At 48.1% G+C, this 144179-nt stretch overlaps 1 protein-coding gene across 1 annotated transcript; it reads right to left on the reverse strand.

Annotated features, from left to right (window-relative positions):
• Positions 1 to 19835: 19835 nt before the first annotated feature.
• On the reverse strand, positions 19836 to 114232 carry ndufa10 (NADH:ubiquinone oxidoreductase subunit A10). Its single transcript, XM_038788083.1, has 10 exons — positions 114090 to 114232; positions 112521 to 112689; positions 102383 to 102598; positions 101477 to 101563; positions 92463 to 92584; positions 74044 to 74123; positions 59569 to 59623; positions 39304 to 39389; positions 30585 to 30693; positions 19836 to 20097 (listed from the first exon to the last, which is right to left on the reverse strand). The coding sequence occupies exons 1-10, from the start codon at positions 114156 to 114158 to the stop codon at positions 20029 to 20031; spliced, it is 1062 nt and encodes a 353-aa protein (XP_038644011.1). The 5' UTR covers positions 114159 to 114232; the 3' UTR covers positions 19836 to 20028.
• Between the last annotated feature and the right edge of the window lie 29947 nt (positions 114233 to 144179).

Here is a 144179-nt window from a genome sequence, read left to right on the forward strand (position 1 = left end):
CCCCCATCTCCCCCCCCCCCCCCCGCCAATCAGCCATCACCTTTCTTGGGCCTGTCACCAGCTCGCGCCCCATGCATCCTCAGGCCTGCCCCCAGACAGCCTCTGTCCCTTCTGTCCCCCAGCAAAAGTCCCTCCCCCATCGGTAGAAGAGTTCTCCTCTCCCCCCACCAATAACAGCACAGTACACACATCCCCCATCAACAAGCATAACATCTGTTCACCCCCCACTGCGCTTCCATGAGCCAGCCCTCCCAGCTAGCTTGGTAGCCCCCGCCCATGGCGGCAGACATTTTCCCACCTATTGTTCCCCCCCTTCCCCCACTCGGCCACACATATGCAAAATAAAACAATTCCAGCCCAGTTGACCGAAAGAAACACAAAGGAAAGCAAAAACCCCACATTGAAAATTCACACCTCCATCTCCCATCAGTACAAATGCAAACTTTAACTCACACAAATATGTGGCAGCCTCAGGATCAATACAGAAGGCATTACAGATATAGTCCAAAAACAAAAACTTTTTTAACGTGAACGCTGCAGCAAAGTTCAAACACCTCAGTCCACTGCCAGCCCTTTCCTTCTGGCGAAGTCCATCACATCTTCAGGTGACTCAAAGTAGAAATGTTGCTCCTCGTTAGTGACCCAAAGACGGGCCAGTCTGCAGTCCAAACATCTCCTTCTTCTTGAAAAGGGTCGACTTTATTTGGTTGAATCCTGCTCTTCTCCTGGCTACGTCCGTGCTCAGATCTTGGTATATACGCAGGACGCTGTTCTCCCACTTACAGCTCCGTGTCTGCCTGGCCCACCGTAAAATACACTCCTTGTCCAGGTACTTGTGGAATCTCACCACCATCGCCCTCGTCTTCCTCACAGGCGCTCTGTGAGCCCTGTACACCTCCAAGGGCTGGGAGAACGTCCCATCCCCATTAACTTCTCGAACATACCCGTTATATATGCCCCTGCGTCCGCTCCTTCGGACCCCTCCGGGAGACCAACGATTCTCAGATTCTGTCGGCGGGACCAATTCTCTAGATCCTCCACCTTCTCTAGAAGTCTTTTCTGCTGGTCTCTCAGCATCCCCATCTCCACCTCCATTGCTGTTTGGTGTTCTTCGTGCTCGATCAGTGCCTTGTCCACTTTCTGGATCGCCCAATCTTGAGCATCCAGTCTATGTTCCAGTGGAGCAATCGATTCCCTAATTGGGTCCAAGCATTCCTGTTTCTGCTTGGCGAAGCCCTCTTGTATGAACTGCATCAACTGCTCCGTCGACCGCAGGGTCGTCGAGCCAGGACTCCGGTCGTCCGCCATGCTTTCTCCCGCTGCAGCTTCAACCCAGGCCTTCTCTGTCCGCCTATTTCTTCCTTTGCGAGCACTCCTGGTCTGCCTCACCATGCACTGATGTAGGATTCCTCCTCATAATTACGTCCACCACCAATTTTCCAAGTAAATCCGAGAGAAAAAATCGGGGGAAAAGGTCCAAAGATCCGACCCGAGCGGGTGCCGCCAAATGTACGACCTACTCCTTCATAGTCGCCACCGGAAGTCAACCTTTCAACTTTCAACTGACTGGAAATTGTGCAATTTGAAATGTCGCAGAACAGACTACTTAAAAATGCACGGCCACTTTCCAAGGTGAAGAGACAAGACACCCTCAGAGAAGAGGCATGTTCTATAATTCAAAGACCCATCAAAACTCATCATTGTCTAAGGAACAGACATTAAAATGAAAAGTGCTGGATATTGAAACAATGGTTGTCAGAGACAGACCCATCCAAGACCACTTGAAATACACAATGGGTGAAGTATAACAGGCCAGTCTACAGCAACTGCAAGGAGATTGCAAGAAAGACTTCAGCTGAGGAAACAGGCTGAAAACTGCTCTCTCCTGGGGAACAAGTGAATTACCCCATTGAAAGTGAATTTTACTAGAAATCTACCAATGAACCGAGATCCCATAATAATTGCAGTATCTTCTACATAAGGCTGCATCCAAGAAACCAGCTCATCTAAATCGGAACAACATTTAAAAATCCAGACCTCAAGGAGAATTAAAGGACATTTAACCATATATTATTTTGTTTGCTCGAAATCCCCTATTTCTGATACCTGTGTGTGTCAGACGTTATGTTTATATTATTATTTTTTCTCTTGGGTTTAATGGTAAATAAATTGATATGTCTTTAACTCAAGAAAACCTTCTTTGATTGGCTTCCTTTTTATATAAATTTAGCATATCCAATTCATTTTTTCTAATTAAGGGGCAATTTAGTGTGGCCAATCCACATAGCCTGCATATCGTTGGGTTGTGGGGGCGAAACCCACACAAACATGGGGAGAGACGGGGGGGGGGGGGGGGGTTGAGCCAGAGAGAGGGGAGGGAGCCAGAGACAGGGGTGGGATCCAGAGCTTAGAGTCTTAGCAAGGCTGTCAATGTGAGAGCAATGTAAATCAGGAATGCACAGTGGTTTAGCACACAGGGCTAAATCGCTGGCTTTTAAAGCAGACCAAGGCAGGCTAGCAGCATGGTTCGGTTCCCATACCAGCCTCCCCAAACAGGCGCCGGAATGTGGCGACTAGGGGCTTTTCACAGTAACTTCATTTCAAGCCTACTTGTGACAATAAGCGATTTTCACATTATGCAGCTGAAACCATTAACATTTATTGTAACCCATGTACTTTCACTGACAAAACTACAGAGGAGTATGGAAGAAGTGCGTTCCTAAAACTTCCTTGCCCTTACCTGGAAGGGTACATGTGCATCTGTATTAAATGAATCCCTTGAGTGAACAGCGTGTGCTATGTTACCTGGCCATGTGGCATCAGTCAGGGAGATGGGCAGACCAGTGTTTCACTGACTGAGATGTCTGAATTACCCACATCGACGAACAAAAGATCCAAAGTATAATTCAGACATGAACAAAACAGATGTTCGCATTTGATAAGGGGTTGGGAGGAAATCGAGTTTTCACAATCTGCTCAATGGCTTACATTTGTTTTCACTATTATGCATAGTAGTCGCCTGACCAGCTGTGAGCAAATCACCCCAGCGATACACAGGGAAGATGAGAATTTGCTTTACTTTAGATCCATAATTATCACTTCACACAACACAATACAGCCAGCAGGGGCTCAGGGTTTCAAAACCTTGTTTAAAAGGAGTCCCGCTGTGAGACGTTTGTCCCACTTCCAGTGACTCAATTTGTTTTGCGATCCGAATGAATGAGCTCTTCAGGATTCGAAGAGAGAGAAATTACATTTCTTATCTCATCTTCCGTGACCTCGGGACATCGCAGAGTGCTCTTTATCTTCACAATCCTATTTAATAAAACCAATGGCCAGCTACAAAGTTTAACAGGGCAACTGGATGATGCAACAGACAAGGCGGGGGTGGGGTGGGTGGGGTCATTTGTAATAAGTGTGAGTTCCAATCCAGCTCACATTGATGAGATGACGTGCCCTGGGACCCACTATCGGGCTCCGAATAGCTATTGCTTCGGAAAATTGTTGGTGCTGGAAAACAAGAATATCACTGAAAGAACAGCAGCTCATATTTCTAAGGTCTTTGCATGGTTCCTTCACAGCGCCAAGGACCTGGGTCCCGGCTTGGGTCACTGTCTGTGTGGAGTCTGCACGTTCTCCCCATGTCTGTGTGGGTTTCCTCCGGGTGCTCTGGTTTTCTCCCACAGTCCAAAGATGTGCAGGTTAAGTTGATTGGCCATGATAAATTGTCCTTTGTGTCCAGAATGATTAGGTGGAGTTATTGGGATACGGGTGTGTGGTGGTATGATTAGCATAGCTGCCTGCCATTGGTGCAGAACACCGGCTTACCATTGGCCCTGGTCGGTCATGTGCCTCTCGACCGGTTGGTTGAGACCAGTCATGTGACGGCTCCCCGATTGGTCGAGAGGCTGAGTTAACCCCGCCTCCAGGGCGGGATATAAATACCCAGTACTCCCGGCGGTCGTCCTTCTACTGCAATCGACCGCAGGGCTAACATATAGTAGATTAAAGCCATACTTTTGTTCAGCAACTCGTCTCGTGTTCAATTGATGGTACATCAGGGTGGAGGTGTGGGCTTAAGTGGGGCGCTCATTCCAAGGGCCGGTGGTGACTCAATGGGCAAAATGGCCTCCTTCTGCACTGTAAATTCTGAGTGCAGTAAACCACCCCGAAGCAGTTCACTGGATCTTTATAAAATGAGAATTAACACCACGCCCACATTAAGAGATATTAAGGGAGATAGTCAAAAGGTTGGTCAAATTGGTGGGTTTTAAGGAGTGTCTTCAAGGAGGTAAGTGGGGGGGTGGTGAATTGAAGGGTTTTAGGACCTCGGTAGTTCCAGGCATGACCACCAATGCTGGAATAACAAAAATTGGGGATTCTAAAAAGATCAGAATTAGCGGATTTTCCCAATCACTGGATGTCTCAAAGCTCTTATAGCCAATGAAGTAGAGTTTTTGAAATGTTTTCATTGTGGTAATGTAGGAAACACAGCAGCCAATCTGTCTACAGCAAGATCCCACCCACAGTCTTGTGGAGATGACCAGATCATCTGGTTTGTGTGATGTTGATGGAAGGATAAATATTAGCCGCATGGCACCAGGGTGAACTCTCCGACTCCTCTTCAAAATAACCTCGGGGGATTATTAACATCTGCCCGAGTGGGCAGGCAGGACTTCAATCTAGCATCTCATCTGAAAGTCAGCACCTCTGACAGTACAGCATTCCCTCAACTCTGCACTGGATTGTCAACCTTGAATTTGTGTTTCAGAACTAGAAGGGGATTTGAACCCAGAAGCTTATGATTTAGATGCAAGGGTGCTGTCAACTGAGGGCTGGAGGAGATTGCAGAGATCTGGGGCAGGATTCTCCATTGCCCGACGCCGATATCGTAATCGGCAATTGGGCAGAGAATCTCTTCCAACACCCAAATCGGGGGCGGCGCCGGTTTGACGCTGGTTTTCGAGTCCCCACCTCCTCCAAATTGGCATCATCACGTCACACGGCGCACACCATTAGAACGGCATTGACACGTCATCAAAAGGCCCCCACTTGCAGCATGGAGGCACAGTAAGTTAGCCCTGCAGCTTCACGGCGCCAAGGTCCCAGGTTCGATCCCGGCTCTGGGTCACTGCCCGTGTGGAGTTTGCACATTTGCCCCGTGTTTGCGTGGGTTTCGCCCCCACAACCCAAAGACGTGCAGGGTAGGTGGATTGGCCATGCTAAATTGCACCTTTAATTGGAAAAAATGAATTGGGTACACTAAATTTATAAAACAAAACGCCCTCCCTGATGGGCTGAGTTCCGGCCCGCATGGTTGACATGTGGTCTGAGCAGTCGGGAAGCCGGCCTGGCGGCCGCGGACTGTGGGATCAGTGCCGCCACAGTTGGCCTGGAGCCGTGCCACTGGCCAGGTAGCTTCTGCGAGGGCTGAAGGAACTGGTGGGAGGGCCATATTTGGCAGGTCGCTTCCACGCACGGGCGGCGCCATGTTTTATGGTGCGACCGCTGCAGGTCATCACCGTGCACATACGCGGCCATGGACCCGGCCATTCGCCGTCCATTTTTGGCACGGGAGCCGAGAGTTTTACCCAGCGTGGCTGCTAGCCCCTCACCAGTCCAAGAATTGGTGAGGGTTCAGCGCCAATTTTGCCGTCGTGAAACGTCCAGGAATTCTCCAATTCAGCCGGCACTTGGCCGCTGAAACGGAGAAACCAGCCCAGGGACTACAGCACACAGCATATTCACACTTATTTACAATTATGGATTTAATCTAATGTGAAATTATTGTTGTTATGTTTATCAAAGCTCAGGCAGGATCCCAAACACAAGTAATGAGGTGAATGAGACATTCTGGTGAAAGGTCACTGACCTGCAAACTTAACTCAGTTTCTCTCTCTGCAGATGCTGCCTTACTTGCTGAGTATTTCCAGCATTTTCTGTTTGTATTTCAGATTTCCAGGGTGGTGAATGTATTCACCAGGAGATGTGGTGCCTGTGTAACCGTTAACCTTTAAGGATTGAACTGGAACCCCGCTGGGCTCCGCCTCTGGCTCCGCCCCCCCGGGACGGTATATAGTCCTGCGCCCAGTGGGTGGCGCTCATTTGTACAGAAGTCACTGGCAGGCTTGTTCTTTGTGTAATAAAGCCTTTGTTCACTTGTTCATATGGTCTCGCTGTGAATTGATGGTATATCAATTTATTACACAAACGTCACTATGGACGCCGCTCTCAAGCCAGAAAAACCTGACTTAGATGCCCGTGCCTCAGAAGCCAAGGGGATCTTCTCTCACTGGCTCCGCTGCTTCGAGGCCTACCATGGCTCCTCTGAAGCGCCTATCCCCGAAGCTCGCAAGTTGCACCTCCTCCACGCCCGGGTGAGCCATCGAATTTCAGTTTTGATCAAAAAGGCGGCCACGCACGAGGCAGCGGTCGCGATTCTGAAGAAGCGCTTCATCAAGCCTATAAACGAGGTGTTCGCACGGCATCTGCTCACTACCCGCCGGCAGCACGCAGGAGAATCTCTGGACAAATATCTGGAAAACCTGACTCTACTCGCCAGAAACTGTAATTATCAAGACGTGACGGCTGAGGAGCACATGAAGCTGCAGATCCGGGACACCTATGTGGCTGGGGTTCACTCTAATTACATCAGGCAGCGACTGCTGGAAAATGGGGCTACCGACCTGCAGGACAAGGTAAAACTACCAGAGCCTCAACGCGTTCCCTGCAGACACCAGCGAGCCCCACATGGGCCCTGCCGACGCGGATGTCGCCAGACCCGGCCATGCCACAGGCCTGTGCCACACGGCTGCCCGCGCAGACCAGGGGACCGTCGTGCTACTTCTGCGGCCAGGGCCAACACACACGGCAGCGTTGCCCAGCCCGCTCCGCGACATGCAGCGACTGCGACAAAAAGAGTCACTTTGCCAGAGTCTGTATGGCCAGATCGAAAGCACAGAAACCGAAAGCTCCTCAGGCCCAACCCATGGACTCACAGGCCCACAGACCCCGTAATGCAGCTGCGTGCCTGCCGGAAACGCCCCCTTCAGATGCATCATCAGCCACGTGTAACTCGTGGGGGCGGCCATCTTCAGTTCAATTCGGCACGAGCGACCGCCATTGTGGGGGCCGCCATTTTATGACCCAGATTCCTCCCACTACACTGATTACTCGCAGCTCGGCACCGTCTCCCTCGACCAGTCGCAGCTGAAGCACATGAGGAGTTCCATAATGGTCGTCCGGGTCAACGGGCACGAGACCCCCTGTCTCTTCGACTCCGGGAACACGGAGAGCTTTGTACACCCCAAAACGGTGAGGCGCAGCTCCCTGCGCATCTACCCCGCATCTCAAACATTCTCCCTTGCCTCTGGATCCCATTTGGTACAGATCGGGGGTACTGTGTCGCAAACTTTGCGATACAGGGCGCTGGGTGTGCCCTTTTAAAGCTGTATGTCCTCCCTCACCTCTGCGCCCCTCTGCTGCTTGGGCTAGACGTCCAATGCAGTCACCGAAGCCAGACCCCGAAGTTCGGCGGACTCTTACCGCCACCCCCCCCACGGTATGTAGCCTCGCGACTCTTACGGTCGCCCTCCCCTCGCTCTTCGCGAATCTAACCCCCAACTGTAAGTCCATCGCCACCAGGAACAGGCGGTACAGTGCACAAGATATGACTTTCATCAAGTCAGAGGTCCAGCGACTCTTGAGAGAGGGGGTCATCGAGGTCAGCAACAGCCCCTGGAGAGCTCAAGTGGTGGTTGTCAGGACTGGGGAAAAGAACCGGAAGGTGGTGGACTACAACAAGACCATTAACCGGTTCATGCAACTGGATGCGTACCTCCTCCCCCGCATTGCAGAGATGGTCAACCAGATCACGCAATACCGGGTTTTCTCTACGGTGGATCTGAAGTCTGCCTACCGCCAGCTCCTGATCCGCCCAGAAGATCGCCACTACACGGCTTTTGAAGCAGCCAGCCAACTCTTCCACTTCCTCAGGGTCCCTTTCGGCGTCACCAATGGGGTCTCGGTCTTCCAAAGAACGATGGACCGAATGGTAGAACAGTACGGGCTGCGGGCTATATACCCTTACTTGGACAATGTCACGATCTGCGGCCATGACCAGCAGGACCACAACGCCAGCCTTAAGAAGTTCCTCCAATAATAGGGAGAAGTGTGTTTTCCGCACAACCCGGCTAGCTATACTCGGCTATGTTGTGGAAAACGGAGTCCTGGGGCCCGACTCCGACCGCATGCGCCCCCTCATGGAACTTCCCCTTCCCCACAGCCTCCAGGCCCTCAAACGATGCCTGAGGCTTTTCTCATACTACGCCCAGTGGGTCCCTAACTACGCGGACAAAGCCCGCCCACTTATTAAGACCACTACGTTTCCCATGACGGCTGAGGCCCGCTCGGCCTTCAGCCGCATCAAGGCCGATATCACTAAGGCCGCCATGCACGGGGTGGATGAGTCCATCCCTTTTCAGGTAGAGAGCGATGCGTCAGACGTCGCCCTGGCTGCTACCCTCAACTAGGCGGGCAGGCCCATAGCCTTCTTCTATAGAACCCTCAATACTTCCGAGATTTGACACTCCTCTGTCGAGAAGGAGGTGCAAGCCATTGTGGAAGCTGTGCGGCATTGGAGGCACTGCCTAGCCGGTAAGATGTTCACCCTCGTCACCGACCAACGGTCGGTAGCCTTTATGTTTGACAATGCACAGCGGGGCAGGATTAAAATGTAAAGATCTTGAGGTGGAGGATCGAACTCTCCACCTACACTTACGATATTAAGTATCATCCTGCGGAACTCAACGAGCCCTCAGATGCCCTGTCCCGCGGTACTTGCGCCAGCGCGCAGGAGGACCGACTGCGGGCTCTCCACAACGACCTCTGCCACCCAGGGGTCACCCATCTTGTCCATTATATTAAGGCCCCCAACCTGCCCTACTCCACCGAGGAGGTTGGAGTCATGACCAGGGATTGCCATGTCTGCGCGGAGTGCAAACCACACTTCTATCGGCCAGACAATGCCCATCTGGTAAAGGCCTCCCGGCTCTTTGAGCGTCTCCGTATCGACTTCAAGGGGTCACTCCTGTCCACCAACCGCAATCTGTACTTCCTGACTATCATTGACGAGTATTCCCGCTTCCCTTTCGCTGTCCTTTGCCCTGGCCTGACCTCGGCCACAGTAATAACGTCCCTGCACAGCATCTTCACACTGTTCGGTTCCCCAGAATACATCCACAGTGACCGTGGCACATCGTTTATGAGCGATGAGCTGCGTCAGTACCTGCTCGGTAAGGGCATCGTCTCGAGAAGGACTACCAGCTACAACCCGCAGGGCAACGTGCAGGTAGAGAGGGAGAACGCGACGGAGTCACCATCATCTACGACGTCCGTGCCCGTCGCACCGCCAGAGCTGAGGAGGTCTAAAAGGACGATCCGGCCTCTGGATAGACTGGACATTTGACCCACGTCACCCCCGCCGGACTTGGTGTTTTTTTTTTAAACAGGGGATGAATGTATTCACCAGGAGATGTGGTGCCTGTGTAACCTTTAATCTTTAAGGATTGAGCTGGAACCCCGGTGGGCTCCGCCTCTGCCCCCCGGGACGGTAGATAGTCCTGCGCCCAGTGGGTGGTGCTCATTTGTACAGAAGTCACTGGCAGGCTAGTTCTTTGTGTAATAAAGCCTTCATTTACTTGTTCATATGGTCTCACTGTGAATTGATGGTATATCATCCAGTATCTGCAATATTTTGATTTTGTATTAAAGCAGACACTGAATTGGAACAGATAGCTAACAAGTTTAGCCATGAATCCCCACAAAGTTATTATCAGTTTCTATTCCACCTTTGGGCTCACTGCAGTTGCTCCGATATTGAATGTATAAAGGCAGATTTTGCTGTGTAGGGTGTAAGGGCAGGCATGTATAGTGATGTTTAGAAATTTAGAAATTAACACAAGGAAAGTTGAACATTGTAACATCTCACTGGTATTAAATGTAAGAAACTTATTGACCTCTTTGTCTCTAACATCTGAGCTCCCTGCTCTACTGCCTCTATCCCCACTGCTCTTTTTATCGCTTTTTAAAAATTAATTGACGGGATGTTGGCATTGCTGGCTCGGCCAGCATTTATTCTCCATCCCCAATTGCCCTTTGAGAAGATGGTGCTGAGCTGCCTTTTGAACCACTATAGTCTGTCTGGTGTAGGTATACCCACAGTGTGGTTAGTGAGCGAGATCCAGGATTTTGACCCAGCGATAGTAAAAGAACAACCAATATATTTCCAAGTCAGAATAGTGAGTGACTTGGAAGGGAACTTCCAGGTTCCCATGTATCTGCTGTCATTGTCCTTCTGGATGGTAGTGGTTGTGGGTTTGGAAGGTGTTGCCTAAGGAACCTTGGTGAGTTACTGCAAAGAATGCATCTTGTAGATGGTATACATCGCTGCCCGTGTGTGTCGGTGATGGAGGGAGCGAATATTTATGTCAATCAAGTGGACTGCTTTGTTCTGGATGGAGTCAAGCTTCTTGAATGTTGTTGGAGCTGCGCTCATCAAGACAAGTGGAGAGTCTGGACAGAAGGATCTGGAAGTCTTTGTTCATGAATCATAGAGAGTCTGTATGCAGGTACAGCATGTAATTAAAGGCAAATAGAATGTTAGCGATTATTGCAAAAGGACAGGAGTATAAAAGTCGAGAAGTGTTGTTGCAATTGTATAGGGTGTTGGTGAGACCACATCTGGAGTATTGTGTCCAGTTATTTGAGGAAGGATGTGGTGGCATTGAAGGCAGTTCAGGGGAGGTTCACCAGATTGATTCCGGGGATGAAAGAATTGACATACGAGGAGAGATTAAACAGTTTATAATAATATAATAATCTTTATTGTTACAAGTAGGCTTACATTAACACTGCAATAAAGTTACTGTTAAAAGCCCCTTGTTGCCGCTTTCCGGGGTCTGTTCGGGTACACAGAGGGAGAAATCAGAATGTGCAAATTACCTGACAGCACGTCTTTCAGGACTTGTGGGAGGAAACCGGAGCACCTGGAGGAAACCCACACAGACACAAGGAGAACATGCAGATTCCACACAGACAGTGACCCAAGCAGGGAATCAAACCTACGACCCTGGAGCTGTGAAGCAACAGTAATGACCACTGTGCTACTGTGCTGCCCCAGTTTGGGCTTATACTTGCTGGAGTTTAGGAGGATGAGAGGGGATCTGATCGAGATGTATAAAATACTAAAAGGGAATGATACAGTAAACGTAGACCAAATGTTCCTCCTTGTGGGGCAATCTAGGAGAGGTCACGGATATAGGTTGAGAGGCAGTGGGCGTGATTCTCCCAACGGGAGACTGAGTGCTGACGCCGGAGTGAAACCTGGCGACGGAGGCCACTCCTCTCCCCCTATTCCCCCCCCCCCCCCCCCGCAGGGCTAGGAGCGACGGGCGCCCGACCTTGACGCTTGGGCCGGTGACATCAGCCACGCATGCGCAGGTTGGCCGGCTCTAACCCACGCATGCGCGGTTGCCGTCTTCCCCTCTGCTGCCCCGCAAGACATGGCGGCTTGATCTTGCGGGGCGGCAGAGGGAAAAGAGTGCATCGTTTACAGACGTCGGCCCGACGATCGGTGGGCACCGATCGCGGGCCAGACATCTGCTGAGCACGCCCGTGGTTCTCGATCCTCCCTCCGCCCCCCCCACAGGCTCCACACTCACCTGTCGCGCGCTGTTCACGCCGGCAGCGAGCAGGTGTGGTTGGCGCCGGCGTGAACCGGTCGGGTTCGGCAGGCCGCTCGGCCCATACGGGCCGGAGAATCGGCGGTCGCCGTGAGAAACGGCGAGCGGCGATTCTCTGAGCGGCCTGTCGAAAAACGCAACACGCCATTTTTTGGGGGGTGGGAGAATCGCGGTGGGTGCCAGGGCGGCGTGACGTGATTCACCCGGCCCTCCCGCGATTCTCCCACCTGGCGTGGGGTGCGGAGAATCGTGCCCAGTAGATTTAGAAGTGAGAGGGGGAGGAACTACTTCTCCCAGAGGGTGGTGAATTTGTGGACCTTGCTGCCTATAGTGCAGTGGAATCTGAGTCATTAAATGGTTTCAAGAAAGAGATAGATATATTTCTGATTTTAAAAATGGGTTAGAGGGATATGGTGAATAGGTAGGGAGGTGGATTTGAGACCAGGAAGAGATCAGCCATGAGCTAACTGAATGGCAGAGCATGCTGAATTGCCTATTTATGCTCCTAATTCCTAAGTTCATACGAGGGTATTCCATCACACTGCTGTCTTGTGCCTTGTAGATGGTGAACAGGCTCTGGGGAGTCAGGAGATGAGTTACTCTCTGCAGGAATCCCAGTCTCTGGCCTGGTCTTGTAGGCACAATATTTATATGGCTGGTCCAGTTCAGTTTTTACATTCCATACGAGTCATCTGGCAATATTCTTTGTTTAAACAGCACACAGCAGCACATGGCATAGAGCTAAGCTCTCCACCCATCAATTTATTTTCACAAGTGTCTTGTTTTAAACATAAAGCTACAGCTGGGGAATAACTTAAACATGTGCCATGCATAGTGGATCATTTTCCTTGCAATGAAGGAAAATTCCTCCACTCACACCTTTGGGACTCAGAGCTGTTCCATACTTGCCAAACATCCAGTTCCTCCCTCTTTGCTGTAACATCTGTTGTTATTTAATTCAACTTCAGCTGTAAAATGAAAGAATAAGATACATCCTACGGTGCTGCACTACATTGTCATCAACAACAACTTGCATGTATTTAGTACCCTGCACATAGTAAAATGTCCCAATTAAGACACTTCAAAGGAGCATTATAAAACAAAATACAACACCAAGTTATACAAGGAGATATTGGATCAGATAACCAAAACCTTGGTCAAAGCAGTAGGTTTTTAGAAAAAGAGATGGGAGAAGTTTAAGGAGGGAATTCCTGAGTGAAAGGACTAAAATCAGGGAATTAGAGGAACAGAGATATTTCGGAGGGGTGGAGGAGATTGAAGAGACCTGCCTCCCATCCATTAACTTAATCTACACCTCCCACTGCCTGGGGAAAGCGGGCAGCATAATCAAAAAGTCCTCCCACCCGGCTTACTCACTCATCCAACAGTAACTTCATTTGAAGCCTACTTGTGACAATAAGCAATTTTCATTTTATTTCTTTCATCGGGCAGGAGATACAGAAGTCTGAGAACACGCACAAACTGACTCAAAAACAGCTTCTTCCCCACTGTCACCAGACCCCTAAATGACCCTCTTATGGACTGACCTGATTAACACTACACCCTGTATGCTTCATCCGATGCCAGTGCTTATGTAGTTACATTGTGTACCTTGTGTTGCCTGATTATGGAGTTTCTTTTATTTCCTTTTCATTTCATGTACTTAATGATCTGTTGAGCTGCTTGCAGAAAAATACTTTTCACTGTACCTCGGTACACGTGACAATAAACAAATCCAATACAATCCAGATAGGGAGGGGCAGGGTCATGGAGGCATTGGAAATCAAGGGTGGGAATTTTAATTGTTTAGCTGGGAGCTAATGGTGGCCAGTGAGCACAGGGGTGAGAGGGGGATAGGGTGGTACAAGTTAAGAGACGGGCAGTCAAGTTTTGGAAGACCACAAGTTTATAGAGGTTAGAATATGGAAGAACAGTCAGGGGTGTGTTGGAACACTCGAGTCTAGAGGCAGTGAAAGCACAAGTGAGGGTTTCAGCAGCAGATGAACTGAGACAAGGGCAAAGCTGGGCGATGTTACAGAGGTGGAACTGCGCAGTATTAAGAGATGGCACAAATATGAAGCCGGAGGCTTACCTTGGAGTCCACGGTTGTGAACTGCCTGCTTTGACTTGAGACTTTTTCCTGAGGGGTGAAGACGATAGCTAGAGAACAGAGTTTGGAGTGAGGACTCCAAGGAGTCAGTCTTTCCAATCCTTAATTAGAAGAGATTTCTGCTCATCCCCCACTGGGTGTTGTGCAGGAAGTCTGATAAGAGTGGAAGAATTGAGGGAGATCATGGTGGTGGTGAGCCGAGTGTTGTCAGTGTACATGTGAAAATGAATATAGCACTTTCAAAGGATATCATCGAGGGGCAGCGTGTAGACAAGAAATAGGAGGGGGAGGGGGGCAAGTTTACATTCTTGGGGGATACCAGAGGTGACAGAACAGAAGCTGGAAGAGGAGACAGTGCAGCTCACACTATTTTGATTCAAGTTAGAGAGGAGTTGGGCGATCTCTCAAAACAAAATTTAGAGTGCCCAATTCTTTTTTTCCTAATTAAGGGCAATTTAGCGTGGCCAATCCACCTACCCTGCACGTCTTTGGGTTATGGGAATGAGACCCCAGGCAGACACGGGGAGAATGTGTAAACTCCACACGGGCAGTGACCTGGGTCCGGGATCGAAACCGGTTCCTCAGTGTCGTGAGGCAGCAGTGCTAAACACTGCGCCATCCTGCCGCCCGATAGATCAGAAATAATCTTGTTTCTGAAAATGTCGAATTGTGTTATCAACAAATGTATGGTGTTCAGGAAAACAAACTAAGCAAAGTAACGTCTGAGTGAGCTTGGCCTAGAACAGGCATCGCTTTAAAATAAGCCCCAAATTGTATCATTGTACACTATGTATTAACATACCTGCAAAGTGCATTACATGTTTTATTTTGGAATGAGGTTTTGTTTTGAAAGTTAGTGAATGACACTAGATCTTAAGGACAATTATATACTTAAAATAATGTGATCTGAGGTCCAAACTAAAAGCTCCTCTCGTGTGTCAGGGTGAAGCATTGAAAGGGAGGTGTTAGACTAACACACCATTAAATCCAGCATCATTCACTTCAACCCTGCCCCTAGGCATAGCTGGCACTTCCTTAAACAGTGCACGTCGAATAGCTGAGGTTTAATGATGGGTCACAAACAAAGAGTTGTGACATTAATAAGCTGTGGGTGAAGCTTTCCTGAACAAGAACCCAAGATGTTTAGTGCAAAATGATTGCATGATTGATGGATGCTGGAAATTCCTCCAATTCAGGAGCAAAGAACTCATTCACTTTGCTTGATACTTAAACCAACACTTCTTTAATAATAATTATTATTATTATTGTCACAAGTAGACTTATATTAACACTGCAATGAAGTTACTGTAAAAATCCCCTCGTCGCCACACTCCGGCGCCTGTTTGGCTACACTGAGGGAGAATTCAGAATGTCCAATTCACCTAACAAGCACTCTTTTGGATTTTGTTTATTGTCACGTGTACCGAGGTACAGTGAAAAGTATTTTTCTGCAAGTTGCTCAAAGATCATTATGTACATGAAAATAAAATAAAAGAAATACATAATAGGGCAACACAAGGTACACAATGTAACTACATAACACTGGCATAGGGTGAAGCTCCAGGGGTGTAGTATTAATCAGGTCAGTCCATAGAGTCTGGTAACAGCAGGGAAGAAACTATTTTTGAGTCTGTTCGTGCAAATTCTCAGACTTTTGTAAATCCTACCCGCTGGAAGAAGTTGTAAGAGTGAGTAAACCGGATTTAGGACTTGTGAGATGAAACCAAAGCACCCAGAGGAAACCCATGCAGGCACGGGGAGAAAATGCAGCTCTATACAGTGACCCAAGCTGGGAATCGAACCAGGGTCCCTGGCGCTGTGAAGCAATAGTGCTAACCACTGTGCTACCATGCCGCCTTAGCCTCAGTGGCAGCTTATGCTGTGGCCCTGGTTCTTGAACCAGCACTTTTACTTGTCAGGAAAATGCTCATTTTTAGAAAGATTTTCTTTGTCGATTTTGTTTGAAGATTGTGTTCATAGCGACACTCTACGAACACAATGTTGGAGGGCTGCGTTACATTCAGAACAATACTCCCATTTTTAAAAATGCACCTTACACCCGCAATGCTGCAGGCGCTCCCAATTTCTTAGAATCATGGAGGCCATTCAGCCCATCAAGTCTGTACCGACCCCCTGAAACAGCACTCTACCCAGGTCCACTCAAGACATATTCCAGGGAGAAGGGCGGTGATAAAATTAAAGCGATTAATATAGGAAGAGAAGAGGTTCCGAGTGGTCTGGCACACTTAAAAATAGACCAATCTCCAGGGTCAGATGAAATGCATCCCAGGCTGTTGAGTGAGGCAAGGGAGGAAATAACAGGAGAGGTGCCATAGGACTGGAGGATAGCCAATGTGATACCATTATTCAAGAAGGGAGGAAGGGATAAACTAGGAAACTACAGGCCAGTCAGTCTAACCTTAGTGGTGGGGAAACTATCGGAATCAATTCTGAGACAAAATTAGCCTGCATTTGGAGAGATAGGGATTAATCAAGAACAGCCAGCATGGTTTAGTTAAGGGAAGGTCACGTCTGACCACCTTGATTGAATTTTTCAAAGAGATGTCGAGGTGCGTAGATGATGGAAATGTATTTAACATCAATTTTGACTTCTGCCAAGGCTTTTGATAAGGTCCTACTTGGAGACTGATAGCAAAGATAAAAGCCCATGAAATTCAAGGAAATTTGGCAAATTGAATTTAGAATTGGCTGAGTGGCAGGAAGCAGATGATGGTTGAGCTGTGTTTTTCTGATGGGAACCCTGTGTCCAGTGGGGTCCTGCAGGGATCAGTGTCGGGCTCTTGGTGTTGGCTTTTATAAATGATTTTTTTTAAATTAAGGGTCAATTTAGCATGACTAATCCACCTACCCTGCACATCTTTGGGTTGTGGGGGTGAGACCTACACAGACACGGGGAGAACGTGCAAACACCACACAGTGACCTGGGCCCAGGATCGAACCCGGGTCCTCGACCCCATGAGGCAGCAGTCTCAACCATTGAGCCACCGTGCTGCTTTATATAAATTAATTAAATGAAGGTAGAAGGGTTGATCAGTCAGTTCGCAGACAATACAAAATTTTGTGGGGTGGCAAATAATGAGGCGGCTAGCCTTAGATTACAGAAGGATATAGACAGATGGGCTGATCAGAGTCAAATGGAATTCAATCCAGAGAGGTGTGCAGGCATGCACTTGAGCAGAACAAACAACGCAAGGGAATACATGATGTACAGCAGGACTTTGGGAAGCACTGAGGCTCAGAGGGACCTTGGTGTGCATGTACACCGGTCCCTTAAGGTAACAGAGCAGGTGGATACAGCGGTTAAGAAAACCTTTGCCTTTATTAACCAAGGCATAGAGTTTAGAAGTCAGGAGGTTATGCTGGAACTGTGTGCAGTTCTGGAATCCTCATTGTAGGAAGGGTGTAATAGCACTTGGAAAGGGGACATAGGATATTTACCATGGCTGGAGAGTTTGAGCTTTGAAAGACTGGGGTTGTTTTCCTTGGAGCAGAGCGGAGGAGAGGAGACTTGCGGGGGGGGGGGGGGGGGGGGAAGAGATTGAGATGTATAAAGTCATGAGCATAGATAGACAGGAGTTGCAGAGATTGATGACCAGGGGCATAGATTTACGGTAAGCAGCAGGAGGTTCAGAGAGGATTTGAGGAAAACCTTTTTCACCAGAGTGTGCTGGGAGTGTGGAACTGACTACCTGAAAGGGTGGAGGAGGTAGGGACAGCATGGTGGCACAGTGGCTAGCACTGCTACCTCACGGCACCGAGGTGCCAGGTTCGATCCCGGCCCTGGATCTCTGTCTGTGTGGAGTTTACACATTCTCCCCGTGTTTGCGTGGATTTCGCCCCTCACAACACAAAGATGTGCAGGGTAGGTGGATTGAGCACGCTAAATTGCCCCTTAATTGGAAAAAATTAAGTGGCTGATCTAAATTTATTTTAAAAAAAATAAAGGGTGCTGGAGGCAGAGAGACCTCCATAACCTTTAAGAAGTTTAGATGTGCACTTGCGATCCCAAGTCAATGGGCCAAGTGCTGAAAAATGGGATTAGAATAGTTAGGTGGTTGTGTTTGATTGGCGCAGTTGTGATGGGCCTTTCCTCTGCTATAGAACTCTAGGACACTCCCCGCCCACTCCACCCTATCCCCGTAACCTAACCTATACCTTCTGGACACTAATGGGTAATTTAGCCTGGTCAATCCACCTAATCTTGCACACCTTTGGACTGTGGGAGGAAACTGGAGCACCCGGAGGAAATCCACACAGACACGGGCAAAACGTACAAACTCCACAGTCACCCAAGGCCAGACTCGAACTCAGGTCCCTGCCGTTGAGGCAGCAGTGCTAATCACTGTGCCGCCTGAAAGTAGTGAAAGTAGAGTCTTTATTTTATTATTTCAGTAGATAAAGTGGACATTTCGTAGCTGTGGGACTGAGCAATGTTGTTTTTTGTTAATGATCCTGACTGCAGGTATCACTTACTGTATCAGTCGCAGTAATAACTATTGTTGTGATCTTCCAGATATTTACCAACATTAGCAGTCGAGCGGCAGCTCTCTAGCACAAGGGGGAAAGTCACCTGTAAAAGTTTATTACCCATTAATCTCCAGTGCCTTCCGTTGTTAATAGTTTTTCAGCAACCTGCTCACTGGGCTTGTCCTGAGGAAGTTGTAAAAAGTAAGTCATGCTGCAAAATGTAATGAGGAGCTTCCCAGCCGGAATGAAAGCAAGCTTCCCAGCCGGAATAGTCCCTCTGTAGGTCACCGCAGAGCCTGCGGGGGCAGCCCTGCTACTCATCAAGTCTGCCATACCACGCAGCTGGGGCTGTGTGTCAGTGCGATGTGACTGGAAATGGTCATCTCAAAAATACACAGAGCACCTCTGGTAACCCTTCTTGACAGCAGTGCATAGTTAAAATAGAGAAGACTAGTCCTTCCTTTATTTTATAAGATAACCCGAGATGCAAGTTAATTCTGAACAAAAAGCCGTTTGGTAGCACAGAACTTGAGCAGTGCTGAAAAAGAGAGACATGTTGTCAAAGCTTTTCATCTTAGACTCATCAGGACAGACGCAAGAATACCAAATTTCAAAGGGAACAACAATTTATACTGCATGAGAAAAAGGGTGCTGATTGGTTGGGAAGTGCACTCTTAATTGGTCGAAGTGTTGCCATGGTGAATGCTCAAGCCATCAATTACTGAAATGGTTGGGTTTTCAGATAGCAATATTTTCTGGATAACACAAGTGCATGAATGCCTGTTGTGAGCAAGATTAGAAAGCATAAATATGTCGCAATAGGGAAGGCCACATGGAGTCAGTCACTGTTAGACTGCCACTGGATTCCAGAACAATAGAATTTAGAATACCCAATTTTTTTTTTCCCAATTAAGGGGCAATATTAGCATGGCCAATTCACCTACCGTGCACATCTTTGGGCTGTGGAGGTGAGACCCACGCAGACATTGGGGGGGGGGGGGGGGGGGGGGGGGGGGGGGGGGGACAGTGCAAACTCCACACGGACAGTGACCCGGGGCCGGGATCAAACCCGGTTCTCGGCGCTGTGAGGTAGGAATCTAACCACTGCGCCACCGTACTGCCCTCTATACACATTTCTCTTAAGCTTGGCATTCAGGGCAGCACGGTGGCACAGTGGTTAGCATTGCTGCCTACAGCACTGAGGACCCGGGTCCGAATCCCGGCCCTGGGTCACTGTCCGTGTGGAGTTTGCACATTCTCCCCGTGTTTGCGTGGGTTTCGCCCCCACAACCCAAAGATGTGCTGGTTAGGTGAATTGGCCACGCTAAATTGCCCCTTAATTGGAAAAAATAATTGGGTACTCTAAATTTATTTTTAAAAAGCTTGGCATTCAGTGGCACACTGGTGTTCCAACTGCCCCACATTTGGAATTTTTGACCCAGGTCTGCTACATATCGTCACGTTTTGCTTCATTTAAATCAACAGGACACAGCAGGTTCAATGTCGAGTTTTATTAGATACATACAGCCGATTAGTAAAGTGCTCAAAATTCTACACAGGTGGAGGGTAACTCCAGACAGATTTGTCACACCCAAGCTCGATGGGAAGCCTGCCATTTTACCTCAAGAGCACATGTCACTTTCCCTTCTTTTTACATCAATTTCCATTGTTCTTCTGGAAGTCATACGGTTATTTTAACCAGATCCACTTATCCCCAACATCGGCATTGAAACCGTCCGCATACCTGCGACCCGGGAGCTGAAAGGAGACAGAACGCAGAGCCCTGATAAGTTCAGATTGCAAGCAGACCTGAAATTCTTTCATGTCGCTTGGCATTAACATGCACTCAAGTTCCCAGTTAACGAGCACAAAGATAATTGTTATTCATTAAGTACTGCACCCCATATGGTTCTGGTTAGAACAGTTGTTCATTTAAAAAAAAAAATTTAATCCTGTAAAAATCTTCCACTGAGATGCTATCCATTCGCTCATAACTGTGAAAGCAGATCACCAATTCACATTAATATTGTGTCCTTCACAGAAGTAAAAGTACCAAAGAACTGTACGGGTTCGAACCAGGCAGGAAATGGGAGAAAATGGTCAATGAAGGAGATTGGAAGTGTGACCAAAAGTATTAAAAAGTTTTAAGGCAGGAGGTGGTAATGAGTGACGTCTACCTCACCATTGCGAACATGTTCCCCACAAAAATTATCTCCCAAATGGCAATCTTACTTTGACAACTTTCAAAAGATTAACTGGGGCAACAATTCACTGCAGCATTAACCAATATGGACCAAATCACCAGGGCTATCAAACAATCCAGTCGCCAGGCCAGGTATAGCATGGTTACTTAAAGAAAAGGTATCTCTACTAGTCCCCAAACTGTTGCCTCAGCCCCCACCCTTAACGGTACATCGACTCCCCCCCCCCCACCCCCCTCCCCCAAATTAACCACAGCAACCATAAGGCAGCTTGAAGCAAAGTCACTTATTTCAATGTTTATGAGCAATATCCGGTGCCCACGAGGAACTGATTTGAATTTGAGCAAAGTCACTGCACATGGGATTATTTACAGCCAGGGACTAGTCCAAACCATTTTAAGCACAGATTTTTATTATGACAAGAGTCCTGAGGAGAAAGCTTTGGGAGATGAGAGGCAGAAAGGGCAAGAGGGTTCATGGCAATAAGCTCAGAGCTCTCTTCATGACCAAGATAGCTGATTTTACCAGACAAAGAGCCTTGCTTCAAAGTTGCCTTATGGTTGCTGTGGATAATGGGGGGGTCGGGAGGGGAAGAGTCGATGTACCGTTATGGGTGGGGGCTGAGGCAACTATTTGGGGACGAGTAAAGTTGGCTTTTCTTTAAGTAACCATGCTATACCTGGCCTGGCGTCTGGACTGCTTGATAGCCCTGGTGATACAGATGGAGGGAGAGAAGGTGAAATCAAACACGAGTGTTTTGTGCTTAAATAAAGGAGATTACAATGGGATGAAAGAAGAGCTGGCTAAGGTAGATTGGGAGCAAAGACTTTATGGTGAAACAGTTGAGGAACAGTGGAGAACCTTCCAAGCGATTTTTCACAGTGCTCAGCAAAAGTTTATACCAACAAAATGGAAGGACAGTAGAAAGAGGGAAAATCGACCGTGGATATCTAAGGAAATAAGGGAGAGTATCAAATTGAAGGAAAAAGCATACAAAGTGGCAAAGATTAGTGGAAGACTAGAGGATTGGGAAATCTTCCTTTTTAAAAATAAATTTAGAGTACCTAATTAATTTTTTCCAATTAAGGGGCAATTTAGTGTGTTCAATCCATCTACCCTGCACATCTTTTGGGTTGTGGGGGCGAAACTCACGCAAACACGGGGAGAAAGTGCAAACTCCACACGGACAGTGACCCAGAGCCGGGATCTAACCTGGGACCTCGGCACCAGGATTGGGAAATCTTTAGGGGGCAGCAGAAAGCTACTAAAAAAGCTATAATAATAGCGACTTCCGGTTGCAGCTATGCGGAGCTAAGCCGCACGTTCGGCAGTTCCCGCCAGGAACGGACTTTTGGGCTCTTTTTAGGGCCCCCAGCGGTACTTGATCGACGGTTCCCGACGTGGGAAGGTGTCAGCAGCAGATCCCCAGTGTTCTATGGTCTGGACCAGGAGTGGGGCCAGCAAAATAGCAGTGGCAGCGCCTAGGAAAAAGCGGGGTAAGAAAAACAAGATGGCGGCCGGCGGAGGCCTCAAGGAATGGAGGCAGTGGGCGCAGGAGACTCTCTAGCGCTGTTTTCGGGAGCTGAAAGTGGAGCTGCGGACGGGGATAACCCGAGATGCAAGTTAATTCTGACAGGGGGGCCTGATATTGGGGGGGGGGGGGACTTTAATACAGTGCTGGATCCCCCATTGGATCGATCCATGTCCAGGACGGGCAGGAGGCCCGCGGCGGCTAAGGTGTTGACGGGGTTTATGGATTAGATGGGAGGGGGTGGATCCTTGGAGGTTCACGAGGCCGAGGGCCAGGGAGTTTTCATTTTCCTCCCACGCGCATAAAGCCTATTCCCGGATCGATTTTTTTTGTTCTGAGCAGGGGGCTGATTTCGAGGGTGGAGGATGCCGAGTATTCGGCCATAGTCATTTTGGATCATGCCCTGCACTGGGTGGACCTTGAGCTGGGGGAGGAGAGGGACCAGCGCCCGCTCTGGCGCCTGGAGGTGGGGCTGCTGGCAGATGAGGAGGTGGGCGGGCGGTTTCGGGGGTGTATCAAGGGGTACTTAGAGGCCAATGATAATGGGGAGGTCCGAGTGGGGACGGTTTGGGAGGCATTGAAAGCTGTGATTAGAGGGGAGTTGACTTCCATCCGAGCCCATAGGGAGAGGGGAGAGCAAAGAGAGAGGGAGAGGTTGGTGGGGGAGATGGTGAGGGTGAACAGGAGATACGTGGAGGCTCCGGAGAAGGGATTGCTGGGGGAGCAGCGTAATCTTCAGGCCAAGTTCGACTTGCTGACCACCAGAAAGGCGGAAGCTCAGTGGAGGAAGGCACAGGGAGCGGTGTACGAATATGGGGAGAAGGCGAGTAGGATGCTGGCGCATCAGCTCCGTAAGCGGGACGCGGCCAGGGAGATTGGTGGAGTGAAGGGTAGGGGAGGAAATGTGGTGCGAAGGGGGTGGACATTAATAGGGTCTTCAGGGACTTTTATGGGGAATTGTACCGGTCTGAACCCCCAGTGGAGGGGGGGGGGGAATGGGGTGCTTTTTGAACAGGCTGAGATTTCCGACAGTGGAGGAGGGGCAGGTGGAGGGGCTGGGGGCGCCGATTGAGCTGGAGGAGCTGGTTACTGGGATAGGCAGCATGCAGTCAGGGAAGGAGCCAGGGCCAGATGGGTTTCAGGTCGAATTTTATAAAATGTACGCAGACCTGCTGGGCCCCCTGTTGGTTAGGACCTTTAACGAGGCACGGGAGAGGGGGGGGGCTTTGCCCCCGACTATGTCACGGGCGCTGATTGTGCAGGCTAATAGAGGACTGTGTGCCGGGGGTCATTCATGAGGATCAGACTGGGTTTGTGAAGGGAAGGCAGCTGAACACCAATATACGTAGGCTTCTGAATGTTATAATGATGCCGGCGACAGAAGGGGAGGCGGAGATAGTGGTAGCATTAGACGCGGAGAAGGCCTTTGATAGGGTTGAGTGGGGGTACTTGTGGGAGGTGCTGGAAAGGTTTGGGTTTGGGGAGGGGTTTGTCAGTTGGGTGAGGCTGTTATATGAGGCCCCGATGACGAGCGTAGCCACGAATAGGAGGGGATCGGAGTACTTTCGGTTGCACCGGGGGACGAGGCAGGGGTGTCCCCTGTCCCCCTTGCTCTTTGCGTTGGCAATTGAGCCCCTGGCCATGGCGTTGAGGGAATCGAGGAATTGGAGGGGTCTGGTGCGGGGTGGGGAGGAGCACTGAGTGTCACTTTACGCAAATGACTTGTTGCTATATGTGGCGGACCCAGTGGGGGGAATGCCGGAGGTGATGAAGATTCTTAGGGAATTTGGGGGCTTCTCTGGGTATAAGCTCAACCTGGGTAAGAGCGAGTTGTTCGTTGTGCACCCGGGGGTTCAGGAGGAGGGGATTGGTAGGCTCTCACTGAAAAGGGCAGGGAGGAGCTTTAGGTACCTGGGAGTCCAGGTGGCTAGGAGCTGGGGGCCCGACACAAACTTAACCTCACAAGGCTGGTGGAGCAAATGGAGGAGGAGTTTAAAAGATGGGACATGTTGCCGCTGTCGCAGGCGGGCAGGGTACAGTCAGTCAAGATGACGGTGCTCCCGAGGTTTTTGTTCCTGTACAAGTGCCTCCCCCATCCTTATCCCGAAGGCCTTTATTAGGAGGGTCAACAGGAGTATTACGGGATTTGTATGGGCGCATGGGACTCCAAGGGTGAGGAGGGTGTTTTTGGAGCAGGGCAGGGATAGGGGGGGGGGGGGGGGGGGGCTGACGCTGCCCAACCTCTGTGGGCACTATTGGGCTGCCAACGCAGCGATGGTGCGTAAGTGGGTAATGGACTGGGAAGGGGCAGCATGGAAGAGGATGGAGATGGCGTCCTGTGTGGACACAGGCCTGGAGGCGCTGGTAACGGCGCCGTTGCCGCTCCCTCCAACGAGGTATACCACGAGCCCGGTGGTGGCGGCTACCCTCAAAATCTGGGGGCAATGGAGGTGGCATAGGGGGGCTCGACGGAGTCCCCGATACGGGGGAACCGCCGGTTTGTTCCAGGGAGCATTGAGGGACCTGTTTGTGGATGGGAGGTTTGCGAGCCTGGGTGAGTTAGAGGGGAAGTTTGGGCTCCCCCGGGGAACATGTTTAGGTACATGCAGGTTAGGGCGTTTGCCAGGCGGCAGGTGGAGGGGTTCCCTATGCTGCCCCCATGTGGGGTACGGATAGGGTGCTCTCGGGGGTATGGGTTGGAGAAGGGAGGGTTTCAGACGTGTACCACGTAATGCAGGAGGTGGATGAGGCCTCGGTGAGGAGCTGAAAGGTGAATGGGAAGAGGAGCTGGGTGAGGAGATTGAGGAGGGGACGTGGGCGGATGCCCTGGAAAGAGTGAATTTCTCCTCTTCTTGTGCGAGGCTTAGCCTCATACAGTTCAAGGTGCTACATAGGGCTCACATGACCGGGACGAGGATGAGCAGGTTCTTCGGGGATGAAGACAGGTGTGCTCGGTGCTCGGGGAGCCCAGCGAACCATGCCCATATGTTCTGGGCATGCCCAGCGCTGGGGGAAATTTAGAAGGGGGTAGCAAGGACTGTGTCGAGGGTGGTAGGATCCAGGGTCAAGCCAGGCTGGGGACGCGCAATTTTTGGGGTTGCAGTGGAGCCGGGAGTGCAGGAGTGTTCTGGCCTTTGCGTCCCTAGTAGCCCGGCGGAGGATTTTGCTTCAGTGGAAGGATGCGAGGCCCCCAAGCGTGGAGGCCTGGGTCAATGATATGGCAGGGTTCATCAAATTGGAGAGGGTAAAATTTGCCCTGAGGGGATCAATACAGGGGTTTTTTAGGCGGTGCCAGCCTTTCCTGGCAGAACGGTAGGAAAATAGGCCGGCAGCAGCAGCAGCCCGGGGGGGGAGGCTTCAATGAAGTTACCGTGAAAAGCCCCTAGTCACCACATTCCGGTGCCTGTTCAGGGAGGCCGGTATGGGGATTGAACCCGCGCTGCTGGCCTTGTTCTGCATTACAAGCCAGCTGTTTAGCCCACTGTGCTAAACCAGCCTCACCAGAAGAGCAAGATAGAGTAAACTTGCTCAGAATATAACAGATTGTACAAGTATCTACAAATATATAAAACAAAAAAAGAGTGGCTACGGTTAATATTGGTCCTTTAGAGGATGAGAAGGGAGATTTAATAATGGGGGATGAGGAAATGGCTGAGGAACTGAACAGGTTTTTTGGGTTGGTCTTCACAGTGGAAGACACAAATAACATGCCAGTGGCTGATGGAAATGAGGCTATGACAGGTGAGGACCTTGAGATGATTGTTATCAATAAGGAGGTAATGATGGGCAAGCTAAAGGTAGACAAGTCTCCTGGCCCTGATGGAATGCATCCCAGAGTGCTAAAAGAGATGGGTAGGGAAATTGCAAATGCACTAGTGATGATTTACCAAAATTCGCTAGACTCTGGGGTGGTCCCTGCGGATTGGAAATTAGCAAACGTGACACCATGGTTTAAAAAAGGTAGGCAGAAAGCGGGTAATTAAAGGCAATTATTTGGTCGTAAGATTAACTTCGGTCGTAGGGAAGATGCTGGAATCTATCATCAAGGAAAAAATACTGAGGCGTTTGGATGGAAATTGTCCCATTGTACAGGCGCAGCATAGGCTCATAATGGGCATGTAGTGCCTAATTAATTCAGTGGAATTTTTTGAGGACATTACCAGTGCGGTAGACAACGGGGAGCCAATGGATGTGGTATATCTGGATTTCCAGAAAGCTTTTGACAAGCTGCCACACAAAAGGTTGCTGCATAAAAGATGCATGGCATTAAGGGTAAAGTAGTAGCATGGATAGAGGATTGGTTAATTAATTGACAGCAGAGTGGGGATTAATGGGTGTTTCTCTGGTTGGCAATCAGTAGCTAGTGGTGTCCCTCAGGGATCAATGTTTGGCCCACAATTGTTTACAATTTACATAGATGATTTGGAGTTGTGGACCAAGGGCAATGTGTTCAAGTTTGCAGATGACACTAAGATAAGTGGTAAAGCAAAAACTGCAGAGGATACTGGAAGTCTTCAGGGGGATTTGGATAGTTTAAGTGAATGGGCTAGGAGGGATGGAGTTTAAAACTAGGGAGGTTATGCCGCAACTGCATAAAGTGTTAGTGAGGCCACAGCTGGAGTATTGTGTTGTTTGGTTTCCTTACCGGAGAAAGGGCGTACTGGCGCTGGATGGTGTGCAGAGGAGATTCACTAGGTTAATCCCAGAGTTGAGTGGGTTGGATTACAAGGAGAGGTTGAGTAGACTGGGACTGTATTTGTTGGAATTTAGAAGGATGTGGGGGGATCTTATAGAAACATATAAAATCATGAAGGGACTAGATAGGATAGATGCGGGCAGGTTGTTTCCACTGGCGGATGAAAGCAGAACTAGTGGGCACAGCCTCAAAATAAGGGGAAGTGGATTTAGGACTGAGTTTAGGAGGAACTTCTTCACCCAAAGGGTTGTGAATCTATGGAATTATTCACCCAGTGAAGCAATTGAGGCTTCTTCATTAAATGTTTTCAAGGTAAAGATAGATAGATTTTTGAAGAATAAAGGAATAAAGGTTTATGGTGTTCGGGCGGGAAAGTGAAGCCGGGTCCACAAAAGATCAGCCATGATCTCAATGAATGGCGGAGCAGGCTCGAAGGGCCAGATGGTATACTCCTGCTCCTATTTCTTTTGTGTGCCTCGTAGGTACATTCTCTGGGAGTATTGAGAGGGAAGGCCCACCCTCATGGCACATCAGAGTTCAGAAGTTAAAAGTGCAACAAGCCCCTCTGATCCTTGTGCTCCACAATAGCCTTACTTAGTTCATCAAGCCTTTGTCTTCCAAGTAGAGCATTTCGTGAAGTTGGGTCACCAGCTGCATAAACTAAATCCACAAAAGACAGTTCTGACCCAAAGTCAGGCAAGACTGTGGCTCAGTGGGCAATACTCTCACCTCTGGTCACAAAGCTCTGGGTTCCAGTGGTATTGATATTCCAGTGCTACACTGCGAGTCATTCCCTCTTTTGGACGAGACATTAAACCAAAACCCCACCTGCTTTGGCGGATGGATATAAAAGATCTCATGGCTCTCTGTCGAAGAGCAGCAGGGAAATTCTCCCTCGTGTCCTGGTCAATATTTTTCCCTCAACTAACATTGGGTTTCCAACTTTTTGACAGTGAATGCACTTCACAAAGTAATTAACTGGCTGTATCCCAGTGGTTGTGAATTATCAATGAAATTTGCTCCCTTTTTAAAAAACATTTGAGTTCCCAATTCATTTTCTTTCCAATTAAGGGGCAATTTATAGTGGCCAATTCACCTACCCTACACATCTTTTTGGGTTGTTGGGCGAGACCCGTGCAAACTCCCACAGACAGTGATCCAGGCCGGGATCAAACCTGGGACCTCGGCGCCGTGAGGCAGCAGCACTCTTTTAATTGGTAACAGGATCAGAATAATCAGGTTACCATTTCCAAATTTTTCATCTTTCGAAGGATCCTTAACACAAACGTCTTTACTAGTGTCATGCCACTCATGTGGAAGTGAAATGAAAACCGCCACAGTTTCTGAGGATCAGAGGCTGATTTCCCCTTTGAGGGGGGGGTTATTTAACCCGAAGGTCACCACACCTTAGCCAGGGGGCAAGGTTGAGAAGGCTGACCCTTCATGGATAACCTCAGCAGGTATGGGAATTGTACCACGCTGTTGGTGTCGCTCTGCATCACAAACCAGCCATCCAGCCAACTGAGCTAAACCGGCCCCCATAACTATAGTGGCAAAGGTTGTTTCAAAATATAAGTAACAGCAACATGATGAGATTGCTAATGGAGGGTATTCTGTGGCATTTTGCTTCATCGTCATTGTTGATGTTCCTGCAATGCTTCGCGCTGCTGGTTGGGGAATCTAAAACACTCTCAGAAGAGGGTGATCATTTAGGACTGAGATGAGGAGAAAACGCTCAAAGGAATGCAAATCTTCGGAATTTTCTACAAGGGTTGTGGATGCTCCATCGCTCAATACATTTAAGGCTATGGGGACAGGCAGATTTTTGGTCTCTCAGGGAATTAAGGGATATGAGAAACGGGTGGGAAAATAGAGCTGAAGCCCCAAGGTCAGCCATAACCATATTGAATGGAGGAGCAGGGTTGATGGTTGAGTGGTCTACTCCAGCTCCTATTTCGTATGTTGTAACTGTAACTCCTCAGATTGAGGCCAAACTATATACAGTAAACTTTGAACTGCATCCCCAATTGACTTGCTTGAACTCAAGAGGCTGATTTTGTGAAACAGTTGTGGTTTGCAGCCAGGACTGAAACATGCACAGATCCTGTCCCGCACATTGTGACTGACTCAAAATATTATTTTCCACAGCAAGCTTTTCATTCCATCCACCCTGATAACTCATCCCTAACCGAGCCCCTTTGTGTTCACTGCACTGATCCAGTGTACGTTTTGGCAATGGTTCTTTCAACTGACAGGCCTTCAGCAGCTTCAGGATACTTTTTTATTCAACAGAAATTTATATTCGTGCTTGGAACAGTTTTAAAAGAGTCACAGAACCATTTGTTGCGCATGTGGTGGCCATTTGGCACATTGAGTCCGTGCCGATTGTGAAGCAGTCCAGTTAGTTAGTGCCTCAAACAGAAAACAAAAAGCTCCTGAAATAGGAACCCGCTGTACAATTGGTGCATGATTCAACATTCATTGCACAATTAAATTAACCAAAGTTTATTGTGTCTTGTATTCAACTGCCAAAATGAAGTTGTTTGTAAACAGCTGTAAGCTCACACATGTGTATAAACGTGCACGCAGCAAGGTCTGGAGGGCCTAGGTCATGCATTGAGCTGTGGGAGCAGCTCTGGAACCTGCTGCTGAACTCAGCACAGACTGATGGCCCAAGGAGGGGAAAACCAGCCAACCTGCCATTTTCCCCAGGAGCACAGTCTTAACCAGGCTTTCCGGTGGCACAGCCACACAACTCAAGCCCGAGATCCAAAAGAAAGGGTCAGGATTGTGAAATGTAAATTCCACATTCAGCTTTAGCAAAGAGTCGTCCAGATTTGAAAGGTTAGCTCTCTTCTCTCTCTCCACAGATACTGTCAGACCTGCTGAAATTGCCCAACTGTTCCTGTTCCACATTCAGGTTGGGAGCTCACAGGTGCTGGCATGCACTTTCCTAACCAACACTTATTACTGACCCGAGGTGCTTGACGTTAGATATCCCACTTTCAAGAAATATATAAATTAATATTAAGTCACCAGGAATTTTTTTTTTAAATCCCTCCACCCCCAAAATCTTAAATGCTCACAAATTTGAATTGCTGCAGTGAAAAATCAACAAGCTGTGATTCTAAAGGGCAGAAAGATGCTAACCGTACACTGCACAACAGTGACTGCGCCGACACTCCCTTCCCACGCACACATGTCTGGTTTTGCTCACTGCTAACGTCACTATGGGCAGACAATATGCAAAGAGAAGCTTCATGCAGTCCAATGAAGGCTGTTAGGTGGGAGGGGGGGGGGGGGGGGGGGGGGGGGGATAGGAGAGAGTGGAACGAGTGGAGAGAGAGAGAGAGAGAGAGAGAGAAGGGCATCCCCTGATAACCCATGAGCAGTAGTGATTTAATGGAGCCAAGATGCTGGGAAGGATCCAGAAACAACATGATGCGTTACAGGGTGACACAGAGGGAAGCAGCATGATAAGATCAAACCTACTCTGCATATTTTAGGATCAGCAGTGTGGAAATGGACTTAACATATCACCTCTGCTGACCCTGATCTGGGAGTGCTTCACACTGCCTATACAAGGAGGGAAAAAACACTGCGATTCACAGAAAAAGCACCTGATCAGACACTATTCAGCCTGCAAGTGATCTCCAAATCCATCAATATTTAAAAACGCAAACACAGAATACAGAGAAGCGAAACACTGCAAATGCTGAAAATCAAACAAAGGCAGAAAATGCTGAGTAGCCTTGCTCAGTATTTCCAGCATTTTGTGTTTTTAATGTAGAATGTTGGCTGGTTTCCAGTTCCTTACCAGTCTGTAGGCATGAGACATTTGATCAAGCTCGTGAGCGCCAACTGTGATTTCTGGAAGGAATCTGGGGAACGATGTCATGTCAGCTACACGCTGCTTGTCCTCAACCCTAAATAAGGAAAAAAGTTAATTTGAGTTGGTATTGTTCCGTTGACCGATCGAAACATTAGTAAAGGCATTTTCCCAAAATACACTGAACCTGGGTCACGTTCACAGCTTAGTGCTATAGTCGGAGTCGTACTGAGGAACTACTACTGGACTAGAAACCATCATAGGAGTTTCCACATCTTGCCAAATTATAACATCCATTAATTTCCCCAGAAGCAACATTGCTATGCATTAGCGAGTAATGGTACACACAATAATCTGGTACAGCAATGGGGTAACTTTGCACTCAGCTTATTCAGTGTAACAATAGCACCCTCTACTGCTTTTCCCTGGTGCAGCCAACAATTCACTGACAATAGCAGAGGTCAAACCTTTACAATTCATCATGGGCAATGACTTTTCTGGCAGCTGGTGTCTTCTCAATCAAAATGTATAGTTAAAAGGTTTCAATTGCCTTTACACATCCTGCACAGTTGTCTGTCAGACTTGTGCGTTTGTCCTTCTTTCAAGTGAAACTGTTCCACTGGACCCTGCCTCAACACAGAGGTGATCGAAGATTGATAGCCCTAATGTAATAAGAGATCACAAACTGGGTGGGATGATTGAAAGGGGCATTTTTCACTCTCGGTGAAATTCAAGTTCAGAGCTAGATTCGAGGTTGTCCTGACTTGTTCCGTTCTCTGCGGCACACAAATATTTCATAAAAAGACAGAAATGAATAAAAGACCGATAATTTGACATGGTTTAGCTGCAAATTTTATGATACAACAAATTCAGAATTAGCCTGCACAATCAAATTCCCTTCTGTTCTTTTTAAAAGAACTCCTATATTAACCCACTTACTTCAATATACATTGTGAAAATGAGGCTAACCTTGAGTAAACAGCAGAAGTCAGGAACTCCCAGGTCCCGATAGACCTGAGTTTTTGTGCATGCGTGATCTGCACTTGCATAGTGCCGCACTTTTAAGTTCTTTGGGACTAGCCCAGAAGAAAAACTCACAAAAAACCAGGAGCAGAGCGCCACTGAAAACAAGTGAGATGGGCAGGGACAGGAAGAGGTCCCTAAAGAAGAGTTCCAGACAAGGGACAGGGACAGGACAAGATCCCAGTTCAGTTCAGTTGAAAAGCGGGAAAAGGACTGCGGACTTCAAGTGAAGAGGGCTCAGGAGGAGTCCTGAACATCCAAGGTGATAGAAGAAGGTTGGTGATCCCATGCTATGGGACTTTGAGCAGCATTGTACTGCTCAGTGCAGATGAAGAAGTGAAGTTGTGTTTGTGTGTTGGTGATCCAGTGCAGATTCAGGAACCCAGGTTAACAGCCCACCTCACGGAGACTAGATTAAAACCCTGCTCGGTGGGCAATGGTTGAGACTGTCCAAGTTGGGTCAACTTTTGGAGAGAATTCAAAGGTGAGATTTTCAAAGGTGAAGACAGGAATCCCTTGTGAGGGAGACAAAGTTTCAGTGAGATTGGTTAACTGAATGTTTACTGACGTCTGCAAGCGTTGTTAAGAAATCCATGGACTCGGTTTTGGTCGCATTTGCCATTTAGTGTGCAGACCACAGTTTGTCAGTTTGTTAACAGGTATCACATATTTACCTGAATGTTAAGAATATAACATAGATATTGTAAATTGTTCTATCTTCCCGATCTTCGATATTGTAAATTGCTTTATCTTTCTGATCGTGTACACTGAACTTTATTTTTGTTTATTCCTAACACGTGGAATCTTGGGACTTATTCACTGAGCAAGTGTCTTAAAATCTTAAACTTTGCCTACTTTAAACAAAACATTCGGGCTTAATCAGATCCTACCAAAAGATTGGGGATCTGGTCTAACATCATAACATGCATCATTAAAATAGAGAGAAATATCAGCACATGAAGATTTTGTACCAACATCACCAACATCAATATCTAACCTTATGGCTGGATAGTTTCACAATAGACCCATTAGCTTTTGAAATTCTGCATTACTAATAAATCTTGGCTGATTTGAATTTCCTTAACACATTTCAACCACTTCTCCAGACACCAGTGGCTCCTGAAGTTAGCTATTTCAATGCAACCCGATAATCGGACTGTCAATGCCCACGGCTTTCTGGGCAATGCCTAAAAGACTTAATGACATTTGTTTAAAGTTAGGCAAAAGAGTGACTGATCATGTAAACCCCTCTCAAATGAGTGGTACTATTGTATTTTAATACAAGTGCCCTGCTGTTTATCAGTCTCTAAAGTCTTTGATGCTTCTGCCCATTAAAGCAACATCAAGTCTTTGAAAGCAGAAAAATCACAGAACGGCAACATTTCTTCCAGAGCAGAGAACGACTCAAACAAAGGACATACTGGTGCCATTTCCAATGAGTTGACATCAAATTATTACTAACCCAGCACAAGGCAAAAATTTCTGATCAAGAGAAAACACACTGCCAAGCATGCAACCCATTTTGTAATTTAATTAAATAGGCCAGAATTTGCTGGCAAAATAACGGAGAGGTCACACACAGTTATTAACATACAAAACATTTTTAACTGTTAACATCACAAAAGCAAGGGATCATTAATAACACCAAGAGTTTCAAAAACTCGCTGGATCTGTATTATAATTATGAATTAGAGCAGAGAAGGCTGAGGGGAGACCTGATTGACATGTACAAAATTATGAGAGACATAGGTAGGGTAGACAGGAAGGAAAGCGGGGGTAGCGGGGTCAATAACTAGGGGGCATCGATTTAAGATAAAGGGCAGGAGATTGAGAGGGGATTTGAGAAAAAACATTTTGCTCAACATTAAGAAGCATTTAGATGAGCACTTGAAACATAATAGCATACAAGGTTAGGGACCAAGTGCTGGAAAACGGGATTACAATAGATTGATGGCCGGCTCAGACAGGATGGGTCGAACGGCTTCTTTCTGTGCTGTAAAACTTTGACTCTAATTAAACATGCTGCACAAAGTTAGGGCTGGTACTTAACATATGGACTCTTTCAATGAGTTTAGTGTTCCCAGGAAGGAAACATTAAACTGCGGAGTGTCATTGCTGCAATTCGCTCTTGGGAGGTTTAATATTTAATTATCTTTTCACTTTTCCTTTATCTCTCTCTCTCTGTGGCGGAAACAAATGGGTTAACTTAATTTGAATCTAATTCACTCTATTTCCTTTTCATTGTTCATATGGTACTCATTCTCCAAGATAGATTGCTGGTCCCGCTGTTCTCCCCAATGCCATTATCAGCTCACATTTCCAATAATTTGAGGCACTAAAAAGTTTGAACTGAAGGCTGAGACATTAACAAACATTCCAGCTTATAGTGCACTGATAAGAGTACAAACAGCAAATGCAGAACAGAGGCTATTCAGTCCAACAGGCCAATGTTTATACGCCACCCTGCAGGATATTCTACATGATAACTCCCCTTCAAGTAAAGAAAGGTCCCACAGCACAATTGTTAAGAGCAAGGGAGTTTGCCCCGGTGTCTTGACCAATATTTCTCCCTCAAGCTCCATGACTAAACAAAAAACTCATTATCACATTGCTGAGTGGGATTTTGCTGGGCACACATCCGCTGCTGCATTTAGGAACAGTCACTGCTCCTAAAATTCTGGTCCAGCGAGACCATCAACCACAAAACCTACAGACGAGATGTTGCACAGTCACAAGATTGGTTATTTCAATATTACAGGCTGCTTTTACTTTGCCTATCCTGCCACTGGTGAGGAGTGATGTTAACCCTGACCGATTAAATGACCATGATGGCCTTTTTATTAACGGAATTCCCATTTCGTGCTAAATTAAGGTAAGTGCAAGTTAATTTCAAACTGGGCTGTAAGCAAGCCAGCCATTGCTGTAACTTGCAATGCATAACACCATGCTAACTGCCGCACACAAAAATATTCAGGGAAGACCAGAGATCAGAAATCGAGATTTGTCTTGTAAAACTCCAAGTAAACTGAGAATCATAAAACAGTGAACCTTTGAACTCGGATTGCCAACAAATCATTGAGAATAGACCATAACACCATCCATTAGGCCACTCGGTCCATCGAGTGCTCCGCCATTTAATCATGGCTGATATTTTTCTCATCCCCATTCTCCTGCCTTCTCCCCATAACCCGACCCCCTTATTAATCAAGAACCTATCTATCTCTGTCTTCAAGATACTCAGTGATTTGGCCTCCACTGCCTTTTGCAGCAAAGAATGCCACAGATTCACCACCCTCTGCTTGTAAGCGTTTTGCCATTTACACATGGTTATATTTAAAGAGGTCAAACAGGTTACAGGTAGCAACAGGAAAGCAGTATTGATTGTCCCTTTATTTTAGGAAATGGCCCAAGACATTCGTATTAGCATATCATTGTGTACACCTTGGCTGAAGTCAGCTTTATTCAAGTGGAGTCCTGCATTTATGTATTTCTTAATCTTCCTGTCTGGCTCCCTTTGTCCTGGATCTGTTCCCATCTGTCCCACTGGCACCCCGCTGGGCTCCAGGTATCAGTTATGTCTGCTTTATTCTCTGTGTCTCCATCTTGTGTGTCAGGCAGCCATCTTCTGTGCCAAGTGCCCTTCTGAACCATTTCTCACTTCACTAGCTGGCATGCATTCATATTTCATCTTCTCCCCTCTTATTGCATTTTTAGTTGTCCTCTGCTCGCTTTCAAAGGCTTCCCAATCCTTTGGTTTCCCACTAATCCTCGCCAGTTTGTATGCTTTTTCTTTTGCTTTTATGTTGTCCTCTATTTCCCTCGTCAGCCATGGATGTTTTGTCCTCCACTTAGCATATTTCCTCCTCCTTGGGATGAATTTCTGTTGTGCCTCCCAAATAATCCCCCCAAAAACCCCTGCCATTGTTGTTCCACTGTCTTCCCTGCTAGGCTCCTTTTCCAATCAACTCTGGCCAGCTCCTCCCTCATGTCTTTGTCGTTACCCTTATTTAATTGTAAAACCGTTACATCCGATTCCAGCTTCTCTCTCAAAATACAGGGTAAATTCTATCATATTGTGGTCACTACTCCCTAAGGGTTCCTTCACCTTATGTTTCCTAATCAAGTCTGCCTCATTACACATCACTAACTCCAGAATTGCCTGTTCCCCAGTAGCTCTGTCACAAGCTGATCCAATAAAACATCTTAGCAATTCCACAAATTCCTTTTCTTGGGATCCACCACCAACCTGATTTTCCCAGCCCACCTGCATATTGAAGAGCCCTATGATTGCCTTTTTCACACGCCTTTTCTAGCTCCTGATTTATTTTCTGCCCCACGTCCTGATCACTGCTAAGGAGCCTGTACATAACTCCCATCAGAGTCTTTTTACCATTGTGATTCCCCAACTCTGCCCACAGAGATTCTATGCCTTCTGATCCTATATTGTTCCTTACTATCGATTTAACTTCACTCCTGACTAACAATGCAACCCCACCCCCTTTGCCCATAAGCCTGTCCTTTCGATAAGACACATTTCCTTGTATATTTCGATCCCAGCCCTGATCGCCTTGCAGTCACGTCTCTGTGATGCCCACAACATCGTACTGGTCAATTTCTATGTGCACATCAAGCTCATTTACCTTGTTCCATATACTGCGCGCAATCCATATACTGCGCGCAATTAGGTACAACACCTTCAGTCCTGGATTGACCACCTCCCTTCTCACACTTATCACCTTTTTTGCTCTGCCTGAGGGTGATGTTGTTCTCTTATTTTTGTTCTCTATTTCTCCATCAGTTCTTACCCCTTCTAAGCAAACGCTCTGGTTCCCACCCCCCTGCCATACTATCCTCCCGACTGACTGCCTGCCCTTTCTAGCGGTCACCCATCTATCTGCCTGGGAATGGGGAAAGAATCAGAGTTTTTTTGTTGTTGAAGCTTTTTATATTGCGTTCACTGGGACAATTTACAAGAATACCAAATGCAACAGCAACCTATAGTGCACGAGTATAGCTTGGCAGTTATCTGTCAGTCACCATCAACTACTGCATCTCCATGGCAACTCCTCTACCAACCATAGTCCACTTGCCAACTGATCAGCACACTCTTCTCATAAAGTGTAAATTCCCTTAATATTTGACATGCTTGCAAATTGTCTCAGTGTGTGTGTTAGAGGACGAAAAGCTTCAGAAAAAAGGACCCTTCTACTCAACGACGATTACTTTGTTTTCTAGTAAACATCAGGAATATTCAGCCTATTCTTTCTTCAGACTGAAATCACAGCTCTTAGCCTGATTCTCACCAAGAGTGGCCATTGAACATTTTCAGGGCAATTGCACACAAACTCTCAATACTATAGCTTTACACAAGTAAAATGTAACAGATGCTGAAAATCTGAAATGAAAAACAGAGAATGCTGGAAAAACCCAGCAGGTCTGGCAATGTGTGTGGAGAAACAGCTCGTCTCGAGCTGTGCCTTCAGTCTGTTCCATTTTAAAGAAAGAATAGGTTGAATATTTCTAAAGTTTACTGAAAATAGGACATTTTTTTCCCCCACTTTTACCGATGATTTGAAGAAAAAAAGATCCTTTCCCCATTCCCGATGATTTGCTGGCAGAGAGTTCAAAGGTTCTTTGTTTTATGGTTCTCAGTTTCCTGGAGGTTCACAAGACTCGTACAGATTTCTGATCACTGCTCTGCTCTGAATATTTTTGAGCGTGGAAAGTAACATTGCGTTGTCCATTGCAAGCTGTGACCATGGCAACCTCACTTACAGTCCATCACCAATTATAATGTATCCGGTTTGCGATCTGTCATCACAACTCCTGATCTTCTGATGCTCACATCACATCAACGAATAAAAAGAACATTGTTGCAGAGAAGTGAACCTTGGTGCCAAGAGCCTCATGCACGCAGCGGAGTTGGGGATGAGGGGGAGAACTGGCACTGTGGTAAAACTTCATATGGGAGGCTACATGCACTTCTGCCTGTTTGCACTTTCACCTGCTCACAATCTGCCAGCCAGTCCTCCAGTGACAGCAAGGTGCAGAATGAATAATATCTCAATTATTCGACCTTGTCAACATTATGCGGCAATTTAACAAAGCAGGGATACAGTCCCTTCAATGTTTGGCCACGGGTAGCATTTCCAATTTTATCAGCTTTGCTGGTATTATAAGCTAGATTTGATCTTTAGAGGGCCCCATTACACAGCAGTTGACCTTATCGCTTGAAAATGTTACTCCTTAATATCTGCTTTCAGTACATTCTCAACATGGAATTCTGAAAAAAAAACAGACGTGGTTTATGTTGGAACAACAGAATCCTGCAAAAGCCAACAAAGAATACCAGACTGACATTTATGTTGTGCTGGATTTACTAGTTTCTAAAGGGCACTTTGCTGATTTTCTTTTATTTCGACATTTTTTGGAGTGCCTTGGACCATTCCCAAACCCAAAGAAGCAAAGCAGCCTGCTGCTGATCCTTTGACAATGGCAGCCTGCTCTCAGACAGTCTGAGAGAGGAACAATACTCCCTCTAAGCACACAGCAAAAATAAATTTCCTTCATGCAGAACAGAGGGGGACATACAAATATATGAAAAGGAGGACAGGGAAAGGCAGGCTGATTTAACGGGTTTGCCTCAGCCACAATGCACCAAGCATCATAACAGTGAACACAGAAAAGGCCACCAAGGTGACTCACTGAGGCCATGTCTTTTTCCTCAGGTGGTTAGAAAAGATCCTGAGACTCTATTTTGAAGAAGAGCGGGTGGGAGGGTTCCCTGTCATTTGACATTCATCCCTCAATCAATAGCACAAAAAAAAACCTGGTCATAATTACATTGCTGTTTTAACGGTGCAAAAAATGGCTTCTGAGTTGCCTACATTATAACAGTGACTGTCCGCCACTAGTATCAGGTATTCGGATGAAAGGTCATCAACCTTGAACATTAACTCACTTTCTACACAAAAATGCTGCCTTTTTTGTTCTTTATAATATATTAACCCCAAACCCATAAACCTTTACGCTGTGCAGAAAAATAATCACGTGACACCTAACCAAATGACTTTGCAAATCCAAACAAACTACATCCACCAGTTTCCTTTCATTGACCCTGCTAGTTACACCTCAAAAATTTCTTATGATAACATCCTCCAGCAGACAGCCTACGTAGCGGGATAAGAGCCATGCTCGCATTAGCCTGATCTTCACCGCACCGGAAAACAAGACCACGTGTGGGACTGTCAATTCCAACTGGACGGCAGTGACAAGCATACCAGCACCCCTCGTACACTGAACACAAGCTTTACAGCACTCCCACAACAGAATGTCAAGAGCTTGTTGCAAAAGCATACAGTGCATCTAGCAGGCCGGTTTCCATAACACATGACTGGAACCTGCGCATCTATGTCAAAGCACAAAAATCAGTGACTATGCAGAGAAAAGACAAAGTTAATATCTCAGGTGTATACTCTTGGCCAGGATTTCAACAAACAGGAACCTGTCTTTCTCTTTACAGATGCTGACAGGCTTGCTGTACATTTGCTGCATTTTTACTGAATTTTCTTTCAGCCACTTGATTTTATCTACATCTTTGTACTGGTCTTGAGGTTACCGTCACAGTTTAGACAACTTATTCTGAAAGTATTACCCAACAATTAAGTGCGACCCATATACTCACAGCAGCCTGAGTAAATGGAAGGAAACATCACTTTGTTCCAGCCATGGTCCTTTGTCCCATTTGAAGAGCCCAAAGTCCTCAGCAACCTGTAATTACAGTAGTTTGGTCAGAGACTGCATATCAAAGTTTATTTTTCTGCTGGGAAGAGATGGGGAGGTTTGATTAGGCTACTTTTACTGGCATGAACACATACACTAAATGGCCTGCTCCAAGGTAGCAGCTATATGCCAACAACAACTTGCACCTTCAAGGTGGCAAAATGTCGAAAAGATGCTCCACAGGAGTGGTTTCAAGGATAGGTTTTAAAGGGAGTCTTAAAAAGAGGAGAACGCTGGTAGATTTTTTTTTATAAAGAGGCAATTTAGTGTGGCCAATCCACCTAGCCTGCACATCTTTTGGTTGTGGGAGCGAAACCCACACAAACACGGGGAGAATGTGCAAACTCCACACGTACAGTGACCCAGAGCCGGGATCGAACCTGGGACCTCGGCGCCGAGAGGCTGCAATGTCAACCACTGCGCCACCGTGATGCCCGAACGGTGGATAGGTTTAGAGACGGAATTCCTGAGACAAGGAATCAAGGATCTGACAGTACAGCCACCAATGGTGGAGCAATTAGCAAAATTCATGTGTGCTGACCACTCATTAAACCACACAAAAAAAAATTCTTGACTATACATTACATAGCAGCTTGTGGGATCTTACTATGTTTAAATGTCTCCCACACAACGGTGGCTTCAACTCTCAAGCCATTGGCATAAAGCACTTTTGAGGTGTCTAGAGGATGTAATAGGTGCTACATAAAGGCAGGCCTTTTCCTTTCTTCTGTACAGTGTCTAGGATACCACTGGAGGAAGGACAAATGGTCAAAGTGTGTCACAGCTGAACTCAAGACCCAGTCTGAGTCAGTGCTTCAAATCAGATTAAATTTCTCACCTGCACATCGCTCAATAAGGAACAAGGATAACACTGAAAGATCTGAGCAAACCCAACTAGCCATCTTTAAAAAAGTTACTCGTTTAGCTCGTATTATGGCTCAGATCTGTGGATCACCATTATAATGAGACTTCTGTACTTTATGAATCCAATATCACCAAGCGATTGAAGTAAAGTAAGTAACTTAGTAAGTTATTTACTTACTTATAGGGGTCTGGAGAACTGTGTACAGTTTTGGTCTCCTCATTTAAGGAAAGACATACCTGCCTTAGACAGGATGAACAATAAATTAACTCTTGGGGTAAGAGGGCTGCCTACAAGAGATTGAGTACCAGAGTCCCGACAGTGCAGAAGGAAGCTATTTGACCCATCGAGTCTGCATTGACCCTCTGAAAGAGCACCCCATCTAGCCCTATCGCCGTAACCCTACATAACCTGCACATGATCGGACACTAAGGGACAATTTAGCATGGCCAATCCACCTAACCTGCACATCTTTGGCCTGTGGGAGGAAACCGGGGACCCAGAAGAAACCCACGCAGACACGGAAAGAATGTGCAAACGCTACACGGTCACCGAAGGTCAGAATTCAATCCGTCTCCCAGGCTCTGTCAGGCAGCAGTGCTCACCACCATGCTGCCAAGGGAGTAGAACAGGCCTTCCTACCATTTAGAAGGACAAGAGGTGATTTCATTGACACATCAAATTCTTCTGGGATTTGAAATTGTATGAGCTGGATGAAGTGTCTACAGCATGGGCCCACAGTCTCAGAATAAGGGGTCAGCCATTTTGGAGTGAGATAAGCAGAAACAACTTCATTCAGGGAGTAGCAAACCTGTGAAATTCTCTACCCCAGCGAGCTATGGATGTTCAGTCACTGAATACATTCAAGACCGAAGACAATCCTTTATTTGGATACGAAGAATATTAAGGGATAGTACAAGAAGATGTAGTTGATGTAGAATATCATCCATGATCTTACTGAATAGGAAGACAGGCTGGAGAGATGGTCTATTCTTGCTTTTATTTCGTATGGTTCTTACGTAGCCAGCTAATATATTACAGGGAGCAACAACAGTTAACCTGCAGATTCCATTTAACAGCCAAAGTATAAAGCATGCTGCTTGAACATTACAAGCTTCTCTTCAACAGGTTATCACCACTGATTAGCATTGCAGAGACTAACAGACTAACCATACAGTCCGAGCAAAAAGGGAGAGAGAGAGATGCCCTTCAACACTAGAGCAGTTTAAGTTTGCAAAAACAAAGTTTAATATCAGTGTATTAATCATAAATTAAAATATTTTCAGAAGACTGAACAGGCTCACCTGCCTTAATGTTAAAATCTAGCTTCTTCTACATTCAAATTGGAAAGGAAGTTTCTATTTTATAACTCAGTGCGCGCAAATATTGAACTGCTATGGTGGTCTACGAATCTTTAAGTGGCCGAGTTGATGGGAGGAGAAAGGAAAATGTTCACTAACAGCTTGCAGATGACATCCGAGCTGGCTGCTAAGTACAGACACTGAAGTAAAGCATTAGAGATCACGCAATTCATGGCTTGGCTCTGCTTAAAAGTGGATCTGTCAGCACTCTAGATTCCGAATGGAAACTATGACTCCGACATTGTACTTAACACGCAAGCTTGGACTTTTGATAGGGGATTCGCACACGGGGATAACTACATGATGAATAATTCCATCCAATCCAACACCTATAATTAAATGATGGAATAGCTATCACTACACCATCAAAACCTTTAGACAGCTGGATCACTAAGACAGTTAACACTATATCAAACCATTGTGACCACATGCTTTTAATAATTGAGTTGGCAAATTTCAGACCAATTACTTCCAAAACCAACAGAATTATTGGGGGGTGGGGGGGGGGGGGGACGACGTGAAAAGAGTGTGGGGTGATGGTTATATACATCAATGATGAATCCAGCATATCACTGAGAAATCTGCACAGGTGGTGTCCCTAAAACCTGGATTCAAATCCTGCACAGATTTCTCCCTTCACGGTAAAGGTTGGACACAAAATATGTTTGGCCGTTCATGGCCTAGTTCTGAGACCTGCCACCCAAAATTGACCAAAATGGAGGGAAAAGTTGGCAGCTTCATTTCACAGGATCATAGAATGGTTGCAACACAGAGGGAGACCTTTAAGTCCATTGTGTCTGTGCCAGTTCTGTAAGAGCTACCGCCCTTTACCCACCCCCTGCCCTTTACCCACAGCCTTGCAAATTCTTTCTCCTCAAACAATTATGCAATTCCCTTATGCAAGCCTGAAATGAATCTGCATCCACTGCATTCTCAGGCAGAACAAAGGAGACAGTGGCGTAGTGGTATTGACACTGGACTAGGAATCCAGGTTCTGGGAACCCAGCTTCAAACCCCAAAATTTGAATTCGATAAAAATCTGCAATTCAAAGTAATTATGACCATGAAACCATCTGGTTCACTAATGTCCTTTAGGGAAGGGAATCTGCTGCTGTTTTAAAAAATGTATTTCCTTATAAACATGTATCAAAGCAGGTTACAGTCAATAAACACCCTGGGAAACATACTTCCCAATAATCAACTATACAGTCTGTACAGATTTTTCCCCTTTTTCACCCCCCCCCCCCCCCCCCCCTCCTCCTCCTCTGCGACAAACAGCTCCTCAAACACGGTCACAAACATACTCCAACTTTTCTCAAACTCCCCTCGTTGAGCCCCTTAACTCATACTTTACCTTCTCCAACCGTAGGAAGTCGTGCTGGTCACCCAACCATGCCGCTATCGCCGATGCCGACCGCCACCCCAGCACAATTTGCCACGACATCAGCCTTCCTCCTCTCCATGAGCTCCGGCTTCTCTGAAACCCCAAATATCGCCACCAAAGGGTCCGGGTCCACCTCCTCCTCCACTACATTGGCTAAGACCGTGAACACTCCCGCCCAGAATCTTCCGAATTTTTCACGACTCCAAAACATGGGCGCACGATTCGCTGGCCCCACCCACACCTCACACACTCATCTGCTACCCACTGAAAGAACCCACTCATTCTCGCCCGAGTCATATGCACCCTGTGCACCACCTTAAACTGTATCAGGCCCATCCTTGCACAAGAGGAGGTCCTATTTACCCTTCGCAGTGCCTCACTCCATACTCCTCAATTGATCTCCCCTCCAAACTCCGCTTCCCATTTCTCCTTGATCCCCTGCTCCCGAGCCACTGTATATATCCCAATTCTGGCAACCTAGGGAAACCCCTCCAGATCTTTCGCGCAAAGTCCCTAACCTGCAGATACCTGAACTCACTACCCTTCGGCAGCTCTACCCTCTCCCTTAGCTCCTCCAGACTAGCTCCTCCATCCTAACCCACTCTACCATTCTTCCCACCACCGCCGCACCTTGTCCACATTTGCCACCCAATAATAATGAAGCAAGTTTGGCAAAGCCAAATCTCCCTGCTGCCTCTGTCTTTGTAGCAGGGTCCTCCCCACCCTCGGCACCTTCCGTCCATACAAAGTCAAAGATGATCGTGTCCTTTCCAAAAAAAGGCCTTTGAAATAAAGATCGGGGGACTTCCGGTTGCGGCTATGACCAGCTAAGTCGCACGTTTGGCTGCTCCTGCTACAAAGGTGTTTTCGGGCCGATTGGAGGGCCCCAACGGCGCTGTAAGGACAAATCCCGGTGGGGGAAGGCTCCCTGAAGAGAACCAGACCAACTTTATGGTCGGTACCCGGAGTGGGGTGGTAAAGAAAGCAACAGCAGCTCCCAAAAAAAAGCGGGGGAAGAAGACCAAAATGGCGGCCGGTGGCGCACCCGAGGAATGGAGGAAATGGGCGGAGGAGCAGCAGGCCGCTCTCCTGCGCTTCTTTACGGAGCTGAAAATGGAGCTCTTGGAGTCAATGAATGCGACGACCACCAGGCTGATGGGAGCCCAGGCGACCCAAGAGGCGTCGATTCGGGAGCTGCAACAGGAGATGACTGTGAGGGAGGAGGAGGCCACGGTCCTCGTGGGAAAGGTAGAGGTGCACGAGGCACTCCACCTGAAATGGCAGAGCCGTTTTGAGGAGCTGGATACCCGAATGAGGCGGAAGAACCTGAGGATCTTGGGCCTGGCAGAAGGCCTGGAGGGGTCAGACCTCCCGGGATATGTAGCAGAAATGCTGAGCTCCCTGATGGGGGCAGGGGACGTCCCTTCGCCCCTGGAGCTGGAAGAGGCCTACAGGGTCATGGCTAGGAGGCCAAGAGCAAATGAGCCCCCGAGGGAGGTGCTGGTGCGGTTCCAGCGACTCAGCGATCGTGAGAGAGTGCTGGAGTGGGCCAAGAGGGAAAGGAGCAGCAAGTGGGAGAATTCGACGGTGAGGGTCTACCAGGACTGGAGTGCGGAGGTGGCAAAGCGGCGGGCCCGGTACAACCGGACGAAGGCGGTGCTACATGCAAAACGGATCAGGTTCGGAATGCTGCAGCCAGCGCGCTTGTGGGTCACCTACAGGAACCAACACCACTATTTTGAGTCCCCAGAGGAGGCGTGGGCCTTTGTACAGGAAGAGAAACTGGACTCGAATTAGACCCAGGGGATACTTGGCGGCCGTAGCCGCTCGGGTACTTTCAGCTGAATTCTTTGTTTGGATTTTGAACTCTTGCTGTGGTTTTTCTTCTGATGTTTTTTTTCCCCCTTTGCCAACTTCCCTTAGTTATTGTTATTGTGGTTATTCATGGTTATTTATGGTTATTTATGCTGTTTGGTAGAGGGCGACTGTTAAGTACATTGTTATTTGTTATTTATCTGTTATTTATAATGTTAAGTTGGGGAGGTGGGACGGGGGGGAGAGCAGATCGGGGATATGGGCTCCTAGGGGGGGTTCTTTTACAGGCATGGACGGGGACGGGGGTGGAACTGAAGATGGCGGGGTGGGGTGTGGCAGGGTGAAAGCGCGGGCTTTCCTCTGTTTTCCCGCGCATGGGGCAGAGGAGGGGGGAGGGGAGGAGTGCGGGGCGTGGCTAGCAATGGCGACCTTTCCCGCGCTGGAGCGGGGCCAGGGAGGAGTGGCAAGGGGGGGGGAGGCCCCCCCCCCCGAGCCGGGGGGAGTCGGAGTGTGGCAGGAGCAGCCGGGTCAGCGTGAACCAGCTGACTTACGGGAGTACGATGGAGGGTACATCGCGGCTAGGAGGGGTCCTAGCCTGGGGGGGGTGGAGGGGGGTTAGGGAGGGACACCGGGTTGCTGCTGAAAAGACCAGAAACGGGAAGTGGAGGACTGGAGAGGTGGGGGGAGGGGGACATCGTCATGGGGAGCGGGTCAGAAGGGGAGGGTCGACCCGGGGCGAGCAGGGAACAGGACATGGCTAATCGGCAGGGGAGGGGGGCGGGTCGTCCCGCGACCCGGCTGATCACTTGGAACGTGAGGGGGTTGAATGGGCCGGTCAAGAGATCAAGGGTATTCTCACACCTGAAGGGACTGAAGGCTGATGTAGCAATGTTACAGGAGACCCATTTGAAGGTAGTGGACCAGGTTCGCCTGAGAAGGGGGTGGGTGGGACAGGTGTTCCACTCTGGATTGGACGCAAAGAACCGGGGGGTGGCGATTCTGGTGGGAAAGAGGGTGTCGTTCGTGGCGGAGGAGGTGGTGGCGGATAAGGAGGGTAGGTATGTGATGGTGAAGGGTAAGCTGCAGGGGGAGAAAGTGGTGATGGTCAACGTATATGCCCCGAACTGGGATGACGCGGGTTTTATGAGGCGCCTATTGGGCCTCATTCCGGGACTGGAGGCAGGGGGCTTGATCATGGGGGGGGACTTTAACACAGTGCTGGACCCCGGGCTAGACAGATCGAGCTCAAGGACCAATAGGAGGCCGGCAGCGGCAGAAGTGCTGAGGGGGTACATGGAGCAGATGGGAGGAGTAGACCCATGGAGGTTTGGTAGGCCGAGGGCGAGGGAGTATTCCTTTTTCTCCCACGTCCATAGAGTGTACTCCAGAATCGATTTCTTCGTGTTGAGCAGGGGGCTGATCCCGAGGGTGCGGGAAGCTGAGTACTCGGCCATTGCGATCTCTGATCATGCACCGCATTGGGTGGATGTGGAAATGGGGGAGGCGCGGGACCAGCGCCCGCTGTGGCGGCTGGATGTGGGGCTGTTAGCGGACGACGAGGTGTGTAAAAGGGTCCGGAAGAGCATTGAGAGCTATCTGGACTTGAATGACACGGGTGAGGTGCAGGTGGGGATGGTCTGGGAGGCCCTGAAGGCAGTGATCAGGGGAGAGCTGATCTCCATAAGGGCGCACAGGGAAAGAAAGGAGAGGCAAGAGAGGGAGAGGCTGGTGGGGGAGCTATTGGAAGTGGATAGGAGATATGCGGAGGCACCAGAGGAGGGGCTGCTGGGAGAACGGCGCAGCCTGCAGGTCAAGTTCGACCTGCTGACCACCAGGAAGGCAGAGACGCAGTGGAGAAGGGCACAGGGCGCGGTCTATGAGTATGGGGAAAAGGCGAGCAGGATGCTGGCACACCAGCTTCGCAAACGAGATGCGGCTAGGGAGATTGGGGGAGTGAAGGAGAGGGGCGGGAAGGTAGTGCAGAAGGGGCAAGAAGTGAACGGGGTCTTCAGGGATTTTTACAAGGAGTTGTATCGGTCTGAGCCGCCGACGAGGAGAGGGGGAATGGAGGACTTCCTAAACAAATTGAGGTTCCCAAGGGTCCAGGAGGGGCTGGTAGAAGGGCTGGGGGCGCCAATAGGGCTAGAGGAGCTAGTCAAGGGAATAGGTCAGATGCAAGCGGGGAAGGCGCCGGGGCCAGATGGGTTCCCGGTGGAATTCTATAAGAAAAATGTGGACTTGGTGGGACCGGTACTGGTACGAGCCTTTAATGAGGCGCGAGAGGGGGGGGTTCTGCCCCCGACAATGTCGCAGGCTCTGATCTCCCTGATATTGAAGCGGGATAAAGACCCCGTGCAGTGCGGGTCCTACAGGCCTATCTCGCTTCTGAACGTGGATGCCAAGTTGCTGGCAAAGATCCTGGCAGCTAGAATAGAGGATTGTGTGCCAGGGGTAATCCATGAGGACCAGACGGGGTTCGTGAAGGGGCGGCAGCTCAACACGAACGTGCGGAGATTGCTGAATGTAATTATGATGCCGGCAGTGGAGGGGGGGGCGGAGATAGTGGTAGCGCTGGACGCGGAGAAGGCATTCGATAGGGTGGAGTGGGAGTACCTGTGGGAGACGTTGGAACGGTTTGGGTTTGGGGAAGGGTTTATTAAGTGGGTGAAGTTGCTCTACTCGGCCCCGACGGCGAGTGTAGTGACAAACGGGAGGAGGTCGGAGTATTTCGGGCTCCACCGAGGGACCAGGCAGGGATGTCCCCTATCCCCCCTACTTTTCGCACTGGCGATTGAACCGTTGGCGATGGCACTGAGGGGTTCAGGGGGGTGGAGAGGACTGACTAGGGGAGGGGAGGAACATCGAGTATCGCTGTATGCGGATGATCTACTGCTGTACGTGGCAGACCCAGAAGGGGGAATGCCGGAGATAATGGAACTATTAGCAGAGTTTGGGGACTTTTCGGGGTACAAACTAAATTTGGGCAAAAGCGAGGTTTTTGTGATACACCCGGGGGACCAGGGAGAGGGTATTGGGAGACTCCCCTTCAAGCGAGCAGGAAAGAGCTTTAGGTACTTAGGGGTGCAGGTGGCAAGGAACTGGGGGACCCTCCACAAGTTGAATTTTTCCAGGCTGGTGGAACAGATGGAGGAGGAATTTAAGAGGTGGGACATGGTACCGTTGTCGCTGGCGGGGAGGGTGCAGTCAATCAAAATGACGGTCCTCCCAAGGTTCTTGTTTTTATTTCAGTGCTTGCCCATCTTCCTCCCTAGGGCCTTCTTCAAAAAGGTGACGAGTAGCATCATGAGCTACGTGTGGGCGCATGGCACCCCAAGGGTGAGGAGGGTCTTTTTGGAGCGGAGTAGGGACAGTGGAGGGCTGGCACTGCCCAATCTCTCGGGGTACTACTGGGCGGCAAATGTGTCAATGGTGCGCAAGTGGATGATGGAAGGGGAGGGGGCAGCTTGGAAACGAATGGAGAGGGCGTCCTGTGGTAACACAAGCCTGGGGGCCCTAGTAACGGCACCATGGCCGCTCCCCCCCACGAGGTACACCACGAGCCCGGTGGTGGCGGCCACCCTCAAGATATGGGGGCAGTGGAGGCGACATAGGGGGGAAATGGGAGGTCTGTTGGCGGCGCCAATAAGAGGGAACCATAGATTCATCCCGGGGAACATCGACGGGGGATTTCAGAGCTGGTACAGGGTGGGCATACGGCAGCTGAAGGACCTGTTTATAGAGGGGAGGTTTGCGAGCCTGGGAGGGCTGGAGGAGAAGTTCGAGCTCCCCCCGGGAAACATGTTCAGATATTTACAAGTGAAGGCATTTGCTAGGCGGCAGGTGGAGGGGTTTCCCCTGCTCCCCAGTAAGGGGGCGAGTGATAGGGTGCTCTCGGGGGTCTGGGTCGGAGGGGGGAAGATATCAGACATCTACAAGATAATGCAGGAGGCGGAAGCAGCATCAGGGGAGGAGCTGAAAGCCAAGTGGGAAGGGGAGCTGGGAGAGCAGATAGAAGACGGGACGTGGGCGGATGCACTGGAGAAGGTCAACTCTTCCTCCTCGTGTGCGAGACTGAGCCTCATTCAATTTAAGGTGCTGCATAGAGCTCACATGACGGGGACAAGGATGAGCCGGTTCTTTGGGGGTGAGGACAGGTGTGTCAGATGTCTGGGAAGCCCAGCGAACCATGTGCATATGTTCTGGGCATGTCCGGTGCTGGAAGGGTTCTGGAAGGGGGTGGCAAGGACGGTGTCGAAGGTGGTGGGGTCCAGGGTCAAACCAGGATGGGGGCTTGCGATCTTTGGGGTCGGGGTAGAACCGGGGGTACAGGAGGCTAGGGAGGCCGGAATACTGGCCTTTGCGTCCCTAGTGGCTCGACGAAGGATATTAATTCAATGGAAGGACGCGAGGCCTCCAAGCGTTGAAACTTGGATTAACGATATGGCTAGCTATATTCAGCTAGAAAGGATCAAATTTGCCCTGAGAGGGTCGGTACAGGGATTCGCCAGGCGGTGGCAACCTTTCCTTGACTTTTTAGATCAGAGATAGACGTTCGGGGTCGTGGCAGCAGCAACCCGGGGGGGGGGGGGGGGGGGGGGGGGGGGGGGGGGGGGGGAGGGGGGGAGGAGGGAGGGGGGGGGGGAGGGAGGGGGGGAGGGGAGGGGGGGGCAGCAAGGGTCGTGGGGGGACATACACGACTGTAACGCGGGCAAGTCTGCTCGCTGCTCATGTCTGAAACTGTAGGCTGCCTTGTTTGTTAAGGTTGCCCGGGGGGGGGGGGGGGGGGGGGGGGGGGGGGGGGGGGGAAGAAGACTGGTGCGCGCGAGAGGGCGGGCGAGGGAGGGACATTTGCCTAGAGGGATTGTGTTGTAAATAATTTAAAAATTAGTAGGGGTAAATGTTTGTATGGAAAAACTCTTTCAATAAAAATTATTTAAAAAAAAGAAATAAAGATCGGGAGATCTTGAAAGATAAACAAGAACCTGAGCAGAATATTAATTTTCACCACTTGGACCTTCCCTGCCGACATTAAGTGCTCGGTATCCCACCTCTTAAGATCCTCCCTGGCCTCCTCCACCAGCTTCGTCAAGTTCCACTTATGGATCCCCTTCCATTCCCTCCCTACCCAAATCTCCAAATACCTAAACCTATCCCTCGCTACTGTAAATGGCATCCCCCCTACATTAGCCCGCTGTGCCAGCTCATTCACCGGAAATACCTCACTTTTCCCTGCATTCAGCTTGTACCCCAAGAACCCTCCAAACCTCCCCAGCAGGCCCATAATCCTTCCCATACTCTCCAACGGATCCGAAACATACAGCAAGAGGTGATTGGCATAGAGTGATACCTGTGCTCCCTCTGTCCCCTCATAACCCCTTGCCACTCCTCCGACCCCCTGAGAACCATCGCCAATGGCTCTATGGCCAGCGCAAATAGCAGCGGTGACATTGGGCACCCCTGCCTAGTACTCCTGTGTAAGTCAAAGCTTTGTGAGCTCATATCATTCGTCCTCACCCTTGCTGCCACATACAGCAACCACACCCATGCCACAAATGTAGACCTTCCCAAAACCCTTGAACAAGTACCGCCACTCCACCCGATCAAATGCCTTCTCCGCGTCCATGGACACCACCACCATCGGTACCAGAGCCCCCAGTGGATTCTTCACCACATTCAACAGCCATCTTATATTACTCACGAGCTGCCTGCCCTTCACAAAGCCTGTTTGATCTTCTGCAACCACCCCCAGGATACAGTCCTCCATTCTCCCCGCCAACAACTCAGCCAAGACTTTCACATGAGTGTTCAGTAGTGATATGGGTTTATAGAACCCACATTCCACCGGATCCTTCAATTTTGTTGGGATTAGTGTGATTACTTCCTGCGTCATCGTCTCCGGCAACTCCCCCCCTCTCCAGTGCTTTATTAAACGCCCCCAACAGATGTGGTGCGCATTCCTTACAAAATTCCGCCGGTACCCATCCGGCCCAGGGGCCTTTCCCGACTTCATACCCCTAATGCCATCCAGCACCTCCCTCAGCCCCAGGGGCTCCTCCAACTCCTGCCTCTTTGTTTCCTCCACACAGGGAAATTCCAGCTCGTCCAGAAACCACCCCGTATCCCCTTGCTCTCCCCTCCGGGTCCGCCTCCTAAAGTCCCTGGTAATACTCCCTCAATATCTCATTTATCTCCCCTGGCTCCAACATCACATCCCAGCCCCTGTCCGTATCTTCAATATTTCCCTGGACACAGCCTGCTTCCGCAGCTGGTGGAAGAGCATGCGGCTCGCCTTCTCCCCATACTCATTGCATCCCTCTTGCCCTACGCCGTTGCCCTCCCACCCTCCCCGTTGTCAGCCTGTCAAACTGCCACTGCAACTTTTTCCTCCTCGACAATCCCTCCTCACCAATCCCTCCTCGAATATTCCCTGTCCACCTCCACTATCTCGCTCACTAGACGGTCATGTTCCACACTCCTTTCCTCATCCGCACGAGCCGTAAACAAAATAAGTTCTCCCCAGACCACTGCCTTCAGTGCTCCGCAAAAAATGGCCGCCGACTCCTCCCCATTGATTCAACTCTGTATACTCCTTAATCGCAGGCCACACCTTATTACCTCCATCCACCAACAATCCCGAGTCAAACCTCCACCCCGGCCTCTGCTCTCGTCACAATCTAAACCAAATCTCCAGCTAGTGGGGCGCATGGTACGCGATAACTATCCCCACATACTCTGCCCCCTCCACCCCAACCAAAATCTCCCAACTCGCTACAAAGTAGTCAATCCTCGAATACAACTTATGGACATGTGAAAAGAAGGAATACCTTCTTCCCCCTGGGTTCTGAAAACGACAATGGATCCACTATACCCATCCTCTCCATAAACCTCCCAGGCTCCCTTGCCATTCGTACCCTACCCATCAACCTGAGGCTCGACCTATCCATCCTCGACTGTAGGACAGTTAAAATCTCCTCTCATGATCAACTGGTGCGTGGCCAAATCCGGGATCGCTGCCAGCAACCCTCTCATAAAACCCATATCATCCCAATTTGGGGCATACACACTTACCAACACCACCGGTGCCCCTTCCAATACCCCACTCACAATCACATATCTCCCACCCGGATGACTCACCACCTTCGCACTCACATATCCCATTTTTTTGCTCATTAAAATTGCCACTCTTCTCAATTTCAAATCAAACCCCGGGTGAAAAACCTGCCCGACCCACCCCTTCCTTAACCTAACCTGGTCCTTCACAGGGAGGTGCATTGCCTGCCGAAAGACCACCCTTTCAGGCTCCTGAGTTGCGCCAACACCCGTGTCCTTTTAACCGGCACATTCAGTCCCCGGACGTTCCACGTTACCAGCTTACCGGAGTCTTACGTCTCCAGTCCCCTCTACTGTCCATCATCCTCCCTACTTAACTCCCGCCCCCTTGCTTCCAACCTATACCGAGCCCATCCCAGATGACCACTTTCTCTGCCCCTCATCATGTCATCTGCTGCTTTTACGTAGTCTGGCCTACATATGACTACAAATTCACAGTAATGTGGTTGACTCTTCAATGTTCCCTCAAGGGCAATTAGGGATGGGGAATAAAAATATTTTTTCAAAATTCCAGATCCTAATGACATGCTGCATACTAACGTTTTTCCCCAGATCTACATTGCTTCTTTGACCATTCACCTTAAAAATTGGTGTATGTCTGGTGTACTACCCTTCAGCCAATGGGAACAGTTTCTCCCCATTTACTCTGTCCAGCTCCCTCTTGATTTGGAACACCTCTATCAAATCTACTCCCAAATGTATTTTCTCAAAAAAAAACACAGCCCCAACTTCTCCAATCTATCCTTGTAACTTTAGTCACTCAGGAACCATTCTCATGAATCTTTTCTGCACACTCTCTAATATCGCCACGTCCTTCCAAAAGTCTGGTGCCCAAAACTGGACACAATACTCCAGCTAAGGCTGAACCAGGGTTTTATACATATTCAATATAACCTGCTCACTTTATGTATGCCTCTATTTATAAAACCCAGAATCTCATACACCTTGTTAACCAGTCAGGGTTTAAGCTTGACTGATGAGCGAAATAGCAGCATTCTGATATAATACAGGGCCACTCTGAGACCGGGACAAAAGCATGTTGTTGAGGGGCTTTTAGTCTGCATCTGGCCTATGCCAGTGACAACCAAAAAGATGACAGCACTGGCGTCATTTAAATAGAACAATATGTGTGGACAAAAAACCCAGTAAAATATGAGAGGAAATTTTAATTAAGAGGGGTGCAATTTATCACTGGGAGCTTTTCCCCACCCTTCCAATTTGGAGATACAAACCTTTAGACAACTGTAGTTTCACAATCCATTTAAGGTTGCTTGAGCAATGTTACTTAATCCTGAAAAAGTGGGGAATTATCTGCATGGTACTGTGGTAATAAATTTAACACTCTTATTTTCTGATGTAGGTTCGAACAAGATCAAATTCACTTCAAAATTAAATAAATTTAATTTATTTACGGTAGCATGGTGGTTAGCATCAATGCTTCACAGCGCCAGGGTCCCAGGTTCGATTCCCGGCTGGGTCACTGTCTGTGTGGAGTCTGCACGTCCTCCCTGTGTGTGCGTGGGTTTCCTCCGGGTGCTCCGGTTTCCTCCCACAGTCCAAAGATGTGCGGGTTAGGTGGATTGGCCATGCTAAATTGCCCGTAGTGTAAGGTTAATGGGGGGATTGTTGGGTTACGGGTATACAGGTTACGTGGGTTTAAGTAGGGTGATCATTGCTCGGCACAACATCGAGGGCCGAAGGGCCTGTTCTGTGCTGTACTGTTCTATGTTCTATGTTCTAAACAGTTCAGAAGCAGGCCCATTCAGTTTATTTATTATGGCAAGGAATGGGTTTCAACACTGTACGGCATACCACTGAGCCACTTTCCGAGGCAAATGCAAAATCCAGAACAAACAAGGTGAGAGGCTTTGCTTCATGCTGTTTGTTTTACTTCAACTGAAATAGCCAAGACAAAATGTAGGACATTGAGCCTTAGATACTGGGATCAAAAATACATGGGGTCAATCTGGACGAGTTGATGCTCACTTTACACTAACAAATTCAAACCAAAAGCCTGGCTTTCCTGATTTGATCATCTGAAATACGTCATTACAAAAACCACAAACATGTTTTCAATGAAAACTTTAGAAGCATTACTAGTTTTTTGAAGCCTCATAGGGGAGAACACGTGTTCCAAGAGTGGTTCGCACAGTTACTGAAAAGAAGAGTCCTAGAACATAGAACATACAGTGCAGAAGGAGGCCATTCGGCCCATCGTGTCTGCACCGACCGACCCACTTAAGCCCTCACTTCCACCCTATCCCCGCAACCCAATACCCCTCTGAACCATTTTGGACACTAAGGGCAATTTGTCATGGCCAATCTACCTAACCTGCACGTCTTTGGACGGTGGGAGGAAACCAGAGCACCCGGAGGAAACCCACGCAGAAACGAGGAGAATGTGCAGACTCCACACAGACTGTGCGGACTCCACACAGACAGTGACCCAGTGGGGAATCGAACTGGGACCCTGCTGCTGTGAAGCCCACAGTGCTAACCACTTGTGCTACCGTGCTGCCCACAGTCCTCTTGGAAAAGCTGACTGTGTTTTTATTCAAACTTAAATCTGAAATGGCCTGTATAGAAAAACATAGAAAAATACAGCACAGAACAGGCCCTTCGGCCCACGATGTTGTGCCAAACCTTTGTCCTAGGTTAATCATAGATTACCATAGAATTTACAGTGCAGAAGGCGGCCATTCAAGTCTGCACCGGCTCTTGGAAAGAGCACCCTACCCGAGGTCAACACCCTCACCCTACCCCCATAACCCAGTAACCCCACCCAACACTAAGGGCAATTTTGGACACTAAGGGCAATTTTGGACACTAAGGGCAATTTAGCATGGCCAATCCACCTAATCTGCACATCTTTGGACTGTGGGAAGAAACCGGAGCACCCGGAGGAAACCCACGCAGACACGGGGAGGACGTGCAGACTCAGCACAGACAGTGACCCAAGCCGGAATCGAAACTGGGACTCTGGAGCTGTGAAGCAATTGTGCTACCTACAGTGCTACCGTGCTGCCCCAAGAACAAATTAATCTACACTCCATTATTCTACCGTAATCCATGTGCCTATCCAATATTACAGAGGATTACTAAGGAATGTTTCGATGCTGTGGTAGGTGTGGTAACGATTCCCTTCTCTCCATCACTGATGCCTCCTGATTTTGGCTGTCTATGCTCTAAACTCTATTTCCCAACAAAATGGAAGTCGTTGTTGTTGACATACACTGGTGACACTTTATGGACAACCTGTGGCTAGATAGATCAAATCAGGAAGAAGCTACTTTCCAAATCAGAGTTTGGGATTTTTCCCCCCCCCCAACGTCTCCACACTCAATTTTCAATCAATAAATCAAGTCTCTGCAACCAAAGCCTGTTGCCAATAATGGATGTGTGTGTCCAGGTTCAGCGACCAGTGCAGAACCACGATAAACAGAATTGAAAACAATTTCAGTTCAAACAAATTGGGCAGATTTGCTGATAGATGGAATAATGCACAGAAGCAAAAGGACATAAACGAATAACACTACAAATATCAACGTTGCACATCGTAGCAACTGTCATGTCCAAATAATCAACGAGTCCAAAATCTTTCCATTTTCCTTAAAGACAGTGTCACAGTGCTTTGGGTGGTATGTTACGCGAGAACAATTGCTCAATTAAGGGAGATGGTGGCGGGGTGCAATGACATTGGACTAGTAGCCCAGAGGCTCTGGGAACATTGGTTTGTATCCAATCATTGCAGCTATGGAATTTCAATTCAATTAATAAATTAAGAATATTTTTTAAAAGCCAGTTTCAGTAATGATAACCAAGAAACTATCATAAGAACATAAAAACAAGAAGCAGGAGTAGGCAGCGCGCTAGCACAGTGGTTAGCACTGTTGCATCTCAGCTCCAGGGTCAATTCCCAGCTTGGGTGGCTGTCGAGCCGTGTCTGCATGGGTTTCTTCTTACAGTCCAAAGATGTGCAGGTTAGGGAGATTGGCCATGCTAAATTGCCCTTAGTGTCCAAAACCGAGGTTAGGTGGGGTTACTGGGGATAGGGTAGAGGTGTGGGATGATCTTTCCAACGGCCAGTGCAGGCTCAATGGGCCAAATCATAAAATTTACAGTGCAGAAGAGGCCATTCGGCTCATCGGGTGTGTACTGGCCCTTGGAAAGAGCACCCCATTTAAGCCCCACATCTCCACCATATCCCCGTAATCCAGTAACCCCACCTAACCTTTTTTTGGGACACGAAGGGCAATTTATCATGGCCAAACCACCAAGCCCATATATCTTTGGACTGTGGGAGGAAACCGGAGCACCCGGAGGAAACCCACGCGGCTACGGGGAGAACGTGCAGACCCGCACAGACAGTGACCAAAGCCGGGAATCGAAGCCGGGCCCGGACGGGGTCCCTGGTTGCACTCAGAGCCTGCGCGGACCAGCTGGCAGATGTGTTCATGGACATCTTTAACCTGTCTCTACTCCACTCCACGATCCCCACCTGCTTCAAGAAGACCACCATCATACTGGTGCCAAAGAAGAACCAGGCAACGTGCCACAATGACTACCCTCCGGTGGCCCTGATTTCAGTCGTTATGAAGTGCTTTGAGAGGTTGGTCATGAAGCCCATCACCTCCATACTCCCAGAATGCTTTGATCCACTGCAATTCGCATACCGTTGCAACCGGTCCACAGCAGACGCCATTTCACTGGCCCTACACTCATCCCCAGAGCATCTCGACAACAAAGACTCCTACATCAGTCTCCTATTTATTGATTACAGCTCCGCCTTCAACGCCATAATCCCAGCCAAGCTCATATCAAAGCTCCAAGACCTAGGGCTTGCCTCCTCACTCTGCAACTGGATCCTCGACTTCCTGACCCAAGGCTACAATCAGTAAGAATAAATAACATCTCCTCCACAATAGACCTCAATACCGGGGCCCTGCAAGGCTGCGTACTTAGCCCCCAACTCTACTTCCTGTACACACATGACTGCGCGGCAAAATTTGGTTCCAATTCCATCTACAGGTTTGCTAACAATAGGACCATAGTAAGCCGGATCTCGAATAACGACGGGTCAGAATACAGGAGGGAGATAGAGAACCTAGTGGAATTGTGCAGCGACAACAATCTCTCCAGAATGCCAGCAAAACTAAAGAGCTGGTCATTGACTTCAGGAAGCAAAGTACTGTACACACTCCTGTCAGCATCAACGGGGCCGAGGTGGAGATGGTTAGCAGTTACAACTTCCTAGGGGTGCACATTACCAAAAATCTGCCCAGGTCCACCCACGTCGACGCTACCACCAAGAAAGCACAACAGCGCCTATACTTCCTCAGGAAACTAAGGAAATTCGGCATGTCCACATTAACCCGTACCAACTTTTACAGATGCACCATAGAAAGCATCCTATCTGGCTGCATCACAGCCTGGTATGGCAACTGCTCAGCCCAGGACCGCAAGAAACTTCAGAGAGTTGTGAACACTGTCCAGTCTATCATACGAACCTGCCTCCCATCCATTGACTCCATCTACACCTCCCACTGCCTGGGGAAAGCGGGCAGCATAATCAAAGACCCCTCCCATCGGCTTACTCACTCTTCCAACTTCTTCCATCGGGCAGGAGATACATAAATCTGAGAACACGCACAAACAGACTCAAAAACAGCTTCTTCCTCGCTGTTATCAGACTTCTAAACAACCCTCTTATGGACTGACCTCATTAACACTACACCCGTGTATGCTTCATCCGATGCCGGTGCTTATGTAGTTACATTGTGTACCTTGTGTTGCCCTATTATGTATTTTCTTTACTTTTCATGTACTGAATGATCTGTTGAGCTGCTCACAGAAAAATAATTTTCACTGTACCTCGGTACACGTGACAATAAACAAATCCAATCCAACCTCGGACGCGGGTGCCGTGAAGCAACCATGCTAACCACTGTGCTACCGTGCTGCCCCACTGGCCTCCTCCTGCACTGTAAATTGCAGAATGGCCTCTTGCTGCACTGTAAATTCTATGATTTTATGATCTGGCCCCTCGAGCCTTCTCCACCATTCAATAAGATCATGGCTGAACTTTTTAAAAAAATAAATAAATAAAAATAAATTGCTTATTGTCACAAGTAGGCTTGAAATGAAGTTACTGTGAAAAGCCCCTAGTCGCCACATTCCGGCGCCTGTTCGGGGAGGCTGTTACGGGAATCGAACCGTGCTGCTGGCCTGCTTGGTCTGCTTTCAAAGCCAGCGATTTAGCTGTGTGCTAAACAGCCCCTTAAAAAAATATAATGATAATCGCTTATTGTCACGAGTAGGCTTCAAATGAAGTTACTGTGAAAAGCCCCCAGTCGCTACATTCCGGCGCCTGTTCGGGGAGGCTGTTACGGGAATCGAACCGTGCTGCTGGCCTGCTTGGTCTGCTTTCAAAGCCAGCGATTTAGCCCTGCGCTAAACAGCCCCTTTTATGATGTGGAGATGCCAGCATTGGACTGGGGTGAGCACAGTAAGAAGTCTTACAACACCAGGTTAAAGTCCAACATGTTTGTTTCAAACACTAGCTTTCGGAGCAAAATCCATCTATTTTTGCCTTAAAAATATTAAACGAGGTAGCCTCAACTGCTTCACCTGGCAGGGAATTCGACAGAATCACAACCCTTTTGGTGAAGAAGTTTCTCCTCAACTCAGTCCTAAATCTGATTAAATATGAGAATATTAATTTCAGCTATGGTTGAATTCATCACAGGTACAAAACAGAATCAAAAATATGATACTGATGCAAACAAAAACATTTTTGGTCTCCCACGTGGTGGTGATCCAGTCTCGGACAGTTGCAGTTTTAGATTATTACAAGATGCCTGAATATTGATTAACTGGAAATGGTTAAAGAGCACGGCGGTGCAGTGGTTAGCACTGGGACTATGGCGCGGAGGACCCGGGCTCGAATCCCGGCACTGGGTCACTGTCCGTGTGGAGTTTACGCATTCTCCCCGTGTCTGCGTGGTTTTCACCCCCACAACCCAAAGCTGTGTAGAGTAGGTGGATTGGCCACATTAAATTGCCCCTTAATTGGAAAAAAATAAATGGGTACTCTTAATTTTTTTTTTGAAAAAAAGGATGGCAGGTGACAGAAACAGAAATTTGTTAATTTTATCTGATCTTTGTGGTTAAAAGGCGAGGTGTAAATGGAGGACCTTCACCAAGATAATAACGAAACACAAGGTGGTAGACTTTGAGTGAAAATCATGGGAATATTCCAGAAGAAGTGAGCTGGTGGTCATTAAACCCATTTCAGTGAAGCAGTCACATTCTCCTCAGGTGTTCTGATTTCAATTTCAGGAGGCGGTCGGGAAGGTTCCAGGAGTCACAAAGAGAGGGGAAAAGGGATCTTACGAAGCAGTCTTGTCCATTGTGGTAAAGGAGGAAGGACAACACATTTCTGCCTGGGACTTAAGTCACAAATATGAATGCTGCTGCAAATGTAACCTCTTCCTGTCTATCATCGCATAGAAACATATTCTGCAAGAGAGAGCAACGGGATGGGTGAACACGTCACTGAAGAAAACTCTGAGCAGCTGGACAATACGGACAAAACAGTTTGCAGGAACATTTAACAATTCTTTTAACTCTTCATACCTTCTCTGCATCAGGAACTTGGATTGTGTCGTACTGCAACACTTCAGATGTCTCACTACAAGAAAAAAAACAGAAGAGATTATGGTGCAGACTAGCCAGTGTCATGGAGATGGAAATTTTGGAAATAAGATGAAACTCTGCAAGAAAGAGATGAGCAGCTTCTCTGGAGAATAACACTAAAAAAAATTCATTAGGTGCTTCATAGAAATGTTATCAAACAAAAATTAACAACAGACCAAGTATTAAGGAATTATTAGATGCAACTATGAGCTCGGTTGAAGAACTAAGTTTTAAGGAAGGTTTTAGAGATAGCATGTGCGAGTGTGCGTGAAGAGAGAGCGCGCGAGAGAAAAAGGGAGCGAGGGAGCGGGCGAGAGATTATTGCACCTCGCCCACCACAAGAAAGACAAGGGCAAGACGCAGACAATGGAGAAATCCATTGATCTCCGGCGGGATTCTCCGGTAACCGGGCGGAGGCGACCTCGTGCCCAGAGAGAGAGCGAGTGTGAGAGAGAGCGCGAGAGAGCACGCAAAGGAATGGATCAGGGGTTTCAGAAAGAAGTCCACAGCTTAAGCACCTATATGGTTGAAGGCACATTGCCAACGGCGAAGTAAAGGGGAGTAAAGGGTGAGAGATGGACAAGAATTCACAAGAGTATTAAAAACATGGAATTTCTGAAGAATTGTAGAACTGGAAGAGATAAAAGTCAGAGAGGACCAAGACAGAAGGGATATGGTCAGCAGGTTGAGAATTTTACATTGGAGGTGCTGGTAGAACAGGAGACAAGGTGAGACAGAGAGAATTAGGATGACAAGAGCACTTCTGTTGCAGATTGGGTGTTAACAGAGGAGCTCAGGTTAATGGAGGTTCAGGTGAGCATTGGTGAACACCGAGTTTCCTTTGCTACCTCCACGTTAGCTTCCCTCCACTCAAAGTACTGTTCTATTTCCTTTCCAAAAATATCATCTTCTCCTCAAATAACCCATAAACAGACTTGTCCAAAATTCTGTATTCATCCTGTAAACATTCATTTCAGTTGCTTGTCATTCGCAATTTCATTGATTTATAATGGGACCCCCATATCCCAACATTATGTTAAACTCCTGACCATTGCCCATAAATCCTCTCCAAATCTTCTACCCAATATAACGCTGCAATGTTATGAAACTCAAGTCTCTTAACCCTCTCAATGCACCATTCCGCTAATCCCAGCCATTTACTCATCCCTGCGCTCCACCACTAGAGGCAAGTCCTTCAACTGTCCAAGTCTTACTCTCCGGAACTTTCTCCCTAACTTTTTCCTCCTCTCTACACCTTTAGAATGTTTTCGATAACTGACCAAACCCGTGTTTACATCCCTTTTCTGGTTCAGTGCCTGCTATGACCGACCCACATTGGCTCCTCGTCAAGCAATGCCTCAAATTTAAAATTTTCCTTCTTGCTGTCACATCCCTCCATAACCTCACCCCCTTCCCAGTCTCTATAATCCCCTCTAGCCCCATACCCTCAGAGAACCATGTGTTACAACTCGCTGCTCATTTACAGAGTAAAGGAAGAATCTGGAGCCAGTCTTTCCTTAACATATGGACAGCACGGTAGCATAGTGGTTCGCACAATTGCTTCTCAGCTCCAGGGCCCAGGTTCGATTCCTGGTTTAGGTCACTGTCTGTGTGGAGTCTGCTGGTTCTCCCTGTGTCTGCGTGGGTTTTCTCCGGGTGCTCCGGTTTCCTCCCATAGTCCAAAGATGGGCAGATTAGGTGGATTGGCCATGATAAATTGCCCTTAGTGTCCAAACAAAAGTTGGGTGGGGTTACTGGGTTACGGAGATACAGTAGAGCAGTGGGCTTAGCTGGGATGCTCTTTCCAAGGGCCGGTGCAGACTCGATGGGCCAAGTGGCCTCCTTCTGCATTGTAAATACTATGATTCTATGAACATAGGTTTATTCACAGAACCCAGGCACCGACTCCCTCCTCTTCCCCCACACAGATCAAAACCAGTTCTTATATATACACTTTTTAATGCCCCAACTTTTCCCAAATTAGCAACAGCTGCTCTCACTTGCAATTAGAGTTTGCACTTCATCGTAACGGGATTGCAACATTAACACTCTGCATTTATCCAATTCTGGTCCCTTGAGAATCCCCATTGTTAATTGTCCACCAGTGGTGGCCGTGCCTTCAGATGTCTGGGACTCTGGAGTTCCACTTAAATTTTGTCACATCTTTTCTCCCTTAAGACCCTCCTTAAAAACCTACCTCTTTGATCAAGCTCTTGATCATCTGCCCTAACATTTCCTATGTGGCTTGATGTCTAACTCTGTTTCGCAACTCTCTGGTAAAGTGCCTTAAGAAATTATATCACGTTAAAGATCTGATATAAATACAAGCTGTCATTTGTGAAGCACCTTGGACCATTCTTTTTACATGAAAAGTGCTGTGTAATTGCAAATTGTTAAAGTTCAGTGAAACGCTCCCTGATGGCAAATACCCATAACGTACCAAGCGTTCTTATTTCACTGAATATAACGGGGCTAAGTGCACCGTAAGAGTACGATATAGTGTAAACTTTATGCAACAGATGAGATTAATTATGAGCTGACAACACACTAAAAAAAAACGAGCATTGGGAAAAATGGTTCAATGCAAATCCCAATTCATAACAAAACTCCTTTGGCAAAATGTACAGACAAACATGGCTTAAACAGAAACTTACGAGCATAGCCATCCAATATGTTACGAATTACGTAACAAAGGTCAGTGATTTTATTTAAAACAGTCCTTCTCCTGCGTTTCTGTGCACACTCTCACAATGTATAATGCCTACATAAAATATTACTGTTGCCATTTTTGAAAACCTCATCATTTTTTCCAGAACAAAAGCATCAATATCTGGTGTTTTTGGCTTTGGTACAGGAGCAAATTTATATGAAGTATCCTGCCCAACGTTTTACAAATGTCACAAAAACAAACATAACTGATGCTATCTTAATGGCTTTCTGTATCTGGAAAGGCCAGCTTTCACCCTCGGTTAAGCAAAAGCTATCCAATTTTAGAAGCACCGTATATTAAAACTGACAAACCAGGAACATATTTGAAAAGGGTCAGATTGGTAATTTAACACAGCTAACCAGGGGCTGAATGAGCAGGTTCTTCTCGGAGATGGAGGACAACGGTGAACAGTGCCACGGAGGCCCAGCCAACCACACCCACATGTTTTGGGAATGCCCCAGACTTGTAGAATTCTGGACAACTTTCTTGAGGCCATGTCTAAGGCTGTGGGGATGCGAGTGGAGCCAAGCCCAAAAGTGGCAGTCTTTGGGGTATCAGACCAACCAGAAATCTTTATGGAGAGGTGTCCGATGTCCTTGCCTTGGCCTCCCTAATCACCCGCCGAAGAATCCTGACGATCAGCAGCACCACCCAAAGCTGCAGAGTGGCTGTCGAAACTATCGGAATTTCTCCAACTGGGGAAAGTCAAATTCGCCATTCAGAGGTTGGAAGAGGGCTTCCACAAAATGTGGAAGCCATTCTCCAACTTTTTCCAGGACCTGTTGCAGCCAACAGGCAATAAGAGTGGGGTGTCTGACGAGCCACAGATCATCATAAAAGGAAAGGGAGGAGGAGGAGGAGGAGAGCGGGGGGACACAACCGTCGTAAAAACACCGTGAGACACAAAGTGGCATAGCCGCATGAGACAGGCCCAAGGGCAAGGAGAGAACCAGAGGGAGCAGCAATACGTGGGGAAATACACGCTGGGGCCAACACAAGCCAGGGCAACTGAGGCAGACCGGCCAAATGGGACCCACATGTAGATGTGATTATGTATAGTGGTCCTAGTTTGTTTGTGTTTTGTTTTACTCAATCTTTGGACTATCTCTCTCTTGTAATTTTAACTCCCCCTTGGTGACTTTTATTTGATATTATTCGTTGTTGTGACACTTGTAATTTAACGTACGAACTGAAACATGTAACAAACAAATGTGAAAACCAATAAAAACAATAATAAAAAAGATTAGTAATTTAATTTGAGAAAACATGTTTCTTCAATTGAAAAAGCAGGGAAAGTCAACTGACCTTAGTCAAAACTGTACCTAGGCTAAATTTCCTAGATGGTCAGGTAGCGAGAAGATCAGTTGGACATCCGAAGCCCCACTTTGGGGATGCTTGCAAGTGAGACACGAAGGCCCTAAACATCGACTTTCACATCCAGGTGGCAGTAGTCGAAGACAGAGGAAAATGGTGACATCACCTGTGTGTCAGTGTGCACCACCAATGATTACTGCGGCCTGGTAACAGGCGTCAGCACCGAAAACAACACACAGTGATGCCTCATAACCACCTCATCTTCAGCACTTGAGCCAGGGCCTCCCTCTCACAGATTGGTTGCTTCAGCCATCATTCTATAAATCTATCCCATCCCCAAAGGATTTGATTTGCTGGAAGTCTATCATCTTATGCAGATGGGAGGATGGCAACAATGTCCAACACTGCTTCAAAGCTGAGAGTGGTTGGATAGGGTGTGTGAATGGGGGAAACACAATTCCTCCTCCCTATACAAACACCAAACTCTATCCTCAGACACTATTGGCTGCACAGTCCATTTGTTTTGATTGATGAAGAGGAGCTTAACTTGAGTTAAGATATGTGGAGTCGACTTCCGGTTGCGGCTATGACTAGCTAAGCCGCACATTTGGAAGCTCCTGCAACAAAGGTGTTTTTGGGCCAATTGGAGGGCCCCAACGGCGCTGAAAAAACGAATCCCGGTGGGGGAAGGTCCCCTGAGGAGAACTAGACCGATTTTATGGTCGGTACCCGGAGTGGAGCGGCAAGAAAAACGGCAGCAGCTCCCCAAAAAAAGCGGGGGAAGAAAATCAAAATGGCGGCCGGCGGTGCATCGGAGGAGTGGAAGAAGTGGGCGGAGGGGCAGCAGGCCGCTCTCCTCCGTTTTTTCACAGAGATGAAAGTGGAACTCTTAGAGTCCATGAACGCGACGGCCACCAGGTTGGTGGGAGCCCAGGCGATCCAAGAGGCGTCGATTAAAGATCTGCAGCAGGAGATGACCGCGAGGGAGGAGGAGGCCACAGTCATCGGGGCAAAGGTGGAGGTGCACGAGGCACTCCACATGAAGTGGCAGAGCCGCTTCGAGGAGCTGGACACTCGGATGAGGAGGAAAAATTTGAGGATCCTGGGCCTGGAAGAAGGCCTGGAGGGGTCGGATCTCCCGGGATATGTGGCGGAGATGTTGAGCTCCCTGATGGAGGACGGGGCCGGTCCGGCGCCCCTGGAATTGGAAGAGGCATACCGGGTCATGGCCAGGAGGCCTAGGGCAAACGAGCCCCCGAGGGCGGTGCTGGTGCGGTTCCAGCGGCTAAGTGATCGAGAGAAAGTCCTGAGGTGGGCTAAAAGGGAGAAAAGCAGCAAGTGGCAGAACTCGACGGTAAGGGTGTACCAGGACTGGAGTGCGGAGGTGGCAAAGCGGCGGGCCCGGTACAACCGGACAAAGGCGGTGCTACACGCGAAAAAGATCAAATTTGAAATGCTGCAACCGGCGCGCTTGTGGGTCACCTACAAGGACCAACATCATTATTTCGAGTCCCCAGAGGAGGCCTGGACCTTTGTACAAGAGGAAAAGTTGGACACGAACTAAAACCTGGGAGCACCGGCGGTCGTAGCCGCCGGGGGACTCTTGATTGAGCAAGTGGCCCTTTTCTTTTTCAGGCCAGGTCGGAACTGGGTAACAGTTTCGTGGATTGTTTGGGGTGTTTTTTCTCGAACGGTTGACTTTTCTGAATATTTTGAAGGTTTCGAGTTGTTGGGTGTTTCTGTATATTTGTACTGTTGAAATCTCTATTGTGGGTCGTTGGCTTCTTATGGGGTGTTTTTTCCCGTTTCCAATTTCCCTTAGTTATTTACCCCTCTTACCCTTTTTCTTTGGGTGCTTGGGGGGGTTTTTTGTTCTTTTTTTTCTTTTCGGGTTATGGTTATTTGCGGTTATTTATACTGTTTGATGGAGGGTGATGGTTGGGCACACTGTTAGTTGATAGTTAGTTAATTATTTTGTTATTTAAGTATGTAGTTAAGTATTTATGTATTTAGTTGCCATTGGGTATTTGTATTTATATCGTTAAGTTGGGGAGACGGGACGGGGGGGAGCGGGTTGATTATGCGGGTCTTTCTCGGGGGTTTTAAGGGGATCTTTCACGGGCGCAGATGGGGTGAACCGGGAGGAGTCGGAATGTGGCAGGAGCAGCCGGGTCAGCGGAGACCAGCTGACTCTCGGGAGTACGATGTGGGGTACATCGCGGCTAGGAGGGGTCCTAGCCGGGGGGGACACCGGGTTGCTGCTGGAAAGACCAGGGACGAGAACATAGAACATAGAACAATACAGCACAGAACAGGCCCTTCGGCCCTCAATGTTGTGCCGAGCCATGATCACCCTACTCAAACCCACGTATCCACCCTATACCCGTAACCCAACAACCCCCCCCTTAACCTTACTTTTATTAGGACACTACGGGCAATTTAGCATGGCCAATCCACCTAACCCGCACATCTTTGGACTGTGGGAGGAAACCGGAGCACCCGGAGGAAACCCACGCACACAGGGGGAGGACGTGCAGACTCCGCACAGACAGTGACCCAGCCGGGAATCGAACCTGGGACCCTGGAGCTGTGAAGCATTTATGCTAACCACCATGCTACCCTGCTGCCCCCAAACCCCCATTTGGGAGAAGGGGAGAGCCGGGGGGGTGGGGGGGGGGGGGGGGGGGGCATCGCTATGGGAAGCGGGTCAGAAAAGAAGGGATGACCCGGGGCGAGCAAGGGACAAGACATGGCTAATCGACAGGGAGTAGGGACGGGTCGCTCTGCGACCCGATTGATCACGTGGAACGTAAGGGGGCTGAATGGGCCGGTCAAAAGATCAAGGGTCTTCTCACACCTGAAGGGACTGAAGGCTGATGTAGCAATGCTGCAGGAGACTCATTTGAGGGTAGCAGATCAGGTCCGCCTGAGAAGGGGGTGGGTGGGACAGGTGTTCCACTCAGGCTTGGATATCAAGAACCGGGGGGAGACTCATTTGAGGGTAGCAGATCAGGTCCGCCTGAGAAGGGGGTGGGTGGGACAGGTGTTCCACTCAGGCTTGGATATCAAGAACCGGGGGGTGGCGATTTTGGTGGGAAAGAGGGTGTCGTTTGTGGCGGCAGAGGTGGTGGCAGACAAGGAGGGCAGGTACGTGATGGTGAGGGGTAGGCTGCAGGGAGAGAATGTGGTACTGGTAAATGTGTATGCCCCGAACTGGGACGACGCGGGTTTTATGAGGCGCCTGCTGGGCCTCATCCCGGGACTGGAGGCAGGGGGCCTGATCATGGGAGGGGACTTTAATACGGTGTTAGACCCTGGGCTGGATAGATCGAGTTCCAGGACGAATAGGAGGCCGGCAGCGGCAGAGGTGTTAAGGGGGTTCATGGAGCAGATGGGAGGGGTAGACCCATGGAGATTTGGTAGGCCTAGGGCGAGGGAGTATTCTTTTTTCTCCCACGTCCACAGAGTGTACTCTAGGATCGATTTTTTCGTATTGAACAGGGGGCTGATACCGAGAGTGCAGGACACGGAGTACTCGGCCATTGCGATATCGGACCATGCACCACATTGGGTGGACGTGGACATGGGGGAGGCGCGGGACCAACGCCCGTTGTGGCGCCTGGATGTAGGGCTGTTGGCGGACGAAGAGGTGTGCAGAAGGGTGAGAACGGGCATTGAGAACTATCTGGGTACGAATGACACAGGTGAGGTGCAGGTGGGGACGGTCTGGGAGGCCTTGAAAGCAGTGATTAGAGGAGAGCTGATCTCCATAAGGGCACACAGAGAGAGGAAGGAGAGGCAGGAAAGGGAGAGGCTGGTGGGGGAGCTCCTAGAAGTAGATAGGAAATATGCGGCGGCGCCAGAGGAGGGGCTATTAAGGGAGCGGCGTAGCTTGCAGGCCAGGTTCGACCTACTGACCACTAGGAAGGCGGAAATGCAGTGGAGAAGGGCGCAGGGTGCGGCGTATGAGTACGGGGAAAAGGCGAGCAGGATGCTGGCACACCAGCTTCGTAAGCGAGATGCAGCCAGAGAGATTGGGGGAGTGAGAGAGAGGGGTGGGGATGTAGTGCAGAAGGGGCAAGATGGTGAATAGGGTCTTTAGGGACTTCTATAGGGAATTGTATAGGTCTGAACCGCCGAAGAGGAGAGGGGGAATGAAGAACTTTCTCGACAAATTGGGGTTCCCAAAGGTACAGGAGGAGCTGGTGGAAGGGTTGGGGGCGCCGATAGAGCTGCAGGAGCTAATTAAAGGGATAGGCCAGATGCAGGCGGGGAAGGCGCCGGGGCCGGATGGGTTCCCGGTGGAGTTTTACAGGAAATTTGTGGACTTGGTGGGTCCAGTGCTGGTGCGAGCCTTCAATGAGGCGCGCGAGGGGGGGGTTCTGCCCCCAACAATGGCGCAGGCCCTGATCTCCTTGATTTTGAAGCGGGACAAGGACCCGGTCCAGTGCGGGTCCTACAGGCCCATCTCCCTCCTGAATGTTGACGCCAAGCTGTTAGCAAAGGTCCTGGCAACCAGGATAGAGGACTGTGTGCCAGGGGTAGTCCATGAAGACCAGACGGGGTTCGTGAAGGGACGCCAACTTAACACAAATGTCCGGAGATTGTTAAATGTGATTATGATGCCAGCAGTGGAAGGGGAGGCGGAGATAGTGGTAGCGCTGGACGCGGAGAAGGCATTTGACAGGGTGGAGTGGGAATACTTGTGGGAGACGTTGGAAAGGTTTGGGTTTGGGGAGGGATTTATCAAGTGGGTAAAACTGCTCTATTCAGCTCCGATGGCAAGTGTGGTAACAAACGGGAGGAGGTCAGAATATTTTGGGCTCCATCGAGGTACTAGGCAGGGATGTCCCCTATCTCCCTTACTCTTTGCATTAGCGATTGAGCCGTTGGCGATGGCACTGAGGGGTTCAGGGGGGTGGAGAGGACTGACAAGGGGAGGGGAGGAACATCGGGTCTCGCTCTATGCGGATGATTTGTTGTTGTATGTGGCAGACCCGGAGGGGGGAATGCCGGAGGTAATGGGGATACTAGCGGAGTTCGGGGACTTTTCGGGATATAAATTAAATCTGGGGAAAAGTGAGGTCTTTGTAATACACCCGGGAGACCAAGGGGAGGGAATTGGGAGGCTCCCCTTCAAAAGAGCAGTTAAAAGTTTTAGGTATTTGGGGGTGCAGGTGGCAAAGAACTGGGGGACCCTCCACAAGTTGAACTTTTCCAGACTGGTGGAACAGATGGAGGAGGAGTTTAAGAGGTGGGACATGGTGCCGCTGTCGCTGGCAGGGAGGGTGCAGTCAGTTAAAATGACGGTCCTCCCGAGGTTCTTGTTTTTGTTCCAGTGTCTGCCCATCTTCCTCCCCAGGGCCTTTTTCAAGAAGGTAACGAGTAGTATCATGGGGTATGTGTGGGCACATGGCACCCCGAGAGTTAGAAGGGTCTTTTTGGAGCGGAGTAGGGATAGTGGAGGGCTGGCGTTACCCAACCTTTCAGGATATTACTGGGCGGCAAATACATCGATGGTACGAAAGTGGATGATGGAAGGGGAGGGGGCAGCCTGGAAGCGCATGGAGAGGGCGTCCTGCGGCAACATAAGCTTAGGGGCACTGGTAACGGCACCATGGCCGCTCCCTCCCACGAGGTATACCACGAGCCCGGTGGTGGCGGCCACCCTCAAGATCTGGGGGCAGTGGAGGCGACACAGGGGGGAAGTGGGAGGTCTGATAGGGGCACCACTAAGAGGGAACCACAGATTTGCGCCGGGAAACACAGGAGGGGGATTCCAGAGCTGGCAGAGGGCGGGTATTAGACAACTGAGGGACTTGTTTATAGAGGGGAGGTTTGCGAGCCTGGGAGAGCTGGAGGAGAAATTTGGGCTCCCCCCGGGGAACACGTTCAGGTACCTCCAAGTGAAGGCATTTGCCAGACGACAGGTAGCGGGGTTCCCCGCGCTCCCCGACAGGGGGGTGAGTGATAGGGTGCTATCGGGGGTCTGGGTCGGGGAGGGGAAGATCTCGGACATCTATAAGATTATGCAGGAGGTGGAGGAGGTACCAGTAGAGGAGCTGAAAGATAAGTGGGAGTTAGAGCTGGGGAACAGATAGAGGACGGGACATGGGCAGACGCCCTGGAGAGGGTCAACTCGTCGTCGTCATGTGCGAGACTAAGTCTCATTCAATTTAAGGTACTGCATAGAGCCCACATGACGGGGACAAGGATGAGTCGGTTTTTCGGCGGTGAAGACAGGTGTATTAGATGTTCGGGAAGCCCTGCGAATCATGCACATATGTTTTGGGCATGTCCGGCACTGGAGGAGTTCTGGAAGGGGGTGGCAGGGACGGTGTCGAGAGTGGTGGGGTCCAGGGTCAAGCCAGGATGGGGACTTGCGATCTTCGGGGTTGGGGTGGAACCGGGGGTACAGGAGGCGAGGGAGGCTGGAATATTAGCCTTTGCGTCCTTGGTGGCTCGGAGGAGGATCCTGATTCAGTGGAGGGACGAAAGGCCTCAGAGTGTTAACACCTGGTTAAACGACATGGCAAACTTCATCCAATTGGAAAGGATCAAATTCGCCCTGAGAGGGTCGGTGCAGGGGTTTTCCAGGCGATGGCAACCCTTCCTAGACCTCTTGGATCAGAGATAGAAACTGAGGCCGTGACAGCAGCAACCCGGGAGGGGAGGGGGGGGGGGGACAAAGACGAAGGAAGTACGGTAGCGGCACGGGCAAGGCCTGCCCGAGGACGCTGCTAGAAATGATAAGTTGGTCTGACTGTCGGTTCGCCGGCGGGGGGGGGGGGGGGGGGGGGGGGGACGCGCGGGTAGGGGGGGGGGGGGACTTTTTTTCTTTTTCTTGTTAAGTAGGGGGGTTTGACTTTGTTTTGTTATAATTTAAATGTAAATGTAGGGGGGGTTAAAATGTTTGTATTTTGAAAAATTCAATAAAAATTATTTAAAAAAAAAAGATATGTGGAGTCAGGGGACAAGTAGGAGAATGGATCGTGAGCTTGCTACAAAATACAAAACAGAAAGTAGGGGTTAAAGGTATTTATTTGGATTGGCTAATGATGGGAAATAAAGTTCCACATGGAATGGCATTGGGACCACGGTTGCTCATCATTCGTACAAACAATTTGAACTTGAACGTCCAAATTTCAAATTTGTGACACAAAATTGAGCAGTGTAGTTAAGAGAGCAGACTGTGACAGGAGGACGTGAATAAATCTGAAGAATTACTGTGTGTTTAGCAAATTAACTCCAACACAAACGCTCGTTAATACCTTAAGCTGGGAGGAATAACAAAGTGAAATACTTCATGGAAAATTGAAGTGTCTAAATCAAGAGGAGGAGCGGAAAAATCTGGCAGGTACAGATACACGAATCACAATTTAATGATGCAATGAATTCCTTTAGAAACAAAAACAATATAACATTGCGGGTTCATTTTTAGAAGGAAAGAATGAAAGTCAGAGAAATTATGTTAAACATGTAGTGAACTTTGTTTAGGCCACAGTTGTGGAACACTTTGAACAGTTCTGGCCTCCCTATCACAAAAAAGGATATGAGACGCTGGAGAAGATGCAAGAAGTATTTACCAGAATATTACTACAGCTGAAAGACTATACCTATCAGGAAAGATTAAACCCCAACAATACCAACTCCCAATACTTCCAGCTGCACAGGGGCAGCAGACAAGGATGCCCACTGTCCCCGCTGCTGTTCGCACTAGCAATCGAACCGCTAGCAATCGCGCTCAGGGCAGCAAAAAGTTGGAGGGGGATCCGAAGGGGAGGCAGAGAGCACAGAGTCTCACTCTATGCAGATGATCTGCTCCTCTACATCTCGGACCCACAAAGCAGCATGGACAGAATCATCGCGCTCCTGAAAGAGTTTGGAGCCTTCTCGGGCTACAAATTCAACATGAGCAAAAGCGAGACCTTCCCAATACACCCGCAAAGGGGGGGCGGGGGGAGGAAGTAAAAAAGGACCTGCAAAGATGGAACACACTCCCACTCTCCCTCGCGGGGAGAGTCCAGACGATCAAAATGAACGTATTGCCCAGGTTCCTCTTCCTGTTTAGATCCATTCCTATCTACATCCCCAAGGCCTTCTTCAAAGTGCTGGACAAACTTATCATGGCGTTCGTATGGGGGGGTAAAAATGCTAGGATCCCAAAGAACATAGAACAGTACAGCACAGAACAGGCCCTTCGGCCCTCGATGTTGTGCCGAGCAATGACCACCCCTCTCAAACCCACGACTCCACCCGTAACCCAACAACCCCCCCCCCCCCCCCCCCCCTCCTAACCTCACCCCCCAGGACACTACGGGCAATTTAGCATGGCCAATCCACCTAACCCGCACATCTTTGGACTGGACTTTGGAAGGTCCTACAAAAAACAAAATCCAGGGGGGGGCTAGCTCTCCCGAATCTACAATTCTACCACTGGGCGGCAACAGCCGAGCGAGTAAGGGGATGGATCCAGGAGCCAGAAGCCGAGTGGGTGCGTGCGGAGGAGGCCTCCTGCATGGGGACCTCCCTCCTGGCCCTCGCCACGGCAGCACTCCCATCCCCACCCAAAAAACACTCCAGCAGCCCAGTGGTGACAGCCACCCTCCAATCCTGGAACCAACTGCGGCAGCAATTTGGCCTGACCAAAATGTCAGACAAGGCTCCCATCTGCAACAACCATAGGTTCACATCAGCACTGACTGACGCCACCTTCAAAAGGTGGAGACAGGACGGGGACATTGACAATCAGGGACCTATACACGGACGACAGGATCGCAACACTGGACGAACTGACAGAGAAATTTCAGCTAGCTGGGGGGAACGAGCTGCGGTACCTCCAGCTCAAAAACTTCCTACGAAAGGAGACAAGGACGTACCCACAACCGCCACAACAGACACTACTGGAAGACCTACTGGACGCAAGTATCCTAGAGAAAGGGAACTGTAGCGACTTGTATGACCGACTGGTAGAAAGGGACGACACCGTACTGGACGCAACAAGAAGGAAATGGGAGGACGACCTGGGGATGGAGATAGGGTGGGGACCCTGGAGCGAAGCACTACATAGGGTCAACTCCACCTCCACGTGCGCAAGGCTCAGCCTGACGCAACTAAAAGTGGTACATAGAGCCCACTTAACAAGAAACCGTATGAGCAGGCTCTTCCCGGAGGTGGAGGACAGATGCGAACGGTGCCAAAGAGGCCCGGCCAACCACGCCCACATGTTCTGGTCTTGCCCCAGACTTGTGGAGTACTGGACAGCCTTCTTCGAGGCTATGTCCAAAGTGGTGGGGGTGAGGGTGGAGCCATGCCCGATAGTGGCGGTCTTCGGGGATTCAGACCAGCCAGATCTATTCCTGGGGAGGAGGGCAGACGCCCTTGCCTTTGCCTCCCTGATCGCCCGCCGTAGAATCCTGTTTGGCTGGCGGTCAGCAGCACCGCCCAGAGCTGCAAACTGGCTGTCCGACCTCTCGGAATCTCTCCAAATGGAGAAAATCAAATTCGCCATCCGAGGGTCGGACGACGGCTTCCACAGAACGTGGGAGCCATTCATGCAATTGTTCCGGGACCTGTTAGTGGCCAACGAACAAGAGGAAGAATAGTCGGGTGGCCAAGAATCAGGGGAAAATGGGGGGGGGGGAGCTACGGGTTCGTTATGGGGGTGTGACGGCTAGCTAAGGCCCAAAACCAAACTGTAAATAAATGCCAATAAACATGTGCCTCGACCATATTGGGGAATGTAAAATATGTATGCCGGCTAAAGGGGGGAGGCCACAGTTATTATTACGAAGATTCTTACCTGTAAATATATATGTTAATTTTTGCGTGTTCTTTTTTTTTCTCTCTCTCTCTAACAATTTGTAATTTGTTCGATATAAAACATGAAAACTGAATAAAAAACATTTATAAAAAAAAGGAAAGATTAAACCGCTTGGGGCTCTTTTCTCTAGACTAGAGAAGTCAGAGGGGTGATGTGATGGAGGCATTTAAGATTATGCAAGGATTTGATTGCTTAAGCATAGGCGTAACCACTTTCAGACGAGACCAGAAATAGGAACCAGAATCCGAGACAGTTCCTAATAAATCCAATGGGGAACTCAGAGTGGTGAGAATGTGAACCTCTCCAGAACAGAGTAGTAGAAAGGTATCACCTTTGCATTCAAGCTAACCACAAGAGGGAGAAATGAACAGAAGGATAAGATGATAGGAAAGATGAAGGGGGAGGAAGGAGGCTCATGTGGAACTAAAACAACGGCATAAACCAGTGAGCCGAATAGCTTGTTTGTCCTCTCAATTCTTTGTAAAGGCTATTGTGCGATGATATCATGTGTAAAATTTATCATTTGCATCACGCAACAAAAAGTAATAAAGGTTCTCCGCACACCTACCTGATTTCCGGAAGAAAAGACTTCTTGTACACCTCTTCGATGCTTTGTAGATAAGCTGAGGAAATGTTCTGTTCGTAAGTCTGGAAAGCAACAGATAATTCATTTAGATGGTGCACCTCAATAATACCACTCAACAGGCCATTTAAAATATTGTGAAGTCAATTAAAGGAGAACAACATCAATCAGATGCCAAATAAGGGAGACAATTGAGCCCATCATTCTCTCACTGCAATTTCAATTGTTCCTCAAGAAACCAAAATACACCAACACATGAATAAATCTGCAGAATTGCTGTGTACTTAGCGAATGAACTTCAAGATAAATGGGAGGTGATACCTCTCACTCAGAGGAATAAGGAAGCCCTATACTCGATGGAAAATAAGTGTCTAAATCAAGACGGGAGGAGCAGAATCTGGGGGTACAGATACATAATTTAACTAAGCTGTATACAAGACCATTGAAAACAAACAAACGTTCAAAAGGCAGTAGTTTCTGATGTGTTGTGTATGTGTGTACCCTGACCCACTTCTTATGATAAACGGTCACGGTTGTGAACGGACTATCTTTAATGAGTGACTGACTGTAAGGGAGTGGCCATTTCCTCGTTGAGCTGTGCACTTGAAGGGAGCACTGACCGATGCTTCCTACATATAAACTGCTTCACATACCCACCATCAGATGGGAAGATAAATGTTATTGTTTATTCCAAGTCCTTTTCAGTAGTTGAACTTACCTTTTGTCTTGACCAGGGCATGATTTCCTATACATCCTTAATGCTGTCATCAGCAGTATTGTAGAAGAATTGGCACCGGATAGCAGCACAAAGTGTTCCCAGTCAGGAAGGTGCGGGATGCTGGTATCAGAGTGAGAGAGTTCAGTTTCCTCAGGAAGGGGATTATAGGGAGGAAATGTAATAGACATTTTCACCTCTTGGCCATTTGTTAAAGGCAGATTGTAGCTGCAACCAAGTCCAAAAGGCTGGGGAGCCTCTTTTCAAAAATAAAAATCTGAAATTAGTTCAAATTTTCTTTTGAATCAGCTGCTGGTTGAAGACAAAAGGAATCTTGAAATACCTGATGCGCTGGTTTTTCCTTCTTCCTATCCACCGACCACCCACCTGCTTTGCAGAACGTGCCACTCCTTGTTAGACACTCTATGTGGCAATCTGGCTAGGAGCTGACACACTCAGCCGCAGGACAGAATTAAACACAACCTTCTGGATTATGTTAGTGGAGAGCTGCACAACAATTTGGATTACACGGACTCATGCCAAGCACTCCTTCAACGTTATGTCTGCTCCTTTTACTTTGTTACATTTGCTGATAGTACACCAGCTTTTCCATAGCAATCCTTTTGTTGCAACTAGAGCACGTTGTCCGGTCCATTCACTGGAAAATACTTTTTTATATATTTACTCATGGGATGTGGGCATCATCGGCAGGGCCAGCATTATTATCCACCTCTAATTGCCCTCTAGAAGGTAGTGGTGAGCAGTCCTCTTGAACCGCTGCAGACCATGTGGTGTACGCACACCCACAGTGATGTTGGGGAGGGAGTTCCAGGATTCAGACCCAGTGACCGTAAACAAACATCAGTATGTTTCTACGTCGGGAGCAGAGTGTGTGCGACATTAGTTGTCTAGGTGCAAGCTACTTTCTAGTACTATTGGTGCCAAAAACCTGGAGAAATTTATGAAGTAATGGTATGTTTGTTAGGGTTTATTGTCCTTCATGGGATGTTAAATACCTCCCACTACTTTTTTTCCCCCAAGTGTGCCTCACTTAGTTCTCATCAAATATCTACCTTAAGTTCCAGTAAACCAAATTTATTCAACACAGCTGTTCCAAGCCTGCTGCAATGCATTACATCTTGGCCAACAAATAGCAGCTTTAAAAAAAAACAAGCCATGCCAAGCAAACCATTTTCAAATCCTAATCCACCTGCCACAAGCAGCAACAGAGAACACCGGTTCATGGATGCGGTTAAGCTGTTCTGTTAATACGGAGGGTGGAGCTGTTTATTTCACCTGCATGTTTAATTTAATAATTATCATCGCTGAGTCTTTTGCAATGTACCATGAAGAGTTGTTTAGACTGTATAATGTCAAGCAATGATGGATGTAAATCTGTGGCCTGCAAATAACCAACCATAAACACCCAGGCTAACATGCATTTATACCTTGCCACTAACAGGGTAAAACACCCCAAGGGATTTCACAAGAAGCTAAAAAGTACATTTTACAGGCCAAGATAAATATTAGGGGGTCCAAAGGCGTGGTCAAAAGGATAGACTTAGAGAATAGAGTGAGATAGCACAGTGGGGAGCAGTCCGAAAGGCAGGGTCAAGACACTGGAGAGCTCTGCCATCCAACATGGAGATGTGGCAGAATTATAATGGAGGCAGAAAGGGCGCAATGGGACTGATTGTCATCAACTGATTTTGAATTCAATGCATTGGCAGGAACAAAGATGACGGGGTCAAATCTTGTCTGATGGCAATCCTGTAAAGCTTCTTGGGATGTTTTACTATATCAAAATGCTATATAATGGAAAGGAACTGAGGATGCCAGAAGGAAATGGAGTCTTTGGTTAAAAGCTGTGATGGACGGGCAGCACGGTGGCGCAGAGGTTAGCACAACCGCCTCACGGCGCCGAGGTCCCAGGTTCGATCCCGGCTCTGGGTCACTGTCCGTGTGGAGTTTGCACATTTTCCCCGTGTTTGCGTGGGTTTCGCCCCCACAACCCAAAGATGTGCAGGTTAGGTGGATTGGCCACGCTAAATTGCCCCTTAATTGGAAAAAATTAATTGGGTACTCTAAAATTTAAAAAAAAAAGAAGAAAAAAAAGCTGTGATGGAAGTTATTGTAAGGCAGACAGGAGAGGCAGAAATAGAGGGTGCTGATGATGACCAGAATACAAGGTTTAAAATTCACCTCTGGTTTAGAGGACACATTGGGTGGTGTCAGGCTAAATTAATTGCCAATTAGGGTGATCGAAATGCAATTGTGTGGGCGGCTGGCGTGGGATTGGGAGGGGAATTGGATTTTGGTGGGAGATGAACATGATCAGATTGTGATAACAGGAGGTTAGAGCTAAATGTTACCAGCAAACAGAAAAAGCAACACAGATATCTGGGCACATTGTCACTGAGGGATACTGTGCAGATGAGGAAGGTTGGGAGTGGAAGGGAGCCCAAGGGAACCTGACCATAGCCCAGAGATAGAGGTGCCAGGAGATACCATTGAGAGTTATGAAAGTTACAGCGCTGCAGGGAGTGCCATGAAGGTGGATCAGGGAGCAGAGATAATAAGGGAGGATGATGTGATAGAGTGTCAATAAAAGGGTGCCACTTCTTCATGCGCTAGGTTCAGCCTGATTCAGTTTAAAGTGGTTCATAGGGTACATCTGACCAGGGCACGTATGAGTGGGTTCTTCTTGGAAGTAGATTAATGTGCGAGCAGTGTTCCAAGGGTCCTGTGCACCATTCACACATGTTCTGGTCTTGTTCTGAGTTTGTGGATCTCATTCTTCAGCACCAATTCAGGAATTCTCAGGGTTAAGTTGGAGCCTTGGCCTTTGGTGGCGATCTTTGGGGTTTCAGATTTACCGAAGCTGCAGACAGGGGTGAAGGCAGATGCTCTGGCCTTTGCCTCGCTAATAGCCCAAAGGCGACTGCTGTTTGGATCTTCGGTCTTGCCCAGTGCCCCGGCATGGTCAAGTGACCTGACGGAGTTCTTACAGTCAGAAAAAAAACGTCTATCCTAAGAGGGTCGATTGGGAGGTTCGGTGGTGACAGCCTTTCATTTCCCACCTCAGGGAGCTGGTCACTATCAGATGTTGTGAGGCAAAGAGGGAGAGAGAGGAGGAGATTGGTTTTGAAATATTTTAATTGCTGTTTGAATATGGTTGTGATGGTGTTATATTTGATAAAACCTTTCTTAACAAAAATATTATTTAAAAAGAACTAGAAGTAGGCCACTCGACCCCTCGAGCCTGCTCCACTATTCAATAAGATCATGGCTGATCTGCTTCTAACCTCAACCCCACATATTCTTGCCTACCCCAGATAACCTTTCACAGCTTGCTAATCGAGAATTTATCTACCTCTGCCTTAAAAATATTCAAAGATTCTGCCTCCAATGCCCTTCGAGGAAGAAAGTTCCAGAGACTCACGACACTGAGAATTATTTTTCTTAATATCCATCATAAATGGGTGATATTATGTTTTAATACTAGTAGATTAATCAATACACGTCGGCACTGAGGTGATTAAACATTGCAACTACAGTTTATTTGACATCAGAAACTGAACTAGCAAACAGCATGGATCCTGTGATCCTCTCAGAAACTGAACTAGCAAACAGCATGGATCCTGCGATCCCCTCAGAAACTGAACTAGCAAACAGCATGGATCCTGCGATCCCCTCAGAAACTGAACTAGCAAACAACATGGATCCTGCGATCCCCTCAGAAACTGAACTAGCAAACAGCATGGTTCCCGTGATCCTCTCAGAAACTGAACTAGCAAACAGCATGGATCCTGTGATCCCATAATGCACTAGCGTGCAGAGTATGGGAAGTCAAACAAGACATACAGGCGACCCCCTAATTTTAAACAGTGATCTCTAGTTCTAGATTCTTCCACAAAAAGAAACATTCTTTCCATACCCACCCCATCAAGACTCCTCAGAGCCTTAGATAGTTGGGAGTGGGTCGAGGGATTGGGGATAGGTTTTTGGAGGAAGGATTACGTGTTTTTAAAAATATATATATTGTTCAAACTGTCTATCAGCTTACCCCATCCTGGATCAGTGATATGCCTGATGAATGCCAGCAATTACATTACTGCAGGCAAGCGGTGAGAGACTTCAGTCTTGAAAAGAAACATGGCTGTCACGAGAGCAGTTTCAGATATCACTCCCTCCCTCATCATTAATGACAAGAGCTGTGTGTGTGACCAAATCTTTCTGAGAGGTCAGAACAATGCAAGCTGGCTAGGGAAGACTAGATTATAACATAGGAATTGTTTCTAGGCTATTTTCTGAATTCAAAAATTCCAACATTGAGGAGTGGAGATGAGGATATCTCTTGCGGAGGTCTGCTTATGCAAGGAAAGGTCCTAAAATTGGGAATCACTTGCTTCCAATAATGAAAGCTCAGAAAATAAAAACATCTTGGTTTTGGACAAGGTTCGGCACAACATTGAGGGCCGAAGGGCCTGTTCTGTGCTTTACTGTTCTATGTTCTATTATGCACAGTGACAGTTTCAGTGTTAAAAGTGATGGAAACTACTGAGCTACAGTAATGTGTTATTGCTACGTTATGCGGAATGGCGTTAAATCTCCTGCACTGCTCGACTTGCTGAATTTTAAAGTCTTCAGGCAAAAGGGAAAACCAGCTGCTTGCCCCACCAGCCTATTATTCCAGAAAATTTAACCACTTAAACCTCGATTGCCTTCAGGGAAGTAAGCAGTGACCATCAGTGGATTACTGAGATGATTACTCGGCATCAGCCGCAGATCCTCCTGATCATTAAACTGCAAATGATTGTAACAGAAGCTCGGTGATGTCGCAACCATTGGTCTTTTCAACTTAACGATTAGGAATCGATATGTTTGAATCCATTTAATAGAGTTCCAATTCATTTACTGTGCATCTTTTCAGTTTAAAAAACCCTATAAAATGTCATCACCTGCATTTCAGTGAACATTAATTGTGGATTTATGAAGATATTCTTCTAATTGTCTATGAAAAACACGCTCCATACAACTAGATATTTTGAATTTTATAACATTTGGTCGACGAACTGATGGTGGGAACAATTTATCATAGTTGGTAAGCATTGCTCAATATGGCTCATATTGATTATTTTTGCTTCATGGTACAGTTAGAATTTGGCTCTCTCTCAATATTTCTCATTTGTCCTCTAGCTCAAAATCAGATTCTGTAAGCAGATCTATATCTTCAAAACTTCCAACCTGATGCCCAAGCTTATCACAGTATTTTGCAGCAGAGATTTGTGCGCTCTGGTCACCCCCATGTTCTCCTGTCTACTTCAAAATGGGGGCAGGGTTTACAATCTCAAACTGTTGAACTCGAAGCCTGCAAGGTGCCGAGTTGAAAGATAAGGTGCTGTTCCTTACTCTTGGGTTGACCTTCACTGGAACACTGCAGGCGGCAGAGGGCAGTCAGGTCACAGTGCGAGCAAGGTGGATAAACAAAAAAATGATTGACAACTGAAGGAGGTCACGCTTGCAGACTAAATGGGGTTGCTCCACAAATATCCAGCCTACATTTGGTATCCCCAATGTAAAGGAGATCACCTGCAGATTATTCCCAGAATTTTTTGCTTTTATTACAGTCGTGAAATACTTGACTGAATATTTAAATTATTCAAAGCACATCGAAGAGGAACGTTTTGTACAACAGCATATAGCGTTGGGAAACTATTGGAAGCAATTCTGAGGGGCAGAATTACTCTGCATTTGGAGAGGTAGGGATTAATCAAGAACAGTCAGTATAGTTTCATTAGGGCAGCACGGTGGCACAGTGGTTAGCATTGCTGCCTACGGCGCTGAGGACCCGGGTTCGAATCCTGGCCCTGGGTCACTGGCCGTGTGGAGTTTGCACATTCTCCCCGTGTCTGCGTGGGTTTCACCCCCACAACCCAAAAGATGTGCAGGATAGGTGGATTGGCCATTCTAAATTGCCCCTTAATTGGAAAAAATTGGGTACTCTAAATTTATAAAAAAAAAAAAAAAAAAAAGTATAGTTTCATTAAGGGAAGTTATATCTGACCAACCTGATTGAATTTTTCAAAGAGGTGACCAGGTATGTTGTTATGGGTCAGAGTTTAGAGAACCCCAAAGTGTGTCATGGAGTTCACCTGACCCACAACTTTTAACAGATTGTGATATGGGGAGCACACGGCCCACTCTACAGGTGTGGTTCAGCAGAAATGGAAAAGTATTTTTTAAAACAAAACAATGTTTATTCTATGAACTCAAGTTAACCTTTTTAAAACATAGTGAACATCTTCGCAACCATTAATTCAAATACAACCCCCAAAGAATACAACACTAAGTAATCCTTTAAGCTTTCCTTTTAACATCCATAAGACTTAAACTACCTTTTACCAGAAGCACATCAGGTTAAAGTCACAACTGTTATTAGTTTTAAATCACCAGGATTGATTTACAGTCTTTAGATTAGACAGAGTGATTCATACACCTTCTGGCTGTGACTGCAGCTATCCAGCTCTGAAAACGAAACTAAAACACACCCTGCAGCAAACAGCCTAAAACAAAAGTAAAAAACTGACATTCAGCCCAGCTCCACCCACTCAGACATCACTGCAGTAATAAACACCGATTTCTTAAAGATACTCTCACTACAGATACTTTTATACACACCCATTTATAAACACCCATTTCTTAAAAGGTACACTCACATGACTATGTCAATGAGGGAAATGCATTTGACGTAGTCTACGTCAGCAAGGCTTTTAATAAGGTCACACGAACTGGGATCCAATTAAATTTGGCTAATTGGATGCAAAATTGGTTGAGTGGCATGAAGCAGCGGGTGATGGTCGAGGGATGTTTCTCTGACTGGAAGCCGGTGTCCGGTGGGCCCTGCAAGGATCACTGATGGGGCCCTTGCTGTTTATGGTTTATATAAATGATTTAGATATGAATGTAGGAGGGGTGATCAGTAAGTTTGTGGATGATATGAAAATTAGTGGGGTGGTAAATAGTTAGGCGGATAGCTTTCAAATACAGGTGGATATAGACAAGCTGGTCAGATGGACTGATCAGTGGCAAATGGAATTCAATCTGGAGAAGCGTGAGGTGATGCACTTGGGCAGGGCAAACAAGGCAAGGGAGCACGTGATTAAAAGCAGGAGTCTGGGAAGCACCGAGGAAAATAGGGACCTTGGTGTGCCTGTACACTGGTCCCTTACGGTAGCAGGGCAGGTGGATACAATGGTTAAAAATGCATTTGTATGCTTCCTTTATTCGCCGAGGCATAGAGTTTAAGAGCGGGGAGGTTATGCTGGAACTGTATAAAAGTTGGTTAGGCCAAAGCTAGGGTATTGCGTGTAATTCTGGAAACGTCATTGCAGGAGGGATGTGAAAGCACTGGTAAGGGTGCAGAGACGTTTTACCGGGATGTTGCCTGGGCTGGAGAGTTTTAGTTATGAAGAGATATGGGATAGACTGGGGTTGATTTCCTTGGAGTAGAGGAGACTGAGGTGGGGACATGATTGAGATGTATAAAGTTATGAGGGGCATAGATAGACAGGAAGAAGCCTTTCCTCTTGGCGGAGGGATCAATGACCAGGGGGCATAGATTTAAAGTATGAAGCAGGAGGTTTAGAAGGGATGTGAGGTTTAGAGGGTGATGGGAGTTTGGAACGCGCAGCCTGAAAGGGTGGTGGAAGCAGAGATCCTCATAACATTCAAGAAGTATTTAGATGTGCAGTTGTGATCCCAAGGCATAAAGGCTACGGGCCAAGTGCTGGGAAATGGGATTAGAATACTTAGTTGGTGGGAACTTCCTGTGGCGGCATGTAGGTGGAGGTCGCACATTTGGTGGCTCCTGCTCAAGCCCCTGGTTTTTGTACTGTTATGCCCGGTTTCAAGGGCAGTTTGTGGATGGGATGGTGTGGGAAGTTATTAGGAAGGTGTGAAATGTCGAAGCCTCAGAAGAAAGGTGCTAGAAAGGGGGTGAGCGAGTCTGCAGGCGAGTGCGGCTATGAGTCCTGCGGGAAGAAAAATGGCGGGGGCTGGGTCGTTGGGTGGGGCCACTCTGCTCACAGTGGAAACCCTTATCAAGGTGATGTTGATGGAGTTTGAAAGCTGGTTACCAAGCATATGGAGATGCTTCGGAGGAACATGCTGGCTTGACTCAAAGAGTAGGTGGAGGAGGTGATTGCCCCTGTAAAGGCTGTAGCGATAAGACATCAGTCGAGGTGCGGGAGCAAGGAGAAGTTGAAGGGGTTGGAAGAGGCAGTGTCGCAGCACAGTGACCAGTTCACCTCGATGGGCGAGGAGCTGCGGAGGGTGGCGGAGGTCAACAAAGAGCTCAGAGCCACGGTGGAGGACCTGGAGAACAGGTCAAGGAGGCAAAACTGAGAATTGCGGGCCTGCCCGAGGGGATGGAAGGCCCCAAGGCCGACCAAATACTTTGCGAAGATGTTTGCGGTGTTGTTGGGGGAGGGAGATGACCCCTCCCGCTACGGGTTGAACAGGGCACATCAGTCGCTCAGGCCAAAGCCTAAAGCGAATGAGCCACCAAGGGCAGTCATAGCCTGCTTTCACAGCTACCATGTAAAGGAGAAGGTTTTGAGTTGGGCGAAGCAGAGACAAGATGTGAAGTGGGAAGGCATTGGTATACGCATATACCAAGATCTGATGGCAGAGTTGGCGAGAACGCAGGTGGCTTTTGGATGGGCGAAGGCGGCACTGTATGGCGGTGTAGTGAGATTTGTAGTGGACTACCCAGTGAAACTGAGTGACTCAGAATTCAAAGGACTTTTATTTTGAGACGGAGGAGGCGTTCATTAATGCTGAAGGACTGGGACTGAGATGAGACTTATGATTTGGACTTGGTGGTGGGGACAGAAATTGTGTTTTCTTATTGAGGATCTTCTCTTTGACTGGGCTTTTATTTCTGTCTCTTGAATGTGGAGGTTCTCCCTAGTAGCCCGGCGAAGGATCTTGCTACAATGGAAGGATGCGAGGCCCCCCCAAGCGTGGATACCTGGATCAATGACATGGCGGGTTTCATTAAGCTAGAGAAGGTCAAATTCGCCCTGAGAGGGTCGGTACAAAGGTTCGTTAGGCGGTGGCAACCTTTTCTCGACTTTCTGGCTCAACGATAGGGTACGGGGACAGTAGCAGCAGCAACCCGGGGGGGTGGGGGGGAAGGGGGAGGGAAAAGGTGTTGGGGGGGCGGACGATGACTATGTTTGTTTATTTAATTTAAATTAATTTTTAAGTTCTTCTGTTGTTCATTGGGGTTGGGGGGGTGGGGGATGGGATACATGCGTCGATACGGTCTGGGGGTGATACAGTTATTATTGGTTATTTTGTTGCATTTCATTGTTTGTCGTTACGTTTTATATTTTATGTAAAAAAATCCAATAAAAATTATATTTAAAAAAAAGAATGTGGAGGTTCGTTAACAGGTGTTCTGGGTTTTGGTTTTCATTTGTCCTTACGGGTGTGGTTCTCTATTGTTTCTTGATTTATGGGAGATGGGTTTTGGGCACGTGGGGCCGGGTTACTGAGGGGGTGGGGAGGAGGGCGCGCTCTGGCAGCGGTCACCGCACCAGCAAATGTAGCTTGGTTAATTAACGGGAGTGTGTGGGGGGAGGGGCTGCAGTCGTTGGAGCCTGGTCCAACAGGTTTTGATGGGGCTGGTAGGTCTGAATGGCGGGTTGGGGTTAAGTTACTCCACCGAACCTTTTTGGACACCAAGGGCAATTTAGCATGGCCAATCCACCTGACCTGCACATCTTTGGACTGTGGGAGGAAACTAGAGCACCCGGAGGAAACTCACGCACATACGGGGAGAACGTGCAGACTCTGCACAGAGTGTGGCCTGGGACCCTGGAGCTGTGAAGCAACTGTGCTAACCACTATGCCACCGTGCTGGTTCGGGGATGGAGGTGGGAGGTGGGAGGTGGGGGGGCCTTTGTGGGTGAGGATGGAGGTCTGCTCTTGTCGTGGGTTGGGGTTGCGGACGCAGACAACGGCGCTGCTCCCGATGGCCTTAGGAAAGTATTCGGAAGGGGCAGCACGGTGGCCTAGTGGTTAGCACAACCGCCTCACGGCGCTGAGGTCCCAGGTTCGATCCCGGCTCTGGGTCACTGTCCGTGTGGAGTTTGCACATTCTCCCCGTGTCTGCGTGGGTTTCGCCCCCACAACCCAAAAATGTGCAGAGTAGGTGGATTGGCCATGCTAAATTGCCCCTTAATTGGAAAAATTAATTGGGTAATCTAAATTTATAAAAAAAAAGGAAAGTATTCGGTGAATCCAGTTGTGGTGGCCATGTTGAAGATCTGGAGGCAGTTTAGGCAGCATTTTAGGTTGGGAGTTGGGCAATGGAGGGAGTTAGGGCATAGTGGGAGGAAGTGAGTGGCGCTGGAGGAGGGGCTATGGTGTGAGGTATTGCGGAGGATAAATGCGTCAACTCATGTGCGAGACTGGGGCTGGTACAGCTGAAGGTAGTGTACAGGGTGCACCTTACAAAGTTTAGGCTGAGCCGGCTGTTTGAGGGTGTGGAGGATGTCTATGGGAGGGGCCTGCGAACCATGTGCATATGTTTGGTCCTGCCCGAAGCTGGAAATGTTTTGGAGTACAGTGTCTAGTACCATTTCGGAGGTCTTACATGTGGACACGGAGTCCGGCCCCTTAGAAGTCGTATTCAGGGTGTCAGACAAGCTCGAGCTGTAGGCGGGTACAGAGGCAGATGCTTTAGCCTTTGCCTTGTTGAGTGCCTGGTCTTGTTGGGGTGGAGGGGAACCTGACCCTGGAAGACTGAATTAAAAGCACAAAATGCTAGTCTGGCAGCATCTGTGAAAGGGAAGAGCATTAATGCCTCAGCTCGGTGATCCTTCATCCAAATCTGGCAAATTTTCCAACTCACCAGAATCATTCAATTTAGTCACCTATGTTACGCGAGTGCTGACTCCCACCAAGCCGTTACTCCCAGGTTAGAAAGGAAGAGGCAGCCAAAACATGCAACCAAAGTTCATCTCTCTTACAAATCTCAAGGATGACCCGCATCTTTCCTGCAACAATCATATACAGCCCTCAAGAAACAGGCAACTAAGATTTTTAACGGGTGCTTAAATTCAGCCAACAATCTTTTCTTGAAACATTCTACAGGGTAAATCCTGCACGTATCAGCATTCAAAGGCACAAGGTAATTCAGAACCCGATCATCATATGAAAGCAATTACATTACTGCTGGGAACTGGCTAGACAGACACCCACCCTGGAGACACATCTCTCAGGACACTTTTGGATATAATTTTTCTCTGCCAATAAAATTATTGGTTATGGGAGGACAGTAGGGAAATTCAAGTTGGGTGTGGCGAATCAGAATTGAGAGCCAGAATACTGGTTTCTTTTGCCGTGTTCAAAGATACCAAGATGAATGTGAGCACAGCACTTGTTGCACCTGTCCCTTCTACCTGGTCATCACAAAGGGCTGAACTTGCTGGAGGATGTTCCCTGCCAGATCCACTTTTACCATCCATCTGTGTAAAACAAGGCTGTATGCAGCTTTATCTTTAAAAAAATGTTAAGCTCGAATCCACAGCCTTTTGCTCTCATTTTAAAATTGAGCATTTCTTTCATGATCATGTCGCCTTCAAATCGCTCTCCTTCCCCCAAAGCAAACACACCTAGCCTTCTCGCGTAGCAAGGCAGCCTCCACATCATCCAGCATCTGAAGAACGGGTTTGCATTTCAAGGCATCTTTTATGAACCTGGGGCATTCTAAACCGCTTCAAACAAATGATTTTTTATTTATTTTTTTTTTTTTTTAAGTGCAGTCACTGTAGTTTTGCACACTACAAGTGGCCTCTTTGCACATATACTGAATCACCAGCTAAATCGGTTTGTAAAGCCCAGTCAAGGAAGCTTTAGATTAATCTCTATAGTTAATTTTTAAATTAGTATTATCCCCCTCCATTTTGTTCCTTGTTGCCCTGTGGACTGCCTCAGCATTCTTAAATCCTGTAAAAATGCTCTGCAGACGTATCTGACAATGCTGCTCTGCCCAGCTTTCAAGGTCACTGAACATAGACAAGTTAAACTCTCTTTAGTTATCTTTAAGGGCATAACATGCCTCCTCTTTAACTACCCATTTCTAATAGAATCATAGAAAAGTTACAGCACAGAAGGAGGCCATTCAGCCCACATTATCCATGCTAGCCTGAGGACATGCCGGTGCCATTTCTAATCCCACCTTCCTGCACCCAGTCTATAGCCCTGTAGCTTAAAGCACTTGAGGTGCACATCCTTTCAAAAGAGTTTAGGGCCTCTGTCTCCACCGCCAACTCGGACAGCTGGAAAAAGCAAGGTTATGAAATAGCAAGTACAGGCCCACAACAGAGCACAAGTCAACAAAAGTGATGCCGTTAGTCTCAGTGCTTACCAGGGTAATAAATTACTACTGTGACCGCAACAGTTTTATGTTTTAATATAAAAGATACCTGTTGGTCAGAGTAATCACTCTTAGGGGAAGTATCCTTTCCTCACAGTTTTACAAATTTTAAAAATTGTTTACGGTTCTCATCCAAACAAATGTTGGGGTTTGGTCCGATATCTTAACAATATGCTAGGTTCTCCAACTGCACAACACCACGACCAACTTGTCAAACCCTTAATGAATGAACTTAAGATATTTTTGTGTTAACCAATCCCTTATACACGGTTGGTGCCTTGATGTTTATCCATCAAATAAGAGCAAGAAGTAAAACACAACATAAACAAGGCCCAGAAAAAGTGAATTTACACAATATTCTCTCTTTTACTCCCTCTTTATGCATGCAAGTTAAAGTCTGAAGCCATCAAATTGCCATTTATGTACATCAAAGAATCACACAGGAAAGAAGAGGTCCTTTGGCCCATTGGGTCTGCACTGACAAAAAACTCCTCTAAATCTACACTAACCCCATTCCCCAGCTCTTGGCCCTTAGCCTTGAATGTTATGACATTTCCAGTGCTCATCCAAGTAATTTTTAAAGATAGTGAGGTTTCCTGCCTCAACTACCCTCCCAGACAGTGCATTCTAGATTCCCACCACGCTCTGGGTGAAAATTAGTTTCTTCATATCCCCTGTAAACTTCCTGCCTTTCACCTTGGTATGCCCCTTGTTATTGACACTTCAACTAAGGCGAACAAGTACTTTCTATTCACGCTGTCCCTGCCCCTCAATCAGGTCCCTTCTCAGCCTTGGCTGCTCCAAAGAAAATGACGCAAGAAACGCCCTTTCTTAATAGCTAAAATGCTCCATCCCAGGTAACATCCTGGTGAATCTCCTCCACATCCTCTCTGGTGTCCTTCCTGTAGTGCGGTGAGCTGACTGAGCACAGTACTTCAGCTGTGGTCTAACCAAAGTCCTGTACAGCACTAACATAACCTCCCTGCTCTTCTAATCTACGCCACAACTCATTAGGGCCACAACTGATAAAGGCAAGTGTCCCATATGCCTTTTTAACCACCCTATTCACCAGTCCTGTCACCTTCAGGGATCTGTGGACAAGCACCCCAAGGTCCCTCTGTTCCTCCAAGCTTCCTAGTGTCCTGCTATTTATTAAATACTCCCTTGTTGTGTTACTCCTTCCAAAGTGCATCACCTGATACTTTTCAGGATTACATTTCACCTGCCACTCACCTGCCCATCTGACCAATCTACCTATACCCTCCTGCATCCAAGACCTTCTTCTTCACTGTCAACCACCCGGTCAATCTTTGTGTCTATTCGTCGACTTGCAATAATCCACAAAACAATAGAAAAAGTTTGCAATGCCCCCATCTCCCACTTCATGCTAATCTATTCAGCCCACACAAAGTATCACTCCCATCAAGAAGGCGGATCTGAAAAAACCTTCCGATACAGGACTTCAACACAAATTCCACCTGGTCTAATGAATGGGAATCATTGGACACGGCAAACAAATACCGGGGACTGGATTCTCCATTATTGAGACTATGTCCCCAAGCCGGCGTAAAAACGGTGGAGTTTTACTCCGGAAATTCCTGCAAAAAAGTTAAACGAATTCCATGCCCTGCAGGGAACTAGCAAGGACCCAGAGTGAATCTCGCAGCTTTTGCTGCAGATACGTGACCCCGCACTTCCGGCGGCCTCCAGCGGCCACACCATGCTCCATGGCGGACTCGGACCATGGATCCAGACCGAAGAAAGAGGCCCCTCCCCGATCGGCCGCGCGCCTGAGCCTCAACCGCTACACATTAAATCCCCGGTCATCTACAAGGACCCCTGGTCTCCAATCTGCACGCCCCCGAACAGGGCGACCGCAAACTGAGTCCGCAGCCGCCATGCGAGCATCCCGACCAGCAATAAGTGGTTAGTTCCACGCCGTCAGGAACTCGGCCGGTCGGGAGCGGAGGATTGCTGAGCGGGCCTCTGGCAATGGACCCCCAGCGTACTCCGCGGTGACGGCGATTTTCAGTTTCCCCGGAGAATCGCCGAACCAGTGCCGGACCCGATTACGGCGTTAAACTGGATTCTCCGTCCCGGAGCGGCTGCGATTTAACCGTCAGCCTGCCGAGAATTCAGCCCCTGGTCTCAAACCCAACCAAACAGCTGCCTGATTTCAAGCTTCCAAGGAAAGAGTGGCCCTCCCTCAACAGGTTCAGGACCGGCCACAGCCCCTGCTTGGCCAAGCTTCATAGATGGGACATTTGTGCCAGTCCCCTATGTGCCTGTGGGAAAGAACAAACTGCACCACATCAATAATGTCCAATCCACAGACTCAGCAGAGGCCTATCCCGAGTGTGAAGAAACTGCTTGGCTTCAGGACTTTGCATTTGCTAAATAAATTTATGATTGAACTTTTGTCAGTTTGATTTGATGACAATAAGCTTGGGTAAAGCGCCACTCAAACATTTAGTTGATTTTTGATCTTCAAATCACATGACACTTTTGAAATATCTGGACCCCATGAAACAAACTCTAACTAGACCACCTCTCTTCTCTCTGCCATAGGATTCAAGCACATCTTTTTTCTCATCAGCTACTTCTCACTCCCATAGAATACCTAAAGTCGTGAAGTATAAGTGTTTTTGTAATTGTATAGGGTGTTGGTGAGACCACATCTGGAGTATTGTGTCCAGTTTGGTCTCCTTATTTGAGGACGGATGTGGTGGCATTGGAGGCAGTTCAGAGGAGGTTCACCAGATTGATTCTGGGGATGAAAGGGTTAACATATGAGGAGAGATTAAACAGTTTGGGCTTATACTCACTGGAGTTTAGAAGGATGAGAGGGGATCTGTTCGAGGTATATAAAATATTACAAGGGATTGATAAAGTCAATTTAGATTAAATGTTCCCCTTTGTAGGACAATCTAGAACGAGCGGTCAGGGAGATAGATTGAGAGATGATAGATTTAGAACTGAGATAGGGAGGAATTATTTCTTGCAGAGGGTGGTGAGTTTGTGGAACTCGCTGCTCCATAGTGCGATGGAATCTGAGACATTAATTGTTTCCAAGAAGGAGGCAGATATATTTCTGATAAAAAGGTTTAAAGCGATATAGGGAACAGGTAGATTTGAGACCAGGAAGAGCTCAACCATGATCTGATTAAGATCGGTCGGGGCCCCAATCTGTGATAATCACCGGTTTGCCCCGGGAAGTATGGACGGGGGGTTCCTGTTATGGTGGAGAGCGGGGATTGAGAGGATGGGGGATATGTACATAGAGGGGAGCTTTCAGAGTATGAGGGTGTTGGTGGAAAAGTTTGGGATGGCGAGGGGAAACAAATTCAGCTATCTGCAGGTGCGGGATTCCTTCGTAAACAGGTGTCAACCGTCCCACTCCTACCGCTAAGGGGGATTCAGGACAGGTTAGTTTCCAGAGGGTGGGTAGGAGAAGGGAACGTCTCGGACATTTATAAAGCGCTTATGGGGTCGGAGGAGATGCAGACCGAAGAGCTGAAGCGGGAAGTGGGAGGAGGAGCTGGGAGGAGAGGTAGAGGATGGTCTTTGGGCAGACGCATTGAGTAGAGTCAACGCGTCCGCAACATGTGCCAGGCTCAGCCTGATACAATTTAAGGTTGTTCACCGGGCTCACGTGACAGTGGCCTGGATGAGCAGATTCTTTGGGGTGGAAAATGCGCAAAATGTGCGGGAAGACCCGCGAACCATGTCCACATGTTTTGGACATGACCAAAGTTTTGGGGATTTTGGCAGGAATTTGCAGACGTCATGTCCACGGTGTTAAAAACAAGGGTGGTGCTGAGTTCAGAGGTAGCGATTTTCGGGTGTCAGAAGACCCGGGAATCCAGGAGGAGAAAGAGGCAGATGTTCTGGCCTTTGCTTCCCTGGTAGCCCGGAGACGGATACTATTAGCATGGAGGGACTCAAAGCCCCGAAGCCGGAGAACTGGCTATCGGACTTGGCTACCTTTCTCTGTTTGGAGAATATCAAGTTCGCCTTGAGAGGGTCACTGTTAGGGTTCACCCGGAGGTGGCAACCGTTCGTCAACTTCTTTGCGGAAAATTAATCGCCAGCAGACGACGGAGTTGGGGGGGGGGGGGGGGGGGGTAGAGCTTAGATTGAATAGGGGGGTTAATATCCCTCACTAAATAGACATGAAAATGAATTCTCCAACAGCCCACAGAATAAAGTAAACACGTTGATTGCGTTTCCCCAACAATCTCCCTGCCAGATCAGGTGACAAATGGAAAGGTACAAAGAACATTAACAAATACACAAATCTGCTGCATAGGAAACAGAATCTTATGCAGTATAAATTGTTGCTCTTTGAAATCCCTTGAATACCTTTGAAATTTATTTTTTTTGCATCTGTCCTGATAAGTGTAAGATAAAAGTTTCGACAGCATGTCTCTTTTTCAGCTATATTCAAGTTCTATGCCATCAAGCAATTATTTAAATGTACAAAGCTAATATTGGACATTAAACTATTAAACAACAAATGACCGCGTGGATGCAGTTCCTCCAGTCGTTAGGCAAGTTCATCCACTGAGCCACACAGACATGGGAAATGCCAAGTTCAATCCCTAGGTTAGTTACAGTATGAATAAGCATCCCGAGATTACAAACAGGGGAAGAGAGATGTTGCAAGGCTTTGGTTCCAACTCCCAGCCTGTGCAGAAGCCCCTGGCTGTCGGCCACTTTCCACAGCACTGCAACTTCACCAATAAACTCATGGGCTTGAGGAATGGGGGATGCGGGGAGGGGGAGGGGGGGGGGGGGGGGGGGGCACTGGGAAGGAAATCATACAGACAAGCCCACATCCCACTGCATCATGAAGTTCCACATCATGTGTTTTGACTCACTGCACCAATGTCAGCAAGCAATAAATAACACGACTCAGATTCTTTCTTAGACCTACAGTAAATGAGGTAAGGTAAAGCTGGACAGGACCTGCCCAGATAAAAGTTATTTCCCAGAATTACCCACAGAATAACCCTCCTTGTCTGAGTAAAGTATTTTAATGCTTCCCCTCTAGTGTATACAATGGTTAAAAATTCATTAACATTTCATTAAAATGTTGGCCTCTGAACCAATGTCTTCTTTATTAAAAATGCAATGGACGACCTGAGATGTGTTCACTTAATAGCCGTGTATATTGTTAGTTCACACAAATATGGGATACCAATATGAACACAAAGAAAGGAGCTTGAAAAGCCTTACCTCACCATGCTGCTTTAATCGCTTCTGTATTTCCGTAACAGGTACATCCAGGTAGATAGCAAGATGAGGGGGAAGGAATTCACAAATGCTGTTCACTTTCAGTTCATTGTAGTGATCGATACCTGAAAATTGAGCAGAGCATTAGTACAATAACAGGAAAAAGGTCTGATTAAAAACAAAAAAAAAACCGCTGGGAATGCTCTGCAGGTCAGGCAGCATCGGTGGAGAGAGAAAATTCAAGTCAATGAACATTTCCAGCATCCGCAGTATTTTACTTTTGTAAAGGTTGGAGCAGAATGAAATTAGTGGTTAGTGAGCTTAAGATCAAAGTAAGTAAAGTGTTTGATCTACCATGTTAGCCAACTTGAATCGTGAGCCAAAAATGGACATCAAATCATGGACAGAAATGTGATGTATTAATTTGTAAATCCAATACAACTGAATGGCTTCTCTCATTTAATTTGCGATGTTAACATTTACAACGTACCCAGATAAAATGAGTAACTTGCAACTGTAATTGCTGTTAAATGAGATTATAATCATTATAGATTTCACTTTCATCAGATTACACCAAACCATAATAGCAGAGTGAAGAGGGGACAACTACAGAAGCAAACAGATTGATGAACATGGGGCTGCGCTCATGGTTTTGTGGGTAACATTCTCACCTGAGCCAGAAGACCGTGGGTTCAAGTCCCACTCCAGGACTTGAGCACACAAACTTTAAGCTGGCACAACAGCGCAGTCAGGAGTGCCGGCTTGCGAGTGAAACATTAAAACGAGGTCCCTCAACCAATATTACAAAAAATATTTGGTCATTTCCACATTGGTGTTTGTGGGGGCTTGTTGAGTACAAATCGGCTGCCGTGTTTCCTTCAGGACAAGAGCAGCGACACTTTGGCTGGAACACCATGTTGGGACACCCCAAGCTCATAAAAGGTGCCTTATCTTAGGTGCAAATCTTTCTTTCCTCACCCCCCCGTCCTTGCTAAGATAGCAATAATGATGTCTTGAGAAGCCCGCAATCAACTTGATTCTTACAAAATATTAAATGGGATTGGCCAGGGTCAGAAAGAAGTTGATCCAACATTTTTGGAAACAGGTAGAATATGCATAGCCAAGGTGAACTACTCTGGCGAGAGATGCAAAAGACAATCGATCCTCCAGAACATTTGATTATTTCTTCTTTATTCTTTCATGGGAATTGGGTGCTGCTTGGGGTAAGGCTGTCATTTGCTGCTCATCCCTAATTACCCTTGAACTGAGTGGCTGGCTAGGCCATTTCAGTCAAGAGTCAACCACATTGCTGTGGGTCTGGAGTCACTTGTAGAACAGACCAGGTAAGGACAGCAGCAGATTGCTTCCCTCAAGGACATTAGTGAACCACATGGGTTTTTGCAACATGATCAAGGTGGTAACACAGTGTATGGGAATCAAATTCCTTCATTTTGCACCAATACAATGAAATTTGGATTTGGATTTTGTTTATTGTCACGTGTACTGAGGTTCAGTGAAAAGTATTTTTCTGTGAGCAGCTCAACAGATCATTAAGTACATGAAAAGTAAAAGGAAATAAAAGAAACTACATAATAAAAGAAAATACATAATAGGGCAACACAAGGTATGCAATGTAACAACATAGCACCAGCATCGGGTGAAGCATAAAGGGGTGTAGTGTTAATCAGGTCAGTCCATAAGAGTTTAGGAGTCTGGTAACAGCGGGGAAGATGTTGTTTTTGAGCCTGTTTGTGCGTGTTCTCAGACTTTTGTATCTCCTGCCCGATGGGAGAAGTTGGAAGACTGAGTAAGCCGGGTGGGAGGGGTCTTTGATTATGCTGTCCGCTTTCCCCAGGCAGCGGGAGGTGTAGATGGAGTCAAAGGGATGGGAGGCAGGTTTGTGTGATGGATTGGGCTGTGTTCACAACTCTATGAAGTTTCTTACAGTCTTGGACCGAGCTGTTATCATACCAGGCTGTGATGCAGCCAGATAGGCTGCTGTCTATGGTGCATCAGTAAAAGTTGGTAAGAGTTAATGTGGACATGCCGAATTTCCTTAGTTTCCTGAGGAAGTATAGGCACTATTGTGCTTTCTTGGTGGTAGTGTCACTGTGGGTGGACCAGGACAGATTTTTGGAGATGTGTACCCCTTGGAATTTAAAACTGCTAACCATCTCCACCTCGGCCCCGTTGATGCTGACAGGGTTGAACCTAGAGAATAACTGATCTGCCTCCAGCCTGTATGAGCGTCAGTTTCAGCTGGGGGTTAGGGGGCACATAAAAATAAAGCTGCCATTTGCTGACATGGCTGTCCCTTCAACCAGTCATCTAAAGTGCTGAATATTAACATCTTCTCACTCAGTCTTTGGTTTATGGAATAGACTGTAATAAATAAGGAAAGATCTCCTTCAGGCTAACACATGTAATTCTAACAGCTTGCCATGTAACCAAAGATGGAAAGGAGACACTTTGAGAAAAATGATTCCACCCATTTTTATTTTTTTTTGCACATATTCCAGTGCCACCATGTCCATTTTACAAATATGGAGACCAGAACTGTTCACATTAACGGCAAAAGTGTAATTTAACCAAGGAATGAGGTTACTCAGATTGACAAATGGTGGCAAATGGTATCACACAAAAATTAATAATAATCTTTATTATTGTCACAAGTAGGCTTACATTAACACTGCAATGAAGGTACTGTGAAAATCCCCTAGTCGCCACATTCCAGCACCTGTTCGGGTACATGGAGGGAGAATTCAGAATGTCCAAATTACCTAACAGCATGTCTTTGGGACTTGTGGGAGGAAACTGGAGCGTCGGGAGGAAATCCAAGCAGGCACGGAGAATCTGCAGACTTCGCACAGACAGTGATCCAAGTGGGAATCGAACCCGGAACCCTGGCACCATGAAGCAACAGTGCTAACCACTGTGCTACCATGCTGCCCATTGTGCTACCGTGCGTTCGGATCGCTGTCATTCACCACTTACATAAACAATTTGGACTCAGCAATCAGAAGTATAATTTCAAAATTTGCAGATGACACCAAATTGGGGGCTGCAATGAACACAGATGAGGACTGCAACAAAATACAGGAAGATCGTCACAATCAGGCAGAATGAGAATAAATTTCAACATAGATGAGCTGCAAAAGAGGCGGTGCACTCTGTTTCCCAGGTTGGGAAGGAGGCTGTCACCCACCGTCGTACACCGGGTCTGGGTGCAGGTGGCAGAAGTCATAAGCGGCATGGCCCCCACCGCCAGGGACCGACCAGCAGTGTCGCAAGAAGCCACATGATCACCTCAGGGCTGCCAGAGTGAGTAGCCAGCACAAAGCCCCTGGCACCAACCCCCAGGCCACACATCTGCAACCGCCCCAGCCACCCCCCCGCCAGCTCGCACCCCACCCTGAACCACATGCCAGCACCCATATCGCTCACCATGGCCGGGTACCCATTCATAAAGGCCACCAGCTAACATTGGGTGTCCGGCGTCGAGCACCAGCCTTGAATGTCGGGTGACACCTGATTTTCCGCCCAATTGAGTTTCCTGATTCCGTCATCGGCCGATGGAGAATCCCTCCTTACATTTTGGTACAAGTAACAAGGATGTCAGATATGCTTGGGGAAATTAATGTTGAAACAATTCAGAGAATACAGGTACACTATTTACTAGATGGTGCATTCAGATGGTGGTTCAGGAGGAACAAGATGGCACATTGGTTAGCATATCACATCACAGTCCCAGGGACCCAGGTTCAATTCCAGCTTTGGGTGACCGTCAGTGTGGAGTTTGCACGTTCTCCCAGTGTCTACACGTGTTTCCTCCGGATGCTCTGGTTTCCTCCCACAGTCCAAAGGTTAAGTGGAATGGCCATGCTAAAATGTCCCTTAGTGTCCAAAGACATGCAGGTTAGGTGGGGCTATGGGGATAGGGTGGGGAGCGGGCCTAGGTAGGGTGCTTTTTCAGAGGATCAGTACAGACTCGATGGGCTGAATGCTTCCTTCTACACTGTAGGGAATCTATACTCAAGATTGATGAGCATGTAGAATTATCACATGGATTCGAGGGCACGAATGGCAGAAATTCATGTAAGGGAAGCGAGATAAGCACAAGGGAGAAAAGAGCACAGGGATATGCTGATAGAGTTAAATGAAGAAGGGGAGGTTTATTTCAAGCATGGACACCACCATGGATCTATTGGGCGGAAGGGTCTGCAAGTAATTCAAAAAAAAAATTTCAAGTACCCAATTCCTTTTTCCAATTAAGGGGCAATTTAGAGTAGCCAATTCATCGACCTTGCACATCTTTGGGTTGTGGGAGTGAAACCGATGTAGACACGTGGAGAATGTGCAACTCCACGCGGTTAGTGACCCAGGGCAGGGATCAAACCTGGGTACTCAGCGCCTGTATGTAGTTAATGATGTACAGGACAGAAAGTAGTCAGCCGGGGTACATGCTTTAAAATAATATTCAACAGCCCTCGTTGCCTTTGGCCCTCCCATTTGACAACTGTAAAATATAGGTGAGAGAACCAGCAGAGGGCAGCAGAGCAGAGCTACTGATCAGCTGTTCTGGGGAAATTTGCATACGTGCAGTGCGGTCAGCCTAAGTTGAAGGTGGTTTGTGGAGGGGCTGTTGGCAAGTGACAGTTAAACCCGAAACACTTTGTGAGTGTTTCCCACCCTACCTCCTCCTCTAACCAACCCCCCCACCCCACGGTGGTTGGGAAGCGGGAGCAGGGGCCTGTCGTGAAGGTGAGTGAGTGCCTTTAAATTTGCTTACCTTTCAGCGGGATCAGGGTTTGAGGTAATATCAGGTAAGCTCTTCCTTTCTTTTTCTTTTTCTTGTTTTTTTTTTATCTAGAGGGGATGTCAGGGAAGGCAGTACAATGCTCCTCCTGCAGAATGTTTGAGGTGAGGGAAGCCGTCAGTGTCCCTGCTGATTTCATCTGTGGGAAGTGCACCCAACTCCAGCTCCTCAAAAACCGTGTTAGGGACCTGGAGCTTGAGCTGGATGAACTTCGGATCATTCGGGAGGCAGAGGGGGTCATAGATAGGAGCTTCAGGGAAGTAGTTACACCAAAGACTGGAGATAGATGGGTAACTGTAAGAGGGACTGGGAAGAAGCAGTCAGTGCAGGGACCCCCTGCGGTCGTTCCCCTGAGTAACAAGTATACCGTTTTGGATACTTGTGGGGGGGACGACTTACCAGGGGTAAGCCATGGGGTACGGGCCTCTGGCACGGAGTCTGTCCCTGTTGCTCAGAAGGGAAGGGGGGAAAGGAGTAGAACATTAGTAATTGGGGACTCAATAGTCAGGGGCACAGATAGGAGATTTTGTGGGAGCGAGAGAGACTCACGTTTGGTATGTTGCCTCCCAGGTGCAAGGGTACGTGATGTCTCGGATCGTGTTTTCCGGGTCCTTAAGGGGGAGGGGGAGCAGCCCCAAGTCGTAGTCCACATTGGCACTAACGACATAGGTAGGAAAGGGGACAAGGATGTCAGGCAGGCCTTTAGGGAGCTAGGATGGAAGCTCAGAGCGAGAACAGAGTTGTTATCTCTGGGTTGTTGCCCGTGCCACGTGATAGTGAGACGAGGAATAGGGAGAGAGAGCAATTAAACACGTGGCTACAGGGATGGTGCAGGCGGGAGGGATTCAGATTTCTGGATAACTGGGGCTCTTTCTGGGGAAGGTGGGACCTCTATAGACAGGATGGTCTACATCTGAACCTGAGGGGCACCAATATCCTGGGGGGGAGATTTGTTAGCACTCTTTGGGGGGGGTTTAAACTAATTCAGCAGGGGCATGGGAACCTGGATTGTAGTTTTGGGGTGCGAGAGATTGAGAGTAGAGAGGTCAGGAGCACAGTTTTGACTTCGCAGGAGGGCGGCAGTGTTCAGGTCTGTGGTTTGAAGTGTGTCTATTTCAATGCCAGGAGTATACGAAATAAGGTAGGGGAACTGGCAGCATGGGTTGGTACCTGGGACTTCGATGTTGTGGCCATTTCAGAGACATGGATAGAGCAGGGACAGGAATGGCTGTTGCAGGTTCCGGGGTTTAGGTGCATTAGTAAGGTCAGAGAAGGGGGCAAAAGAGGGGGAGGTGTGGCGCTGCTAGTCAAGGACAGTATTACGGTGGTAGAAAGGATGCAAGATGGGGACTCTTCTTCCGAGGTAGTATGGGCTGAGGTTAGAAACAGGAAAGGAGAGGTCACCCTGTTGGGAGTTTTCTATAGGCCACCTAATAGTTCTAGAGATGTAGAGGAAAGGATGGCGAAGATGATTCTGGAAAAGAGCGAAAGTAACAGGGTAGTTGTTATGGGAGACTTTAACTTTCCTAATATTGACTGGAAAAGATATAGTTCGAGTACATTGGATGGGTCGTTCTTTGTACAATGTGTGCAGGAGGGTTTTCTGACACAATATGTTGACAGGCCAACAAGAGGTGAGGCCACTTTGGATTTGGTTTTGGGTAATGAACCAGGCCAGGTGTTAGATCTGGAGGTAGGTGAACACTTTGGAGACAGTGACCACAATTCGGTGACCTTTACGTTAGTGATGGAAAGGGATAAGTATACCCCGCAGAGCAAGAGTTATAGCTGGGGGAAGGGCAATTATGATGCCATTAGACATGACTTAGGATGTGTTGGTTGGAGAAGTAGGCTGCAAGGGTTGGGCACACTGGATATGTGGAGCTTGTTCAAGGAACAGCTATTGCATGTTCTTGATAAGTACGTACCAGTCAGGCAGGGAGGAAGGGGTCGAGCGAGGGAACCGTGGTTTACCAAAGAAGTGGAATCTCTTGTTAAGAGGAAGAAGGAGGCCTATGTGAAGATGAGGCGTGAAGTTTCAGTTGGGGCGCTTGATAGTTACAAGGAAGCGAGGAAGGATCTAAAGAGAGAGCTGAGACGAGCAAGGAGGGGACATGAGAAGTCTTTGGCAGGTAGGATCAAGGAAAACCCAAAAGCTTTCTATAGGTATGTCAGGAATAAAATAATGACTAGGGTAAGAGTAGGGCCAGTCAAGGACAGTGGTGGGAAGTTGTGTGTGGAGGCTGAGGAGATAAGCGAGATACTAAATGAATACTTTTCGTCAGTATTCACTCAAGAAAAAGATAATATTGTGGAGGAGAATGCTGAGACCCAGGCTATTAGAATAGATGGCATTGAGGTGCGTAGGGAAGAAGTGTTGGCAATTCTGGACAAGGTGAAAAATAGATAAGTCCCCGGGGCCGGATGGGATTTATCCTAGGATTCTCTGGGAAGCCAGGGAAGAGATTGCTGAGCCTTTGGCTTTGATTTTTAGGTCATCATTGGCTACAGGAATAGTGCCAGAGGACTGGAGGATAGCAAATGTGGTCCCTTTGTTCAAGAAGGGGAGTAGAGATAACCCCGGTAACTATAGGCCGGTGAGCCTAACGTCTGTGGTGGGTAAAGTCTTGGAGAGGATTATAAAAGATACGATTTATAATCATCTAGATAGGAATAATATGATTAGGGATAGTCAGCATGGTTTGTGAAGGGTAGGTCATGCCTCACAAACCTTATCGAGTTCTTTGAGAAGGTGACTGAACAGGTAGACGAGGGTAGAGCAGTTGATGTGGTGTATATGGATTTCAGTAATGCGTTTGATAAGGTTCCCCACGGTCGGCTATTGCAGAAAATACGGAGGCTGGGGATTGAGGGTGATTTAGAGATGTGGATCAGAAATTGGCTAGTTGAAAGAAGACAGAGAGTGGTAGTTGATGGGAAATGTTCAGAATGGAGTTCAGTTACGAGTGGCGTACCACAAGGATCTGTTCTGGGGCCGTTGCTGTTTGTCATTTTTATAAATGACCTAGAGGAGGGCGCAGAAGGATGGGTGAGTAAATTTGCAGACGACACTAAAGTCGGTGGAGTTGTAGACAGTGCGGAAGGATGTTGCAGGTTACAGAGGGACATAGATAAGCTGCAGAGCTGGGCTGAGAGGTGGCAAATGGAGTTTAATGTGGAGAAGTGTGAGGTGATTCACTTTGGAAAGAATAACAGGAATGCGGAATATTTGGCTAATGGTAAAATTCTTGGTAGTGTGGATGAGCAAGGGATCTCGGTGTCCATGTACATAGATCCCTGAAAGTTGCCACCCAGGTTGATAGGGTTGTGAAGAAGGCCTATGGTGTGTTGGCCTTTATTGGTAGAGGGATTGAGTTCCGGAGCCATGAGGTCATGATGCAGCTGTACCAAACTCTGGTACGGCCGCATTTGGAGTATTGCGTACAGTTCTGGTCGCCTCATTATAGGAAGGATATGGAAGCTTTGGAACGGGTGCAGAGGAGATTTACCAGGATGTTGCCTGGTATGGAGGGAAAATCTTATGAGGAAAGGCTGATGGACTTGAGGTTGTTTTCGTTAGAGAGAAGAAGGTTAAGAGGTGACTTAATAGAGGCATACAAAATGATCAGAGGGTTAGATAGGGTGGACAGCGAGAGCCTTCTCCCGCGGATGGAGGTGGCTAGCACGAGGGGACATAGCCTTAAATTGAGGGGTAATAGATATAGGACAGAGGTCAGAGGTGGGTTTTTTACGCAAAGAGTGGTGAGGCCGTGGAATGCCCTACCTGCAACAGTAGTGAACTCGCCAACATTGAGGGCATTTAAAAATTTATTGGATAAGCATATGGATGATAAGGGCATAGTGTAGTTAGATGGCCTTTAGTTTTTTTTTTTCCATGTCGGTGCAACATCGAGGGCCGAAGGGCCTGTACTGCGCTGTATCGTTCTATGTTCTATGTTCTATGAATACTCAGCATTGTGGGATTGCTCGAGTAATCTGTTGATGGGGAGATTCACAGATGAAGTTGGCTCCTTGGGCAATGTTGCAGGTGCTGAAAGAGTCATAGCCCAACAGCGTTAACTGCCTTCAACAAAAGAGGGAGATTAAAAATCCAAGCCACACCCAACTTCAAGACATCTTTCTCGGCTGTTGGGAAACACAGAGTATGCAGAACATTGCTGCTATCAAAGGTGCTACTTACACTGCTTCCGGATATAGCCTTGTTTGTACATTGCTTCCAGGAAAACAAAGTCACTGAAAGGCGACCGTTCCAACACAACACCTTGCCCTAGAAGTGCAAACACAAATAGATCAAATGCAATTCTGTTGTAAATTTTTATCCCAATTGTTGGCTACACCATGATAGAGTGGACAGAAGCCTTTTGATGTATGTTATTGAAACTTCAACTTGGAGAAACGCTTTATGAAGAAACTGCCATATGAGGAAAGATCAAACCAGTTGGGTCTGTACTCCTTGGAGTTCAGAAGAATGGGAGGTAGAATGATTGAAACATATAGGATTCTTAAGGGGTTAGACAGGGTCAATATTAGGAGGATATTTCCACTCACGGGAGAGCATAGGGCCAGAAGGTATAGTTGCAGAATAAGGCGGTGCTAATTTTCTATGTATGTTTCTATAGGAATCAAGGGATATGGATGGGGCAGGATCAGGGCACTGAATTTGATGAGCAGCCATGATCATAATGAATGGTGGAGCAGGCTCGAAGAGACAAATGGCCTACTCCTCCTTCTATTTTTTATTCATGTTTCTGTATAGTTTCATTGCTTTGATTTCCATTCTTAGATCTATCGTGTACCATTGTTGGTTCGCAGCCTATGTCAATGTTAACACTTCAACAATGAGTAATTTAAGCTCTTTTGATGAGCAAGCGAGTTCTTGATCAGCCAAGGGTACTTGGGCATTCCAGGTGTAGGGAGAAATCAGAGGACTGCAAGTGCTGGCTGTGCACTTGTTTCCTACTGAGCTCCAGTACTATGGTCTGTTCCATTTTGCTTCAGTATTTCATGCCATAGCACATTAATGCAGCACTGACATGTTTAGATTTGCACTGCTAGAAAAGTGAACAACTTCTTTTCAGATTCACACCTGTTTGCAGAAGGTGCTCCAGAGCATCAGAGTACTGCAGAGTGCGAAGATGGTACATCCAGGTCTGCAGGCGGTAGGAATTGCCATCTGGGGATTTGGGATCAGTATAAAACTTTTCCACACTGCAGTTCCCATTGAATAAAGCACTTAACTTCTCTCCATTGCCTGTCTTCCAATCCCAGTAATGGATATCAACCTCGGGGATGTATAACATGCCTAAAGAAGCAGAGTATTGATAAATTGCAGTGAGAAACACAATTTTAAAAAGGAAGAAATAAAAAATTTGCATTTATTTAGCATGTTTCATATTTTTGCGACATTTCAAAGTACTTCAGAGTCAAGTAAATATACTTTAAGTGGTCGATTACAGTTACAGAATATGGCATGGCATAAAAACACTTGTGGACTATGATGTGGGATGTCACTGGACTAGTAATCCAGGGGCCCATGCCCTGGGAACGCAGGCTCAAATTACACAGCAGCGGATGGAATTTAAATTCAAGCGATTAAATAAATTCAATTTGATGAAAGTTAGTTTAATGGTTGCTATTACTGTAACTATCACCAATTGTCATAAAAACTAATACCCTTTAGGAAGGAAATCTGCCGTCTTTACTTGGTCTGGTCTACATGCGACTCCAGACCCAGCAATGTGGTTAACTCTTAGCTGCTCTCAAAGGGCAATTTGGGATTGACAACAAATGCTGGCCTTGCTAGCGATGTACATATCTACATATCTAATAATATTTTTAAATTTATTCACTCAATCTAATAAAAACAGAAAGAATGCCAAACTTCCCTCGTAGAGCAACATAGAAATGAGCCTCAAAGTATGGCACATTAATTCAATTCCTAATCTGTCTGTAGCCATCCAAACAAGGGTTCATTGTAAAGTGTTTAGCATCCACAGATTGGGAAGAATCGATTCACCCTACATGGCATCAAGAAACGACTGAAGGCACTGAATACAACCACGGGCTTGGGCCCCAACAACATCCTGATAGTAGCACTGAAGATTTATACTCATCTATCCACACCCCTCGCCAAGCTCTTCCAGTAGAACTACAACACTGGCATTTACCCACTCCCTAGTCTACTCTCAATTACCAAAATGATGGGAAGGGTCGTCAACTGTGCTATTAAGCGGCACTTAAATCAGCAATAACTTGCTCAGCAATGCTCATTTTGGGTTCCATCAGGGACACTCAGCTCCTGACCTCATTACAGCCTTGGTTCAAACATGGACAAAAGAGCTGAACTCCAGAGGAGAGCCATGAAGTGGAGATGCTGGCGTTGGACTGGGGTGAGCACAGTAAGAAGTCTTACAACACCAGGTTAAATTCCAACATGTTTGTTTCAAACACTAGCTTTCGGAGCGCAGCTCCTTCCTCAGGTGAATGAAGAGGTTTGTTCTTCATTCACCTGAGGAAGGAGCAGTGCTCCGAAAGCTAGTGTTTGAAACAAACATGTTGGACTTTAACCTGGTGATCTAAGACTTCTTCCTGTCCAGAGGGGAGGGGAGATTGACTGCCCTTGACATCAAGGCAGCATTTGACCTAATATGGCATCAAGGAGCCCTAGCTAAACTGGAGTCAATGGGAATCAGGGGGGAAACTCTCCGCTGATTGGAATCATACCTAGGAAAAAGGAAGATGGCTGTGGTTCTGTGGTTGTTCGAGGTCAATCATCTCAGTCCAAGGACATGACTGAGGAGTTCCTCAGGGTAGTGTCCCAGGCCCAATCATCTTTACCCACTTCATCAATCACCTACCCTCCAGAATAAGATCAGAGGTTGGGACATTCATCTCATCCCTCTCCATGGCAACTGTCTGCGGCGGTACTAGACCATTCGCAATCTTACCGTCATGTTTGACCCCAAGATTAGTTTTTTTTTAAATAAACAATTTTAATGAGGCATTTTTTGGCATAGTGAACAGTAGAATTACAGAACGAGAAAACAAAAGGACTGTACAGTAAATAAAGTACATAGTGCAATTGCCATAGCTCATCCCACCCAGGCGCCTAATCGACCCCCTGTACTACATTCCCCTAACCCACCCCCCACCCACCTGCTGACAATTAATTATCCGCGAAGAAGTCGATGAATGGTTGCCACCTCCGGGTGAACCCCAACAACGACCCTCTCAAGGCGAATTTGTTTTTCTCTAAGCCCAGGAAACTCGCCATGTCTAACAGCCAGGCTTCCGACTTCGGGGGCTTCGAGTCCCTCCAAGCTCGAAGTATCCGTCTCCGGGTTACCAGGGAAGCAAAGGCCAAAACGTCAGCCTCTTTCTCCCCTTGGACTTCCAGGGCCTCTGAAACCCCAAAAATCACTACCTCTGGACTCATTGCCACCCTTATGTTCAATACTCTAGACATGACATCCTCAAACCCCTTCCAGTATCACCTATGTTTTGGGCACGCCCAAAACATGTGGACATGATCTGCCGGTCTTCTCAGACACTTTACACACCTGTCCTCTACGCCGAAGAATCTGCTCATCCAGGACACTGTCATGTGGGCCCGGTGGACAATCTTAAATTGAATCAGGCTGAGCCTGGCACATGTTGCAGTCCCATTAACTCTGCTCCGAGCGTCCACCCACAGGCCCTCCCCAATCTCCCCTCCCAACTCCTCTTCCCATTTATGCCTCAGCTCCTCGGACTGCGTCTCCGCCCCCATGAGCTCCTTGCAAATATCCGAGACACTTCCCTCCCCAACCCATCCTCTAGACACTACCCTATCTTGGATCCCCCCTTAGTGACAAGACTGGAAAAGATGGCACCTGCCTGCGCAAAAAGTCCCACACCTGAATATACCGGAATTCATTCCCCCTCGTCAACCCAAACTTAGCCTCAAGCGCCCTCAAGCTAGAGAAGCTCCCTTCCAAGAACAAATCTCCCATCCGCTCAATCCCCACCCTCCGCCATACCTGAAACCCCCCCCCCCCCCCCCCCCCCCCCCCCCCCGGGCAAACCGATGGTTGTCACATATCGGGGACCAGACAGATGCTCCCATTGCTCCCACGTGCCTCCTCCACTGTCCCCAGATCTGAAGGGCCGCCACCCCTACAGGACTGGTGGAGAAGCATGCTGGCAGGAATGACAGAGGCGCCATCACCAACACCCCCAGACTGGTACCATGACATGAGGTTGCCTCAACCCATTTCCAAGCCGACCCTCCCCCCACCACTCACTTCTTTATCATGGCTATGTTGGCCGCCCAATAATAGTTGCTGAAATTTGAGAGTGCAAGCATCCCCCCACCCCCCCGGTTCCGCTCCAGCATCACCCTCTTCACTCGCGGGGACCCAAGATGAGATTTTGACCATAAAGCTGTGCCATCACCAAGAACGCTAGGGTAAGACTGCCAACTCTGCCCTGCAGCTCATATGCAACTGAAAACCTTGGTCCATGCTTGTGTTGCCTTTAGACTTGACCATCCTAACCCACTCCTGATCAGCCTCTAGAAGCTTCAACCTACTCTGCTGCCCAAATCTCACTAATTCTGGCCTCCTGAGCATCCCTCATTTTAATCACTCCGCCATTCACTGCCATGCTTTCAGCTGCTAAGATCTTGAGCTCTGGAATTCTCACCCTAAATTTCTCCCCACCATCCCCCACTCTCACTTTCATCCTGTAAGATGCTCCTTTTGGACTTTTATCAAGGTTTTGATCATCTGCCCTAATATCGCATTACATCAGTGTAAAACATTGGTTGACAATGCTCCTGTGAAACGTCTTAGAACTTTCCCTACATTGAAGGCACTACACAAACAGAATTATTGGTGTTGGTTCTTCAATGAAGATCATACACTTCACATACAAAAGTGGCGATGAAGAGATGAACGGAATAGGTCTCGTCTCACATGCTCCCTCTATCACCATTTATGTTATAATCATATTGAGCAAAATGTAATAAAGCTTGTATTTTTTAATGCAATCAAACCTCAGCTCGGACACAAAATAGTATTGAACATACATCATGCTGGGCGACATCTGGTGGCGGCCATGGTGTGAGTGGTCACACATCTGGAAGCTCCTGCTCAAGGTTTTTTTTTGGACCTTTTCCCTATTTGGAGGGTGGATGTGTGGCTGAAGAAGGTGTAGGCCTGGCCAGAGGGAGCCCGACTCCATTGGTGGGACTGGTGGATGGATCCACAGACCAGAAGCGGGTCAAGAAGAAGAGAGCAGGAGAATGTCCGTGCGCCACACCTAAAGATGGCGGACAGTAAAGGGCCTGCACTGCCAACCGAATGGTCGAAGATCAACTGGTGAACTTATTAAACGAGATGTTCAGCCAGCAGAGGAGAGAGAGGCCCATATGGGCCTAGCCAAGGCTGTAGATCTGCTGAAGTCAGGAATCGATTAAGTGGAGCAGAGGCTGGAGTCCCAGGGCCTGGCCATCCGGAAAGTGGAGGCGGTGGGGGGGAAGCACGAGTTGCAGTTGGCTTCGTTGGCGGCTGATGCGCGAGACCCAAAAGTAATTGTAGGGATGCCTGAAGGCACTGAGGGAGCGGATGCTGCCACATATGTGCCAGAATGCTGCAAAAGCTGATGGGAGATGGGCCCTTTGATCGTCCCCTGGAGGTCGACCGAGGGCACAAGGGGCTGATGAGGAGGCCGCAGGCAAACGAGTAGCCGAGGGCAGTGGTGGTGTGCCTTCACCGGTTCCTGGACAATGGGTTGTGGGGAAGGGTCGGTAGGGGAGCAGATGGAGGCAGCCTCATGTAAGGGCAATAGCCTGAAGGCACTGTTAACGGCCCCTGTGCCGTTCTCGCTAGCCAGGTATCCACAAGTCCAGTATGGTGGCCCCGAGGTTGTGGGGGCAATGGCAACAGCACCCGAGGCTAGAGGAGGCCTCTGGTTGGGCTCCGATCTGTGGGAATCACAAGTTTGTTCCTGGGGGGTGGACAGCTTCTCGAACTTGGAGGGACTGATAGAGGAGTACAGGTTGCCCAGCGGAAATGGGTTCCAATACTTACAGGCGTGAAACTATGTGAGAAAACAGGAGCCGTCCTTTCCTGATCTGCCGCCCCCAGAGTTGCAGCATAAAGGTATTGTCGAAAACAGAGGTTGCTGAGGGCAGGGTGTCAGAGATTTATTCATGGATTGGGAGGGCACCCTGATAGGAGTAGTTAAGCGGAAGTGGGAGGAGGGCTGGGGGAAGAGTTGGAGGCTAGGTTATGGGAAGAAGCTTTGAGGCGGGTGAATGCATCCTCTTTGTGTGCCAAGCTGAGTCTTATTCATTTTAAAAAGTTGCCCACAGGGTGCATATGCCGGTGGCTAGAATGAGCAGGTTCTTTGAGGGGCAGAAGGATAGGTGTGGGTGGCATGCGAGGGGCCCGCGAACCATGTTCACATGTCAGCAGGGAGCTGGGGGTTCCTGGGGTTAATAAGAAAAGGTGGAGGCAGAGAGGTTGGGGGGGGGGACATGGTAGGGAGGGCGGGCTGTGGTTGTTGGTCACATATTTAATTATGTGATCTCCTGTTTGTTCGCTTTCTGGTCCTGGCTGTGTTGGATGTTTATTTATAAATGCGTCAATAAAAATATTTACAATTAAAAAAGAACATACATCATGCTTTGCAAGGATGTGACCCGGAATATCAGTGCCATCCTGATAGACACCATGGCCAAGGATTCCCATCTTATTTAAACACTTTGCTGGGGAAGCTTCTATGTTATAATATCGAATGGAGCAATGCATGGCAACAATGTAAGAAGAATGAAGTGTTGTACTTGTACTGTGTCTAATCACACCCCATTACAATCAGTATTCCTTTCTCACGTGCTGTCACTGTCGCTCTGTGGTGAACTGTGGAGCCATTTATCGTGAGGGGGACTTAATACAAAAGTAGAGAGGTTATGCTTTATTTGTACAGGACACTGGTGAGACCACATTTGGAGTACCATGTACAGTATTGGTCCCCTTACGTAAGGAAGGATGTAAATGCATTAGAAGCTGAAAATTTTACTAGACTGAATACCTGGAATGGGTGGGTTGCCTTATGAAAGGTTGGACCGGCACCGCTTGTATCCACTGGAGTTTAGAAGAGTGAGAGGGGCCTTGATTGAAACATGCAAGATCCAGAGGGGTATTGGCAGGGTGGATGTGGAGAGGATATAACCTCTTGTGGGAAAATCTGGAACTAGGAATCACTGTTTAAAAATACGGGTCATCCATTTAAAATGGAGAGGAATTAAAAGTTTTATCTGAGGGGCTTGAGTCTTTGGAACTCTCTTCCTGAAAAGGCAGTGAAAGCAGAGTCTTTAAATATTATTAAGATAGAGATGGATAGATTAATGGCAAGCAAGAGAGTAATAGGTTATCGGGGGTAGGCAGGATGCAGATTTGATGTCACTGTCAGATCAGCCATGATCTTATTAAATTGCAGAGCAGGCTCGAGAGGCCAAATAGCCTTGGCTGCTTGTTGATAAATATGTACATACGCACATACATCTGCCATCATTAATGGGAAACCCCCAATTTATAATGTGCCCCCCGTTTTGGATTCTCCCACACGGGGATACATCCTCTCAGCATCCACCCTGTTGAGCCACCTCAGAATCTTCCCCGTTTCGTTAAGATCACCTCTCATTCTTCTAAACTCTAATAGGTATGGGCCCAACCTGCTCAACAATCACCTACAATCCAGCAAACATCAAATTACTGCCTGACCAGATTTTGATGGTCTTCCAGAGTGGATTACTCGCCAAGAAATCTGGAGAACGTCAAGCACTTCAAATAGTGGCACAGGATCTTATATATCCACTTCAGGAAAGGGTTTGCTTCACCGCTTTATCGAAAAAAACAATGCGCCTGACCCCGCGGCATTGGAATTTAAACGAATGGGGCGGTGCGATGACACAGTGGTTGGCCCTGCTGCCTACAGCACTGAGGACCCGGGTTCGATACCGGCCCTGGGTCACTGTCTGTGTGGAGTTTGTACATTCTCCCAGTGTCTGCGTGGGGTTTACCCCCACAACCCAAATATGTGCAGGTTAGGTAGATTGGTCATCCTAAATTGGCCCTTTTAATTGGAAAAAAATAATTGGGCACTCTAAATTTAAAAAAGGATTGCAATGAATTATATACTCAAACGAAAACCCAAAAGATCTTGTGCTCTGACTCAACTTGTGATAGCAATTGAGGAACTGAGCTGTGGTTCAATGAGTTAGCACTCTCGCCCTCCGAGTCAGAAGCTGTGGCATCAGGCCTCACTCTAGAGACTGGAATGCAAAACAATTCCGGGCTCTCACACTCAGTGCAGTGGCGAGGGAGTGCTGCGCTGTTGAAGGTGCTATCAGAAGCTTAGATAGATTAAGTTAGTGGGAAAAAAGTTGGCACATGGAATGTAATGTGGAAAAATATGAATTTGCCCTCTTAGGCAGGAATAGAAGAAAAGCAGAATATTATTTAATGGATGGACAGCAGAACTCAGTGGTACAGAGAGATCTGGGCGTCATGGTATGTGAATTACAAAGTTAGTTTGCCGGTACAGCAAATGGAATATTGGCCTTTATTGCATGGGGAATCGGGTATTGAAGGAGAGATGTTTCGCAACAGCTGGAGTACTATATACAGGTCTTGTCTCCTTATTTAAGAAAGGAAACCACTGTGTTAGAAGCAGTTCAGCGAAGGTTCACTAGGCTAATTCCTGGGATGATTGGGTTGTCTTCTGAATAAAGGTTGAGCAGGTTGGGCCCGTACTTATTAGAGTTTAGAAGAATGAGAGGTGATCTTAACGAAACCGGGAAGATTCTGAGGTGGCTCAACAGGGTGGATGCTGAGAGGATGTTTCCCTGTGTGGGAGAATCCAAAACGGGGGGCACAGTTTATAAATTGGGGGTTTCCCATTAAAGATGGCAGTCAGGAGAATTTTCTTCTTCCAGAGGGTTGTTGGTTTGTGGATTTATTTTCCCCAGAGAGCAATAGGGGCTGGCTCATTGAACAGATTTAAGGCTGAATTACCCACAGATCATTGGTCGACAACAAAGTCGAGTTACAGAAAGCCGACAGTAGAGTTGAGGCCACAATCAAATCAGCCATGTTCTTATCCAATGGTGCAGCTGATTCAAGGAACCGAATGGCCTGCTCCTAATTCTTGTGTCATTTGGATGAGACGTCAAACTGAAGCCTTGTTTCCTCTCTCATCTGGTTGCAGAGGACCCCAAGATGCAGAGCAGCGAGGTAGCCCAGGGGTTCTGGACAATATTTTACCCTCAACCAACAGATTATCTGGTCATTCGTTCATGGGAGCTTGCAAATTAGCTATCATACTTTCAACATTGCAACAGTGAATACACAGAGCAGTACTTTCTTGGCTGGAAAATAGAGATCACAAAAGGCGCGATATAACTCCAAGTGCACTCATTCTTGCAAGCTGATGCTTAATGTAGTAATGTAGCAAGGACTACATTTGAAAACAGATACAGTGTGGGAATCCATGCCAAGGTATGGAGGAGTGTTAGAACAAAACAATGTAGGCAGGTGCAGGGGACACATATTATAAGCCTCTCGTTCATGGCTCATATTAAATGCTTTAGAGGTAACTTTTAGCTTTAGGAATTAAAGCGTTTAAATTGGACTTGTGTTTCTCCAACAAGGTCAGAGTCAGAAGTGCAAAAACAATGAACAATGGATAAATAATCTCTCACTAAAGCCAGAATCTTTACATTGTCTCAACAAAAGATTGAATTTGTTAATCTAGTTCCAAGATGAAAATAAGATAGAGGCAGTTGGTATACATGGACCCAGCAACTCTCCCTTTGAGATATAAATTATTCATGTGGGTCACAGAACAAAAGAGTTGCGTTGAGGGCAAAATATAATTAGTTTGCATTTTGTTCTGGAATAACCTAAAGCATGCCACTTGCCATGGAGATGGGTTGTGGGGTTCAGAAGGTCCTTTTGTGTAATTTATCAGGGTGTTTCTCACAGAAGGCAATTACAGATTTGGTCTTGTGTCGGCCTTAAAGGAAAAGGAGGCTGGTAGTTCTGTTTAGCTTAGAGCAACAGGGGGAAATTCATAGTAACCTCCCACGCCATAGTGAAAACATGCAGTTAGCTTGGAGATAATAGTGTGGCCCAAATCTGGTGCTAAAGAGCCACAGTTGTAAAGGTCACTTAACGAAAGGCTAATGGAAAGTTCCCCATAAAATGCTGTACCTCAGAAGAGTAGCTAAAACACCGAGGAGAAATCAAATTGAATTCTGGAGAGCTGCGGCATATCCTTTGAAGTTATCAATATTTATTTACTTTCTTTTTTTTTTAAACATATAAAGTTTGTTTTTGGTTTAAAAACATGAAATCCTGTGGCATGCACCTTTCAGTTAAGTCACTGGGGTGTTCAAATGTCTCTTTAAACATTAACAGTCCCTCCTACAATTGTAACACATAACACAAGGGACAGGAGGGTAGCATGGTGGTTACCATAAATGCTTCACAGCTCCAGGGTCCCAGGTTCGATTCCCGGCTGGGTCACTGTCTGTGTGGAGTCTGCACGTCCTCCCCCTGTGTGCGTGGGTTTCCTCCGGGTGCTCCGGTTTCCTCCCACAGTCCAAAGATGTGCGGGTTAGGTGGATTGGCCATGCTAAATTGCCCGTAGTGTCCTAATAAAAGTAAGGTTAAGGGGGGGGGGTTGTTGGGTTACGGGTATAGGGTGGATACGTGGGTTTGAGTAGGGTGATCATGGCTCGGCACAACATTGAGGGCCGAAGGGCCTGTTCTGTGCTGTTCTATGTTCTAAGGTTTCCTTGCAAAGAATTAGCATTAAAATCACTTCCATAAACCACTTTTCCGAGTCTGAACCATGAGTGTGTCAATGTAGCATATAGCCTCCATTGAAAGCAATATTTGCTTGATTGCATCCAAGGTTCTGAGAGATATTTCATAGTTTTGCTTGTGAGTATTCACTATTTCAAGGAGGTGACATTAGTGCTAATATAAACTGCGGCTGGTCACTGCAACATATTTCAGCCCAACTTACCGTATTATCCTAGTGCACAATAACCACCATTACATCAACAACTTAAACGATAGGAGAGAACACAGGGCAAAACAGAAACCGTTCACACAAATAATAGAGAAAGATTCAACATTAGCTGGGTGAAGAATATAACAGCCCCAGCACTTTACCTAGTTTGTCAGCCAAACCTTTCGCCAAGGCACCTTTTCCAGAAGCCAGATTTCCATCGATGGTGATGATTTTACTGTTCGTCGTGAATTTTTTCATTGTTCTTTCACCAAGCATGTAGGCCCACCAGCCATACTTCAGCTCTCTGCGGGAACTCATGTGGATCCGAGCCTGGAGCACAATGCAGAAAAACACAGGTCATAAGGCATGCAGGAAAACACCCCCCCCCCCCCCCCCCCCCCCAAACAACACAATATATTGCACGCAGCTCTTTGAATAGCAAGCTTTTGAGACTGATTAGCGGTATATAAATGGTAAAAGATTGGCTAGGTTGGATTTATCCTACTCTGTTGTGGACATAATATACCTGGGTAATTTTCTACATTGTCGGGTAGATGCCAGTATTGCAGCTGTACTAGAACAGATTGTTCTGGAGCAGAAGCCTTCTGGACTATTAGCAGAAATTGCCAGCGTCTGTGGCCTTCACAGTGTCTAGCGCCTTCATCCATTCAATGACAACAATGAAGTGAATCGATTAGCTGATGACTAGCATTTATGATATTGGGGAACCTCAGGACGAGATGGATCATCCACTCTGCACTTCTGTTTGCAAATGCTTCAGCCGTATCTTTAGCTTCACCAGGTTGGCACCTTATTTTTACGTGTGCCTGGTGTTGCTCCTAGTATGCCCCACTGCACTTCTCATTGAAATAGAGTTGGGCAGCACGGTAGCACACTGCTTAGCACAGTTGCTTCACAGCTCCAGGGTCCCAGATTCGATTCCCGGCTTGGGTCACTGTCTGTGCAGAGTCTGCACATTCTCCCAGTGTCTGCACGGGTTTCTTCCGGATGCTCCGATTTCTTCCCACAGTCCAAAGATGTGCGGGTTAGGTGGATTGGCCATGCTAAATTGCCTATAGTGTTCAAAAAGGTTAAGTGGGGGTTACTGGGTTACAGGGATAGGGTAGAGACTTGGGCTTGAGTGCGGTGTGCTTTGTAAGGGCCGGTGCAGACTCGATGGGCCAAATGGATTCCTTCTGCACTGTAAATTATATGATCCCTGGCTTGGTGGTAATAGTAGAGTGGAGGATATGGTGGGCCACAAGGTTGCAGAATGTGGTTGAACACAATGCTGCTACTGCTGATGGCCCTCGTGGGTGCCCAGTCTTGGGTTGTTACATCTGTTCTGAATAGAAACAGAAAATGCTGGATAAACTCAGCATGTCTGGCAGCATCTGTGAACAGAGAAACAGAGTTAAGGTTTTGAGTCCAAATGGTCTTCCAGTTTATCCAGCATTTTTTGTTTTTATTTCAGATTTCCAACAGTGACATTTCTGATTCAAGCCTGTTTAGACCCCGAGTACGAGCCTCAGCTGGTGTTTTTATTTACAAAAAACGTGAGAAATAAATCCCAAATCCTCTCACCCTGACCTCCCCATGACCCCAGTCACCGACCCACCGACCTTGTCCCCCAACCCGGCTTCCCACGGGGCCGGTCCCCAGTAACCTCCCCCACGGCCGGGACCTCACCGCCTGCTCCGGGGCTGGGCTGGGCTGGGCCGGACACTCACCGCGCTGCCCCCGGGTTTTAGGGGCTCTCGAACTCCCCGGGCCGCCACCAGTAGCCTCCGCGACGCCATCTTGTCCGGGGTCCTTCCTCAAATGCTGGCGCGTCTCGAGCTGCAGAGACGGCCAACCGCAGTGCCTAATCCAGCTGCAAAAATAAATCAATTAAAGCCCCGCCCTCAAATACCTCCCAAAACCACAATAACCCCCAAATACAACTACAATAACCAGTGACTACAATAACTCCTAAATGGAATCATAAAATCTCTATAGTGCAAAATGAGGCCATTTGGCCCATCGAGTGTGGACCGACCCTCCAAAGGACCATCCTGCCGGCCCAATCCCACATCCTATCTCAGTAACCCCGCGCATTGATCATGACAGTAAGAGTCAATTTGCATTGCCACTCCAAAACCGGCTCTCCCAGTGCAGACTTTGGAGTTGTTGCTGTGGTAGAGAGTGGCTGCTGCTGGCTTCTCTCTCCGTTACTCAGTTTGCTGCCTGTTTCCAGTGTTGGTTGCTGCAGAGCTGCCTGATGGAAGGAGAGAGGAGAGAAAGACAAGAAGAAGGACTTCAACACTGAGGCGGGAACAGAGCTTTTTGGACTGCTTGTTTGCTGAGCCCCTCCCAGGCTGAGGACTCTGTCCGGTTCTCCCAAACATCAACATCTGCCTTTCGCAAACATGAAGCCTTCATGTTCCATCAGCTGTGATTGTTCCAGGGCATGGGGAGCCAGTGGACAGTGTGTTGCTGAATCCCTCCTGGTCTGAAGACCTCGTACACCAGTGCCTTCTTTTGGCAGGGAGAAGGTTGGATTCCATCGATGTGGTCGTTCCAGGGTGGGAGCATGGACTGTGTTTTTGCTGCGCCCTACTCAGGCTGAAGACCTCACAAAACAGCACCTACTTACATCGATGTGGTCGTCCGAGGGTGGGAACACAGACTGTGTTTTTGTTGGGCCCCCTCGCGGGCTGACGATCTGCTTGTGTTCACCTATCCTCACACGCTTCAGCTTCACAGGAGTCTCCCACCTCAGGCACCAATCCATCTTTGGACCCTCACCCAACTATGCCGCTATCCTCTTCCTCCTCCCGCTGTGTCCCTTGCTCTCTCTTCCCTTCCTTCCCTCGTTCCCTTGCACACCTTCCTAGGAGTAGAGTACATTATTCCACCTTGCTCTTCCCCTAACCTCCTCCCCGTCAATTTTCCAATATCCACTGACACGACAAAGCCCACATTGGGGTGGGCATGGCACTTGCCCTGATGGCCACTCCACCTATGCCGGTGGCGGGACAATCCAAAGTCACCTATGGGGGTGGTAGTCTCTTCGGCCTCCACTACTCCCACAGCCCCGCCACCCTTCCGGTTGCTACCCTGAAACTGTGGTTTAAGTGCTACGTTCATCCAACGTCACCATAGAGGCGTGCGTTTGCAACTGGCCAGGAGTCGTCGGCCCCTTGGCCATTGTGGCCGCCTCTCGTATGTACGCAAAAGTCGTGTTTTTCCTGAGGGCCGAGAGGGCAGTCCACCTCGCCCTTGAAAAGGGACTCACGGAGGGCAGGACGTACGTAGCGGTGAACCCTCTTGAGGTCACCACCAAGAGTGTCATACTCTCCAATGCCCTGCCCTACCACCCCACGGAGCTCTTCCAACTATTGAGTGAGTGTGGTAGTATGACTAGGAAGATCATATTACCTTAGAACCAAGCTACCATTGGTGCATCAGTCTCGCTGCCCATTGGCCCAGGCAAGTCATGTGCCTCTCTGCCAATTGGCTGTGGCTAGTCATGTGACTCCCCGCCGATTGGCTGAGAGGTTGGTAGCTCTGCCTACAAGGCGGGGTATAAGAACTCGTACCGGCTGGCAGTCGGCCTTTCTCTGTACGACCACTGCCGGGCTCACATCTAGCATATTAAAGCCTGTTGTTTGGAACTACGACTCGAGTCCAATTGATGGTGCATCAGTGAGGTACGATCCGAGGTGGCGCCACTCCCTCTTGGCCAAAGGATGCCCCCCTCAGACACATCTACTTCCGGCACCAGGCTATCGTCTACCTGGCTTGGGAGGAGATATTGAAGGGGGTTTGAACTCTCCCATCAAGGGGAGACTCTCTCTATATTTTGGTCTGCAGATGGCGTGCGGTGCTATGCCTGCAAGGAGATGGGGCATGTGTGAAAGAATTGCCCCACCTCCAAGGCCACCAAGATGGCTGCGGCTGACCCTGCCTCCACCTCCACTGACGTTACCAGCCCACTCTCGTGAGGAGACACCAATCCTGCACCTGTCAACCAATCGGCTGTTGGCGTGGAGGAAGGAGTCCATTCGCAAGGCTGCAAGACCCGTAAGAAGGTGAGGCGGGATTGGCCTCAGAAACCCCCGACTCCGTTGGCTTAGATAACACCGTTCCCCGGAACTCCGGCTCGGCAGCTACAGATGCACCTTGTCCCGCAAACATGCCACTGCATCCGTGGGCCATTGACACCTCAGCGTTGGGTACTAGGCCCGGCATTGCTTCAGCGCAGGTCAAAGAGGGAGGTTCATCAGCGCAGGCCAACCTCCCCTCTCCCCCCCCCCCCTCCCACCTCCTAAGCGGCGCCACTACTTGCGGGAGTGGGGGGAGAAAAACATCTTTACCCTCCCTTACCGGATGAAATGGCACCCCGACCCTGTCCCTCTACATCACACTGCGCCCTACACAATTTAAAAAGAGAAGCATATACTCACCCTTGAACTGTCGCAGCCCCCCCCCCCCCCCCCCCCCCCCCCCGTGCAGGACGCCTCAGGGCCAGGTGCGAGTGGGACCCCTGATGGCTCCTTCCACCTGGTGCAATTTTGCACCCCAGCGGCATTAGTTTTCACAATGCCAGATGGCTGCGGCAGCTCCCTGACCTCAGAGCCATTGGACAGTGGTGGTCATTGCCTTCCATCCCGCCTTTCCATCCAACCTCTGACGCTGGTCGCTTTTCCCGGAATTATTCACAGATCTGTCCAGTGGCCCGGTGTCGCATGAGGAATGTGGGTCTGGGCCACGGCCTCTCCCTGTCCCAGTCCCAAGAGGAACCTGTCTATTGATGACCCTGGAGGGGTGAGATCAAGACAGACCCAGGGGGCTAGTTGGTGTGTCCGTACCACCTGCCGAACTCAACGTGGCGGGGGACTCGATTGCAGAAGGCGACTGCCCGGAGGAGGACAGCGAGGCGGTGGATATCCTCATGCCCGACAGCAAGTCACCCCTCATCCCACAAGGGAAAGGCTAGGATTTTCGATATGCCAATCGCGGTTGCCTAAATCGAGTGCGGCTGGCCCTCGACCAGTGGTCGGACATGGCACAGCTCATTAAGTCTTACCGCGCCGATGTTGAAAAGGCGGGAGACAAGGCAGCATGGTGGCGTAGTGGGTTAGCCCTGTTGCCTCATGGCACCAAGGTCCCAGGTTCGATCCCAGCTCTGGGTCACTGTCCGTGTGGAGTTTGCACATTCTCCCCGTGTTTGCGTGGGTTTCGCCCCCACAACCCAAAGATGTGCAGGCTAGGTGGATTGGCCACGCTAAATTGCCCCTTAATTGGAAAAAATGAATTGGTTACTCTAAATTTATTTAAAAAGAAGGTGGAAGACGCCTACGTGACTGAGCAGCACTGGCAGAAATCTTTCCTTGCTTGACTCCAGAGGAAGCGGAGGGGCATTCACTTCCCAGCGCCCTCTGAGCACTGAAAAAGCGACTGACATGAAGGTGACCATAGCCAGCCTCAACATCAACGGCAGCAGGGACACGCTTCGCAGGTTCCAGAACTTCTCGGCTCTCCTGGATAGGATGTATGCGGCGTGCTTCCTGCAAAAGACCCACACATTTCTGGGAAACAAAACTACGTGGCTCCTGGAGTGGCAAGGGGGGGGTCTACATGAGTCATCTGACCTCACGTGTAGGCAGGGTGGCTATCTTGTTGGCCCCATGTTTTCTGTTTTTTTCAATTTAGAGTACCCAATTATTCTTTTCCAATTAAGGGGCAATTGAGCATGGCCAATCCACCTACCCTGCCCATCTTTGGGATGTGGGGGTGAAACCCACGCAAACACGGGGAGAACGTGCAAACTCCACACAGACAGTGACCTAGAGCCTGCATTAAACCTGGGATCTCTGCGCCGTGATGCAGCAGTACTAACCACTGCGCCATTGTGCTGCCCGGCCCCACATTTTCAGCTGGTGATCATGAGGGTCAAGGAGGCAGTGCCAGGCCGGTTCCTCATCTGACAGTCCGTGAGGGGTTCAAGGTACTTCACTTTGTGGATGTCTATGCTCCCCAGGCTGGCCAGCAGCAGGTGACATTCTTCGAGCAAGCGTCCACTCATTTTTGCACCATCGCCGTGGGCAAGTGCATTGTCCTGGGGGGTGGATTTTCATTGCATCTGCTGGACAAAGAACCTCGGTACTCAGGGCGGCTCTCGCACAGAGGTGAAGTTAAGTAACCTGGTTGGGTTCTTTGACTTGGTGGACGTCTGGTGGACTCTCCATCCTGACTCCAGCGTCTTCACCTTTGCTAAGCCTGAGGTTGGAACGTCCACAATTGTCCATCTTTACATTTCCAGGGCGTACCTGTCCCGCCTCCTGACAGCCTCTGTGCAGCAGGTGCCCTGCTCGAACCACTGTCTAGCGTACGCGGGGTTCGTCCTGTCCCGCGCTCAGTCACGGTCTGTGTACTGGCACTTTAACAACCTTCTTCTGGAGGACGGCGGTTCCTGGACTCGTTTCATCACTTGTGGACAGACTGGAGAAGGAAGCGGGGAGGCTTCCCCTCCTTGAGGCTGTGTGGGATGTGGGCAAGGTGCACACCTTCTGTCAGGAGTATGCGAGAGGGTCGACAAAGAGGCGGACATCCAGGGCCGAGTTGGAGAAGGAGGTGCTCGACCTGGAGTCATATCTCGCTCAGCCCTGTGGCTGGTGAAGAGTGTGAAAAAGGGCATGCTGCGGGACCTGCAACTTGTCGGGTCCCATGGCACGTCCGTGAGGTCGCGGATCCAGATCCTCACAGACATGGACCGCGGCTCCCCCTCCTTCTACTCACTGGAAAACATGCGCAGGGACCGTCAGTAGCTTCTTATGCTGCTGGCCGATGACGGGTCCCTCGTCTCTGATCCGGAGAAAGTCAGGGCCCAAATTCGGAGCTTCTACAGTGCCCTCTTCTCTCCGCATCCGCCCAGCGAGGATCTTTGCAGAGTTTTGCAGAAGGATCTACCGCAGGTTGGTCTGGAGGGCACGGGAGACTTGTTCCTTCTATAAGCTTGGCGGGCGGGGGGGGGGGGGGGGCGGGGGGAGAGCTGACCGTGGGGTTCTTCTGTCCAGGGGTAAAACCCTTGGGCTGGACGGGCTGACTGTAGGGTTCTTCTGAGCGTTCGGGGACATCCTGGGGAGCGACCACACGGGGGTCCTGGGGGGAAGTTTCGCAACTGAGGAGATGCCCCTCTCTTTTTTTAAAATAATTTTTATTCAGATTTTCACAAAGTATCAATAACAGAAAATATTAACAAAAAACAAAAATATTAACAATTAAGAAAAACAAAAAAGAACAAACCCCCCCCCCCCCCCCCGTTAAATCCAAAAAGAAGAAAGAGATTAACACCCGTCATAACCAAAGAACACATATACACGCCCCTTCAACCCAACCCATCGAAACAACCCCCCCCCGGGCTGCTGCTGCTGCTGGCATTTTATGTTCCCTACCGTTCTGCCAGGAAATCCAGAAAGCTGCCACCGCCTGAAAAACCCCTGTACTGATCCCCTCAGGGCAAATTTCACCCTCACCAATTTGATGAACCCCGCCATATCGTTGACCCAGGCCTCCATGCTTGGGGGCCTCACATCTTTCCACTGAAGAAGAATCCTCCGCCGGGCTACTAGGGTCGCAAAGGCCAGAACACCGACCTCTTTCCCCTCCTGCACTCCCGGCTCCACTGCAACCCCAAATATTGTGAGTCCCCAGCCTGGCTTGACACTGGATCCTACCACCCTCGACACCGTGCTTGCTACCCCCTTCCAAACTTCCCCCACCGCTGGGCATGCCCAGAACATATGGGCATGGTTCGCTGGGCTCCCCGAGCACCTAGTACACCTGTCTTCGCCCCCAAAGAACCTACTCATCCTCGTCCCGGTCATATGAGCCCTATGTAGCACCTTGAACTGCATGAGGCTAAGCCTCGCACATGAAGAGGAGGAGTTCACTCTTCATCCGCCCACGTCCCCTCCTCAATCTCCTCACCCAGCTCCTCTTCCCATTTACCCTTCAGCTCCTCCACCGAGGCCTCGTCTACCTCCTGCATCAGGAGATGCCCCTCTCATGGCGCAGGGCCACCATTACCCTGCAGCTAAAGAGGAGGGATCTCCACCATCTTAAAATCTGGTCTCCTTTGTCAGCATGGACTACAAGATCTTTGGCAAGGCAACGTGTTTGCACCTTAGCACTATGCTGGACCACATGATCCACCCTGGCCAGTCCTACACAGTCTCAGGTCACGCAATCCACAACATCGATCTGGTCCGGGACCTGACCCATCATTCCCAGAGGGCTGGTCTGTCCAGCGCCTTCCTGTCCCTTGATCAGGAGAAGGCGTTTGATAGGGTGGATCATGAATATTTACTCAGGACTCTGCAAGCATTCGGGCTTGGGACATCCGTGCATTTCGTCACCCGGATCCGACTTCTGCACACTGCCGCAGAGTGTCACGATAAGGTTAATGGGTCCCTAACCACGCCCCTTCGCTTTGGGAGAGGAGTGCATCAACTGCCCTTGTCTGGTCAACTCTATTTGCATGGAGCCTTTCCTACGCCTCCTGCAGAGGAGGTTGTCGGGATTGGTTCTGTGCGGGCCGGACATTGAGTTGGTCCTCTCCGCTTACACTGATGACGTGCTCCTCATGTTCACCGACCCTGCTGACTTGTGGAGGATGCGAGAGTGCCAGGCTGTGTATTCCGCCGCGTTCTCTGCCAGGATCAACTGGGCCAAGTATTCCAGCCTCCTGATCGGTCCGTGACAGATGGACCCCCTCCCAGAGGAGCTCAGGCCTTTCACCTGGAGCAGGATCAGCCTCCTATACTTGGGAGTCCATCTTTGCCTGCCTGAGGAATCCTGGCCGGCTAACTGTCAGGAGCAGGAGTCAAGGTCATCGCTCGCCTGGGAGACCGCACAGGACTGCTCCGAGTGCTGTCTTACAGAGGTCAAATTCTTGTCATAAACCAGCTGATCACCTTCAGGTTGTGGTACCAGCTGGTCACTTTGACCCCTCTCCCTGACTTTGTCACAAGGATCTAGAGAATGCTTGTCGAGTTCTTCTGGGAAAGAGACGGCATGGAGTCGCTGCTGAGGTCCTGAGTCTCCCGTTTAGGGAGCGCAGCCAGGCTCTGGTTTGCTTTCGCACCCAGGTGGAGGCCTTCCACCTTCAGACCATGCAGTTGGTGGGTCCTTCCATCTGCCACACTCAACGTGGCGGGGACTCAGTCGCAGAAGGCAACTGCCCGGAGGAGGACAGCGGGGCGGTGGACTCGCAGAAGGCTCTTAATTGAATGGTTTGCTGGGCCATTTCAGAGGATACTTAAGAGTTAAGAGTTGGTCTATTGTCATGGGGTCAGCCAACCACGAAAGAACAGCACATTTTGTTCCTTAAAGTATGGAGTGAACCTGTTACAACCTAGAGGGAGGACACTGGGTGTGGGCCATCCGGTTCCCCATGACCTCAACCAAATATGGATTTCTCCGGTAATGGGGTGGGCCTTCCCCTTTAATTTGGGGAGGCCACATAGTATAAAAACCCCAACCTGAGTGTAGGTCAGGGTGGGGGACGGGGACCCTTCGGGGAATGGATTTGCTTTGCTGCGTGTTAGCTTGCAATGACCAAAGTATCAATTCCAAATCTCTTTCAATTTCACCCAAACTAGTTTGGTGCAAATCATTGAGCATTCATGTCGATTTCTACCAATCTTTATTGAGTTGCATGTTTCTGTTAATTTGGTTATTGCATTCTGTGTTCTTCTGTAGTTCCTTGGCTGCTTCTTCAGATGTATTCTTTCATCAGACTTGGCCCAATAATATTGTCCAGGAGTCTGGCCAGCTCACATACTATGCTTCTGAATCCAGGTTATGGTGATTTGAGACAACTGGCTTGCTCCACTCAGAATGCACTCTCAGCATTCCACTCAAACTATCTACTTATTTAGTTTTCAGCCAATCCCTTATCCACCTCCAAGGTTTACCTTCAGGTTTGTGTTAGTCTTTCATGGAGCACGCGAGAAAAGTAATTCCTGAAATCTAAGCGAACTTAATTGTAGGGTAGTGGTTGATGACTGATGATAGTATGTGAAGGACCTTTCCACACTCTCCCATCCACACTCTCCCTTCCACATTAATCTTTCCAATTTATGCATGTGGATAACTTTCCACTTTGAGGCCTCTGGAATGTAACTCAGGCTCTTGTCAGTGATTATCTATGAGCTCATAATAAATAAAATCGATTTGCAGCTAAATCACTGAGACTAGACTGAATTACAGAGAGAAAATCAGACCAGCCTAAGTAACCTGACTTGAGACATCACTCTTTGTTTTAACTCTTTACATCACATTTATCTGACTCAAAGTAATCCCAATGAACTAGAAACTCTTCCAATAAGGGTTAAAATGGAAGTGGATGTCTTGAAAAGGTCACACTTTTCCTTCTTAACCCTCAGGTTGTGGCTCTGCAACCCACTTCAGGGTAGCTTCAAAATTTGCCAAGTGTTCCTGTTCATTTGAACCGGTGATGAGTACGTCACATAAATAGCATTGCATCTTCATTCAACCCACTTCGAATTTGATCCATGGATCTTTGAAAAAGAGCAGATGCAGAAGTTATTCCAAAAGCAGGTCTTCTGTAATGAAACCGTTACAATGGGGAGTAGTGGCTGTGATTCAGAAGCCACATTCACCTACAGATATGCCTGTGGAAGGCCAATTTTGCTGAGTCTGCCCTCCAGAAAGTCCAGAAAACAACTCTTCAATCAGCAGCAGTGGATAATGATCGACGCACAAAACAGGGTAAATAATAGCTTACAAATCTCCACAAATTCTCACTAAGCCACCACGCTTTAATACAGGAATGAATGGTGTCACGCAATCATAAGTAGCAACAGGTTCAATGACTCCTGTCCTCACCAATCTTCTGGTTGTTCTTCAACTTTATGCTTGATGGCATTTACATAGAATTTACAGCGCAGAAGGAGGCCATTCGGCCCATCGAGTCTGCACCGGCTCCTGGAAAGAACACCCTACCCAAGGTTAACACCTCCACCCTATCCCCATAACCCAGTAACCCCACCCAACACTAAAGGCAACTTTGGACACTAAGGGCAATTTATCATGGCCAATCCACCCAACCTGCACATCTTTGGACTGTGGGAGGAAACCGGAGCACCCGGAGGAAACCCACGCGGAGGATGTGCAGACTCCACACAGATAGTGACCCAAGCCGGAATCGAACCTGGGACCCTGGAGCTATGAAGCGATTGTGCTATCCACAATGCTACCGTGCTGCCCACGGTATGGTTTTTGGTATGAACCATTTGGTATGGTTCTAGCTTTGAGATATTTGGGTGTGCTATCTGGCTTGATTTGTAGATGTAGCTCAACTCCAGATATGGAGCCTCATGAATTTCAAACACCTTATGCTCCTTAAGAAGTTGTTGCAAGTTGCTCTTTGAACCCACTAATTGATTGACTGTTTCCCAGTTCAATCTAATCTTAGCCAACCATGCTCTACCAAATAGAACAGGAAAGCTTTTATGGGCAACATGAAGTGGCAACTTCGCCATCTGCGTATTTACTTCTCCCTTCATTATGCATCCTATTAATAATATGACCTCTTCAGTGTATGTCCTTAGGATCACATTTGATGTTTTTAAAGGCAGATGCTTCTGCTTATGAAGATAAATTGTCTCAGGCATTAGCGACACTGCTGTGCCTGTATCCATTTTAATTTTAATTTCATGACCTTCAAGTATTGTACATGCCCCGAAATATTGTTGATTGCCCTATATTGACAAAATACCTAGCTTTAGCTCTTGTAGTAGCTGGTTTCACTGTCTTTTGAGTGATCATGAGCTTCAACCACTAATTTGTAGACATGACTAGATTTGTTTATTTGTGTTGTTCTTCTTGCACTTTCCTGGTGTAGAAGACATTTTCTGAACCAAACACCCATTTGGCAGTGTGGCCCTTCTTGCCGCAGTCCTTGCATGTGTTTGATTTACTCCAGCATTTCCCCGCTGAGTGTCAAACCTTTGTACAATGATGACATGGTTGCACCTTTGCAGCCCTGGCCGTTGAGGTATCTATTTTGTGGATCTCCGCTCCAACCCCTAGCTGCAAAGCTTCTCGCAGTTGCAAGCTCCATAGATGTGGCAACTCCGACAACAGTTTTAGAGTTAAATCACTTACAGTAAGCAGCTTCCTCTGAATAGCGTCATTGCATAATCCACAAACCAACCTGTCTCGAAGAGTATCATCAAATGTTATACCAAAATCACAATACACAGCTAATCTTCTTAAAGACGCTATAAACTGTAAAATAGTTTCACCTTCTTCCTGACTACGGTGGTGGAATCGGAACTTTTCCGCAGTTAATTATGATTTAGGGAGAGAAATGCCCCTCTATGATTTTCATTAATTCACTGAAGGACTTGACTCCTGGTTTTGCTGAGTAAACATGATTCTGTAACAGCATAAACATGTTACAGCCAACTGAGAAATGTTCCCACATTTAGGTCCTCCAGTGTTTGATCAGCTATTAAAAACAATTGGAATCTTTCTTCATATGAATTCCATGTTTCTTAATTCTCATCAAATGTGTCCATGGCACCCAGTTTTGCTGACATTTTTGGATCCCGGTTGCTAGGGTTTACACTTCCTGCCTTCCGATTGTGTTGGAAAATATGGCATAAACAATCCCTTGAATGAGCAACTGGGAATTATTTTCCCTATTTTGTTTGAGTATTTCAACTTTTCACCGAGTAGTGGCCTGTGCAGGGTTGGCAGACTTTGAAAACCCCATTCCCCACAGCCCGTGTAGCTTCGCCACACACGCGGTCCCTGAAGCCCAGACCACACTCACTTCAATGCAATCAAGTTTCCCCCGACTGTCAGTCTTCTTACACACACAATTGCTGTTGAAAGCTTTTGTTAAACTTCACATTGGCGGCAGTGCTTCACCTGATGTCTATGTATGCGAGTCCGGTACCAAGAATATTCAATTGCTCTCGTGCTATCCCAAAGTTAGTCGATGAAAATCACCTTTCCGGACTTCTGGTGTCGACCATGGAGTGAACGGCCACGCATTCAGCAGCTCCTGCTCTTGGTGATCATTTTGGGGCTTTTAAGCTGGATTTTCGTAGGATTTTTTTTTAGAATAAGGGTGGAATAGAGAGGGGAAGGAGGTGACCCCTAGTTTATGGAGCTGCGTTCAAAGAAGAGCCGAAAGAGGAGAAATCAAAAGTTGGCTGGAACCGAGGATCTGACTCTGAAAGAGGCAATGGAAGGGAAGCATGTTCAGACCTCGCCAGCTCAGTGGTCGATGGACCAGCTGGTGGACTTCTTGAACGAGAAATTCACTCAGCATCGCAAGGAGTGTGTTGAGGACCTGTCCCATGCAGTGGAATCGATCAGAGCGGTGGTCGACCGTGTGCAGGAGAAATTGACGGCCCAGGGACAGGCGATCCAGAAGCTGGAGGAGCTGGCGGTGGAACGAGAGGCGCAGTCTACGTCGATGGTGATGGAGGTCAAGATACAGCAGGACCAACAGAAACGGTTGTCGGAGAGGATGGAGGACCTGGAAAATCGGTCACGTAGGCAGAATATTCAAATTGTCGTGTCTGCCTGAGGGGAAGGAAGGATCAGGTGCTGGTGCGTATGTGGGGAGGATGCTGGAGGAGCTGGTAGGGGATGGTGCGTTCCCCAAGCCGCTGGAGGTGGACCGGGCCCATAGGGCGACTATGCTTAAGCCCCAGGAGCGAGAGCCCCTGAAAGCAATGCTGGTACGGTTACAATGGTTCTTGGACAAGGAGCGCATCACGCACCAGGCAGACAAAACGGTGCACGTGGGAAGGTGGCCAAATTCGAGTCTGCCAGCATTTGGGAGCGGAACTTGCAAAAAGGAGGGCGAGTTTTAATAAAGTCAAGGCAGCCCTATACACAAAACGAATGAAGTTTAGTCTGCTTTACCCGGCCCACCTGTGGGTGACATACGAGGGTCGGGAGCTGTACTTTGGCTCGCCGGAGGACGTGGTGGACTTTATGAAGGACAACAACCTGGTAGACAAATAAGGACCTTAATTCTTGAATGTGGAGAACTGGGTTAAAAGTGATATGCTTTTTAAGCACTTTAGCTGTTCATCTCTGATGTTTTGATGGTTGAAAAGCTGTTTGAGTTTCTGCATGTGTAATTGCGATTTTCTTTGGTCTCTTTTCTCTCTTTTTTCTCTTTCATTTCTTTGGTTCTGTTCGAAGGTGTTATACTAGAAAAGACTCTGTTAGGGGATGGGGGTGGGCCTCTGCATGGAACTTGGGAGGGATTGTTTGTTTGTTTTTGGTGTTTGTAGTCATTGTTTGGGGAATTTATGCTGAAACTGGGAGGCAGGGGAATCAGCAGGGGGTAAGATGTTAGGTGCCAGGGGTGGGGGCTGCTGGGTTAGCTGAGAGAGCAAATTCACGGAAGCAAAGTGGAGGGTGAGCTGAAGATTAAAGTCGGGGGAGGGATGGGGGGGAAGAAGAGGGGACTGCTGACAGGGAAGGAATTTGCAGGAGGTTGGAGGAGGAGAGTCGATGACGGCGGCTGCCGAGGGGCGGGCCAGGTAGGGAGCGGGGCGTGGGCCAAGGCTGGCCTGGGAAAAGTCATGGTTGATCGGAGGGCAGCACGGTGGCACAGTAGGTTAGCCCTGTTGCCTCACAGTGCCGAGGTCCCAGGTTCGATCCCAGCTCTGGGTCACTGTCCGTGTGGAGTTTGCACATTCTCCCCATGTTTGCGTGGGTTTCGCCCCCACAACCCAAATATGTGCAAAGGTAGGTGGATTGAACACGCTAAATTGCCCCTTAATTGGAGAAAAAAATGAATTGGGTACACTAAATTTATAAAAAAGGGAAAAAAATGGTTGATCGGCAGCGCCCCCCCCCCCCCCCCCCCCCCCCCCCCCCCAACCAGGCTGGTTACGTAGAATGTTTGTGGGTTGAATGGACCGATCAAAAGAGCTTGTGTGTTCGCACACTTGAGACAGCTGAAGGCGGACGTGGCCATGCTGCAAGAGACACATCTGAAGCTGGGAGACCAAGTCAGATTGAAGAAGGGATGGGTCGGACAGTTGTTTCATTCGACCTTGGACTTTAAAACAAGGAGGGTGGCAATTCCGGTTAATAACAAGGTGACATTCGAGGTGGGGAAGATAGAGACAGACCCGGGCGGCAAATTTATTATGGTTAGCGTGAAGCTGGAGGGAATGGCGGTGCGGCTGGTAAATATATATGCCCCAAACTGGGATGATGTGTTGTTTGTCGAGAGGGTACTGGGGAGGATTCCCGACCTCGACTCGCACCGGTGGATTATGGGAGGGGGGGATTTTAATACGGTTCTGGACCCGAGGCTGGACCGGTCGAGCTCCAGGTTGGGGAAAGTGCAATGGCAAAAGAGCGGCGTGGGTTTATGGAGCGCATGGGTGGGTGGACCCTTGGAGGTTCGGAAGGCCAAGGGGCAAGGAGTATTCATTTTACTCCCATGTGTACAAAGTCTATTCCAGGATCGACCTTTTCATGCTGGGCAAAATGTTGGTAGTGTGGATAGAGGACACAGAGTATTCAGCAATCGTGGTGTCGGACCACGCTCCACACTGGACAGACTTACGGGTAAACATAGTAAAGTCCCAACATCCGCAGTGAAGGTTAGATGAAGGGCTGTTTGCGGAGGATAATATTTGTGAGCGGGTGAGGGAGGCCATCCGGGGGTATATAAAGAGCAACGACATATCTGAGACCGCGGCGGGGGTGGTCTGGGAAGCACTGAAGGCAGTCATTAGAGGGGAATTTATCTTGATTCGGGCCCACAGGGAGAGGATTGAACGGGAAGAGTTGGACAGATTGGTAGGTGAAATCTTACAGGTGGACAGGAGGTGCGCAGAGTCTCCGGATGAGGAGCTCCTAAAGGAGCGTCAGAGACTGCAGCTGGAATTTGGGCTCCTGTCCACAGGTAAGGCAGAAGGGCAGCTGAGAAGGGTAAAAGGGGCAGTTTACGAATATGAGGAGAAAGCTAGCAGGATGTTAGCACATCAGCTGAGCAAACAGGAGGCGGCGAGAGAAATTGGGAAGGTGAAGGATATGAGAGGGAAGGTAGTGGTGGACCCGGAGGCTATAAATGATGTGTTTTGCAAATTCTACAGTCGGCTCTATGAATCAGAACCCCCGGCCGGGGAGGAGGATATGAGGAAATTTCTGGAGGGGCTGGAGTTCGCGAGGGTAGAAGAGGAGCTGGTGGAGTGCTTGGGAGGCCCAATTGGGCTTGAGGAGGTGATTGATGGATTAGGGGCAATGCAATTGGGAAAGGCCCCGGGTCTGGATGGATTTGCAATGGAGTTCTATAAAAAGTTTTCTGGGCTGTTGGGGCCGCTCCTGGTAATGGCCTTTAACGAGTTTAAGGAGCTGGGAGGATTTTCCCCAACATTATCAAAGGCATCGATCTCACTCATTCTGAAGCGGGACAGGGACCCAGAGAGCTGTGGGCCGTATGGGCCAATTTCCCTCCTGAACGTAGATGCTAAACTGCTGGCAAAGATCCTGGCTATGCGTATAGAGGACTGTGTCCCGGAGGTAATTGGGGAGGACCAGACAGGGTTTGTCAAGGGCAGGCACCTGACGTCCAACATTAGACGGCTTTTGAATGTTATAATGATGCCAGTGGAGGGGCGGGATGTTGAGTGGTTGTAGCCATGGATACAGAAAAGGCCTTTGACCGGGTGGAGTGGAGGTATCTATGGGACATTTTGGGCAGGTTTGGGTTCGGGCAGAGTTTTGTGGATTGGGTCCAGCTGCTGTATCAGCCTCCAGTAGCGAACGTAAGAACCAACCAGGTCCAGTCAGAATATTTTAGTCTCTTTTGGGGGGGGCTAGGCAGGGGTGCCCGTTCTCCCCACTACTGTTTGCCCTGGCCATAGAACCCTTGGCAATGGCCCTTAGGGCATCGAATATCTAGCGGGGATAGTGAGGGGGGGGGGGGGGGAGCACAGGGTCTCGCTCTATGCGGACGCTCTGCTGCTTTATGTCACAGACCCGCTGGGGGGAACGGCTGGAATTATGGAAATATTGGAGGAATTTGAGCGATTTTCAGGCTACAAGCTAAATATGGGAAAGAGTGAAGTGTTTGCGATCCAGGCATGGGGGCAGGAAAGGAGACTCAGATTAAGGTGGTTGGGAGGCGTTTCAGGTATCATGGGATCCAGGTAGCTAGGGATTGGGGACAGCTCCACAAGTTAAATCTGGGTAAAGCGGTCGAGCAGATGAAAAGGGATTTTCGTAGATGGAACACGCTCCCTTGACACTGGCGGAGTGGGTGCAGACGTTGAAGATGATAGTCCTCCCAAGGCTACTGTTTTTTCAATGTCTTCCGATCTTTGTCCTGAAGGCCTTTTTTAGGAATATGAATGCAGAGATCTCGAGTATTGTGTGGGCGGGTAAAACCCCGAGGATGAAGAAGGCACTCCTGGAACCGGGCCATGGGGAGGGGGTTTTGCCCTCCCGCCTCTTATTATTATTACTGGGCAGCCAATATTATCGATGATCAGGTAGTGGGGGAGGGGTCGGTTTGGGAGCGAGTAGAGGGGGCATCCTGTAAGGGGATGAGTTTGGAGGCTTTATTGACAGAGCCCCTGCCGTTCCCTCCAGCTAGGTACTCCACAAGCCCAGTGGTGGTGGTGGCCCTGAGGGTGTGTGGGCAATCAAGGCAGCATATGGGATTGGAGGGGGTGTCAGTGTGGTCACCGATCTGTGACAATCACTGTTTTGTTCTGGGGGAGCTGGATGGGGGCTTTAGGAGGTGGCAGTGGTCATGGATTGAGAGATTTGGGGATCTCTTCATTCAGGAGAAGAATTCGTTTCGCGAGCCTGGAGGCTTTAGAGGAGGAGTTTGAGTTGCCGGGTGGGAACGGGTTTCAATACCTGCAGGTACGGGATTTTGTCCGGAGGCAGGTTCCAAGCTTTCCTCGCCTTCCCCTGAGAGGACTACTCGATAAGGTAGTCAAAAACGGGGGTTGGGAAGGACAGGGTCTTGGATATATACAAGGAACTGAGTGGGAGTGGGCCCTAATCAGGGAGGTGAAGAGGAAATGGGAAGAGGAGCTGGGAGGAGAGCTGGATATTGGAATGTGGGAAAAGGCTTTGAAGAGAGTTGATCAACCTTATCGTGTGCCAGGCTTAGCTTGATACTGTTTAAGGTGGTTCATAGGGCTCACATGACGGTAGCCCAGATGAACAGGTTTTTTGAGGAAGTGGAGGATAGGTGCGGATGCTGTGGGGGAAGCCCTGCAAATCATGTACATATGTTCTGGGCATGTCCCAAATTGAGGGGATTCTGGCAGGGATTCGCTGACTTATGTCAGAGGTCCTGGAGGGGAGGGTAACTCCAAATCCGGAGCTGGCAATATTCGGGGAATCGGAGGGGCCAAGGGGGGAAGAGAGGCCGATGTTCTGGCCTTCGCCTCCCTGGTGGCCCGAAGACAGATCTTGCTGGGATGGAGGGACGCGGAGCCCCCAAAGCCAGGAGTGTGGGTCAGTGACATGGCAGGGTTTCTCAGTGTGGAAATGGTTACGTTTGCCTTGAGAGGATCAACTCAGGGGTTCGCCCAGAGGTGGCAGCCGTTCATCGATTTCTTCAAGGAAAATTGAATGTCAGCAGTAAAGGGGGGAGGGAAAAGGGTGGGAGGGGAAAAGGGGGGGAGAAAATGGGAGGCATGGTAATGTAAGACAAGGACAGGGAATACAGTACATGGATAATTAGAAAAAGGGGCGGGAGAACTGGGGGAAGTTGTTTTTTTCCGGCTTTTGCGTGTTTCGACCTGCGTGGGTATTTTAGGAATGTTAGAAAGTTAAACTATGAAAATTACAAACGCTTCAATAAAATATTTTTAAAAAAAGAAAATGCCTCAATCCTCATTGCCAGTTTTTTCTCCTGTTTTTTTTTATTGCTGCAAAGAGAAATGGTATGGAGGTGCCCACACTTTGGATTCTTGTCGAACACAATGAGAGGTTTATTAAGATGGTGATCTGCCCAAAGCCTGCGCAAACACTCTGCTGATGTCACTACACATCACATGATGCAGAATCAGCAAGAATGGATTCCCAGATACATATCAGAAACCAACTCGGGGAGTCAGAGAGCGCAAACCTGAGGTTTAGCGGTGCTGGAGACCCACAAGTCAAAGCAACAGCCGGAAGTAAGGTGGAGACAGTGAGAATGAGGCCTTGGGTGTCAAAGAGAAAGAGAGAGTATGTTGAGTCAGAGAGTGAGAACCTGTTTGTGGGAGTGAGAGAGCGAGAGCGATGTCTGGGAGTAAGTTGGAGACAGAGAGTGAGAGGGACTGTGGAAGTTGGAGAGAGACAATTTATGGAAGTCAGGTGGGAAACAGCCAAAGAGAGAGAGAGAGTGACTGTGGGAGTCACAGAGAGAGAGAGAGAGAGAAGAAGTGACTTCTTCGAAGTCAATGGAGACAGAGAGTGAGCCCGTGGGAGTCTGGAGATTGGGGGAGTACTGACAAAGCAAATGAACAAAACAAGTAAGGAGTGATGTCACAGGATAACAGTTAGATGATTGGATAAAAGCAAATTACTGCGGATGCTGGAATCTGAAACGAAAGGGAAAATGCTGGAAAATCTCAGTAGGGAGAGAAAAGAGCTAACGTTTCGCGTCCGATGACTCTTTGTCAGGTTGTCATGGCAGGTTGATGGAAAAAGTGAAGTCGTATGGGGTTCAGGGTGTACTAGCTAGATGGATAAAGAACTGACTGGGCAACAGGAGACAGAGAGTAGTGGTGGAAGGGAGTGTCTCAAAATGGAGAAGGGTGACCAGTGGTGTTCCACAGGGATCCGTGCTCGGACCACTGATGTTTGTGATCTACATAAATGACCTGGAGGAAGGTATAGGTGGTCTAATTAGCAAGTTTGCAGATGATACTAAGATTGGTGGAGTTGCAGATAGCGAGGAGGACTGTCAGAGAATACAACAAAATATAGATAGATTGGAGAGTTGGGCAGAGAAATGGCAGATGGAGTTCAATCCAGGCAAATGCAAGGTGATGCATTTTGGAAGATCAAATTCAAGAGCGGACTATATGGTCAATGGAAGGGTCTTGGGGAAAATTGATGTGCAGAGAGATCTGGGAGTTCAGGTCCATTGTACCCTGAAGGTGGCAACGCAGGTTGATAGAGTGGTCAAGAAGGCATACAGCATGCTTGCCTTCATCAGACGGGGTATTGAGTACAAGAGTTGGCAGGTCATGTTACAGTTGTATAGGACTTTGGTTCGGCCACATTTGGAATACTGCGTGCAGTTCTGGTCGCCACATTACCAGAAGGATGTGGATGCTTTAGAGAGGGTGCAGAGGAGGTTCACCAGGATGTTGCCTGGTATGGAGGGTCCTAGGTATGAAGAAAGGTTGAGTAGATTAGGATTGTTTTCGTTGGAAAGATGGAGGTTGAGGGGGGACCTGATTGAGGTCTACAAAATTATGAGAGGTATCGACAGGGTGGATAGCAACAAGCTTTTCCCAAGAGTGGGGGTGTCAGTTACAAGGGATCACAATTTCAAGGTGAGAGGGGGAAAGTTTAAGGGAGATGTGCGTGGAAAGTTTTTTACGCAGAGGGTGGTGGGTGCCTGGAACGCTTTACCAGCGGAGGTGGTGGAGGCGGGCACGATAGCATCATTTAAGAAGCATCTAGACAGGTATATGAATGGGCGGGAAGTAGACCTTGGGAAATAGGAGACAGGTTTAGATAAAAGGATCTGGATCGACGCAGGCTGGGAGGGCCGAAGGGCCTGTTCCTGTGCTGTAATTTTCTTTGTTCTATAATTCTTTGTTCTTTGTCAAAGCTCTCTCAGCTTTGACAAAGAGTCATCGGACTCGAAACGTTAGCTCTTTTCTCTCCCTACAGATGCTGCCAGACTGGCTGAGATTTTCCAGCATTTTCCCTTTCGAGTTAGATGATTGGATTGGTTTTCCCATAGTTGGGGAAGCTGAAGGAGTTTGGGACAGTAGCAGAGATGAGCGTGAATCTCAATAAGCAAGATAAAAAAACAAAAAATATAAAAAGCACATGGGAATGTGCTGCCTGGTGCATTTTTAAAATATTATTTTTAGAAGGCTTTTGTTTGTTTCTGTTGTGTTTAGTTGTTCAGTTAGTCTAATAAATCTATGCATGTCTGGGATCCCATCAAAAGTATATCCTGAAACATGTGGGAACTTCAGGATGCTTCTTATGCAGGAAGTGTCACTGACATCAACTGTCAAGCTCAGCATCTCTCAAAATAGCCATTTGGGCAATGCAAATCTGTGACCTATGAAACGTTTCTTAGTCTGACTTATTGGCCGTGGTTCAGTGGGGAGCAATCTTACCTCCCGAGTCACAGGATTCTGGGCTCAAACCTACTCCTGTGCCTTGATGACATAATCTAGGCTGACCTCCACAGAGAGGTCACCGAGAAAGTACTGCATTGTCTGAGGTACCATCTTTCAGGTGAGATACTGAACTGAGGCACCATCTGCCCTTTCAGTATCCCAAGTCATTATCCGAAAGAACACCAGGAAATTATCCTTTCTTGTCCAGACCAGTTTTCAATCCCTCAGCCAACATCACTGAAGCAGATGATCAGGTCATTATCTCATTCCTGTTTGTGGGAGCTCCGTATGCACAAATTGGTTGCTGCATTTCTTACAACGGTGGGCTACACTTCAAATTTACTTAATTGGCTGTAAAGTACTTGGGACATTAGGTCACAAATGATGCAAAAAAATTATATGTCACACTTTCTTTCTTAGCAGTGCCAGATATTCTGAAGATAATAATCGATGGTGTGGGGGGGGGGGGATTATTTAGGACAGTAAGTTCACAGAAATAAAAGGAAACATTTGTAGCCCTTTCATAGCAGATGTAATGCAGTGCTTGATGTTGAAACACTGATTGGCTTCTTGATAGCATGACCTGTCTTCCTGCTGGTCTAACCTCCCTTAACTGTCTGATTCTTCATGTGAAGCTATAAAGAAGCATTAGGTCTTGGGTCCCAGACCTGAAACGTTCACTCTGTTTCTTTCTCCACAAATGCTGCCAGACATTCTGAGCATTTCTGGCATTTCCTGCTTTATTTCAGATTTCTAGCCTTTGCAATAATTTGTTTATTCCCAGGTCTTCCAGAACTGATTAGTTCTGCAATGTTAATGGAATATAAATTATATTGTTAAGTTTTGTTAGTGTCAATTAGATTGTTAGGGTTAAGAGAAACAGATGATGGATATTAATTGGTTTTGAGTATCTATGAATAGAGCACATATCCTTCCGTGACCGGTGGGCACTATGGGGACTGGGATGATCATCACCCCTGGTGGTGACACTCTGGTTTGATTTTGTAAGTTTTCTTTGATGTTTTGATATACTTTTGTTGCACTACCCCAGCAGGGGCTATCACCCTGTCATTTTTGATTAATTAATTTATTGTTGTTTTATTAAAAATATTATAAATGAGAGAAAGCTGGCTCACTGAGCGGAGCGGGAGGAGAGCTTGAGACTGAACAAGTCAATAAACTCTCTCAATACAGAAAAGCTCGTTGTCTTGATTTCAGCTTCACTAACCGGCTCGGATCTTATTGACATGTAACCAAGAACGACAGCAACTTTCATGTATATAGCATCTTTATTGCAGTTAAGTGATCCAAGCTGCTTCACAGGAGCATTGTTAAACAAAAGGAAGAGTAAAGCCAGGGTCTGGCTGGCGTTGGAATCACCAGCTGATTACATCAGCAGATATGATGCAAATACACTCACCCACAGCTTTGATGTTACTGAGTGAAATGAAGCGCTAAGGATAACCTATCATTTTAGCAGGAACAGAGTGAGAGAGAATCATTGTTGGACACAGCAGGGGTCTCACGCACAATGGGACAGTAATATGCTTACCATTCTGACCATTCTGTCAGAACGGCCTTGCCCAACTAACCCAGCTGCTGGCTTAACCCTTCTATTGCTTCCACCATGGGGCTGGTTTAGCACATGGGGCTGGTTTAGCACACTGGGCTAAATCGCTGGCTTTTAAAGCAGACCAAGGCAGGCCAGCAGCACGGTTCAATTCCCGTACCAGCCTCCCCGAACAGGCACTGGAATGTGGCGATGAGGGGTTTTTCACAGTAACTTCATTGAAGTCTCCTCGTGACAATAAGTTATTTTCATTTTCATTTCATTTTCACCAGAAGTGGCTTTCAGTTGCTTTGCTGCTCCATAAAGTCTTCTACTTTATGGAGGGTGGCTGAATCTCTACATGCCAGTTCTGCATACTTCTATATAAGATATTACACATTAGTTGGGACTCTTTCTGTTCAGCACTGATTTTGAAAAAAATATTTTTATTAAAGATTTTGCTTTTACAATAAATTTGATAACCAAACCCATATTACTCACAGCAGATGTTACACAAAATCAACATAACAAAAACCTAACCAACCGTACACACTTCATCCATAAAGAGAGAGAAAAACGAAACCCCAAACTTGCCCTCCCCCTCAACCTAACACCCCCACCCCCTCCCCAGAAACTGACGGTTGGTAATTCCCTAAAGTACACAATGAATGGCTGCCATCTCTGGCAAAACCCCACAACCAACCCTCTATCAGTGTCATTGATTTTCACCAGGTACAAGGTCAGCCAACCATACCGAGATGCTGGGTGAAGTAGGAGACCTCTACCCCAGCAGAACTTGCCTCCGGGCAATCAGCGAGGCAAAGGCAAGGACATCTGTCTTCACTCTCCTCTGCAGTTCCAGTGAGCCTGACACCCCAAAAATGACCACCAGAGGACAAGGTTCCAGATCAATATTCAGAATCACTGACATGGTTCTAAAGGAGATCCAAAAGCTTACCAGTTTGGGACGAGACCAGAACATGTGTGTGTGGTTGGCCGGCTCCCCGGAACACCGCTTGCTCCTGTCCTCTACCTCCGGAAAGAAGGCACTCATCTTAGCTTTGGTCAGTTGTGCCCTATGCATCCCCTTAAGCTGGGTCAGACCAGGCCGCTCACATGAAGGCATGGAGTTCACCCTACAAAGTTCAGCCTCACTCTACACCTCATCATCCACTATAGGTCCCAACGTCCACTCCGACTTTGCCTTCATCTCATGCCCGGGTCTGAATCCTCTGACAGAATCCTCTTGTAAATGCTGGACATGCTACCCTCCCACTAGCAAAAGGATCCACTCCATCAGAGACGTTGACGGTGCCAGAGAAAATGGCGCAAAGGCCCTTCTTACAAAATCCTTTATGTCGATGTGCCTGAATGAGTTCCATCCTGAAAGGCCAAACTTCACCGACAATTCCTCCAATCTGGCAAACTGTCCCTCCACAAACAAACCCCCAAATCTCTCAAGCCCTTTCCCTCCCACACCCCAAAGGTGGCATCCAATCTTGACAGCACAAATAGGTGACTGGGACAAATAGGGGCCATCCTCGATATGGATCCAATCAAAGTGCTGTCTGAATTGTCTCCATATCCTTAAAGTGGACATGACTGCCAGGTTCGAGGAGTACCTTTGTCGGAGAAATCAAAAGTGAGGCCATCACCAGTGCCCCAAGACTAGATCCCCTACATGACCTCCCCTCTGTCCCTATATGGAACCTGGGTCACAACATCACCCCAGTACCTTCTCAGCATTGGCCGCCCAATGATAAAAAAACAAATTTGGTAATGCTAGGGCCCCCCCCCCCCAGCTGTCTGTTCCTTTGAAGAACTGCCTTGCAAATCCTTGGGGTCTTGCCCACCCATATAAGGGATGAGATCAATCTCTTAACCCTCACAAAAAAGACTTCGGGAGAAAAATAGGAAGACATTGGAAAAGGAATAGAAACCGTGGGAGAATATTCATTTTAATAGACTGGACTATACCAGCCAAGGACAGGGAAAGGTCATCCCACTTTTGCTAATTGACCTTAACAGTACTCAACAGACTGTCGTAGTTCAATTTATTGAACCGGGCCCAATTGTGGGTCACACGGACACCCTGATACTTGAAACTAGAGCTGGCCAGATGAAAAGGCAGCATCCCTAAGTTGGCTCCCGATCCCGGGCATTAACCAGAAATTACTTGCTATTTTCCAGATTAACTTGTATCCCGAAAAAGAACCAAAACTCCTCAGTATCTCCATTATTTCACCCATAGTGGGAACCGGGTCTGTAACATAAAGCAGCAAACCATCAACATATAGGGACACCCTAGGCCAGATTCTCTGGATCTGAGGCTACGTGCAGCGGACCTGTGGTGTTTTACATGAAATAAATCAGACCTGCCCCCTCATCGATGCTGCGACTGGTGAGGGGCGAGCAGCCGCGCCACGTAAAACGCCTGGCCTCCATGAAATAAACGGCCGGAGATTTGCCGAGTCCGTGGCCGCGAATGCGCCGGCGAAGTCCTGAAGTGGTCGCACCATAGAACATGGCGCCGGTCGTGAATGGACCCGACCTGCCAGATAGCCCCTGGACACCCCCTCGCCACCCCCAGGACATCCCCCACCAGTCTTCCCATTCCTCGTGGAAGTCCCCCTGGGCCAGCAGCATGGCTCCCGCCCGACTGTGGCGGTGTTGGACACAACCCGCAGCCGCCACGCCAGGTTCTCGCACGGTTGGGACTACATGTCCCCCGTGCCATCGTGAACTCGGCCCATCGGGGGCAGAACATCGGGGAAGGCATTCAGGTCACATCCTGAGGCCGACCCAACGGCGCCCAGTGCGCGGCGTGACGACGCTGTTGTGGCGGGGCGGACCATGCGAAACCTGCGTAAAACTGATGCCACCCCCAATTCCGTTGTAAAAAGGGATTCTCAGCCCGATCGCCGATTATGAAATCAGCGTTGGGAAACAAAGAATCTCGCCCGTTATGTCCCACTCCTCCCCTCTTTATCGCCTTCCACTTACCCGAAGCCCTCAAAGCAATAGCTAAGGGTTTAATAGCTAACAGAAATAAGAGTGAAGACATCAGACACCCTTGACTTGCCCCCCTATTCAGTTGGAAATGCTCCAAGCTCAAGGCGTTGGTATGACCACTAGCTGAAGGGGTCCTATGCACTAACCCCACCCAAGAAATCAATTTTGGCCTGAGACTGAGCTTCTCTAGAACTTCAAAAAGCTACCTCCGCTCCACCCTATAAAATGCCTTTTAGCATCAAAAGTCACAATCATCTCTGACGAGGGCCCAACGGACGGGGAGAGAACAACATTCAACAGCTTCCGAACATTGGCTGACAATTGCCGGCCCTTATCAAAGCCTGTCTGATCCTCCGCAATCACCTCAGGGAGACAGGACTCCAGCCTTACCACCAATACCTTAGCCAGTATCTTGGCATTTAACAGTGAGATAGGCCAGTATGGCCCACACTCTGTGGAGTCCTTATCCTTCTTCAACAGAAGGGAAATAAAAGCCTGCAAGAGTGTAGAAGGCAGAGATCACCAGGAAAGAATCATTAAACATATCTATCAAGAAGCGGGACCAACTGATCTGCAAACGTCTTGGAGAATTGCACAGGAAATCCATCAGGGCCGTGAGCTTTACCTGCTTGCATCTGTCCAATACCTATCAAAATCCCTCAGGGCCTAATAGGGCCTCCAACTCTTCCCACCTCATCTCCCACCAATGGAAACTCCAACCCATGTCAAAATATTGACATGTCCAACATGTCCACTGAATGTTCCGACCGATAAAGATTCTTGTAAAAAGTCTCAAATGCAGTGTTAACTTTATCTGGGTGGAAACCAAGCTACCTCTCCACTCCCTAACTTAAATAGTCTCCCGGGAGGCCGCCGGATGCCTCAGCTGATGAGCTAACAGATGGATGGCCTTCTCCCCATACTCATAAAAGACCCCCCTTGAAGGCCGCATCTGCAGCTTTTTCCTTCTTGCCGGGAGCTCCAGGGTAACGTCACATGAATACCTGCGGTCTACCTCCAAGATATCATCCACCAACTTCTGCCATTCCACATTTACCTCCCTATCCATATGCACCTTATTCATAGAATTTCATAGAATTTGCAGTACAGAAGGAGGCCATTCAGCCCATTGAATCTGCACCAGCTCTTGGAAAGAGCACCCCACTTAAGCCCACACTTCCACCCTATCCCCATATCCCAGCAACCCCACCGAACCTTTTTGGACACTAAGGGGCAATTTAGCATGGCCAATCCACCTAACCTGCACATCTTTGGACTGTGGGAGGAAACCGGAGCACCCGGAAGAAACCCACGCACACACGGAGAGAACTTGCAGACTCTGCACAGACAGTGACCCAAGCCGGGAATCGAACCTGGGACTCTGGAGCTGTGAATCAACTGTGCTAACCACTGTGCTACTGTGCTGCCCACATGATATTATATGAATGATGTCTCCTCTAATCACTGTTTTCAAGACTTTTCAAGGCATGGAGGGCAAGATAGACTCATTCTTATTAAATTCTACATACTTCCAATGGCCCTAGACATGCGCCCACAAAGCCCCAAATACACCAATGACTCTACATCTAACCTCCACGGTGGGTGCTGAGCGGGGCCGACTCCAAAACCAAATCCACCAGATGCAGGAATGATCTGAGATGACAATGGCTGAAAAATCTGCCCTCCTCACCCAAGGGAGAAGAGGCGATCCTGGAATAAACCTTGTGGACTGGAGAGAAGAACAAGAATTCCCAATGCCATGATGCATAAACCGCCACAGTTCTCATCCCCACCTCATCTGTTGTATAATCAGTGCCTTCACCAATCCCGAAGCAGCCAATGACTTCAGCCGAGAATGATCCAACTTCAGATCAAGTAAGCAATTTAAATCACCCCCAAAAATCAGCTGTTGTGGATCCAACTCTGGAATGTAAGCCAAACGTTTCATAATAAATGTTGTATCATCCCAATTTGGGGCATGTACATTAACCAATGGCAGCAACATATCTGCCAAAGACCTGGTGACTATCATTTACCTGCCGTACAGGTCCGCCACAATCTTGGCCTATGAAAAAAGAGCCTGTTTATTGGCGGGCCAGCGAAAGAGCTGGCTCACCAATTCCTTCCGCGGTCTGGTCCCTCCATGCAAATGGGTCTCGACTCCAGCAATAACACCACATCAATCCTCAGTTTCTTTCGGTGAGTGAAAATAAGGGGGAGCAGATTTAGGACTGAGTTGGGGAGGAACTTATTCACCCAAAGGGTCATGAATCTGTGGAAGTCCCTGCCCCAGTGAAGCAGTTGAGGTTACCTCGCTGGATGTTTTTAAGGCAAAGGTACATGGATTTTTGAACAGTAAAGGAATTAAAGTTATGGTGAGCGGGCGGGTAAGTGGAGCTGAGTCCACAAAATGATCAGCTATGATCTTATTGAACAGTGGAGTAGGCTCAATGGGCCAGATGGCCTACTCCTCCTCCTAGATCTTAAGTTCTTATTAAAACTCTCGCCCTTTTTACTAGGCCCCCCCAATCCCCTTACATTCCTTGTGACCCACTGAATTGAGGGCCTCTCTCAACCTGGAGTCAGCCATTTCCACTGTGAAGGATTATCAATCACCTGCCCAGAGGGTGTAGGTCAAAGGTTCACCCAAGATGATGGCCAAACCTACCCAAAAAATGAAACAAAGAAAACCCATAATTACCATCAGAAAATTAACGCTCCCCCTCCCCCGCCCCTGAACCAGACCCCACCCAAATGTACATGTTGGTGACATACCAAAGAACAACACTCCCTCCTAACCAACCTCAACCCCCAACAAAACAGAAATGTTAGGTTTGTGAACCACGAAAAACTGGTCCAACATGTCGTATCCCCTCCCGCCAATCACTGTTTTTTAATGCAAGGTTTAAACGATCTGCGCTGGAGAACTTCCATTTTTTATTACTACGGGTTATTGTGGAATCTTTTATCACCCTTCTCTCGCAGTTTGATTATTGTACATGGGACCCTAACCTTAACCTTTTTCATTCACAGCTGTTTTTTCTGTTAACATTTTCATTCGTTCCAAGAAACACTTTTCTCCTTCCTATTTAATGATGTGAATGAAATGAAAATGAAATGAAAATCGCTTATTGTCACAAGTAGGCTTCAAATGAAGTTACTGTGAAAAGCTCCTAGTCACCAAATTCCTGATCAGGGAGGCTGGTACGGGAATGCGTTCTCAACATTCCTTTTTTTTTCTTTTTTATCAATTTTGAGTACCCAATTAATTTTTTCCAGTGAAGGAGCAATTTAGCGTGGCCAATCCTCCTACCCTGCACATCTTTGGGTTGTGAGAGCAAAACCCACGCAAACACGGGGAGAATGTGCAAATTCCACACGGACATTGACCCAGAGCCAGGATCGAACATAGACCTCTGCGACGTGAGGCAGCAGTGCTAATCACTGTGCCACCGTGCTGCCCTCATTTTCAACATTCCTGGCTATTCTTTGGTAGTCCCAACAACTATCTATTTTATTGTTCAGCATCAGTTTTCATTTTCTATCCCGTATTAAACTTGAGCTCATCCAAAACTCTGCTGCACTTGTCCTAACTCACACCAAATCCCGCAACGCCCCTGTGCTCACTGACCTACATTGACTCCTGGTTAAGTAACAACTTGGTTTTAAAACTCTCATTCTTGCTTTCAAATCCCTCAATGGCCTCATCTCTCCCTGTCTCTGTAATATCCTCCAGCTGTACAAACCTCCAAGATCTCTGCGCTCGCTCCACTAATTCTGCCCTTCTGAGCACCTTCCGTTTTAATTGCTGCACCATTGGTGGCCTGCCTTCAGCTGCCAAACTCTCAAGCTTTGGAATTCCATCCCTAAACCTCTCTACCTCACTTTCTTTCTTGATATTGCACCTTAAAGCTTGGGATTGATTCTCCAGCACCTGAGTTTCCAATACAGAGGAAAATTCAGTGTTGGCCAAGAAATGGGATCAGCACACGGCAGTGGTTTCAGTAATGGGGACGCAGGGGGAAGGGGGGGGGAATCTCTCTTATGGGGTCTGTAATTGGGGTCTCTGGTGGGGGGTTGCTGGAGGTGTCGGGGTGGTGGGGGTGACCCTGAAAATGCCATGTTGGGCAGGAGAAGAATAGCATTGCGTTGGGGGTTTGGGGGGGGAGGGGGAGGAGGAGGGTGAGGGGGCCCAACTGCCAAACCTCACTATCGGGCCGCCCACTCAATAATGGCGGCCGTAAGGTGAGATTCGTGGCGGAATCCCTCGCAATCCTCACCATGCATAAATTTGCAAGGCGAGGGATAGGGAATTGTCTTTGATTTGTGCTTCCAATGTGAGCACAAATCAGTGGTGATTCATCTCCGGCTGTAGAACATAGGCTTCCAAACGGAGAATTCCAGCCCATATCTCTTTGACCAAGCTTGTGGTCAACTGGCCCCGTGTTTCTTTGTGTGGCTTGGTGCCAAATTTTGTTGGCTAATCACACTGGTGAAGCACCTTGGAATGCTTTATGATGTTAAAGGCACTATCTAAATACAAGTGGCGATTGTTGAGGTTCACCTTTGACCCTGCTACCTCTTTACAAGGACAGTGCATCCTGTTGTGCCATTGAGTTTCACAGTAACAAATTCATAACTCTAATCCTTCATTCAGTAAATTGCCGTTCTCAGTAATGAGAGACACTCGACTGAGGCCAGACTGCTCTACTAAGAGAGGTAAAACCAGAGAGGGGACTTGTACAAGCCCTTGCAGAACGGTATTGCCTGGAGCTTTGGGACAGGTCACTTACTATCTTTTTTACCTGACGGCTGGTGAATTACAAGAGGAGACCCAATAATGACTTATATTTATATAGAGGGTATAAAACAGGAAAATGTCCTAAGGTTCATCAGACAAAATTAGGCAATGAAGGAGATATCTGGGCATGTCATTAAAAGCACATAGGGCAGCACATGGCTCAGTGGTTAACACTGTTGCCTACGGAGGTTCGATCCCGGCCCCGGGTCACTGCCCATGTGGAGTTTGCACATTCTCCCCGTGTCTACGTGGGTTTCAGCCCCACAACCCAAAGATGTGCAGGTTAGGTGGATTGGCCACGCTACATTGCCCCTCAATTGGAAAAAAAATAATTGGGTACTCTATATTTATAAAATTTTTAAAAAGTGATTAAAAGAAAAAATAACATGTAATGAGAGTCTTGAAGGAGGGAAAAGGGGCGGAAAGACGGTAACGGTCGAGAAGGAATTCTGGAGCTTAAAGCAAAGCAGCTGAACAGAGAGCTGATAATAGCAGGGTGAAGGGAGGGAGAGTTACACAATAGGCCAGAGTTGGAGCAATGGCAGTGTTCCAGGACTCAAAAATGAGGAAGAAAAAATATTTGAAAGTTGCAGTGAAACCTCTGAATGAGACATTTTGGACCTTCATCTCTCTGAGGGAGGGACAAAGAAAGATTCTGATCAGACACAAGTTATTCGAAATTTGCCTTCTGAAGAGACTCAGTCTCAAACTGATCATTGTTCTGTGTCAGGACTGGGGCTCCAAGGTCAAGAGGATTACAGACTGCAATGGATTAGGGAAAAAAGGCATTTTGTTTTTAAAAAATTAAAATGAAATGAGACTGGATAGCCGAGTCAATCAGTGCACTGTCCTTTTATCTCTGGGACTGAGCTCATATCCAGACGGAATGTGAATCCTCATGCCAACTTTAAAACTTTGTCAATCCAGATTTCAGTGCGCACAAGTTCACAGCACAAAGCTCTCACAGTTCCACACATTGCACTGTGGAAGAATTTGTAAGGGTGGGTCACAATAGTAAAGTACAATGATTTTCTGCTTGAGGAAAAGCTTTGTGAATACAACAGTGTAGAGTGGACTT

Source organism: Scyliorhinus canicula, chromosome 2, assembly GCF_902713615.1.
Source record: "Scyliorhinus canicula chromosome 2, sScyCan1.1, whole genome shotgun sequence".
Lineage (NCBI taxonomy): Eukaryota > Metazoa > Chordata > Chondrichthyes > Carcharhiniformes > Scyliorhinidae > Scyliorhinus > Scyliorhinus canicula.

Excerpts from the sequence above, each read along its gene's own strand:
- ndufa10 (XM_038788083.1), bottom strand. The coding sequence starts at position 114,158 with ATGGCGTCGCGGAGGCTACTGGTGGCGGCCCGGGGAGTTCGAGAGCCC. Across the intron at positions 101,564-102,382 it reads GGAGCACCTTCTGCAAACAG|GGCAAGGTGTTGTGTTGGAA; the intron begins GTGTGAATCTGA and ends TTGCACTTCTAG. Across the intron at positions 92,585-101,476 it reads AGGCTATATCCGGAAGCAGT|GTATCGATCACTACAATGAA; the intron begins GTAAGTAGCACC and ends CTCAATTTTCAG.